Source organism: Quercus suber, unplaced genomic scaffold (assembly GCF_002906115.3).
Source record: "Quercus suber isolate HL8 unplaced genomic scaffold, Cork oak 2.0 scaffold_40, whole genome shotgun sequence".
Classification (NCBI taxonomy): Eukaryota; Viridiplantae; Streptophyta; class Magnoliopsida; order Fagales; family Fagaceae; genus Quercus; species Quercus suber.
Genome location: NW_027069505.1, coordinates 6373 through 149420, shown reverse-complemented (window position 1 = coordinate 149420; position 143048 = coordinate 6373). Strand labels below are relative to the sequence as shown.

General features: G+C 33.9%; 13 protein-coding genes and 3 long non-coding RNA genes across 23 annotated transcripts in view; 13 read left to right on the top strand and 3 right to left on the bottom strand.

The window, feature by feature from the left end:
• Window positions 1-37250, top strand: part of LOC136066591 (uncharacterized) — a 77095-nt gene extending 39845 nt beyond the window's left edge. The window contains exon 2 of the long non-coding RNA XR_010628079.1: window positions 37161-37250. This is a non-coding gene — a long non-coding RNA (uncharacterized LOC136066591). The remainder of the gene's footprint in view (window positions 1-37160) is intronic.
• Window positions 3873-5265, top strand: LOC111998385 (AP2/ERF and B3 domain-containing transcription factor At1g51120). Its single transcript, XM_024030482.2, has one exon. It carries the CDS (start codon window positions 4064-4066, stop codon window positions 5144-5146), a length of 1083 nt encoding a protein of 360 aa, XP_023886250.1. The 5' UTR covers window positions 3873-4063; the 3' UTR covers window positions 5147-5265.
• On the top strand, window positions 24966-31336 carry LOC112015283 (enoyl-[acyl-carrier-protein] reductase [NADH], chloroplastic). The gene is made up of 13 exons (XM_024047672.2): window positions 24966-25112; window positions 26370-26683; window positions 27176-27285; window positions 27394-27449; window positions 27522-27606; window positions 27692-27739; window positions 28760-28834; window positions 28912-29023; window positions 29157-29208; window positions 29301-29352; window positions 29463-29520; window positions 30578-30676; window positions 30777-31336. Exons 2-13 carry the CDS (start codon window positions 26407-26409, stop codon window positions 30929-30931), a joined length of 1179 nt encoding a protein of 392 aa, XP_023903440.1. The 5' UTR covers window positions 24966-25112; window positions 26370-26406; the 3' UTR covers window positions 30932-31336.
• On the bottom strand, window positions 33685-37464 carry LOC112015287 (non-structural maintenance of chromosomes element 4 homolog A). The gene is made up of 7 exons (XM_024047674.2): window positions 36926-37464; window positions 36750-36830; window positions 36049-36301; window positions 35833-35923; window positions 35001-35217; window positions 34798-34889; window positions 33685-34346 (listed from the first exon to the last, which is right to left on the bottom strand). The coding sequence occupies exons 1-7, from the start codon at window positions 37122-37124 to the stop codon at window positions 34086-34088; spliced, it is 1194 nt and encodes a 397-aa protein (XP_023903442.1). The 5' UTR covers window positions 37125-37464; the 3' UTR covers window positions 33685-34085.
• Window positions 37465-48072: 10608 nt separating this feature from the next.
• On the top strand, window positions 48073-55866 carry LOC112015269 (DEK domain-containing chromatin-associated protein 4). Its single transcript, XM_024047655.2, has 3 exons — window positions 48073-48785; window positions 48886-49600; window positions 54604-55866. Exons 1-3 carry the CDS (start codon window positions 48448-48450, stop codon window positions 55636-55638), a joined length of 2088 nt encoding a protein of 695 aa, XP_023903423.2. The 5' UTR covers window positions 48073-48447; the 3' UTR covers window positions 55639-55866.
• A 6550-nt stretch (window positions 55867-62416) lies between these two features.
• Window positions 62417-66141, top strand: LOC112015280 (non-structural maintenance of chromosomes element 4 homolog A). Its single transcript, XM_065771157.1, has 8 exons — window positions 62417-62521; window positions 64078-64322; window positions 64419-64496; window positions 64590-64824; window positions 64911-65001; window positions 65119-65335; window positions 65469-65560; window positions 65712-66141. The coding sequence occupies exons 2-8, from the start codon at window positions 64181-64183 to the stop codon at window positions 65781-65783; spliced, it is 927 nt and encodes a 308-aa protein (XP_065627229.1). The 5' UTR covers window positions 62417-62521; window positions 64078-64180; the 3' UTR covers window positions 65784-66141.
• Window positions 66142-68589: 2448 nt separating this feature from the next.
• Window positions 68590-71554, top strand: LOC112015271 (uncharacterized). The gene is made up of 2 exons (XM_024047660.2): window positions 68590-69099; window positions 71125-71554. The coding sequence occupies exons 1-2, from the start codon at window positions 68754-68756 to the stop codon at window positions 71448-71450; spliced, it is 672 nt and encodes a 223-aa protein (XP_023903428.1). The 5' UTR covers window positions 68590-68753; the 3' UTR covers window positions 71451-71554.
• Window positions 71555-71649: 95 nt separating this feature from the next.
• LOC112015270 (protein EMSY-LIKE 3) lies at window positions 71650-76822 on the bottom strand. 2 transcript variants are annotated; one of them, XM_024047656.2, is made up of 10 exons: window positions 76511-76822; window positions 74357-74562; window positions 74162-74271; window positions 73818-74055; window positions 73520-73705; window positions 73370-73438; window positions 72853-73104; window positions 72672-72740; window positions 72526-72589; window positions 71650-72046 (listed from the first exon to the last, which is right to left on the bottom strand). In XM_024047656.2, exons 1-10 carry the CDS (start codon window positions 76536-76538, stop codon window positions 71868-71870), a joined length of 1401 nt encoding a protein of 466 aa, XP_023903424.1. In that variant the 5' UTR covers window positions 76539-76822; the 3' UTR covers window positions 71650-71867. The 2 variants fall into 2 exon arrangements, with proteins under 2 accessions (XP_023903424.1, XP_023903426.1); XM_024047658.2 differs by having other exon boundaries at window positions 71650-72043.
• Window positions 76823-76926: 104 nt separating this feature from the next.
• On the top strand, window positions 76927-78943 carry LOC112015290 (uncharacterized protein At5g64816). 3 transcript variants are annotated; one of them, XM_065771155.1, is made up of 3 exons: window positions 76927-77087; window positions 77522-77547; window positions 78423-78943. In XM_065771155.1, the coding sequence occupies exon 3, from the start codon at window positions 78463-78465 to the stop codon at window positions 78838-78840; it is 378 nt and encodes a 125-aa protein (XP_065627227.1). In that variant the 5' UTR covers window positions 76927-77087; window positions 77522-77547; window positions 78423-78462; the 3' UTR covers window positions 78841-78943. The 3 variants fall into 3 exon arrangements, with proteins under 3 accessions (XP_065627227.1, XP_023903447.1, XP_065627228.1); XM_024047679.2 differs by lacking the exon at window positions 77522-77547; XM_065771156.1 differs by lacking the exon at window positions 77522-77547 and having other exon boundaries at window positions 78418-78943.
• A 3103-nt stretch (window positions 78944-82046) lies between these two features.
• Window positions 82047-90808, top strand: LOC112015286 (uncharacterized). Its single transcript, XM_065771153.1, has 8 exons — window positions 82047-82550; window positions 83379-83488; window positions 84206-84262; window positions 84346-84645; window positions 85136-85383; window positions 87486-87792; window positions 87879-88152; window positions 90324-90808. Exons 1-8 carry the CDS (start codon window positions 82053-82055, stop codon window positions 90576-90578), a joined length of 2049 nt encoding a protein of 682 aa, XP_065627225.1. The 5' UTR covers window positions 82047-82052; the 3' UTR covers window positions 90579-90808.
• A 9727-nt stretch (window positions 90809-100535) lies between these two features.
• On the top strand, window positions 100536-102162 carry LOC136066606 (uncharacterized). The gene is made up of 2 exons (XR_010628128.1): window positions 100536-101346; window positions 101443-102162. It is a non-coding gene; the product is annotated as an uncharacterized LOC136066606 (long non-coding RNA).
• Window positions 102163-104536: 2374 nt separating this feature from the next.
• LOC112015275 (uncharacterized) lies at window positions 104537-108437 on the top strand. Its single transcript, XR_002883195.2, has 2 exons — window positions 104537-104811; window positions 108032-108437. It is a non-coding gene; the product is annotated as an uncharacterized LOC112015275 (long non-coding RNA).
• A 2220-nt stretch (window positions 108438-110657) lies between these two features.
• On the top strand, window positions 110658-112244 carry LOC112015291 (octanoyltransferase LIP2, mitochondrial). The gene is made up of 2 exons (XM_024047680.2): window positions 110658-110931; window positions 111395-112244. Exon 2 carries the CDS (start codon window positions 111398-111400, stop codon window positions 112100-112102), a length of 705 nt encoding a protein of 234 aa, XP_023903448.2. The 5' UTR covers window positions 110658-110931; window positions 111395-111397; the 3' UTR covers window positions 112103-112244.
• Window positions 112245-115553: 3309 nt separating this feature from the next.
• On the top strand, window positions 115554-121598 carry LOC112015272 (uncharacterized). 5 transcript variants are annotated; one of them, XM_065771147.1, is made up of 7 exons: window positions 115554-115673; window positions 117193-117360; window positions 119121-119188; window positions 120078-120495; window positions 120855-120929; window positions 121056-121130; window positions 121246-121598. In XM_065771147.1, the coding sequence occupies exons 2-7, from the start codon at window positions 117251-117253 to the stop codon at window positions 121286-121288; spliced, it is 789 nt and encodes a 262-aa protein (XP_065627219.1). In that variant the 5' UTR covers window positions 115554-115673; window positions 117193-117250; the 3' UTR covers window positions 121289-121598. The 5 variants fall into 5 exon arrangements, with proteins under 5 accessions (XP_065627219.1, XP_065627221.1, XP_065627218.1 ...); XM_065771149.1 differs by adding an exon at window positions 118682-118746 and having other exon boundaries at window positions 115554-117360; XM_065771146.1 differs by having other exon boundaries at window positions 115554-117360.
• Window positions 121599-123461: 1863 nt separating this feature from the next.
• LOC112015294 (uncharacterized) lies at window positions 123462-126214 on the bottom strand. Its single transcript, XM_024047683.2, has 6 exons — window positions 125766-126214; window positions 125454-125517; window positions 125053-125311; window positions 124230-124500; window positions 124023-124100; window positions 123462-123742 (listed from the first exon to the last, which is right to left on the bottom strand). The coding sequence occupies exons 3-6, from the start codon at window positions 125307-125309 to the stop codon at window positions 123692-123694; spliced, it is 657 nt and encodes a 218-aa protein (XP_023903451.1). The 5' UTR covers window positions 125310-125311; window positions 125454-125517; window positions 125766-126214; the 3' UTR covers window positions 123462-123691.
• Window positions 126215-136472: 10258 nt separating this feature from the next.
• Window positions 136473-137193, top strand: LOC112015282 (arabinogalactan protein 14). Its single transcript, XM_024047671.2, has one exon. It carries the CDS (start codon window positions 136637-136639, stop codon window positions 136817-136819), a length of 183 nt encoding a protein of 60 aa, XP_023903439.1. The 5' UTR covers window positions 136473-136636; the 3' UTR covers window positions 136820-137193.
• The last annotated feature ends 5855 nt before the right edge of the window (window positions 137194-143048 follow it).

Genomic DNA, 143048 nt, shown 5'->3' with positions numbered 1-143048 from the left:
AGAGAAAAAAAAACATGTATGTCACACTGTAACAATGGAACACTTTTATAATCAAAGTGAGTATCACTCACATATTAATTAGTCAGCGTTCTGTTCCATAACTTACTCCTAAATAAGCTCGTTCACTTTTTCTAGGACCAAACTAGTTTACAATTCCTAATCTTAAGCTGCGAGGAATTCAAAGCTGTGGTTTATTTGTACTACACTACCCTCTGGTCTAAGTGCGATTAAGAAGTAAAATTTTGATTAGTATCAAATATTTGTGGAGGGTCTGATCAAAAAAAAAATTGTGGAGGGTCATTACTCATTAGTCATCGCAATCTAGAGCTTGTACCATTTTATTGGGTATATATGATTTGTAATCAGATTTTTCTCTCCCCCTACTATTTCTCAACGGAGAATAGGTCTTTGAGATTTAAAAAATTGGGGCACGTGTCCGCTGATAGTTTCTATATAGTAAAACTATCATCAATTATTATTGCACTAAATATATATATATATATATAAATTATCTTATTAATTTCTCTAAGATTTTAAAATAATTAGATGAATTAATTTAATTATTATTTATTTAATTAAATGATAAGAAGTAAGAGTTCTATATGATTCGGAAGTCTTAAGTGATGAGTTAGTATTATACTAGTATTATTTTAGTAAAAATCTGGAATAAGCTATAAACTCGGATCGTCTTTACACTTTGTTGTGTATGTATATGTTTGAACATTAATTCCATACATCTTTCTGTATTTTAATTGGAAGATTTGATCATTAAAAGTTTTGGAAAGAAAATTGAACTCTTGCATTAAATGAAGGGCAATAATAATAATGATGATGATTAATTGATTATATTGTATTAAGTATATCATTTCATACTTATACTTTTAATTGTTTCTCCAAAAAATAACGCTTTTTGAGAACCTCCAAAAAATAATGCTTTTACTTTAATTAAACATGCTCTTTGATAAGTAATCCATTTGATGACTGATCGAAAAAGATACAAATTATTATCAAAAAAAAAGAGAGGCAAATTACCATATTTATGAACAAGTATTTTAAGGTCTGCTTTTGTACAATCAAGCCATATAAAAAATTTATAAATAAATAAATATATATATATATTTATAAATTATAGACATAAGGAAATTATAATCGTATGTCGATGATTCCTAAACTATTGAAAGGAAAAAAAAAAGGTTCATTTGCAATGTTGGTTGCTTTGAAACCTGGAATATTTGAATAGATGGACAAGAAAAAAGATGAAAATGGAAAGAGTGATAAAGGAAATATTGTGTATTCCCGGTTTCCCACCTTAGGGGATGTGTTGCATATCATAACATCAAGTAACTAGAGTCTTGGAGCAGTGCAACCTATTTCAATTGTTTGTTTGATAAAATTTTTGTTCAAATAATTGGTTTAATTTCAATTTTTCATTAGTCACCTCACATCATAACTAAACCAATTTTATGAATGTCCATTATCTTTTATCACACACTTAGTGTTTTATTTTATGCTCCATCAAGTATAGCATGTCACGTGTTCGATTTTTTTTTTTTATTCATTTTAAACTTTGACTATTTTACACATACACATATGCTAGTTGAGTACCTGTGCGATGCATAGATTAAAAAAAAAATTATATGTAAATAAAAAAATATATTAATTAACCATCTTAATGATCAATGAGCTACTTGAAAGTTTAATAGTTCCACCTAAAAGTAAAATAATTATCTTAGTAATTAATAAATCATGTTACAAAAACAAATTAATTTAACAAATTGAACCACTTGGGGCAAGCATATAGTGTGTAAGTTTTATCATAGTCAAAAACAAAATTATGACTGAATTTTATTTTAAATTACTTTAAGCTTTTGGTTAATAGAATTTTAGTTTAAATAGAATTTAAAATTTTTTTAATTTCAGTTAATAGAGTTCAACCTATAATAAACTATCCTAACAATTATGTATAAGGTTCAAAGCTTCTTTCTCCCAATTATTGAATTATAAAAAATTAAAATTAAAGCTGTAAACTTGACAATTAGGAAGGGTGTCCGTATAATATATGAGATAAAAGGATTTCTATTCTCCGGCATTTTTCTAATTAAAATCCATTATTTTTAGTATAAAATTGGGACCCTTATTTGTAGTATATAAGTATAGAGTCTGAATTTGGTAAGGATGAGGTATAATACCCATGTTTTACACCATTCATACATCGGTTTTTCACTTAAAATTCAATACATTCTACCACACCTAATAATATTTCAATAAACTCCCAATTGAGTTGGATTTGCATTTGGGTATTAAAATTGATTGAGTGTGATTGTATTTATTCTTTAATATGTGATTGATAATGTGGCATATTGAGATTGGAGGGTGTAAAACTTGAATTTTATATTACATCCTTATAGAATTTAATCTGATACGTATAGCCCAATAGTAAAGAACCTTCTATTACTATGACGTTTTGTATATGAATTTGTAAAAAACATTATGACAAACTGGCAATTAATATGGTGAACGATAATGGGGGACAAAACCCAATTGAATAACATTATACAGACACACGACCCACGTACAGACTATACAAATAGTTGGTGAAATGACCTTAAAATGTTCCTTAGTACATCATATCACACCGAATTGAGTTGGATTTTCATATGATTATTAGAATTGAGTGGGTATAATTATGTTTATTTTTTAATATGTGATATGATAACATTTCATGTTGGGGTTGGAAGGTGTAAAACTTAGGTTTTACACCACATCCATATAAAATTCAATCTCATAAGTATAAACGAGTAGTAAAGAACCTTCTATTTTTGTGACATGGTGTATATGATTTTGTAAAGAACATTATGACAAACTAGCAATTAATATGGTGAACAATAATGGCGGACAAGACCCAATTGAGTAGCGTTATAAAGACACACGGACTCACAGTCTGTACAGCCAGTTGGTGAAATGACCTTTGAACGTTCCTCAGTTAGGAAGTAAAAGTAGTAGAGAAATTAGCGCCAACATTAACTCAAGTTTACCTAATTTAGGTTAGGCAGTTTATTTTATTTTTGATAAATAGCCGAAAAGGTTAGGTAGCTGTGGATATATAGCATTTCTCTTTAGTTAAACTATATAATTTGAACAACAAGATACTTGAGTCCAAAATTTTAAAATAATTTTTTTAAACGAAAGATGGATAAAAAGTATAACAATTTTGTCATATGTAGTTGTTACTAAACAATTTTTCGGAACCACCCAACAATTAAGATTTTAGTTTTATTGTATTCAACACTGTGTATTTGGAAAAGCCAACACGTGAAGTAACCAAAAACATGTTACAGCTCAACACATTTTTTGTTTATTTTGACTGGTTTGGTGCTTGTTGGATATGTGTCTTAGGATGATTCACTATAGGCCAAATCGTAATAGAATTCATGGTTAAAGTCAACATGTTTTAGGCTCTGTCCATCAATCCCCGACCAAAAAAAGGAATTCAGTTGTGTTCAGTTTTTTGAGTTCACCCATAAGCACTTATTTGAAGCGGGGAGCCAGGAACCGTAGTTGTTGATAGGATGCAAACATATCCAAAAATACAAAGAAACTTGCATACACCTGAACTGAATATACATGTAACAAAATGGGGTTAACTTCGTTTTAAAAATTTAATCAACTTTTGCCTATATTAAGACAAGGCCACTTCATGAATATTGTTCCAACTATTTTGGAATTACATTTTACACGTATAAGAATATTTCGTCTACTCTAGAATGTGATATATGGTTTTTAACTCGGTTGTCATACCTGATTTTAGTTTTAATCTTTAACATTTTCCACCTTCCAAATACAGAACCTGCCATGTTGATGCAACAGAACACCTTTCATTACCAGATTTTCTTCTCCTTTAATTTCTCCCAGAAACATTCTGATTTGTCCTCAAATCCTTCTCATACCCCCTCATCCTTTAAAATCCCACCTTGCTTCTCTTCCGGTTCCATTAGATTTTCTTGTCTCATATTTCTTTTCTGTTTGCCTTTATTTAGTATTCAAATTTCTTCTACATTCTACAATGGAAGAAGATGCTTCAAGCATGATTTCAAGTGCCAATAAAATGAATGCAACGGCAGAAACTTCAGATTCAAACAACACTTACTACACTTTGCTTGGATGCAAGCGCATGAGACACGAAAACAATAATAATGCCTCCTCCTTAGCGAAATTCAAAGGGGTTGTTCCTCAGCAAAATGGACATTGGGGTGCACAGATATATGCCAACCACCAGAGGATTTGGCTTGGGACATTTAAATCTGAAAAGGAGGCAGCTATGGCTTATGATAGCGCGGCAATCAAGCTTCGTAGTGGGGATTCACATAGAAATTTTCCATGGACTGAAAGGACAGCTCAGGAGCCTGAATTCCAAAAACATTATAGCACAGAAGCAGTGCTAAATATGATCAGGGATGGTTCTTATCCATCCAAATTTGCTGCTTTTTTACGTACTCAATCTCAAAGCAAAGATATGGGATTTAGTCTCAAGCAAACAAAGGTGCATGGTGATGGACAATTTTCATGTAGCCAACTTTTTCAAAAGGAATTGACACCAAGCGATGTAGGTAAGCTTAATAGACTTGTTATTCCAAAAAAATATGCTGTGAGATACTTTCCTTACATTTGTGAAAGTATGGAAGATAATGCTGCTGCTGCTGCTGCTGGTGATGGTAATGGTGTCGATGACATTGAGTTAGTATTTTATGACAAGTTAATGAAGTCATGGAAATTTCGATATTGTTATTGGAGGAGTAGCCAAAGTTTTGTGTTCACAAGAGGTTGGAATAGATTTGTGAAGGAGAAAAAATTGAAGGCAAATGATATTATCACATTTTATAGTTGTGAACGTGGTGAAAATGCAAAAGAGGGTGAAACATTTTGTTTAATTGATGTAATCTATAATGGGGGAGACAGCAAGAATTGTTTGGTTGAGGGGGTGAATGAAGTTCAGCTGGAATTGGATTTAAATTTGGGGAAAATGTTCACCTATAAAATGGATGAGGATGACAAAAAATTCAAGGAAGAGAAGATTTTGAGTGTACTGGATCCAATTCAAAAAGTGGATGACAAAGGTTTTAGGCTCTTTGGTGTAAATATCAACTGACAATTAATGGAGATGGTTCATTTTACGGGTTAATTCTTTAAATTAGAGTTTTATACTCACAGTGCTCATACATGAGACTGCAATAGTTGAAGCTTTGATTTCTTAGGTTCATTAGGTTTGTGGAAATTAATCTCCTTTTTTTCTTTCTTTCTTTTTTTGTGAAATTGTAATCTTGTTTGAAAAAATCAACCATAAACCGTAAATACTACGCAGGAAGATGATCCTTAATTTTGATTTTCTTCCTCTTCTTCCTTTTTTTTTTTTTTTTTTGGTCTAAGTACTTCAATTGGTAAATGAACTATGTAATTCTCCGGTAAGTGATAGGTGCAATTAGGTAAATCTGAATGTTAATTATGTAAGAGCAAAAGAGAGAGGGTAGAAGCCAAATAGGCTACTAATTTATTGGAAAGTTCTTACAGTTCTCTCCAAAAAAAAAAAAAAAGGAAACATACTAAAATGGAAGGAACTAGAATTCAATTAGGCTCCTAATCAATTGGAAACAAATTAGGCAAAACTTAAGTACACTACCTTAGGTTCATTAGGTTTGTGGAAATTATTTTCTTCTTTTTTCTTGGTCTAAGTACTTCAATTGGTAAATGAACTTTGTAATTCTCTAGTAAGTGATAGGTGCAATTAGGTAAATCTGAATGTTAATTATGTAAGAGCAAAAGAGAGAGGGTAGAAGCTAAATAGGCTACTAATTTATTGGAAAGTTCTTACAGTTCTCTCCACACACACACACACACACACACACACATCACTACCTTAGGTTCATTAGGTTTGTGGAAATTAATCCTTTTTTTTTTTTTTTTGCTTTCTTTTTTGTGTGTGAAGTTGTAACTTTGTTTGGAAAAATCAACCAAAAACCATTAATACTATGTAGGAAAATGTTTCTTAATTTTTTTTTTTTTTCTTCTTCTTCTTCTTCTTCTTCTTCTTCTTCTTCTTCTTCTTCTTTTTTCTTGGTCTAAGTACTTCAATGGGTAAGTGAACTTTGTAATTCTCCGGTTAGTGATAGGTGCAATTAGGTAAATCTAAATGTTAATTATATAAGAGCCAAAGAGAGAGGGTAAAACCCAAATAGGTTACTAATTTATTGGAAAGTTCTTACAATTCTCTCCCCAAAAAAAAAAAAAAATGGAAACATACTAAAATGGAAGAAAATAGAAGTCGGATAGGCCCCTAATCAATTGGAAACAAATTAGGCGAAACTTAGATACACTATCTTAGCTTTATTAGGTTTGTGGAAATTAATCTCTCTTTTTTTCTTTCTTTTTTCTTTTTTGTGAAATTGTAACATTGTTTGGAAAAATCAACCAAAAACCATTAATACTATGCAGGAAGATGTTTCTTAAGTTTGTTGTTGTTGTTGATGTTCTTCTTCTTCTTCTTCTTCTTTCTTGGTCTAAGTACTTCAATTGGTAAGTGATAGATGCAATTAGGTAAATCTAAATGTTAATTATATAAGAGCAAAAGAGAGAGGGTGGCAGCCAAATAGGCTTCTTATTTATTGGAAAGTTTTTTTAGTTCTCTCAACAAACAAAAAAGGAAAAAAAAAAAAGAAAAAAAAAAAGGAAACATACTAAAATGGAGGGAACTAGAAGTCAAATAGGCTCCTAATCTATTGGAAACAAATTAGGCGAAACTTAGGTACACTATCTTCAGTATACTATACCTAAAATACTCTATGTAAGTTTTATCCAAACTATGTTAAGTGCCTGTTTGATTTGGTTTGTTGAGCGTAAAAAGTGTGTTAGTCAACCCAAAACTAAAAAGGCAGGTTTATTAAAAATTTTCTGAAAGTGCATTATTAGGCTGGAAACATGTAAACCTACATTTTAGTGTGGCAACCTCTGAGCTACAATTGCAAAACGCAACATATGCATTTTCTCTTCTTCTTCTTTTTGGTTAAAAGGATAAGATAATTAATGTGTTAGATAATAGAGTTAACCCGAACCAAGCGGGTGGTACAAACAGAAGTGCAATCTCATTTGGTACGAGTGTTTAAGCAATGGTTTTAAATTTTTTTGGAAATATGTGTGGGTACAAAAATTTGTGGATATACGTGTAATGTTGTTTAAAAACTAAAAACATGTGTTTAAACTTGCGTACCAAACAGGGTCGCTATTACATCATTAGGGCGATACAAAATAAGTCAAAAAGGGAGTAGCTTGGTGGCAGCCAACTTTAGCAAGAAGATCTGCAGCTTTGTTAGCCTCCCTAAAACAGTGTTGAATCTTGATTTCCTAGAAAGCCCAAAGAGAACTCCTATAATCATTCAAAATTGGGTTAAACAGCCTATTAGAATATGAGTTGCTAGAGAGAAGCTTTACAGCTTCAGTGGCATCACATTCAATAATAAGCTTGATGATTCTAGCAAATTTAGCAAGGTTGATTCCATCATGTAAGGTCCATAACTTAGCCTCCAAACAAATGCGTTTTCTCAAAACATAAGGGTATGTTTGGTTATGTTGTTTAATTAACAGTTTTCGTTATTTAAACAACACAGCATGTATTTCCACAATAATTTTTCACCCACACATATTTTCACAGTACTTAAACAACGTGACTAGAACAACATTACCAAATGGACCCTAAATATTAATATTGTGAAGTACATAATTTGTAAGTAACTTGCTTCATTATTTGGGAAATGACAATTGGTCACTATCAGTTTTTCATCAACTAGCTCACAAGATAATTTAGGTAAATGTATTGCAACTCCTCCAGAAATATTATGATCAATCTGATTTTCTTACTAGCTTCTATCAAAGCAACTTTTCCTTTAGTAATATGTCTAATGTCTCATAATTTTAAACTATTTTCTTACTAGTTGTCTCTCTCTTTTTTTTTTTTTTAATAATAATATTGTGCAGTACAATTTAAACTTGGATTATTAGTATGAATTTGTAATCTTTTTGCATTATCATTTTTTACTTCATGATGATGAAATTTTTTGAGATTTAATTAATATTAATAAGAAGTCATTAATAGTAATAACACGTGTTTATGACACTAAAGAAACTAATACAAATATTATTATAATAATACCAATAATATATTATTATTATTAAGAAGTTGATACTAAATGAAATAACCTCCCTTATATATACATTTTTTGTCATTTTCAACTCAAACGGCACTTTTATAAGTGCTAGCCAAATACTCGGCTTTTTCAAAAAGCATTTTGTCACAGTTTTAACCAAACGATTTGCTTTTTAAAAAACTCAATTTTATACCACACTTTTTTAAAACTACCACTTTTTCAAAAAGTATAGTTTTAAAAAGCTGAACCAAACTGACATTAGATCCTTTATGATGAAGTCTTCCCTTCTCTTTTTTCTCATAACCCACAAGGTTACATTTGAACCCACTTTTTCTTCCCAACTTATATCTTATTCTCCTAAAGTTAACAACTTTTTTTTTTGGGTAATCATACTCTCTTCCCTTGAGATTTGGGGAAATAACATGTCACTCCAAACTTGAAGGGAAAAACACTTCTCCCCCCCCCCCCCCTCCTTGATATCTAATTGACCAAATCTCCAAACTTGAAGGGAAAAACACTTCCCCCCCCCCCCCCCCTCCTTGATATCTAATTGACCAAACTTTGTTAAATTAATATTAAAAATGTTATATACTAACTTGCTCTTTGCTTAAGGGTAAGGAGATAAAAAATTATCCTCCATTTCATAATTAAAATTCATTGTTTTAAATTTTTAATTAAAGTGTATTTCAAATATTAAGTTTGAATTTAGCTTATTATTTTTATTTTCTTTTTTCAATGGGTCATGGAGAGATTTGTCATTACAAGTGTTTTGGTGGTTGAAAATTTTTATATTTTTATTATAAATTTATTAGTTATTTCTTACAAACCATGTTTAAACTTTTGTAAAGAGATTCTTATAGAAATTTAAAATATTTCATTTTTAATATAAATAGAATGGGGGAAATATAAATTTCTTCAAACCTCAAGGGAGATGAGTGTTTTTTTTTATTATTTAATTAAGCTTGGAGTGAAGTGTCATTTCCCCAAAACGCAAGAAAGAGGAGTGTAATTACCTATTTTTTAAAAGAGAATCAACAACCTTTTTTGGATAGGTTAGTATTCATCTATTTATCTATATCTCTTAACTTCATAAATAAAGAAGGTAAATATACAAATCCTTAATCATTAATCCTTACATCCACAAATAAAGACCTTTTACTAACTAGTCTTTAGAGATATATGATTTCACTCTTTTGATGCAACATATAGAAGCCCTTTTTCTTGCAACAAGTTCATTCCCCTTGCATTCTCAAAAAAAAAAAAAAAAAAAGTTCATCCCCCTTGTGTTATTGCTTATATTTTTAGGATGATTGCTCTTCTTTTGTTCCTTAGTTTTCTTTCTTAATGAAAGTTTTAGTTTATAAATAAAATAAAAATAAAATAAAATAACTTCATATTGTGACCCAAACTAAGATGATTTAGATGCATGAGTTTCAATTAGCTCAACTAATAAAGTCTCTTGTCCTTAAATAAATGATCTAAAATCAAATCTCATCTACATACACGAGTGTGCGCATGCGCACACAAAAACTTATTGATGTCTTTGTTTAATGATATGGTAAAAAAAAAACTATAATCCAAACACCATAGATTTCAAATCCTATCCTATCTTTAAAAATTAAAGATATAAAAAAGCTGTGGTTCTGTTTACCAAAACAAAGTAATTTTTTGTTGAAGATTTCCTAGCCAAATTGAATAGTACAACGTAAACATTCTCATTTCACATGACTTTCACCTTCTTTTTCTTTTTTGAATTCTATTTTTGCAAGGAAAATTATCAGTAAAAGCCAAAAGATCAGGAACATGTTCAACTTATGCATTTTTGTCGATTATTCCAAAATTTTCATTATAGACAAGTAAACCACTACATATATCTATGATTTTCCCCATAGAAAATGAAAATTTCCAAGTCATATATAAGTGGAACCTATTTTCAAGCCAAAAGAAAAGGAAATGTGATAAGGATAGGTCCATATTACACTGTGCAACACTGACTTATCAAATCAAACACATTACACAAAAGTGTCCCATGTATTCAAAATGTTCCTATCAGTTAGATAAGCTGTCTTCCACTCACAAACTTTACTCTATTTGTTTAGTCATTGTTCATAGGAAAATAAAACTGTCCACCACCCTCTGTCTCTTCTTAACTCCACCAGTCTTCTTGCTTCTGCGCTCAATTGCGTAGGTCGGTCATCCTAATCAGCTTCCTTGTCACATTACATAGGGCCTGCACTTTGTTTTTAACAAAGTCTGTATCATTGATGATTTTTATGTTTAATCTTGTTGCGAGAAAATTTAGGATCTGATTTTTTTTTTTTTTTTTGGTTTGCCACAATTCTAATGTGCCCGTGTATGATTTGTAAAGAAAAAATAGTAAGTTTATACAAAAATTTATAAATATAAAGTCATAGTCTTTCACATTAGAGTTATGATAAAGTTGTAATTCTAGAACAATTCTGCTATTTTTGAAATAGACAAAAATTAGGTCAAATGTTTGTTCAATGAATCACTAACAACCAAAGCGGCAAGAGATTTTAAATAATGATAATAATAATTTTGTTAATGTTTTTAAAAAAGAAAAAACCTCCAAAATTATTTGGAGGAATCTTTCTTCCTTCCATTAGGTGACTGTTGACTGTCGGTGAACTACCTTACCTTGATAATTAGTCTGTTTATGTGTATTATTGGACTCATCAAGATGTCAATAGTTGGCAAATGTTGTGTTGAATTTGAAGAGTATCAATGAATCACTAACAAACAAACACGGCAAAAGATTTTAAATAATAATTTTGTGAATGTTTTTAAAAGGAAAAAACCTCCAAAATTATTTGGAAGAATTTTTCTTCCATCCACTACGTGATTGTTGATGAACTATCTTACTTTGATAATTAGTATTTTTATTTTTTATGGGCCTTGATAATTTATTTAAGAACAAACTAATTAATCAAAAAGTTTAAAAGAGTCGTGAATGCTTTAAAGTTCTTATATTGCTCCAATTAAACACGAGAAAAGAATGTTTAAGACATTATGATTTAGTCCCACCATATGACCATATTTTCAAAAAAAAAGAAAAAAAGATTTGACTCATTCATTACGTACCAGTGGAAAACATCCTGATTGTTGGTGGCAAAACCCAAAAAGAAAATAAGGACAAGTAATTAGGTAAGAGAAATTCTAGAAATATCAAATATCAAAACTAATACTAAGAAAATTCATAGATACCGTGGACTTTGTCCATTAATCTGATCTGTGCGTCTGGGGTTCTGAATTCTTGGACCTACTGAGACTACTGGTTTTGAACTTTTGATGCCAATTTGAATTGTGCACCATGCTGATTGTAACATTGCTGGATACCACCAATATAAATAAATAAATAAATATAAATATATATATATATATATATATAGCGGCACCCTTAACTGCTCCCAGACAAGACTTCATTTTTATAAAATTCAAGGGACGCTAACATTTTGTTAGTGGAGAAAAAGATTTAAACTCATGATCAAAGAGTTTGGTAATCATTTATAAGAGAGACCATCATTTTGTTAGTGGAGAAAAGATTCAAACTCATGACCTAAGGCGTCGGTAATATTTTTGCCAATGGTCTCTTAAAAATAAATACTACTTATGCAAGGTGAATTTTTGTCATAATTAAGATAGGACTCGACCCCAGTGTGGCCGATGGCAAATTTGACCTCTTTGGGCATGACAGATTAGTGTCTTTCTTTCTTTTCTTTTCTTTTTTTTTTTTTTTTTTTCCTTTTTATTTAATAAAAGGTTAGAAGAAAAATTAAAGTCTTGATCAGTATGACGTATGTGCAATAGTCCAAATGTCAGGCTAACACGGTGGCCATGACAAAGACCATAAGAATGCCATCATATATATATAATATTGTCCTCAATTTCTCACAAGAATGTTAGGGTATATACCACATCCAAATACTCTGTTCTTAAAATCTGGTAAAATACATTTTAAAACCTATATTTTAGAGGGGATTTCAACTTAAACCATATGGTAATTTTAAAATTGAATTAAACCTTCAACTTTAAAACTGTAACAGATTAAACCTTACTAGTCTCATCACATGCGCAAAAGTCTTTTTTTTTTTTTTGGTTAGTGGTCCTATTTTGTAAAAAAAAAAATGTTTTTTTTTTATATATATATATTTTTTATTTTGAAATGAGCCTGAGAGAAACAGAGACAGAAGAGAGAGAGAGAGAGAGAGAGAGAGAGAGAGAGAGAGAGAGAGAGAGAGAGCTTAAAGAAGAGATGTTTGAGAACGAACATAGAAAAATGAGTAACGGAGGGCTAACATGGTTAGGTATTAAATTGGTTTTAGGAAAGAAATTAGTCAATTTTAAAATGTCTTAGACTTGATTGGTATTGACCCAAATCTTAGGGGTGTCCAAGCAAACCCGAAACCCGACCAACCCGTCCAACCCGGCCTAAAAACTGATCGACTCGACGCTGGTGACGGTCGGCAGCAAGTCTCCGCCCATAAAACCTGAGACCGACGAGTCGGTTGACAGTTTTGAGCATGAAAAACCAATTTTCAACTGACTTGACCGAGAAACACATCAGAAAATGGTTACTATTTATTTTCCTCCGATTTTACACTGAGATCTCGCCGGATCTCTTTGAGATCTGGCCTGATCTCGTTGAGATCTGCCGAGATCTCTTCAAGATCCAACCTAATCTAGTTGAGATCTGCCAAGATCTCCTTAAGATCCGGTCAGATCTGGCCTAATCTCGTTGAGATTTGCCAAGAGATTTCGGAGAAATCCGGCGATGATTTCTGCAAAATCCAATGATTTACACAGTTCGAAATCGACCGATACTCGACCGGCGAACCGCTAACATCCGACCACCCGAACCGCTGCCATCAGCGGGTCGGCGGCAGGTTCAGGTTTAGGAGACCCAATTTGGTCGGGTCGATTCCCAGTTGGGCACAAACCCAACCCAGACCGACCCGTGGACAACCCTACCAAATCTCATGATATGTTAGTGAAATTTACCATAATAATAATAGAGTTTAAATTCAGTTAGGCTGTGGCGTAAAACACTGGTTTTACGCCAGCCAATAAAACACAGCCACGTCATATTCTTTTAAGTGATAAGTTAAATTCCTCTCCAAACACAGAATGAAATAAGAAAACCCACAAAAACTTACAGCCTTGCTTCCTCCCTCTTCCATGAGAGTAATATTCAATCTTATTAGAGAGTAATTCTTTCATTCTTGTAATCTTAATTCACGTCAATGGGCTCAAATTCATGTTGTTAATCTTATCAGAGAGTAATTCTTTCATTCTTGTAATCTTTAATTCACATCAATGGGATCAAATTCATGTTGTTGTTCTTCTTCTTCTCCAAATCCTAAGAAATTGAAATTCACACTCACTTCTTATTCTTATTCCTCAACTTCCCCACCGCAACAGCTTTTTCCGAAACCCATTTTGGAAACCCGAAATCTTGTACTCCCAGCATTACAATGACGTCATTCTCGAGCAGCCTTTATCCTCCAGCAATGTCATTGTCTCCCACTCCAACGATTTCCTCAGCTTCCAATTCGCATTTTTCTCCAACAGTGTCAGAATCTTCAACCGAACCACTGATCGGGATACCTCTCTCCTTCAACCCCTCATATATCAAAATCACCACCTCCTATGGCGTTCACAAGGTCAAAGCCATCCTGAACATTCGAGACCCATGGAAGTACTTTGTTTTTGATGATTGAATTGTGTGGTGTGGTGGAGGTTTGGGCAAGCAAAGATGGAAGAGGGAGGAAGCAGGGCTGTGGGTTTCTGTGGGTTTTCTTATTTCGTTCTGTGTTTGGAGAGGAATTTAACTTATCACTCAAAAGAAGATGACGTGGCTATGTTCTATTGGCTGGCGTAAAACCTTTACGCCACAGCCTGACCGAATTTAAACTCATAATAATAATAATAATAAGTGTGAACATGCTCAAAAAATTGTGTATATCATATGTAAAATGATGAACATTGTGTTTTAAGGAGCAGTACATTAACCGTAAGAAATTTTCCCAAATGGAACATTCAAATCTAACCGTAAGAATTTTTCCCAAATGGAACATTCAAATCTAACCTGTTGTTTGACATGGCAAAGAAATGCTACAATGTGCATTATACGCGGGGCTGAAAACCCACTCAAACATTGGGCTGACTGTTGTGAAATGAAATTAAAACAGTTTAGTTTCTTATTAGGTGGTCATCCACTAGTAGGATACGAAATACATGTAAATGGCCAGTGAGATAACGTATTTGATACAATCTATCATCTATGTAATAGTTTGACTGATACCGAAGACATACCACTGGTGACAGCTTAGCATATATATATATATATATATACACACACTACACACGTGTGTAAAGTCGATTAAGCTACGAAGAGGAAGTGATGTAATTGATTTTGACTGGATGCTCCGTGTGGCGTTAAGGGCCGCACAAAATTACTGCTAAAAGCCGCATTGCTGGAACTGCAAAGTGAAGAAAAAAGGCTGGCCACTTTGCCCAAGCCTCTCAATTTCCAACACTAGACAAAATGGAATTGAAATGAAAATTTGATTGTATTTATCAAAACTGGTTTGAAAATACAGAAGGGCTTTTACATGAATAGTACCAGATAAATTGTACATTGTAGATAAAAATGTGACTAATATTTGACCCTTCAAGAAAAAGTGTACAATTCTTATAACTACAATATACACTTTACATGAATAGTGCAATGTAAAAATAATTTTTTTCCAATATAGAAACTTGCTTCGTATTTTGTTTCGGCTTCTTAAACTAATCATGCTTACAAGTTACGGGTTACATTTCCCTCAAAAACAAAAAAAAAAAAGTTACAAGTTACAACCCACCTCCTATTTCTCCATTAATTACGTATCTTAAAAAACAAAAGGATAAAGTGCAAATTACATGCTTAAAGTTTAGGGGTGTTTAAATTTTGCATCTAAAGTTTCAGAATTTAAATTTTACTTCTTAATATTCTATTCCGTTTGCATTAGCAACCCCTCTATTCGTATTTTCCATTAAGTGTTATATAAACTTGCTACACTTGTTTAATTTGTCTAATAAATTGATGTCACATCATTTTTGTAGTCTAAAAAAAATTAAATAATTAAAAATGACATGGCATCATTTTATTAGACAAACTAAACATACATAATAAGTTTATGTGGTATTTAATAGAAAATTTGGATGAAAGGATTGCTGATGCAAACAGAATAGAACTCCAAGAGTAAAATTCCAAATTATGAAATTTTATGATATAAAATTTAACTACTTTCAAACTTTAGGGACTGTACATTGCAACTTTAGCTGAAACAAAAATAAAATCATTGTTATGTTACCGATTAATGGAACATAAAGGAGTGTATTAGGCTATTGGGCCTAGATATAGACCGTTAACTGAAAGTCTGAAACACAGGCCTAGGTGGGTTATACTTGGAAGCTTTTATAACCATAGACTACGTCCACCTACTTTAGAAGCTTTTATATTGGCCCATGACTTAGTCTATTTCTTTCTGAATAAGGGTTGTCAATGGGCCGGGTCGGGCCGGCCCGGCCCATTTTTACTTGGCCCATGGGCACAATGGGCTGGGCATAATGGGCTATTAACTAGTTAATGGGCCGGGTCGGGCTGGGCCGAAAGAGAAAACCTTAGCCCATGACCCTGCCCATGGGCAATGCCCATTTTGTTTTTAGCGAGTTGGGCTATCGGGTTGGGCCTAATGGGTCACCCATGGACTTGTGTTAGCATATTATTTTATTATTTTTATAAAGAAAGAATCAATTTTTTATAAGGAAATAATCAATCTATTTTTTTAAAGGAAAGAATTAAATAATTTAATACTTAATTACAAATTTTTTACAATCAAATCTATTTATTTTTTTGTTTTGTTGATGAAAACCTATTTAATTTTTTATTTATTAAGGCTTTAAATAGTTTTTTTTTTTTTTATCTTTAATAAAAAAAATGTCAAATGGTTAATTCAAATTTGATAGACTACTAGAAAAATATATATTTAGTAAACTAAATTTAGCACAATTACTTTGGATATCTTAATAGTTGAGGGAGTTCTCTTAAGAAATTCCTCTATGATATCTCAAGATCAATCCTTCATACACTTCCTATATATTTTTGTTATGAATTATGAGTTATTAAACTAGGCTAATAGGTTAGGCCAACGAGCTGGGCACGGGTTGGGCTACTGGGCTAGCCCACCGGGTACCCATGGGCATAAAAAATAGCCCATGGCCTGACCCACTGGGCTAGTGGGCTACCCATGGGCCTCAATAACAACGGGCTGGGCCGCCCATTAGCCCGGTGGGCCGTCGGGTTTCTGGGTCGGGCTGTGGGCCATGGGCTATTTGATGACCCTTACAATAAACTTTGTTATAGTAAATGGCTGCAATTTTCACTAAAAAAATTAACATGGTTAGAGATTTTGAAAACTCAATAGTTGGATTGTATGTTCTTTATATTCTTTATTGACATATCAAATTTCGTACCAATTGGATATTATTTACTATTTTATCCATAAATTTATTTTTTATAAACATTTAATTGATATCATAGTTATTGATTTTTTATCTTTTGAAAAGCCATGGAAAATATTAAATAAAAAATAAAAAATGTTATCCAATAGTGAATTTATCAAAATTTATATTTGATAAAAAAGATATTAAATGAAACTATAGTTAAACTTTGTTCGTTTAAATATATGCCACTTCAATCATGTGATGCATGGGCTTCTTCTTCTTTTTTCTTCTTTTTTAACTAGCTCTGACTCTGTTGAATGGAATCTCATCCTTGTTTTTGGCACCATTGGAAGCTTTAGTTAGGTATTTAGAGGAACGGACTATCCAATATCCCTTTACTTTGTTCTTCTCTCCTTAATGCTACTGCTATGAACAATAAAGGCCAAAGTGTATGATCCCAAGTGTTCTAACTTCCAAGCAAAATATTGCCAACCTTACCTTTGCCGATGACTTTATGATCTTTGTTGGGTCAAATTTAAAATCAATTATAGCTCTCAAACAGATTCTCATTGAATATAACTCTTTTTGGGTTGTCATCTAATCCTCTCAAGAATGAGGTGTTTTTTGCTGTTACCAATCATAGGCTTAACGACCAAATCCTCTCAGTTTTAAAATTTTAGGTAATCTTCCTGTGAGATACTTTCGGGTGCCTTTCACCTCAGGGAAGCTTTCTTGGCATGAATGTAAGTGCTTCATTAACAAAATTGGACACAGTTTGTATTCAGTGTAAAAATGCACTAGACACGTTGAAATTCAGACACGTGTCCAATGCGCTAATGCAATAGATATAAGCTCCACCCAACAAAATTAGTGACAGAATTAATTCTTGCAGTGCAGAATTGATCGTTTAATTTGTCAGTAAACTTCAACTCATTAAAGGATCTGTTGTTCAGTGTACTAGTCTAGCCTCTTTAATTTTCCTTAAAAAGTTTAAAATGGTGGAACAAAAGCTGAGTGCTTACTTGCGGCAGAGATTTGAAGGGAAGGCTATTGGTGATTAAATAGCATGGGAGGCTTTAAAAATTCAAAAATTTGAAGGTAGTACGGGCTTGAGGAAACTTTGGGATTGGAATAAGGTTACTGTGATAAGGTTTATTTGACTTCTTAGCTTTGTAGTGGTTCCTTCTGGGTGGCCTGAACGCATGCTACTTATGAAAAGGAAGAAGCTTGGATAATTCAAATTCCAAATGATTGCCACTAAGATCCACGTTTGATTATAGAATAGCATATAACTATGTAATTCACTTCTCTGCAAAGCGACCAATGTTACTATTAATGGTGATTGGTTTTGGCTTGCTACACATCTAATGATCTATTCAGAGTGGAAGGCTAGTTTGGACGAAGTGCTGGTGGGTGGTGAAAGATAAAGTGATCTGTTGAACATAATTTCAGTTGTCCTTGGCTAGTTTGGATGAAGTGCTGGTGGGTGGTGAAAGACAAAGTGATCTGTTGAACATAATTTCAGTTGTCCTTTAGCTTGGGAGCAGATAAGGCCATAAGGGAAGGTTGCCTAAGGTTGAATGGTGGAAACTCATTTGGATTTGAAACTATGTTCATAAAGCATGCTTACAACTAGAGATAAGACTTATCAAATGGGGCTATAAAGCAAAATTGTTGTCAAAGGATCAACCTTTTCTTTTGTTTTGGAAAATGCTAAAGTCACGTACTATTTTATAAATTGATAATGTGACGATTAGTTATTGGTTATTGGTAAGTAAAAATGTGATATTAATTATAGAACTATATGAGAACCAGTAAGAATTTGTCACATTAATATTTTGTAAAAATATTGTAAATAGTTTGTAATGGTAGCATTATTCTTTTTTTTTAATCAAAATCTCATTTTCTCATCTACAGCATATTCTAAGAATAATTCTACAATTACAAATTATTTTACAATATTTTTACAAACAGTTGATGTAAACAATTTTTATTGATTCTCATCTAAACCCACCACTAATTTCACTTTTTCACTTGCTAATAAATATTCATCACACCAACAATTGATAAAAAAAAATATTGTAAAATTATTTGTATCTTTATGAGTAACGGTTAGATTTTCAAAATTCACACTTAATATAAATATATATGATGAGTTTGTAGAGTTTTTTGGAGTTTGGAGAGAATCTCTTCAAACTTCTCATATATTTCTATTTTTTGTGTGAATTTTGAAAACCATTAAATTTCATGTTCCTTGTATTCTTAACATGCATATCAAATTTCGTTCAAATCAAATATTATTTACTATTTGATCAATTAACTTATTTTTTATATACAACTTTAGATTACAAAAACTTATAATTATAACATTTATTTGATGACATAGCAATTAATCTTTGATTTTCTTGAAATTTTGTAAGCATTAAGGATGTAATAAGAACATACAATCTAACAGTTAGATTTTCAAAATTCACACTTAATATAAATATATATGATGAGTTTGTAAGATTTCTCTTCAAACTAGTTTGGAGAGAATCTCTTCAAACTTCTTATATATTTCCTTTTTGTGTGTGAATTTTGAAAATCCAATCGTTAAATTTCATGTTCCTTATGTTCTTAACATGCATATCAAATTTTGTTCAAATCGAATATTATTTACTATTTGATCAATTAACTTATTTTTTATATACAACTTTAGATTACAAACACTTGAAATTATAACATTTATTTGATGACATAGAAATTAATCTTTGATTTTTTTTTTTTTTTTGAAATTTTGTAAGCATTAAGGATGTAATAAGAACATGCAATCTAACGGTTAGATTTTCAAAATTCAAACTCAATATAAATATATATGATGAGTTTGCAGGGTTAATCTCTTCAAACTTCTCATATATTTCTTTTTTGGATGTGAATTTTGAAAATCCAACCGTTGAATTTCATGTTTCTTATGTTCTTAACATGCATATCAAATTTCGTTCAAATCAAATATTACTTACCATTTGATCAATTAACTTATTTTTTATATGTAACTTTAGATTACAAAAACTTGATATTATAAAAAAAATTTGATGACATAGCAATTAATTTTTGATTTTTTTGAAATTTTGTAAGCATTAAGGATGTAATAAGAACATGCAATCTAACGGTTAAATTTTCAAAATTCACACTCAATATAAATATATATGATGAGTTTGTAAAGTGTCTCTCCAAACTAATTTGGAGAGAAATTTTATTCTTTCTTTAATATGAAAAGTTGCATGGCAAACAACTATTTATAATTTATCATAATTGGTTGGAAAGGAATGGAAAAGTTCATGGATGCAGAGTTAGAAATGAAGTTGATCTCTTAAAAAAAAATCATAGTTACATGTACATGGAAAGTTGTGATGTTAGATGATCTCTTAAAAATCATAGTTACATGTACATGGAAAGTTGTGGTGGATGCATTTAAAATCAATACAACATTTTTTGTATGGGCGGGACAGCAAAAAGGCTTTGGTAATGATAGAAAATATGAATTAGAGGCCCTTAAAAAACCCAAAACGTGGACTATCAAATAGTATCCCATGTGATTCTAATCCATTTGAGGTGAATGGACCAAGGCAAGAGTGGGTTAAACTATTCAAGTTGTACACGCTTGGGCTACACTCTTAAAGGTGAGAGAGCCCACCACCATTCATTGTTTCCCAAAACAAGACAGGCTTTTGCTCATGGTGACACTTAACTAATTATAGGATACTTTTTTTTTTCATTTTAAGTTCATAATTATTTGATTCGTTTGCCATTCTAGCAACACTTTTTGTTTTCTATAATGCTATTTGCAATTGTGTATCTTCTAGTTTCTTCCTTTTTGTTTTGGGGGTGTTGTGGTGGGTGGGGTGGGTGGGGGGATGGTTTGTATGTCTAAAATCTACTTGATTTCCATTTGAGTAAAAATAATCTCTTAGTACTCTCGGGCTTTGGGCATCAATGGGAGCTTGCTATCTTTTACAAAGCCTGCTAGACCATGAGTTTTAGGCCTTGAACATGGGTTTGGACTCCTAGCTTTGTCCCTGATTGTCTGGGTTTCATTCATATTTAATGGGGCTTTGTCCCTTCAAAATGTACAAACCTGAACCACAATAATATGGGCCACTGACATTTTAGCAGCAAAAATTGACTGTGCTTCGCCTCACAGTTAGTTTATGTTGGGCTTAAGCCTAAAGCAGCTAGGCCCATTAAGAATATTCGAATACATAACATAATCTAAACCCAACCCATTTAATAATCATATCAAACCCCCCCCCCAAAAACTCTAATACAACTTGTTTATTAAGTGAATTGACACAATATGGACAATTTCCAAATTTTAACCTATTTAATATGTAATCTAATAAAATAAAATGAAAATAGAGTTTTTTTTCTTTGTCTTGGGTAAATGATTAGAGGAGTTTCAATGAAAAAATTGTCAATATAATCATTAAAAAAAATTTAATTACTCAATTATATTTAGAATACAAATATGGTAGATAAAAGTAAGATTTATTTATATGAAAGGAGTCATCTATGATTGAAAAAATGGAAGCTAAGCAGATCAATATGGAATTGATCAATTTACTCTTTTACACAAAATACCATTCACAAAACTTGTATGTATTTGTGTTGTGTTTTTTTTTTTTTTTTTTTTTTTTTTTTTTTTTTTTTTTTTTTTTTTTTTTTTTTTTTTTTTTTTTTTTTTTTTTTTTTTTTTATAGAGTTTCAACTTATAATGTTTGCTTCTATGGGTTTTTTATCATCAAAGTAAGACATTAATAAGTTTTTGATATACGTGGGGATTAAATCCTAGATCTCTTATTCAATTATCAGAGGCTTCACCTATTATGCTAACTAGCTTGTAACTCTATTCACATGCATATAAATACTTAAAGATATATAATAAGATGCATAATATAATTCCTATATATAATTTAAATACTATTGATAATCATTTTTATATTTGTTAACTCTTTAAAAAAATTTGTAAGGATATTATTATATATAAAATGTAAATTGTCCTTTTTTTTTTTAAATTATTGTGAAGCACTTTTTTTTTTATGATTCATTTATTCTAGACTCTTTGGTTTTTATACTTAATAACTCATTTGGATGAATATTTATAATGTGGTCCCACATTTGATTCTAATTAAGAAATAAAACTCTTTAAGAATAAATAATGGGATAAGTACGCTACACCCACTAGTGGTTTGGGCGAAAATCACTTTGCCTACCCATGGTTTGAAAAGTATCACTTAACCTACCTAAGGTATGTTTTGTTTGTTTTCCGTAGCCCATCTATGTTAAAATCGGGGGCAAATAGGTATTTTTGTTCAAATTTTATGTCTCTCTTCTCCAAAAAAAAAAAAACACAAAAATGTAAGAGAAACAAGATCAAAAAGTGGTATAGGTCTCTCTCTTAATTCACATCAATCTTAAACATGAAGAACATACCAAAAAAATAAAACCCAGAATAACCTACACAAATAACCGAACAATACAATATCGAAACCAACGATGGTGATATTCTATTCACTCATCCCTTTCCCTGAGTCTCTCTCTTCCTCTTCCGGCTTTCTTTGATTCGGATTAGAAGAAGATAAATAAATAAAATTTGAAGAACACGACTTTAGTTAGTGAAAACAAAATTTTTTGAATGAAACCTAACGACAAACGATCACCGACAATTGACCATCAATAAAATCCACGAATGCATAACCAACATCCACAGACCACTGACCACGGACCATCAACAAAAGCCACAAACCTATCAACAAAACAAAGGCATCGACACCAGTACACAAACCCAAAACTTTGTAACCATCCGCCACCAATAAACCCAGAATCAATGATTCAAACCAAAACCCCTAGTGATTCAAACCAAAACCTAGAATCAATGACTCAAACCAAAACCTAAAACCAGTGATTCAAGCCAAAACCAAACCCAGAACTAGTGATTCAAAACCCACAAACTACTGCCAACCCACCACTGCAAAGGCAAAGAGAGGAGAAATTTGCATCATTGCCATTGCCTAAGGGACAAAGAGAAGGGAAAGTGGGGGCTGTTAAAGGAGCAATGGTAATGGACTTTTCATTGGATGACAGTGGTGTGACGTCGTTTTCGTCCTCTTCTTCTTCTTCACCCAAATTGCCCCGCAGGCTTCGCCGGAGACTCTCTGAGTCTAAGTCCCCGCAGAACTGTACTATCGAAGATATCGAAGCGAAGCTTTGCCACGCCGATCTTCGCCGCCAGGTCTCTCTCTCTCTCTCTCTCTCTCTCTCTCTCTCTCTCTCTCTCTGGGGTGGTTCTTGAATATGAAGACTCTCTCTCAACTTTACTTTTCTCAGCTGTTGTTGTTTTTTTTTTTTTTTTTAATTAATTACTATTATCACTAACAAAAAAAGGTTCGGGTTTGTTTACTGAGAAAATTAACGGAAAAAGATTGAGAATTTTGAACCTTTCTTTTTTGGTCTGGTTCTTGAAATTGAAAACTCAACTCTACTATTCTTGAAATTAAGGATTTCAGTTTTGTTTTGATCCCTCCCTTTTGATCTTGTTTCCCTTCCATTTTTGTGCTATTTTTTGTTTTGAGAGGAGAAAGATATAAAATTTGAGCAAAAATATCTATTTACCCCTAATTTTAACTGAGGTGGGCTACGAAAAACAAACAGAACATACCTCAAGTAGGTTAAGTGATATTTTTCAAACCACGGGTAAGTAAAATGATTTTCGCCCAAACCACAAGTGGGTTTAGTGTAATTATCCCATAAATAATTTAGGACATGTGGCGCAAAATTAAAACTCTAATTTTGAATTCTAATTTAAGTTTATCTTAATTTCACATAATATTATTATTATTATTATATATATATATATATTAAAACCCAATTTAATGTAGTATTCGTTAGCCGTGTCAAATATTCTCACCGATTATGGCTGTGTTTGTTTCAACTTCAAACTACTTCCGGAAATCAATTTCCGTAAAATTGATGTGTTTGGCTGCCTAGGAAAATTGGGTCAACGGAAATCAATTTACCCTTTGACCTAAAATAAGCCCTCACCTGGTGGAAATGCATTTCACCTTCCATTTTACCTCCAACCAATTTCCGGAAAAAAACTCTCTCAACTCTCCAAGCTCTCTCTCACACAGCAACACATCTCCAAGCTCTCTCTCACACAGCAGTACTCCGATCCGGTCCAGACCAAAGCTCCAAGCTCCAAGCTCCAAGCTCCAAGCTCAGCAGCAAGTTCAGACGTCCGATCCGGTCCAAGCACCGCGTCGCCTTCGCTCGATCTCGCCTTCGATCGCCAGCGATCGCCTTATATCCGAGCTCCGATCCACACTCGCGTCGCCTTCGCTCGATCTCGCCTCCGCTCGAGCTCGCCTCTGCCCGCGATCTCGCCTCCGCTCGAGCTCGCCTCTGCCGGCGACCCACGAACCCAAAGCCCAAAGTGTTCGACCCAGACCCAGACTTTTGTTTGTTTAAAGTTTGATTGTTGTTGTTGTCGCCGGAATCTTGTTGTTGTTGTTGTTGCTGTTGTTGCGTTGTTGTCGCCGGAATGAAAAAATGGTAGGAAAATAGCTATTTTCCTAATAGAACCAAACACATGAACTCAATTTTCCACAACAATTTTCATAATTCAACCAAACACTTAAAAATATTTTCCTTTTCTAGAAAATAGCATTTTCGAAAAATATGTATTTTCCGAAAAACATTTTACACGAAACAAACACAGCCTGTAATATCATTATTTTCATAAGTTTGAACACATACTAGTGCATGACGTCATGAATCAAATTCCAACAACTATGTGCAAGTAAAGACACGTGTTTCAAAAAAATAAAATTACAAGTAAAGACATTATTTTAAGAGTGATATTAGGACTATAATTTTTATCACAAATTACTCACTTGACAAGTTATGAGTGGTAGAGCGGTGGACTCCAGTGGTAGAACAGTGGACTCTCCACTTTTATTTCACCGCTCACGATTTTTCGGCAAATTAGTACAAAAATTGTGACAAAAGTTGTGTGATGACAATTTTTTTTAAAGAGGTGCTACGTCTATAATATTTTTATAATATTTTCATAATAAATCATAAGTGGTTAGTTGTTATTGGTTCAAATTTAAATCTAACACTAAGATTACTTTTTTTACTTTAATAATAACAATTAATATCAATTTGTCATTTAAGATTTGTTACAAGAATATTGTGAAAATGTTGGTGTCAAAGTAGCAAACATTTTTCGATCTACTTTGCTTTCGACATTTCCGAAGCGCCTCACTTTAGTCTTTTAGCTCCCAGTCCCAGTCCCAACCAAACCAACATCTACTTCTCTCTCATCGATCTCTTCACCATTTTGCTCTCCGCATTGCCGCCTTCTCTCACACAAAGGTCAATCTCTCTCTCTCTCTCTCTCTCTCTGTGTATGTATGTATTTATGTTGTTATTAAAATTGTTAGATGTTTGAGGTTAAAGTCCCCACATTTTACTTGATCCCTGCTTGTGTGTTTCTGGGTTCTGCTTAAATTTTTTCTTTTTTTATTATTTGTGGATTTATTTTTAGATTTTCCACTACAGTGTAAGTGTGTTTTGGGTTTTTTTTTTGGCTGATTGATGGGTTTTAATTTTTGGGTTTCTTTTAGATTTTTCACTTCTGTGTACCAAACTATGAGTTATTACTTTCATTAGCATGGTGTTATAAATCACGATTTTGTGAACGATAGTTTCACTAATTTGAAAGAAATAGAAATTTAAAAGAAGGAAATTTCGGGGCAACAGCAACATCCCCTCAACTCACTGTAGCAAAACAAAAATGAATGAAATTTAGATTAGCAATCATTGATTTTTTACCATAAATAATAAGAATTGTAATGAATAAAAAGGCTAAACAAAAAGTTTGCAAACTTTTTGTACCTAAAGTTTGTAATTTTGATTTTTGTTCCTGAACTTTAATAAGCTCTTTCTTTTTGTTCCTAAACTATTGAAAACATTATACTTTTTGTTCTTAAACTTTAAAATGATCTTTTTTCATACTTAAAACTATTGGGAAAAAATACTTTTTTTGGGTGCCTATTTTCACCCCTAAACCATTACGTGGTGATTCATATGTTCATTCTTGTGTATCTTAATCACATGAACTATTTAAGTCATTGATATAAGGCGCATGACGTTTAAATAATTCATATGATTAAAAGCACACGTGGATAGAAAATTGGAGTAATTTTCATCCAAACCGGTTGGAAAAAAAATTCTGTCCATTGTTATCTTCTTGCGTAATTTTGGATTGTTGAGTAAAATGAACTGTTTCTAGATTTTTATTTTTATTTGATTAAAGCCCTGGCAGAAGTTGGGCATGCAAGAATTGGACTTTTTTTTTTTTATGCTTTGAAATTTAATGGAAGAGGAGTACTATAAACTAATATATCTTATTAGAAGTATTAGGTTATAAATATATACATAGCAATATAAAGAATTGTCTTTTCTTTTTCTTTTTCTTTTTTTCAATTGGTAAATCACACTCACATGCATGGTGGATCTTGAACCTACGGCCTCTCCCATTTTAGCTAGAGTTCATTAGCATTTTCTTTACGAGATCTACTATACATTTTTTTAAATATATATTAATACGAGTGCCCTTGCTTCCTATAGATCTCTTTTCTCTAGTGTGAGATATCATTTACTGGAGATGGCAACAACAGCCGCTTCCAGCCTGCAAATTGCAACAGCAAGACCCTGCATTTCTTCTTCTCGCAGACTTTTCAAGGCAGGTGCTGCAATTCTTAGTGGCAATTCCAAGGAAGTATCATGGAATAAGCTTACAAGTGCATGCCATATATCATCCGTACAACCTTTCCAGCGGAGTTTTACATCATCGTCTATTAAATTTGATAATGTTGTTACAAAAGCAATGTCTGAAGCTACTGAAAACAAGCCTATCTCAGGGTTGCCAATTGATTTGAGAGGTCAGTTTTCTTTTGCATTTCTTTTTGTACGTATGCAATTCCTTCTAAGAGTTTCAAAGTTCTTGTGTTTATGGTGCTTTTGCTGTCCTTCTATTTCTTGTTAAGGGATAGCTTGTAACAGTTATGATTTGTCTTATAATTTTCATTGACCTATCAATTTGTGGCCTGTGATTGTTCAAAATTGTTGGTGGAAACTGTCACATTTAAAGGAACTACCTCTGTAACATCTTTGTTTCTCAACATCCACTTTTTCTTGGCTGTATTTCCTTGTGAAAGCTGGTCTTGTATCTGTAGCCAATATATTACTCTAAAGACGGCACTTTACCAAACCTCTTTGGGTTGCTAATTTTGTGGTGATATTGTCTTTCAACTTCTGCAATAATTCTCCTGGAATTGTTACCTTTAGTGAATCTGCTAAGTTGATACTTACAACAAGTATCCCTATTTAAAAAAAATACCACTAAAAACTAAAACGAGTTGCACTATGTGTAGGTAAGAGGGCATTTATTGCTGGTGTTGCTGATGACAACGGATATGGTTGGGCAATAGCTAAATCCCTCGCTGCTGCAGGGGCTGAGATTCTCTTAGGCACATGGGTGCCTGTAAGTAAATCATCCTAATCTTTAGGGTCGTGCATTTGATATTTCCTGTAATAGAATTCCCAAGACTCATGAAATGGATAACTACTAACCAGGAAGCTGCTCTTGTAGGCTTTGAACATTTTTGAATCCAGCCTGCGACGTGGAAAATTTGACGAATCACGTGTGTAAGTTTTTAATTAGGGAAACTGGGTATTACTTGTAAGTGGCCGGTACTAACAAAAAGTTTGATGTTTCAGGTTGCCAGATGGCTCTTTAATGGAGATTACTAAAGTATATCCTTTGGATGCAGTCTTTGACAACCTTGAGGATGTACCTGAAGATGTAATGGAGAGATTTATAGTCTTACAAAGTATAAAATGGGTCAAATCTGTTCTTGATTAACATATGGTGTTGTTAATTCTTGCAGATAAAAGCAAATAAACGCTATGCAGGATCCAGTAATTGGACTGTTCAGGTATAACATCATATTATTCCACTTTTGCTGTTTCAGTTTGAATTTTCTGTTGAGGAACATTTAGAGCCTAAATTGGAGTTTGAGAAAAGGTTTAAGTCATTTATTGACAGCCTACTTGAATTTGAATGAGATGTTAATGCCAAAATTCACATAAGACATGGCACTTTTCATACAGTCTGCACTTGAACAAAACAAACCTAGATGTAGGGCCAATGACATTTTTAAACTGAAATCCAAGCAGCACCACGTTAGGCTTGTCTTTTATCTTTCTTAGTTTTTTTTACCTTGCTTCTTAAGACACATGATTCATGTGAGTAATTGAATTTTTGGGTTGGTCTGTTAAAGTTGGACATTAATTTTAATTTTGTTTTGTAACTTAAAGGTGTCATGTTTCAAGCTCTAGAGTCTTGAACAAGCTCCATAAGTTTCTGGGTTACTTAGTGACAGAGAAGGGATAGTCAATGCTTTAAAATTTTGTAAAACTGCATATGTAAGCTGACATATATGAGGGGTGGGTTTCGTGCCCTCATAATTTGGTAGTACTATGGTCTTCTCAAATGTAAAGGTTTATAAGAGGTGGCAAAGCCTGCTATATTGTTCATCTTAGTTGACTAGCGTGCATTCCGTACCTATTACATGTGACTTGTATCTAATCTGAAGACTAAACTGTTAGCTGTAATCTGTTCTCTTTCTGTCATGTCACTATTTGAGTTTGCAATCAGTTCATTTGTTAGAAGGGTTTTCCCTTTGTTTTTGTGCTTGCCTTACCAAGCCTAGGAATTATAAAAACTTTGTTATCACTTATCATACAGCTATGCTTTGACCAGAAGATTAAGCCAACATGTAATTTGATTTATTTAAAGCTTTTATTAACCTTCAGTTGCTAGAGGCATATTTCTTCTTACTGGTTTTGAGATTTCATTAAAACATTGACCTATATGCTAAGACATGCAGACCCACCAACATTATCAAACATGACATGCTCTCTAATGTTCTACTCGTTCTTAAATTGTCTTGCAGGAAGTTGCTGAATCTGTGAAGAATGATTTTGGCAGCATCGACATTCTTGTTCACTCACTTGCAAATGGGCCAGAGGTACTTTTTTTTTTTTAATTGTGGAATATCTATGTGTCATTAATCTTAAAGTTAACAAGCTATCACCTCTTTAATAGGTCACTAAACCTCTGTTGGAGACATCCAGGAATGGATATCTTGCAGCTATATCTGCATCAAGTTACTCCTATGTTTCTTTACTCAAACATTTCATTCCAATAATGAATCCAGGCAATCTCCTATGCTCAATTATCCAAAATACTTTATTTTCTTCTTGTCCTTGGTTCTTTGCTTTTTTCATTGTTCTAGATTTACTGCATCAAGGCAAATGTGGAACTCATATGTATGGCTGTTGTTGTTACAGGTGGTTCTTCAATTTCTCTTACATATATTGCTTCTGAAAGGATAATTCCTGGGTATGTATGTCATGCACTGTTTGCTTCGCTGTTCAGTTTAAAGAGTTGTCATTTATCATTGGGTGATGGAGCTCTCGATATATTTTACTCAGGTATGGTGGAGGTATGAGTTCAGCAAAGGCTGCTCTGGAGAGTGACACACGAGTAAGTTTGCATTTCTTTCTACCTATCCATTTCTAGTTATTAGCACCACATTTTTTTAACCTCATTTTGATATGTTTTTGGCATATATTTTCATATGTTGATTCATTCAGGTGCTTGCTTTTGAAGCGGGTAGAAAACACAAAGTCAGAGTCAACGCAATATCTGCTGGTGACTTGGCCCTTCTTTTTTAAAATTCAATTTAAAGTTTTTCCTATCTCAGATTTTCTGCATCTATGTCATGGTCCACAAGAATTGTTCTTCATTGTTAAATCATAGCTATTGTTGCCAATGCTCAACATGTGTCTTAATGCTACTTTTCTCAGAGATAAGGTTTTGTTGGGGTTTCAAAAATCTCTTTGATACTTTAATCCTAGTGATAGTGTTTTTTTTTTTTTTTTTTTTTTGTGTGTGTGTATTAGGATATACTTAGTAGTAAATCTCTTTGATACTTTAATCCTAGTGATAGTGTTTTTTTTTTTTTTTTTTTTTTGGTGTGTGTGTATTAGGATATACTTAGTAGAATCTATATGTTTTCTATATGCGGATTGGTTGGTAATTCTTGAAACCACTAGCCTTGCCTCAACCCAATTACCCATCTTGCTCCATCTTAAACGAGCCTCATTGCCCTAGCCAGAGGTGGTTTAGCCGGTTCATTTTCTTCTTCAAATCCTGATCTTTAGGGATTAGGATCGTAGTTTGTAGGCGTAATTCTACTATATAGTTCCTAAATTCCTATCTGCCCATTTTAAAATGAGTGGATATGATTTTTAAAAAATAAATAAATACTATCATCATTTTGGAATCTACTTAAATTATTGACGATGTGTCCAAATTCAATCCACTCATTTCAAAATGAATGGATAGAATTTTAGGAACTCTATGGTGCAGTTACCAAAAAAGTCTAGAATATCTTAATCAGATCTTAAGCTCCTGAATTTCATGAAAGCTTGCTTTTACAATGACTGGCTTTAACTAACAATGACTTATTAATTCTCTGCTCAGCTAACATAATCCAACTAAATTGATTTTTGAGGCCTTAATAGTTCCATACATTGTATATTTGTTCCCACTTTCAGGATTTTTATTGTTTTAAATATTGGGTCCAGGGTCTGTTTGACCTCTTTGGATCTAGTTTCATACTTAGGCTTCATAAAGATGTCAAGTAGTTGCTGGTATTACCATTGCCTCAGTTTTCCTGGTTGATTGAAGTATCTTTGATCCTCAGGTCCACTAAGGAGCCGTGCTGCAAAAGCAATTGGATTTATTGACATGATGATTGACTATTCAATAGTCAATGCACCTTTGCAAAAAGAACTATCCGCAGGTGACTTTCCAGATTTTTCTTTGTCCTTCAATTTTACCTGCTTTATTCCTATTTCCACTATTTTATCACATTTTACTGAGTTCATAAGCTGATTAAACAGATGAAGTGGGGAACACAGCTGCCTTTCTAGCATCGCCTTTGGCTTCTGCCATCACTGGTGCTGTTATATATGTTGACAATGGCCTGAACGCAATGGGTGTCGGAGTTGACAGTCCAATATTCAAGGATCTTGACATTCCAACAGATAAGCACTAGGACAACCACAAATTGGTTTATAGTAAGCCAGACTCCGAACTTCAAGTTTAGCTTTAATGCTGCTAGTTTTCTGCTCCTTTTTTTCCCGATCGGCTTCAACCTAGGATGGTTTGGCTAGTGGCCCCATTTTGTTGTGAGAATTTTTCTTTGCCTTTCTTAGGGACTACAATATTTTCTTGGGGGCAGGTGTTGCAGAGGCCCCATGTGGGAGTCTTGGACCTTTGAAACACTAATAAGATTCATGTTTCTTAGACTCTTCAATTTTTCTTTTTTAATTAATAGGTAAAGTGTTGAACCTACGTCTATAAGCTCCATCCCATTCTTGTAGGAGAAGAGGTATCATTTGAACTTGAAGTCAATTGTACTGTTCCTTTTCCAAAAAGAAATAATGCCTTTTTATGGTTATGTTTTGTGATGTCACACACTAGGCATCGTTTTTTTTTTTTTTTTTTTTTAAATTAATTTGATGGCATCAAGTATTTGAGAATAATTTATTAGCATATTAATTTTTAAGTCATGCTCACACATGAATTCATGATACCAATACTGTTAAAAATTTGCGACTTATTAAAAACAATCAAATCCAATTTTGTCCTGCTACACTTAAATCAATTTGGTAACGAAGAATTCAAAGCCAACCACAATTGATTTGTGTGTAATTGGATAGAGCCATAGGAGCAATTGGATACATTGGTATGAACCGTACTCATCGGTTAACTAGTTCAACGTTCTGGGGATCATATATAAATATATAGAAGCAAGCCCTTCAGCTTGGAATTTAATTATCAGTAATAATTGCTACAAATTTAGTTTAGAATCTATACATCCACAATCCTGTCAAAGAGCCATTCTTAAGTCCAAAAGTCTAATGATACAAAATCTTATAACTTTGTTTACAATTATTGAAATGACATCATTAGAGCATTCACATTAGGAATGGTATATGTCATATATTGGTTCAATTTAGCATAAAAGCCCTAAACAACCTTTGCATCCGGACTTGTAAAAAGCTACTATTGCAAAAAATTTGTAATTGTGCTACAGCGCAATTTTGTAACTCAATTGTAAAACAAAATACAATATTTTATTCTAAATATCAACTCTCTCTCATTCACACAACACAACCTCTCATCTCTCTCTCTCTCCATTGCTGAGCTTCACCAAGCCTCTCTCTTCTCTCTTAAATTCACACGGTCTCTCATCTCTTACTCTCGCCATCGCTAAGCTTCACCAAGCCAATTTACTCATTTCATAAACTCAACAATCTAGATAGCCCTACCCATTTAACTCTCCACTCTATCACTCTCTCTTCAAATCGAGATTCTCAAGGGTTTTTGGGTTTGGGTTAAGATTTTGTTTGCAAAATCTCAAAACGAAGCTCCGTCAATGATGGGTTTGGATAGGTGGGTCAGGTGATGGGTTTGGATAAGTGAATCGGTGTATCATAGGTCAGGTGGTGGCGTGGGTTTGGATCAAAGCTGGGTTTTGGATTTTGAATTTAGGATCGGCATGGATTGACAGAGATCGAAGATTGTGGTGATTTTTTTTTTTTAGCTTGGTTTGATGGTGGCTCTAATGATGGGGTTTTGGCTTAGTTTGAATTGATGCTTTGATGGGTTTTTTTTTTTTTTAATGTGGTTTTGGTTTTGGTTTGATGGTCTAATGGGTGGTGCTGGGATATGTGGGCGTGATTGTGTGTTTTTTTTTTTTTTTTTTTTTTTTTTAAATGTGGTTTTGGTTTTGGTTTGATGGTCTAATGGGTGGTGCTGGGATATGTGGGCGTGATTGTGTGTTGTTGGTGGCATGGTGGCTATGAGGGTGATTGTGTGTTGAACTATTTTGATTTTATCTGTTGTGGCCGGTGCTAGAGATTGAGGGAGAAAGAGAGGAAAATGAAGAGAAAAAGAGAAATAGTAAAAAAAGAAAGAATAAAAAAGAATATTTAAATAAAATTGGAAAAAAAAAAATTTTGGAATGTTGGGTGTATTGTAAAATAGTATGGTATAATTGATAAAACAACTTTTTGAAAAAATAAGATAGGATGCAATTTTCAAATGTAAATGCTCTTAAAAATGTACAATAAAAATAAGATCAACTACGAGACTATCTAAAAATTATTATACACTAAATCACCTCAACAAATAAAATGTCACTAGTACGCTTCTGCCTCTTACTCTCTGGTCTCCTCTCAACTCTCAAATATGAAATACCTCCTCTTAGTTCTCTCTCATCCTAACACAATCACTCACATAGTTTTCCTCTCATCTCTCTTTCTCATTTCATCCATTAACACAAAATCACCTCTCTTTCTCTTAAGAATTTCCCTCATATTCTCTCCTTTAAGCTCTCTCTCACAGAACCACAACCTCTGCGTATCTATTCCTCACCAGATCGCCAATTCCTCTTTGAAACTAACATTCAAGGCAATAACAATGGCAGCAGCATACTTGGCAACGGTGATGATTTGAGTTTGAGCTTGGGCTTGAGTTATGAGTTTTTCATTGAAGGTTTGATTTTGGGTTTTCCATTGATAGGTTTGTGTTGATTTTTAATTTGATTTTCCATTGATTTTGGATTTGATTTTCCTTTGATTTTGGGTTGATTTTGTGATTTGATTATCATGTAATATAATGGGTTGTGATGGTGGTTGGGCTGTCTGGGTGGATTTGTAGAAAAGTTCTCTGTTGTTTGGGCGAAAAGAAGAAGAGTGATAAAGAAAGAAGAGAGAGATGACGGGAAGAGAGACACAGAAGAGACAAAAAGGGTACCACAATGTTGAAGGTACAATGAATATATTAGCCTAACTTACATAATTTACATAATTTTAGCCTAACTTACACTGAATATATCCCCCCAAAAACAGTGGCATGGTTGAACGAACCCAAAAGAGACAAAAAAGGTGCCACGATGTTGAAGGTACCTAGCGAAATACATGGAATCTAACTACCAAGGGAGAGAAAAGGTACCGCAATGTTGAAGGTACCTAGCGAAATAGTTGGAATCTAGCTACGCAACAAGAAAAGCTAATGAACATACCTATAATATACATTGTAGGACACAATAAATATGCAGCAAGCAACTGGACAAAAAGAGGGAAACCTCTGCATGTTGCTATTGTTTTGGGGGATAAATCCACAAATTTCTACTATTGCCTTCAATTAAGCTTACGTTTACACCTACGACTTGCATTGGCCCTTGTGGGATCGCTATCATTATCACTATCAGATGATTCTTGTTGAATGGATTGTTCCTGCACAACCCGGCCACGGTTCCTGGACAGTTTCCTAATTGGCGTTGTGGGCAATGTTGCTTGGCAACTATTCACTGCTGGCTCTGCCTGGGTAGCAGCTGATGAGTTTGAGCTGTTCCTGTGTGGCATCAGCTCCTCTTCATTTGGCATAACATCCATCATTAACTGCAAAAATGCAATCAGAAGTTGTTTATCAAGGTAAAAAATCAAACAAATTAAAAAGGTACCTGAAAGAAAACCATTTATGCTATCAAGAGAGACATGCACTAACAGAACCTCACAAAAACCGTACTTTTGGCTTTGCAGTAAAAAAGAACTACTTTTTTTTAAGTTCCAAATTGCAGGGTGAAGGTAAATTTACTGTTCCTTGTAGCTTAACTTCACACTAATTCTGAAAGTTCGTTTAAACAAAAAACAAAAATTATACAATACAGATTCAATGCAACTGATCATTACATAGTTTTAGCAACCTATTGCCACTAGACAGATACCATGTGCCCATGAAGAGGATAAGAGAACTCAGGCTTCACGAATGACTCAAATACAAGGCACGCACAAAAATGTCATTCATGAAAGCAGAAGAGATAACTTAAGCACTCAAGGCACACAAATATACCTTCCAATCCTTGAAATCGAATCTGAACACAAAGTGACCATAAGCAACCTCGCCTGACATAACAGAGTTGGCAGCAGGAGCATTCCTTGGTGCTGAGAAGGAAAACAAGTAACAAATAAGCCAACAGAACAGAAACCAGAAGGCTTAAGACATGTCAGTGGAAGCAGAAATTCTGTTTATATTTTTTGACCAAATGCACTTACAAACATGATGAGAGCCATTTTCATCAACATTTATTTCAGCTCGCCCATCTTTAACTAGGAATGACAGAGCAAATAAATTTTCCACGGTCTGTGCAAAGGACTTTCTATTCAATATCAAACTCTCAAGTCTAACACGCTTCATCCTCCTTAATATCCCAAACATTGTTGCCATATTCTTGTCAGTATCTGTTTTTTCTTCTTCCCCAGCACCATCTAGCTGTGACACACATAATAGATCCAGGTTAATGCTCACATTGCTATAGCAAGGTAGAAGTATCAATTTAATAATTCAAGAAAAGAAAAAAAAAATTACATCAAAGTTGCTCTTGGATCATAAACCTAGGCATTATCATGAAAGACTAGACCACAGATACACAACAGAGAACATTTTAAAAATAGTGGCTTGTGTGAAGTGTGAACAAGCTTTAAGAAATTCCCATAAAAAGAATTTGCAGTAACAAGAAAGCTAAGAAACATAAAATCTAAAATCAAATCATTCAACAACATACTTATAGTTTTAACCTTTCTTCTAAAATAGGAAAAAATATATATATGGATTTAAAACCTTTATTTTTTCCAGATCTAGCAGGGAAAGCACCTTTTAACAACATGAATTCAAGCATAACAACCTTAAAGCCACAATCAATATAACTTTTATACTTGTTAACAAAGCAGCGTTTGATCAACCTGCTGTTTATAAAACCTCTTATCTACAATCCTAACTACCCATATCCTCTATCCTTCCATTAGAGACAAATCTTACACACAAAGAACATAGCAAAGTTAGTCCCAATTATATAAACAGCAAAGCTGGGACAGAAAGCAATGTCACCTCTTCAGGATGAGCACTTTCAGTTGGCTTTGTGCGTCTTCTCTGAACCACAGTCTTTCGAGGCTTCAACTCGGTATTCATAGGTCCAAGCCTGAAGAAATTAACAAAAGTAAAATGGGTGACAAAACCATTAGTCAGAATGCGTTAATACAACAAGAAATGCATATGGTTTTGATCAGCGAGCACATTAAGATAAAAGGTAAAAAAGAAACTCACATGGTGCAACATCCATGAGCCTTACTGAAAATCGGTGCAACAGCAAGACCAATATCTTTCCAACAGACCATAATCGGAGCATCCTCTTGGGTGGCAACCCCCCTATTGGATCCCCCATATTGTTTGAGCAAACAGCTAACGAATTCTGCAGGTGTGATACCCTCATTGGAATGGGATTTCACGGAGCTCGCCAAGGTATTGGCGATGTCCAAGAGGGCCTCCGCATCAGCAACTTGCTCCCTTGGCTTCTGAACTGGAAACCCAATATAGGTAAACACAAAATTTAGATACCCACTTTCATATAAGCAAATCAAGAAAATTCAAATAAGGACATGTAGCAAACCCTAGCATTTTCAAATTATACAAACTCCTTTACGATAAACTAACACTTATGCCAAAAGATCGAGCAATTTAAAAAAAATTATAAATTTAATCATTTAACTATTATTCTAACACTTTTCACAGACCTAAAGACAAAAAATATTCTAGCTAAGCAATCCCAATACAACTTTTTTGAACTAGCAAGTACAATTTTTATCTAATTTTATACGGAGCTATAAAAATATTGATTACATAATTCTTTCCTCTGCATTTATCAGAAGGTTACTCAATTTTTCGTTTTTAATCATGAAGACTCATTTTCCTTACTTTTTCAATTTTCTCAGCAACCAAACAAAATTTAAGAAGAAAAAAAAAATTACCCAATTCATGCAACCTCTCCACTTCACCAATGATAACGCTGAACTTTTCCGATTCTGCCTTCGTTAAATCGTCTCTTTCATCTGCAACAACCAAATCACATAAATAAAATAAATTTCTTTTTTATTTAATAAAATAAAAAAAAAATTCAGAAGGGAAAATATCATACACTCCGTACCTTTAATCATATTCATGACGGCGAGGTACTTAGACCGGAGAACCCGCCGATCCAAGCGACTATCCCGGGTCGACTCATCGTTACCCGCCGCGTCAACTCGGTCTCCGCCGCCGCCGCCGCCACTGCCACTCGCCTTCTCGCGCTTCACGGCCCTTAACGCTTCTTCGTTGTTAACAACTCTGCTTCTTGTCTTCCGCATAGTCCCAAACTTTTAGAGAGACAGAGACAGAGACAGAAAAAAAAAAAATTTAAATTGCAATTGGTAATTAGGGTTTTGAATTTGAAAGAGAGTAAAAAATGAGCGAGGAGAGGAAATGCCTAAAAATCTTGCTTAAAACAGTGGGGTTTTTATGGCAAGGCTTTATTTGTTTTTTTTTTTTTTTTTTTGGTACTACTTCTGTGACTGACACAGTTCGTGTGGTTTTTTAAAAGATTTGGGATTTGAAATTCGGTTTTATTTTAAAGGAAGGTCGTATTTCCCGCTGATGTGAAAATTTAGCGTGTTTTGAAAGTTTTGGCTGTGGCGGTGTGGCTTGGCCTGACCGCCTGGGTGAGAAATATCAAATATTTGTAGAATGGGCTGGACCAATTTTGAACGCTTAGGACAAGCCTTTGCTGGGCCTAACAACATGTATACCAACTCATTCTTTGGGGGGTTTCTTTTTTTTTTTTTGGGTAAAAGTCTTTGGGGGGTTTCAATTGCAAGGTGGGATGGAATCTAGAAAATGGTGTTAAAAATTGGAAAGGTGGAAAAATTGAAAATAGGTCCAGTATTTGGTCTTTTCCAGTTAAACCATCGGTTTTTGATCCAATTTGGTTTTTAAAACCGTTTATTGAGAGAGTTGAAGAAAAATTAATGATGTGCCTACAATATTTTCACAATAAAATCTAAGGAATAAAATGTTACTACTTCTAATCTATAAAGGAGTTGAAGCCAAATGATTCGACCATAAATACAAACAATAGAATATTTTAAAGGCATGAGACATCGTTTTGTACAGCAGTTGTCTAAAGAGTAGGAGATTTTAAATCAATACATACATGGGGCATAGGTGGTTACTGGATAATTTTTAATAACGATGAGTTAATCACAATATCCACAATGAATGAATTTATAAAATGTAGACAAACGATGTTGGGAGATGACATGTTGGATGAACCTCCCTCATGAAGCTGCTTTTATTTTTTATTTTTGGTGAGAATCAACCTCCCTCATGAACCTAAGTACGTTAATTGAATTTCTGTGCAAATGTGGCTAATGATGTTCTTATGTGGCCTCAAAACCTAAACGGCATCTATCTCATTCAAAGTGTATATCATGTGCTAATGGATGAATTACAATCCACAACAAATGTTCCCACTTGTTCAACATATTTGATATAGGAAACAATTTACTATTTTATTATAGTAATTTATTATTTTTGGTATTTTTTGTTATTTTAGGTTTAGGACATTTATTTCCTTGTTTTTAAGTGTTTTTAATGATTTTTAGGTCAAATTTGGTTCATGATATAGTTAGGTATTAATTATGAGTTATTTTAAAATATATTTTCTTCTGTGTTAAGTTTTATGGAGCCCTTAAATAAGCCTTCAAATTTGTAAACATTTTTCCAGTATTATTGATATTAATAAAAATTCAGACTTTTCTTTATTGTCTCTCTGGTGAATTCTAGACTCTTTTCTCTTTGTGAATTCAAGGACCTGGTCTGCCACTTGAGGACAGAGGGGGGCCCTGGCCTCACTAAATTAAAAAAAAAAAAATTTGGTGGAAATATCCTTAATAATTTGAAATTTTTTTAAATAACCTCATCATTTTGGCCCCCCACCCCATACTTGATAATATACATACATATTTAATAAAGTCTAAAAATAAACATAATTTTAATTTAAATAAAATACAATCCATAAATTCATATGTCAACAAATTACAATAATTAAACATGCAGCATCTTTCAAATGAATACATAGGTATTTTAACAATTGCCTCAACAAATAAAAGGGAAAAAAAATTCTAATTTTCATCCCAACACATTTAGGGCATACTTGTACCACAGAACTAGAAAAATTGAAACTAGAAAAATTGAAAAGTCAGAAGTTTTGTTGATGTGCCGCACCACCAAGTCCCCCAGACAATTGCAGAAACATTTTGCCTCACACAAGTCACTCACTCACTCACTCACTCTCTCTCTCTCTCTCTCTCTCTCTCTCTCTCTCTCTCTCTCTCTCTCTCTCTCTCTCTCTTTTTTTTTTTTTTTTTTGTGAGAATCAACCTCCCTCGTGAACCTAAGTACGTTAATTGAATTTCTGTGCAAATGTGGCTAATGATGTTCTTATGTGGCCTCAAAACCTAAACGGCATCTATCTCATTCAAAGTGTATATCATGTGCTAATGGATGAATTACAATCCACAACAAATGTTCCCACTTGTTCAACATATTTGATGTAGGACACAATTTACTATTTTATTATAGTAATTTATTATTTTTGGTATTTTTTGTTATTTTAGGTTTAGGACATTTATTTCCTTGTTTTTAAGTGTTTTTAATGATTTTTAGGTCAAATTTGGTTCCTGATATAGTTAGGTATTAATTATGAATTATTTTAAAATATATTTTCTTCTATGTTAAGTTTTATGGAGCCCTTAAATAAGCCTTCAAATTTGTAAACATTTTTCCAGTATTATTGATATTAATAAAAATTCAAACTTTTGTTTATTGTCTCTCTGGTGAATTCTAGACCCTTTTCTCTTTGTGAATTCAAGGACCTGGTCCGCCACTTGAGGACCGAGGGGGGCCCTAGCCTCACTAAATTTATTTATTTTTATTTTTTTTGGTGGAAATATCCTTAATAATTTGAAATTTTTTTAAATAACCTTATCATTTTGGCCCCCCCACCCCATACTTGATAATATACATACATATTTAATAAAGTCTAAAAATAAACATAATTTTAATTTAAATAAAATACAATCCATAAATTCATATGTCAACAAATTACAATAATTAAACATTCAGCATCTTTCAAATGAATACATAGGTATTTTAACAATTGCCTTAACAAATAAAAGGGAAAAAAAATTCTAATTTTCATCCCAACACATCTAGGGCATACTTGTACCACAGAACTAGAAAAATTGAAAAGTTAGAAGTTTTGTTGATGTGCCGCACCACCAAGTCCCCCAGACAATTGCAGAAACATTTTGCCTCACAGAAGTCACTTACTCTCTCTCTCTCTCTCTCTCTCTCTCTCTCTCTCTCTCTCTCTCTCTCTCGTTATCTCTATATCCGTTGGCGACTTGGTGTCTGCCTTCTTCTTTTTCTTTTTTTTCTTTTTAGTTCTTTCCTTTTCCCTTCCACTACTACTGTAATTTGTTTACAATATAAAAAGAAAAAGTGTTGTACTATGTGACTAAACGAGACAAGAAAGAGTGAAAGATTGAAGCTTTCATCGGCCTCTCATCTCATGATTGTGCAGTGCTCTGTGTCCCTAGCTGACCAGCTGACCCCTTGTTTTTAACTCTTTCTCAAGTACTTTGCATTTGCTTTCTTTTGATTTTTTTACTTTACTTTTTATTGGATTTCTTTTTTATACTCCTTATAATATATTATTTATTATTATAATAATCAATATATTATATATCGAATGGCATTATAAATTATAAATGTACTTGTGGGGACCCGAGGACTGAGGAAGGATACAACAAGTTGTGACTATCATTATAAAAGCATTCTAAGCCCAAAGAGGGGATTTACCTGATGATAGAAGGAGAAGGGACAAAATACTTCCTAGAAGTCTGAATGGAGATGATGGTGTTCAGAGAGAGAGTCAAGGTAAGTGAAGGAAGTTTCCAGTGAAAGCTTACCTATTGCCTACGCATTAAATGACTGGCAATAACTTTATCAGCTACATTGATGAGGAAGTGACCTAAACAATAGAATTCACAGCTAAGCAACTTCTTCTACCACTTTCAACAGAAGTTTAAAGGGATAAGTGTCCTAAGGAGAGTCTAGAGGATTGTAGATGGAAGGCTAGAATGCAATAAGCTTAGGAGTATATAAAGAAAGAGGACTTCTAGACGAAAAGGGGGAGAAAAAACAAAAGAAGGAAGAGATTAGAACAAGAACAGTGATAGAGAAAAAGAGAGAGAACAGTGTATCTTCTTGCATAAGAACATCATCCTCAGGCGAGCTTGCAAATAACCTTTTATATACTTAATCTTTGACTTTCGCTTATTCCTTCTCTGTCTGAATCCTCGAGCTATGCCCAACTTGTTTTATCTCACTCTCTTTACAAATATCTATTGGTTTAGGCCTAACCGGGTAGTACCAATTTCACTATTCTAAGTGGGTTTGGGCTGCTTGATCTTCGTGTCCTTACAGTACTTATAAATTATAAATGTACTTGATTAGTTGATTAAAATATACAATATATGCTACTATATTAACATGCATTTAGTTGTTGTTTATTTTTTATTTGTATGCGTTGACATTTGAGTGATTGTTTGTCTTTTATTTAGCAATTTTTGGACTATTAGTATTTTTTTAGTATACTTTTTTTAAATCTCACAATCATTTTATTTAGTGAATGATAATTTAATTTGATAAATCTAGGTTCATGGGTAAGTTTAGGACTATAGACTCATTCTTCACCAAAAAAAAAAAATGAAGATGGTAATTCAGAAAATAGTACACTTTTGGGTTCTAATGTTGAAGCATCAACTTCCAATGAACTTCCTTCCAAATCTTCGATGACTGAGCCCGAAAAAAATCCTTCTAGACTATTGGTGGTGGAAGTGGAACTTGAAGAAATTCATTTAAATGAGTTATGAAGTATTGTACATTACTATTTTACATTTCATACATACATACATATATACATACATACATATGTGTGTGTGTGTGTGTGTGTGCCCCTCCCAAAAATAAATTTATGGTTCAGCTACTGCAAGGACCTTTGTGGATTCAAGGAACTCTAGTGAATTCGAGGTTATTTTTAGGAGTAAACATGTTTTGTTTATTGTGTTCTACTTCTTGACATTTTTGTGCCCCGTATCAATATTATAAAATTCACAAATTATGGAAAGGGATTTAGGACTAAGAGAAATACGTATCGAATCAATTAAAACACTTTTTTTTTTACAGTTACAGTTGGGGGAAGAGAGATTTGAACCTTAGACGTTTCCGTTGAAAACACAAAAAGGGACAATTGAGCTACAAGACTATCATTTGTCAATCAGGCGATGAAACAATTCTTAGGGGGGGCTTGTAAATTGTAATGAGACATTACCTAATATCTTAACCTACTGAAGAGGCAGGTAAATGCGGATCCAATCATCCAATGTGTGAAATGTGCAGTGACAATGTCAAAGATAGCCTTCACGCGTTGTGGAATTGTGATCATATACAGTTAGTATGGGACAAAACTTTGGTCTTCTTGGAGTTCAGACGCGTTAGAGGAGCAAATATGTTACATGGCTTACTTGATAAATCTTGTATTATTGAGAACTAAAACACATGAGTGGCTCTGTTTGCAATGGTTACATGGATATATAATATGGAAGCTAAGAAACAAATTGAAAGAAAACCAGTCCTGGGTGGGCGTGAGCGCGCAACTGATGACAGAAGCTCGAGAGAGTGGTTGAATGAATTCCTATAATGCATAAAGCCAAACCTAAGACCACAATACCACAATAGGTTACTTGTTGGAATCCACCTCAAGCTAGCAGCATTGTATAAAGCGAATTCAATGGTGATCAGATATAGGAATGGTGAGGTAATAGCAACTCTAAGTCAAAAGATAATACTTCCGTGAGGCACAGATCTGAGAAGAGAGGATGTGGCACTGGCGGCTCTGGGGGTTCTTGATGGCAACGAGGCAGTGACAGTGTCTTTTGGATGAGGCCTATGGGGTCCAGATTTGAAGACATAATTGGAAATTATGGTTTTTTATCTTATATAGCATAAAATAGACAATCTGACGTAAGGTATTTTAAAAAATATGTATTTAAAATATGCGAATGTTTTATATATTAAGAGAATGCTTTGCCAAAGGTCTTGTAACTGAATTGACATCTCCCCCATATACAAAGTGCTTGGGAGTTTAGGGGAGAAAGAATTCGAACTGTAAGATTAGCAATATGTAGTGATTATCTCTTAAAAAAAAAAAAAATGAAATACTTTAAGCATTAAAAATTGATGCGAATTCTTTAAAATATATTCTTAATTTCCCCCCCTAAAAGATGTCACATCACATGCCTGTCAATAAATAACAATAAGGGAAATTTTCACTTTAAAGTATTAAACCCTATAATTTATGAATAATCCAAATTAAATCCTATAGATTTTAAAATAACAAAATAAATCTTGACCTTTCAAAAGGTAATAAATAAAATGATGTGGTCAAAATTGGTGTAACATTGATTACTTAAAAGTTAATTATCAAAAGAAAAAACTGAACCCAACAAAAAAAGTGGAGAGAGAGAGAGCCATGTTCAGGGTCTATTCGAGAGCATCATCTATAAGCCTGTTCAGTCATATATACTAAAGGTTCATGTAGCTGTAAACCAGAAATCCAAATTGGTCGATTGTGATCTGAAATCCAGAAGTGGTAGGAGCCTGCAGCCCATCTTTTTTTTTTTTTTTTGGAGAAACCCCATCTTTTTCTTCATTTGGGTTGTTGCACATATCCAAAAGTGGGTGTGGAATGACTACTAGAGAAAGACACGTATAATTGAAGTAGACTATGTACTTGTAAAACTTACACAATTTCACTTGTAATTCTTAGGGGATATTACAAATTTCCATTTATATATGCTGACACAGATCAAAACCAAAATATTTAAATAAAAAATTTAAACATAATAGCTAAAATAAATATAACCAATTTGAGAAAGAAAAAAAAAAAAGTGCACAAGTCATCAATTGGTTCGATGTCATTCCCAATTATTATTTGTATATTTACCTAAAAATATACTTATATATACTTGAGAATGGATTCTATAAATATGTCCATATTGATATAATACCAAATTATTATTTGTAATTTATTGATAATGTAAACAGTCTAATCATAGTTAAATTTCATGAATTTGTGAAAAGGTAAATAGATTTAGTGAGGATTTTACTATATATGGGAAAATAATAAGCTAATCAAGTAACTCAAAAATAAACTCAAGCTTGTTTGATAAAAAAAATAACCAAGTTTGAATATGTAATCATGTTTGGTTATAAGCTCGAATTCAACTTGTGTTTGAAATAAAATTAAATAACCAAGTCTAAACATTGAGTACTCTACTTGATTCGACTCATTTATAGCCCTAACCACAAGTGGTGGTTCAAAATGCAAAAGAAAATTATAAATTTGTTGTGCATCCATATTAGTTAATGAAACAACAGGTTCCTACAATATTAAAATTAAATAATAATAAGCTCCATCAGCATATTATAACAAAAGTCTCCACCAAGAGAGTAACCATAATCTTTACATCATGCTCAACATGGTTTATAGCACCATAATCTAAAGCTAAAAAGAGCACATTTCGCAAGGCCCACAATTTAGTATTTTTTTTTTTAGAAACAAACACATACATACACAAGCGCGGGGTAAATGAGTTAAAACATAGAAGGCACAATACAAACTTATAATTTATGCTTATTAGTGAGTTTTGTCAAAGTTTTGAAACTTGGAACAAGTTGACAGCCAAGCATCTTCTTATATTATTATTATTTTATATATGATAAGTTTTGAATTCATGATGTTCACTCGGATTATTATTCTTTATTATAACATCAAAACAAAAATAGACTTCTTTTTAGTATAGATTATATTTGATCATATATTTTTTGTTTGACAATATAGACTTTATTAATTGAATATATTATAAAACACTCATATTATTATCATCGTTATTTTTATTGTTACTATACCTTTTATAAAAAAAAAATTTCAAAAATTTTTTGTTTGAAAGGTAGAGTTTCAACCTATTTTCAATGTGATAAATCAGTCAGAAGCATTTCTAGAGAATCATTATAACTATTTTTGGAGATAAGCCAAAAGGATATGCTAATAATTGAATAATTGTTGTATATTTGGCGTAAAAGAAATGAACCACGACTAGGAACCAACAATTAAAAAAAAAGAACCACAACCAAAAAAGCGACTAGAAAACGAAATATGATCATTCGACGACTTTACCAGATCTAAACAGTCGAATCGTATTCTCATTGTTTATGAATTATGAGAGACTATTGATGCTGCAGCACCTCAATATCTACCGTACAATTTATGAAAATAGTATGAGATGGTCAAATAATCAAACAGTTCATAAACCACTTCAACTAATATCTCGTATTCACTCACAAAAAGTTATATCCGGTCTTTCTTTTTAAAATAATAATAATGTTGCACTTAGAGCATTGGCATTTCATATCTTCAAACTATTCTATTTTATCATTTTAAAAAATCACTTTATCAATTATATAATATTATTTTACGATACACTCAGCATCCAAACTTTTATTTTACTATACTACACATTAAAATAATATAAAAATATTTCTCACTTTTTTCTCTGATCTCTATTTCTCTTAATCTCTCAACCACCCACACCACCACCATCACCACCACCACCCAGCTTCTCAGTCACACCACCCACCTTCGTTGAGCAAAATCCATCCAAAAAATCAAATTCCATAGCAAAATTCAGCCAAAATCCATAGCAAAATCAAAATCCAAAATCAAAACCAGAAACCCACCATCGCCAGAAACCCACGCCGCCGCTGCACCACCTAACCCACGCCCATAAGTCACAAACCCACCACCGCAAGAAACCCACGCCCACATTAGTCACAAACCCACTTGCTAATCTCCACCGCCAAAAACCACAAAAATTACCTAGAAAAATAAGTTAAAGACTATCATGCCAATCTCATGCCAAAATCCACCTAAATCACCCTGGTCTTGCCACAAAAAAAAAAAAAAAAAAACCCCCAAAAAATAGCGAGTTGAGAACACCGATCACACTAATCCACCTAAAGATTATTATGCCAATCTCGGACCATGCTTTGGCCAACAGCGAGTTAGAGAGTGAGAGAGGGTAGATGAGGAAACGATGAAGAAAGAGAGAGTTGAGAAAGATAGAGAGCATCTCAGCCTAGAGAAAGAGAAGACAAAGGAGAGAGAGAATAAAAGTGATTAAAAAAGAAATACGATAGTGTTACAGTGCCATCCTGTAGCAATATTGTAAATTTTTTTACAATTGGCATCATTTAGCAGTTTGAATGAAGCATCATTTTAAAGGGTGTATGGTAAATCAAACCTACATTTCCCATTTGGCAGTCCCAATGGGAATGCTCTTACAATGCTACTTTATTTTATTAGTATTTTTCAAATTTTCACAACTAGATTACACAATTGTTTTTGTTTCTTAAAACCAATAAAAATGCTACATTTCTTGCCAACAATCTATTATTTACTATTCAACTTGATAATGCAAAAAATCGTCTATGAGTTGCTCGTCCAAACACACTACATAGTGCATAGAAAGGTCATTCCTGATGCTCGTGCGTTCTTTTACTGGCCTAACTGTCCTGTCCATATGAGTGGACGAGTATGGGGTGGAGATTTATGACGACATTGAGATGGCATAATCCATCAAGATATATATATATATATATTCATAGTTTGCATGTAAGTCTTGAATATAGCGCAATTTTATAAATAAATAAATAACCTTCAAATAAAAGGTTTCTTATGTGAACTAATTTTTTATTTATAAATTTACATCATGTATAATTTGAATCCAAACTCATATCTATACGAGAGTGAGTTGGAAGAAGTGAATAAATTTAATTATAAACTTAAAAAATGTACTTGTTTAGATATCTCACATAAATCATGCACTAATAATTATTGAGTCCCTCCTAAATAAATAAATACACGCGTGCGCACACACATATAATTTACAAATAGCCTATCACCTCATATTTAGGTCTTAAAAAAAATTTAAATTGTAAATAGTGATAAGTCCATGTGTGAGGTGATAAGCTAATTTTGGAATGTTGTTTAATTGGTGTGAATTTTTGTTGTGTCTTTGGCTTTATTGCAATTGAGTTGGGGTTTCAAACCTACTACTAATTGTACAACATTGGAACAGTTGGAGTGAGAATTCTCCAAGTGAGCATATTATGTGGGATCATCGGGTGCTTATTGCTTGTTGAAGCCTCACTCTGAAAGAGTATGAATAGATAGAGAGGGAATCCATCAATAATAAGGGAAAATCTTTGATTTTTAACTTAGGATTACCTTTGAAAGTTGGAACACAAAGATCGTTTTGTTGCCAAAAAACTAAAACAATGATAATTTTGGTAAGTAAAAAGAAAAATAAATAAAAATACTATAAAGTGGTTGTATCAGCCGGAGTGACTACATATTCATAAAAGGAGAAGGTGAAGTTTGAATTAAATTTCTAAACCTACTACTATTCTTGCACCCTTTTCCCCATAAAATGAGTTTAACGATGATAGATTTGATAATCAAAACAAAAAATAGGTACTTGAAGTGTTTATGCCAGCCTCGATAGCTCATCACTCTTATTTAATAAAAAATAGGGACAACGGTGGTTCTTAAAAATCCTACTTTATATTTTACATTTGCATAAAGATAACTTAACATTTGATTTTAGTTAGAGCTTTATACCTACTACTATTTTACAACTCATTTACTAAAAAATAATAATGATATTACTGCGACGATTGTAATAATCCATCACCATTGATTTAACTGTAAAAACAAAGTGACAATAAGTCCGATGAGTTAAAACAGGGGGCGGTGTCGGTTAAGTTAGAATCCAAAACCTACTACTATTTCTACAACATTGCAAACATTTTTTCTCCCAAAAAAAAAAAAAAAAAAAAAAAACCCCTAAAACATGATTTATCAAACTTTGCTAATAAGAAACACTCCCTAGAGTGGCTGTGACGGCCGTGATAGCTGCTAACCCTTGATAACAGGTGCGGTGGGACCCACGTCGAGCCACGATATGTGGAGAAGAACAATCAGTCTGTGACGGAGAGGTATATAATTTCAAAAGGGGACATTTTCGTAAAATTACAAGTCACAAATAGAAGAGGAGAGAAAGAAACTTCATAACTTTTGCCAAGGTGGTGCGAGCTGGAAATCAAAGCCCAAAAACACTCTTTTGTTTACCCATTTCTTCAAAACCGCGAAGAAAGCAAAAAATCGAAAAGCAGAACCACAACACAACACAACACACACTCACACATATAAATACAAATCTAAAAGGCCGCAGACGAAAACGAACACATAAAAAAAGAAAAAGAAAAAACACAATACTAATAGTTGTAGTAATAGACATAGAGATCGATAATACACTCCATTTCCATATATCACATAACAAAACAAAACAAAAAAAACGTACAAACCCAACCCCTCCTCTTCTCCCTCCCTCCACATCGAAACGCAAAAACCCTAAAACAATTTGAATATGAGGAAATGAGAGGAGCATGGGTAGGGAGCACGGAACGAGCGTTCAACCTTGGGGCACGTTAGAGGACCTCCTGTTAGCGTGCGCCGTTATCCGTCACGGCACAGCCAGCTGGGACTCCGTCGCCATGGAACTTCAGAACCGGAGCTCCTCCTCCTCCTCCTCCGCCGCTACAGCCGCCACCGCCACCGCCATGCTCGGTATCACTCCTCTGTACTGTAAGGACAAGTTCGACGACCTTAAACGACGGTTCATGGCTCGAAACGACGACGAATCGGGTCGCATCGCGGAGGAGCTGCGTCGGATTCGGGTCGAGGAGCTTAAGCGCGAGGTCCGACGACGCGACGACTCGATCGTGTAATTCGGCTGATCGGATTATCTGTGTTCATTTTTCGTTGGAGATCTGTTGGTTTAAGATCTGAGTTTGTTGTTGTTGTTGTTGTTGTTATGTCTACAGGTCGTTGGAGTTGAAGGTTAAGAGGTTGAAGGAGGAGAGAGACCGGAGTTTGAAAGAGGAGGCGGAGAACGTCGATCTGAAGAAAGATCTCGAAGGTGACGCCGGAGAAACGACTCCGTTGCCAGAGAATCTCGCCGTGTCCGGCGATATCTCCGACGATAAAGAGAATCGTTCCTTCAACGAGTCAAATTCGACGACTCAAAAAGGCGAGGGTCAAGCCCGAAACGACGCCGTGAAAGTCCAAATTAGACCCGAACCGGAGATAAACGAACCGGATCCGGGTCGAACCGTGTCGAACCCGGTCTTGAACGGTAAGGTGGACGCAAATGAAAATGAAATACAAGACGATGACGATGACGCAGGTGAGAAGAGAAAACTTGTAGGAGGGATTATAGTTAAGCCGAGTCGGGCGGGTCGACTCAGTGAGTCGAACGAGGGCTTGGAATCGGTCGGTGAGTCGAAGCGGGAAAAGGAAACGGCTTCTAAACAAAGCAGCGACGTACAAAGCTCAGCGAGCTTGTCAAGAAAGAAACGGCGTCGTAAGGTCAGTTCAAGTGGTGGAGGAAGTAGCAGCGGCGAGGAGCCCGAGGTTGATGAGGTGTCTCCCGCCACAAAACGTGTCTCAGCCGTCAAATCTGAGCCCTTGATCAAGCTCCTTGGAATCATCCGGTCGCATCGGCTCAGCTCGGTTTTCGAGCGCCGGCTTCGGAGCCAGGTATCCTTTATACTCTTAACAAAACATATATTCTTCTTTTTTATTTTATTTTTTTCAAAAAATTTAAAAAAAAAAAAAAAAAAACTGAGAGAGGATCAATATTACATCGTAAGTCATAAAATGAACGGACGTGATGCTTTCTCAAATGTCAGGTTGATCTGTTGTGGACCAATCGGATAGTGCCATACATACCAATAGGCATTGTTAGGGGCGTTTTGGTAATTACATTACACAAACTGTGATGGGACACGTGAGCATTTAGTTAAAAGACAAAAATAAAAATAAAAATAAAAATAAAAATAAAAGGGAACTACAATGATGCTTATGAAGGGTGTGGGTGCATGGTATATATATTTTTTAGGTGGGGTCCAGTTATATACATTTGAAACTACGTCGTATAGTGCATAATGTAACTTAAGACTCTTTTTAAGTTACACACACCTGACCTGGGCCTTGCCGACTTGGCTCGTAGCGTGCTTAGATTTTAATATTTAAGATAATACAATAATCAGCGTAAAATGCGAAGGACACGAAGGCAAAAAAGTTCAAAACATTAAAAAGATTACAGCGTACGAATAGTCTTTGCCGTTTGAGTGGGTTTTATTACTTATTACTCCTTTTAGTAATTTTAAAATAAGATATCAATCGACAATCGTACATTTTTAGTTCTTATTAAACACTTCTTCTTTTTCTTAAAAGAAACAAAATGTTTTTTTTTTTTTTTCCCAAATAGAATTTATATGTTCGGTCTTTTGTCTTCTATTGATCAGTTAAAATGGATTAAATTAAATAATATCTTTTATCTATCAGTATATCAATTTTTTTTTTTGATCAGATCTATCAGTATATCATGATACCATGTTTAGCCAGACAACTAAGATTTACAACATATACTGTATACACATGCATCCTAGTAAAAGGGACTGTCACCTTTGTCATGCCATTTGAATTTGATAGGATTGTTACCCATTTCCTAAATGGGTAGCAATATGGGTCCAGTAAAACCAAAAAGGTAAATTTAGAACCAAAAGGCCTTTTAATTTTAATCCAATTAAAACATAAAACCCTCTATTATGAGGTTACTGTTTTTATTTTGTCTGTATCTCTCATCATCATAGATAGATACTAGTTTTTAACTTTTTAATTTTTTTTTTTAACTAGTTCAAATTTTGGCTGGAGTTTGGTCCTTTAGTAGGTAGGAAAAATTATATCTTTTATCGGGTGTATACACTGTCTCTCACAGTAGGCAGGTCCCACACAAACACCCAAACAGAGTATGGAGGCTCTGTTTGGTACACGGGTTCAAATATATGTTTTTAGTTATTGTCTATACTCTGTTTGGTACACGAGTTTAAATATATGTTTTTAATTTTTAAACAATATTACATATATTTTTACATTCTTTCGCTCACATGTATTTTAAAAAAAACTGAAAACTTAAACAACATACCAAACGAGAATTTCCTTAGAGAGGTACTCTGCAATATATCACGTTCTACACCCTCGTGGGATGAAGTAACAGGGAAAAATCTCCTATGGCGGTTGCATGGTAAGACGGTCACAAATGTGGCCAATAAGTATTGGGCTACCCTACCCAGAATAGGCGGGGTACCTATTTATGCCTTATTTCTGGCATGCGTCGCTTGGAGTTGTTAAGGTGGCGAGCCTATACGGATTTATCTAGTAGTCCTCGAGTCAAGCCCTTATGTGGCCCTGGTCGATTCGTAATAGAAAATAAAAGTAGTAAAGGACGGACCATTTGTTTGGGCTGTCTCAGGAAAAAACGTTGTCCTTTTCATGTTGCTGCAACGTGTCAATTCAAACCCTTCCTCACAATTCTTACTGGCCTCCCATTCTGATTCAAGTGAAAAGTATTTCTTCTTCGTCTAGGGGTTCAAGGGACCTAGTGAAAGCTACATTTCGTTTTGTTATTCTTCAAGTCCGACAAAATTTTTCCCGTATTTTAGCCTTTGAAGGCTTTTTTTTTTTTTTTTTTATTTTTATTTATTTATAAANAAACACTTCTTCTTTTTCTTAAAAGAAACAAAATGTTTTTTTTTTTTTTTCCCAAATAGAATTTATATGTTCGGTCTTTTGTCTTCTATTGATCAGTTAAAATGGATTAAATTAAATAATATCTTTTATCTATCAGTATATCAATTTTTTTTTTTGATCAGATCTATCAGTATATCATGATACCATGTTTAGCCAGACAACTAAGATTTACAACATATACTGTATACACATGCATCCTAGTAAAAGGGACTGTCACCTTTGTCATGCCATTTGAATTTGATAGGATTGTTACCCATTTCCTAAATGGGTAGCAATATGGGTCCAGTAAAACCAAAAAGGTAAATTTAGAACCAAAAGGCCTTTTAATTTTAATCCAATTAAAACATAAAACCCTCTATTATGAGGTTACTGTTTTTATTTTGTCTGTATCTCTCATCATCATAGATAGATACTAGTTTTTAACTTTTTAATTTTTTTTTTTAACTAGTTCAAATTTTGGCTGGAGTTTGGTCCTTTAGTAGGTAGGAAAAATTATATCTTTTATCGGGTGTATACACTGTCTCTCACAGTAGGCAGGTCCCACACAAACACCCAAACAGAGTATGGAGGCTCTGTTTGGTACACGGGTTCAAATATATGTTTTTAGTTATTGTCTATACTCTGTTTGGTACACGAGTTTAAATATATGTTTTTAATTTTTAAACAATATTACATATATTTTTACATTCTTTCGCTCACATGTATTTTAAAAAAAACTGAAAACTTAAACAACATACCAAACGAGAATTTCCTTAGAGAGGTACTCTGCAATATATCACGTTCTACACCCTCGTGGGATGAAGTAACAGGGAAAAATCTCCTATGGCGGTTGCATGGTAAGACGGTCACAAATGTGGCCAATAAGTATTGGGCTACCCTACCCAGAATAGGCGGGGTACCTATTTATGCCTTATTTCTGGCATGCGTCGCTTGGAGTTGTTAAGGTGGCGAGCCTATACGGATTTATCTAGTAGTCCTCGAGTCAAGCCCTTATGTGGCCCTGGTCGATTCGTAATAGAAAATAAAAGTAGTAAAGGACGGACCATTTGTTTGGGCTGTCTCAGGAAAAAACGTTGTCCTTTTCATGTTGCTGCAACGTGTCAATTCAAACCCTTCCTCACAATTCTTACTGGCCTCCCATTCTGATTCAAGTGAAAAGTATTTCTTCTTCGTCTAGGGGTTCAAGGGACCTAGTGAAAGCTACATTTCGTTTTGTTATTCTTCAAGTCCGACAAAATTTTTCCCGTATTTTAGCCTTTGAAGGCTTTTTTTTTTTATTTTTTATTTTTTATTTATTTATAATTTTTATTTTAAGGATGCTAAGATAGAAAAAAAGTCTTAGAAGCTCTGAGTTCTAACTATTTAGCTAAAACATGTGGATCTAATTCTTTATGCTATGTCGTTTGAATCCTTGGGAGCGATTGGTTTCTATGTGCACGTAACGTACAAGCCACTTGCTGATTGTAGATCACCCGTTTTTTTTTTTATCCCTCGATCCAGGTGGTGCTGCAATCTAGCCCACTTAGCCGACTCTCTTTGGGCTAGTTTGGGACCATTATTTTTTGCTTTTAAAAAAAAAAATTTAAAATTTAAATTTTAAAGATGAGGGGGGTTGCTTGCTTGCATAACCTGCCAATAAATAACAAAAAGTCTAGAGACACACACTTAGCCATAATTAATACACACTTCAAATGTTAATTTGATTAATTTTCAGATGTACTAGTGGTGGTTCTCATGTGTAAGTGTTAAAATATAGGTAAACTACATATTTGGTTTCTGTCTTTTACATCATATTTCAATTAGGTCTTTAATCTTTCAATTGTGTCAATATAGTCCTTAACCTTTCAGGATTGTGTCAATTTCATCCATGTTGTTATATTTTTTATGGAAATTGCCAACGTGGCAAACGACCAAAAAAAAAAAGTTTTTGTTAATGTGGCAATAAACTAATTTTTTATTTTGGTTGTTTGCAATGTCAACAATTTCTATGTTAGATATAAAGGTATGACTAAACTGACACAACATTAAAAGATTAAGAACCAATTTGACATAATTGAAAGATTGTGGACCAAATTAAAATACAACATAAATGATATGGAGCAATACCTAGTTTATCCTAAAATCTACTACAAATGCGGTACAATGTTCAATTTTTTTATTTTCACTCTTTATGACATCATTGGTTGCTTGCCTTTTTCTTTTTTTTTTTCCTTCTACAGCTAAAACTTTCCTTTTTATACTGAAAGGGCATCTTTATTGACCCGCACTTACGCATTCCCTCTTTCATACGCTAACATTTTGATCAAGTGGGCAAATTTATTAATTGGGCTGTATTTTTCTATGGTTTTAATTTTTATCTTTTCTTTTCCATTTATTTTTTTTTCAATTTTTTTTTTGAGATAATTTTTTTATCAAATGTCAAAAGTTATGATTTAAAATAATGTTATTTTCAACAGCTGTATTATTGATTGATGATTCCAATTTATTAAGATCAATCATAATATTCATAACATACCCTTTTAGGAGACAAAAATTATGAAAATCTTTTGTTCTTAAGATTTGTTGTAGTTTTAAAAATCACGACTTTACAATTAATCCCCGTTGAATTTAGAATTATAGGGTCCTAGTGGTAAAATATATTCCGTGTGGCACTATATTATATTATTGTCGCGTCAACTAAGTTAAGGACCGATGTAACTAACGTATGACTTTATTTGAAATGACCATTCTGCCCCCACAAAAAAAAAATTGTAAAAAAGATTAAAGGAATTTACAAAAGTGATGATCATGCACGTACCGAAAGGAATCGCAGAAAATTTAAATGAAGAAAAGTCTAATGGGAATTGTTGTACTTTCTGATCCCAAGGCAAAGATGTGGAATAGCATTAGCATCTATATTCTATTCCAATATTCTTTGTTTAACAGGAACTAATATACTGTTGTTTCAGGAATCCGAAAGGTACAAAAACTTGATTCGGCAACACATGGATCTCCAAACGGTTCAATCCAGGCTTGACAGAGGTCTGTATGTGGATAACATTCACAAGTTCTTTCGTGATCTCCTGCTCATATTCAACAATGGTGTCATGTTTTTCCGTAAAAGTTCGCCCGAGTACGTTGTGGCCCAAGAGCTCCGAGCTCTAGTACGCAAGGAGATGAGAAATAAGCTCCGAAAACCCCAACCCCGGAAGACAGTGAAACTCGAACCCAAACATGAACCGGACTCACTTTCGAAACCCAATAATAAGCCCTCTACAGCTACCTTGGTGGCATGCGGGAAACGCAGTTCTATGAAAGTACTAACCGAAGGTGCTCATAGAAAAGAAAATAAAAGAGAGAAAGAGGCATTTGGGGAGAAACCAAATGTTGTTATTAATCAGAAGAAGAATGAAGGTACTTTTATTAGGGTTAGTGGGGAGGAGAAGCAGGGTATAAGGAGGAAAAGGACTAGAGAAAGACAGGGTCGGAGAAGCAGGAGAACAAACAATAATAAAGGTGGTGGTGAAATAAAACATGAATATGGTGGGAATGTGCTCAGCTCTCATGACGCTTTGGAGTTGATTAAGATAGAGAAGAAGAAGGAAAGCACGGTGAAGAAGAAGAAGCAGGGCGCGGCGAGCTTCTTGAAAAGAATGAAGCAGAATTCGCCAAGTGATCAAGTCACGGAGGATACTGATGATGTTTCCGAAGATGATAGCATTGAGAGTAAAGGTGAGAAGGAGGAGGAGGAGGAGGAGGAGGAGGAGAAGAAGAGGAGAGGTAGGAAGAATGAAGGGAGGGGGGAGAGGGTTACGCGGAGTTCTACAGGTGGGAGAGGGACGAAAGAGGAGAATGCAAAGGGGAAAAGAGGGGTTGGGAGGCCGCCAAAGAGGCCGGAGACAGTGACCGTGGCGGCTGCTTCGGGGAAGAGGGGGAGAGATAATAGTGAGTCGGAGGTGGTGGGAAGTGCAGGTAGCAGGTCAAGGAAACGTCCAAGAAGATGATGGTGATTGTTGTATAATGTACATTACATAGTGCATGTGTGTTAATTGGCCTTTTGTTTTGTTGCCAAAGTTGTGTTTTTATAGCATACCCGAAAGAAAGGGAAAGAGTCAACAGAGAGATAGGGAGAGAGAGAGAGAGAGAGAGTTTGTGAACTTGTAGAATGTTTGTGGCAGCCATTGCATATACACAGGCATGTAGAGGTGGTAGCAATCATGTGTCTTTTCTAATTTGGTTCGGTATTTCAGTCTAAAATAGGTTAGGACCTGGTAGTTGTTTAGAAAAAGGTAAGAAGAAATAGTAACATTTGCCAATCTGATTAATATAAGCACGCTTACTACCCTTTCAAGTATAAGCCAACCCTCTCAAAAAATAAATAAATAGAAAAAAAAAAAAAACACAAATAAATCTACCAATATCGTATTACATTTAAAATAAATTCACAATGTTAATTAACAAGCTCACAAACACGACACTTTGACACTTTTTTCCTATTTTAATATTTGGTAATTGTTTAGATAAAATGTGTTCCTATTTTGATATTTGGTAGTTGTTGTTGTTGTTGTTGTTGTTTTTTTTTTTTTTTTTTTTTTTTTTTTGGGGAGATATTTGGTAATTTTTTAGAGAAAATAGGAAGGATATATGAAAATGGTGAGTTGTGAAGTTTTCTAAAAAAAATTACACAATAAGGACCGCGACAAAAGTGAGGCTTTTATATATGTTTTTTTAGGTTTTTTGTGATATTTCCTATGATGATGTATTACTATATTTTCTCTATTCCTTAAGTTGACATATTGCTATATTGCTCATTAAAAAAGATATAATAATTATTAGATATTTCTTGAATATAGCTGACGTGATACTTTACACTAATAAATACAAGTCACCTAATAAAGAATTAACCTTTTGATATTATTTTTTGAATTTGTCATATTTCTATATTAAATAACTTATGTTTATTGGTTTAGATTACCACATCAATCTATTCCAAGCTTTGAACTTAAAAAAGAATGAACAATTTTGAGTAGCACACAATGAGATTGCCACCATATTGAGAGGGTATAGCACATGATGGTTAACAATTTCTGCCTTTGGAATCTCTAGCACACTCCAAGGCAGCTCAAGATTTCCCTAGCGGTTTTTTGTTTTGGGTGGGGTGGGTGGAGGCTAGAGTTAACTCATTGGAAAAATATTCTTCGAGGTTTCAAACTCTCAAGCACTTTGGATCACAAGTATAGATGGTAAACTAACATAGATTTTTCATTGTAATGCAAAACTCAAGGTTGGTGAGTTTGGTAAGGTTCACAATGTCATTGCCAATAGGACCTGAAAGATGATTGAAAGGAGTAAAGGACAAGAGAGTTCTCTCACTCCTGCTGCACTATACATTTCAAGTGGAAGCAATCCTGATAGAGTTACCGAGTTAGAACCTGCGCGGAAAACCTGTAGTATGGAACATCCTCTTAGTCCACTGAATTTGACCACTATGATTATTAGAAGAAAAGTCAAGAAGCATGACAAAAGGAGAATTGATGCAAGGAAGAGAAGGAATAGGGCCTGTGAAACTATTGTTGCTGACATTGAGCTTGGTCAAATAACGTGCGAGTTGAAAGAATGAAGCTTGTATCATCCCATTGGAGTCATTGCTAGATATGTCAACTATTTTGACTGGAGTTAGGCCAGCCATTAGATGAAAATAGCAACTTTTTTATATTACTTTTTGAATCTATCATACTTTTATATTAAATAACTTATATTCCAAGCTTAGAACTTAAAAAAAAAAATGAACAATTTTGAATTGCACACATTGAGATTGCAACCATATTGAGTGGATAGAACACATGATGGTTAACAATTACTGCCTTTGGAATATCTAGCACACTCCAAGGCATTGGACAAACAGTCTTCGAGGTTTCAAACTCTCAAGCACCTTGGATCTCAAGTATAGATGGTAAACTAACATCGTTTTTTCATTGTAATGCAACTCAAGGTTGGTGAGTTTTGTGAGGTTCACAATGTCATTGCCAATGGACCCGAAAGATGATTGGAAGGACATGAGAGTTCTCTTAATCCTGCTGCACTATACATATCAAATGGAAGCAACCCTGATAGAGCTAGAGTTACCGAGTTAGAACCTTCCTGGAAAACCTCTAGTTTGGAACATCCTCTCAGTCCACTAGGAATTTGACTACTATGATTATGAGAAGAAAAGTCAAGGAGTCTGACAAAGGGAGAATTGATGCAAAGAAAGAAAAGAAGGAATAGGGCCTGTGAAACTATTGTTGCTGACATATTGAGCTTTGTCAAACCCCGTGCTAGTTGAAAGAATGAAGTGCCATCCCATTGAAGTCATTGCTAGATATGACAACTATTTTAATCGAGGTAGGCCAGCCATTAATTAGATGATAATAGCAACGATATATTTCCACCAAGATAGTTGCAACAATCAATGGAAGACCAATGTAAAGCAGGAAATTATGGGTAAGGACACGAGAGAGTTTTGGTCTATTTGGTTGCATGCATGATTTGCAGCAAAGAAAAAGGCAAGAAGAAACAAGGTGAAGGTAAGTCATGAGGGATCATAATTGGTACTTGTCTGATTAGGTGAGACAGTAAGAACCAAGAAGCAGGGTTATGTACTATACCTTCTTTTGGATCAAAGAAATAAAATGCAAAATCCTAGAAGATGCAAGAGAAAAATGAGATTCATCATTCAAATTTCTCTTTGAGCATACCTATATTGCAACTATTTACTCTCACTTTCGAGAAATTGACTACAAGTATATATAATCATGCTATTATGCCCAACTAGCATATTATTATGCTTCTCTCTCTCTCTCTCTCTCTCTCTCTCTCTCTCTCTCTCTCTCTCTCTGTGGAATTAATAATACATATATTAAGTGTATGTTTGGCAAAAAATTATTTTTGCCAACTTAATTTACTATTTAGCTTATTTTTACTACTATTTATGGGTCTCACTATACTTTTTGGTACTATTCACGGGTCTAACTGTACTATTTTAACTAACTTTTACCTTTATCTACAGTACTTTTAACAAAAAGTTTTTAGTTTCAACAAAATAAGCGGATTCACAACATTGTGGGGTTCATTTACTTATTTATTTATCACATAATTGAGGGTTTAAATATTTCTTCAGAACAATCCTAATTATTTTTTCACGTTCTATATTCACTAATAAGCATTTTAAAACAAATAAATAAAGACAAGTATAAAAAAAACTACAGATAGAACATAAGACCATGTGTGGCATGAAATATGATAGGCTAATTAGAAAATAGTAATACAAAGTTGAAGGCAGGTGATGAATTTTCACAAGGTTGACTTTTGGGGATGAGTTCCATTACAATACTTTTGCCTGGAATCTTGTAGATTATTGTTTTGATGAATGGTATTCAGAAATTGGGCTGCATATTCTCTTCAAGGAATCAAGGCGGAGTGAAAATTAAGTGCAAATGATCTTTGCATACTTCCTCCACCATCCCGCTCTCAAATGAATTAGAAAGGCTTAGTTTTTAGCTTGTTATTCTAGAGGTCCTTCCCCAACAACCTTAAACTCTTGAGTCCAGATCCTTAATTTACTTGTACTTTGAGTTAGGCTTATCCTACAATAAAAGGTCCAAGAAATGGCTTTAAAGGTTACTGAGGGAGTTAAATTGTTGTTCTTGGTCCTACATTCCCTTGATCCTAGCTCACCCGAGAGGATGATTATATAGTCAAGCCCCTGCCCTAAAATCCAAACAGGATACCTTAATCCCTGAGTTATATTTTTCCTTACTACTCTCGTATTTCACTTCCCAAAATTTTCCAGCCCCTTTGTCCTCCTTCTCCCTTATTTATATTCTTCCCTTAGTGGAGTTGTCATGATGAGGGGATTTTCCCTATGTCAGTGAGTCCCTTCGTATCACATCAATGACCAGAAGGGACTTAACTCCTACTGCTGACATAACTTTCTTGTAACTTGCTTTTGACGTTGGTTATTGCTCAGCAGACGAATTCCCCCAAGGCATTATCTTTTATTCACGGCATCTTCGGGAGTGCCCAACTTGAATGTTCAGCCAAGCCCATCTTGAATGTTCGGCCAAGCCTATATAAGCTTGGCCACTTGGGCTAAGATGGGCTGAGAACATTTGATGAATGGGCCTATAGCTCGAAGCCAGGCTGACATACTTGGTTCGTACAGTTATTAACTTCTAGAACTAAACAATAAACACATATAATCAAAAGAAACATTACTAAACATATAACTTAGAGTATGTATACACAATTTTTCACAACTTGTTAAGGTGGTAAGTTGTTATTTGGGCAACATAATTTTTACATAGATTCACCATTTATACAATTTTTATTATGCACCAATCATAACAGATCATGCAAAATAATTATAAAAAAAATTGCCACTAGATTTATTGTTTTGTTTGTTTGCTTCTTGAATTCAAATCAATCTAGGCAAATCAAAGATAAGCTTTTCTAGGTTGTTATGTTTTGCATACTTATTTAAAGCCAAGAAATAAGTTCAAAATGAGACCTAAAGGCTAAAACCAAAATTAGATGTTAATGCATTAGGAATAGTTTGCTAAGGATCTTTGGAGAAAATTGATGAAATCTTAGGAAGTTTGTAAATGAGAGAGAACCAACGAATATCCACCATTTGCATGAACAGAATCTAAATTGGCTACTGCTTTGCCCTTTGATGATAACTTTGGATCTTGAGAAGAATCTAGCTTTTTAAATGGTCATCATTAGGCACGTGGGAAGACCTCTTCCGTGTTTAGTCTTTACCAATTTTGCTTTGAGGATTGAGCCATTTGATGAGGTTAAAGTCCTCTAGTTTATTTTAAAAAAATAAAAAAAAGGTTAAAGTCCTCTTTTTGAAAGTGACTGTGAATCGAAGAAAAATACAGGAAGATAATACGACGAACTGTGATGTCGGGGATCGGGGTTTTTCAACTCCTCATTTATTTTCACTAATTAATTTGTCTTGATAATGCTTAACATAAGATGCTAACCTTAACTTTTTGTCAACATTTCAATGATTTCATTGATTATGGCTCTAATGCAAAGGAACTTGCACATGTAGTTTTGTTAGGTACAGATTAGAAGCACACACGTTTCTTTGATTATAGCTTTGTTTCTTCAATGTATTCAAGCCTTTTGGGCCCATGAATAACCTTGTTTACTTTAACATTTTAAATAAACTTATATGACTGTTGTTTACATTCACATAGTCCAATTCAAACCTTCTCTCAAATGGTTGGGAAATAGTACCAGGACTCCAGGAGATTTCAAAACCATTGTTTTAATATATAACTACTAATTGCACTAAGAATAAAAAACTAATGATGATAGTTTAGGCCTTTCCTTCAAAATAGTTCAGATAACAACAATTTTTTACCGTTGGAAAGATAAGAGAGGGTTAAAAGGAAAATCCTAAATAGTATACACCAAAGCAATTGTTTTACAAGAAAAGATAAATCAAACTCAAGCTGGTATTCTAAAAATAATTTAACTTATGAGGAAGGGTGATATCATGGATTAATCCTATTTTCTCATAGCAAACACAAACTAAAATGAATATTTAATGGTCCAAAATTTCAAGTGACAAGTACTAAAATCACAGGCTTGTCATACAGCTGACGAGTATTCAAATAATAAGCTCGTCCATACAGATGACAAGCATGCAATCCATAGGGTCGTCCTTTCACGCTTGTCATACAAGCTGACGAGAATTCACTCTATAGGCTCGTCCATACAGATGATAAGTATATAATCCATAGGGTCATCAATGAGATGACGGCCATACAATATTTATGGCATAGTCATTAATGATTTCATAACTGACGAGCTCCAATGGTCAAATAGGTCAACCATGAGTCAATTAAACTTCATTTTAAGCTTAGACATACATTACAAAAGACAGCCAAGAAAACCACTAAGAGGCCGTCATCAGTTACACTTATAATGAGCCTCCCAACAGCTATACTTAGGCTATAAATAAGCCACCATGCACCATGAGAAAGGTACACAAATTCAAACCTACAGAATTACATTCTTATTCTCTGAGAGATATTGAGAACTCTATTGACTTCATCATCGGAAAACCATTGGCTAACACCACTTTGGTGTCTTTCCCTTTTATCTTTGCAAGGAGCTTTACCTCGTCATAAGTTCTGATGAAGCTATTGACTGACGACCATATTTTGGTTTCATCATTAAGGATTTCAATTTTGGGCTTTGGGAATTTGAACATTACCTCCATTTGATGTGTATCGGAGATTACAAATGGTTTTTCATGGATGGTTTAATTTTTCTCTTCTTCTTATCTTGATAATTATCATCTTCAATAGTTTTCTATATATTACAAACATCACTTTTTTTTTTCCTTTCTTTTGTATCATTTTTTTATGGGGAAAAAAGGGAGAGAGTCATTTTTAGCATGCATACAACACATGTATAATGCGTATTATACATATATATTATAAAGAAAAATTATTACAAAAGATTTCAAAATAAAATTGTAGTACACTGGTACAAATATATGCATCACTTATCGAATGTATCAGACAAATCTATGTACGTGTTGTTCTCTATAATAAATGGGCTGGACTTATATGTGGGCTACTTGTGGTTGAAATGCTCGAGATAATTGTTGGAGGACTGGGCTTTTACATGGGCTATATGGGCTTGTTATATATAAAGACGTGGGCTTAAATCAAACAAAGGTCGGTCGCGCCACTTTTTCCTTTTCATTTTTTTTTTTTTTTTTTTCAAATTTCTGTTTCATTCAGACTCTCTCTCTCTCTTCGGAGTTCGGATCCTCTCTTTCTCTGTGATCGCAGCTTCAACTTGATAGTGCTTCTTCAACATGTACCTTCTCTCTCTCTCTCTCTCTCTCTCTCTCTCTCTCTCTCTCTGTTTTTGTATATATATATATGTGTGTGTAGGTTTTGATTGAATTCTTCCATGGCAGTTTGGGGATGAGAGAGACTGTAACTGTATTGCATTGAATATTTGAATAGCTTTGGCTTTCGAATTTATTAGGAGCACATGAAAATGAGACTTAAAATTCTCTTTCTACTCTACTCTACTGATTGACGCGTATGGAATTTGATACTTCAATTTTTAATATCAATCTATAGTCTATGTGTTGAATTTATGGAAATTGATTTTTAGATACTTGAAGATAATGAAACTTGCTTTTTTAAACAAATCTGATATGTATCTCAAATTTTTTCCCCAAAATTGTGCATAATTGTTGTACCTCTTTCTCTTAACTTATTACTGGATATTGCTTTATATAATTCTGAATTTTTTATTCATGTTCATGTGAATATTGGATCACGAGCTTGTAAATTTCGAGTAATTTGAATCTGTTGCCGGCTTTCATGCAATACAAATGTTAGGCAGTAAGGGGGAAAAAAGAAGAAGAAGCTATTGAATATGAAAGGTTTTAGCATGGTAAATCTTTAGTACTTGGAAGAGTTGGAATAAATTCATCCACGTTTATGCCACTTTAAAATATTGGAAAATTTTTATTATTTTTTATTTATTGAAAATATTAAAACTACTATCAATTGTACCACAAACGTTTTATAAATTGACATTAAAATGAATGTGATTAGTGTCACATTGACAACATAATAAACTAAATTTCTTAATTACTTTTTTGTTTTGGTGTTTAGAAATTAGAAGTCGACACATCAATTTGTAATATCCTTAATAGCACTCTAAAACATTAGATAGGTAGGTAGAGTGGTAAATGTGACGTTGCTGTTATTGATTACATGATAAGTCGCAATTATTCTTGTTGGACGACTCTGATATCAGCAGGGAGGACCAGATCATTAGTACAATAGGAAGTTGTGGGAAAGATGACTTATGCCAATGTTTGTAAATTGATATTTGTTAATGTTGTGTAATCAAATATGATATACTTTATGCATTTATGTGACTAAAAAATGCATTATGAGGTAAAACTTTGAATAGCAAACATCTAGCATGGTCATAGGTTCTGGATAGTTGAAATGAAGATGTTAAAGTGATGAGACAGGAGTGCCTCTAGGAAGACAAAAGTAAAAGATAGTTAAATGTGATTTTTTGGGCACATGCAACAAACTATGTATGAAGTGCATGGAACAAGCAAGCGAGCACAATGTAATCGAGTTTAAGTCATTGACCTTAGTAAAATGGCTTCTGCAATTAATCATGCATCTGATCTGAGATATATACTGATGACGGTGTAATTTAACAAGCAATTGTCACAAAGCATGATTTGATACTGTAATCAAGTCTAAGGAAATGATGACCATCGGTACCCAATGCTCTTAGATATTTGCAAATATCTTACACTCAATGCAGAGGCAAATTTGGTGTATCTATTAGATTTTTAAATTACTAAACTCAGGTACTTTTGATGTTCACAGATTCCTCTTCTTGTGGATTGCTGTATTTACTTTTAAAGATTTGCTGTATTTTACAGCTATATGAGTTGTTAAGAATAAGATAATCAGCTGAGAATTTCTGAATATGAGGATAGCAACAGCACAAGGTATTGCATGTGGTTCACCTGAACTAGAAGTTGGTGTCAGATCTGCTGTATGTAACCAAAGAGAGACGGATTTCCGTACTCTGAGGTTGAACTATCTTGCTTTCAAGGATTCAGTAATAGGTATGAATATTCATTCTTTGCTATCTTCTACAGTAGATAAATTGTTTGTTCTGATTTTACTCTTGGGCAATTTAAAAATTTTGGTGTATGGTGCAGGAAAAAATCAAGCAGAAAGGGATGAATTTGATGATTTTTCATCTATTATTAGCAATGTAGAGAAATTGCATCAGCAAGGTAATTTAATTTCCCTCACTCCCCTGCTATAAATCATATTTGTAATGTTTTTACTAATAGTGCTCAAATACACTCATTTTCCATTATTCGCAGTTCAGAAACCTCGAGAACAAATTTCTGATGCAGAAATTCTTCTGGACCTCACAAGGACCTTATTTTCATCTCTCAAATCCTCTCAGAACCCCAATAGTATCTCAAAATTCATTGGAGGTTTGATGCAGCAATATGCACAGAAAAGTTTAGAGAGAACTTGCAATTCTATTTCCTGGAGGAAATTGGGCCTGGATACATCTCATATATTTGGAAAGGCACCAGGATTGGCAACTATGTAAACATTTTTTGTTGTTGTACTTTCTGGTTTTTGACAGGTTATTATATACGGTTCCTCCTATTCATGATCCTAGTCTATTATAGGCTTGTACCAATGGACACTAAACCAACCAAGAGAATGTCTACGATTCAAAGGAAACGTCAGAGAGCGGTGAAGGTTGTTTGTCCTGATGAGGTTGCGTTATATGTCACTCTTCTTTGTGCTTGGAAAATTGTTATATCCTGGAAAATATAACATTTCATTCCACTTTTATGACATGGAATTGCTTCCACATTGTGACTTGTGTTGTAGGTGGAAGAGCCAGCTGCTGATCGCAAAACTGACACTGAGAAGAATGTTATCACAATGTTTGAAACTTTGAAAAAGCAGAAGTGCATCCCATTGGAGAGGTTGGTGCTAAACAGATCATCATTCTCTCAGACTCTGGAAAACATTTTTGCTCTTTCATTTCTTGTCAAAGATGGAAGATCTGAAATAACAGTTGACGATGAAGGGACCCATCTCGTTGGTGAGCTCATTTAAAGAAGGAAAAACTATTTTTCTCCTATTCATTTCCAATGTATGTTATTAGAACTTTTTTCTAATTATTTTTAGTGTTGCAATTATAAAACTGCCTGGTGCTTTCTTTTGCTTAAAATCAGCCCCAAGGAATGGTCCTAAAGCTTTGGCCATTGCAAATGGGGAGGTCTCTTATCATCACTTTGTTCTCAGGTTCGACTATAAGGACTGGCGGGTAAGTAATGTAAAGTTGTAAACTCTTCTTGAGTTGATGTAAAACCTCTGCATTTATAACCATTACTTTTCTTTGAAGATTTAATGGCATAGAAATTCTAAAGGCTATCTGGCTAGTTTTGAATTTTTCATGTGGCTCTTGGCATCTGCAGTTGATGATTGACGGTGTTCAGGAGGGTGACGAAATGATGCCTCACAGGAGAAGTGGATATACTGCATCTTAGTCAAAGAATGTACAGCTTGATCCAAAAGTGAACATTTGCGAATAACCAATGGTGATCTTCCGAGGAAATTGTGATAAATGCTGGTGAATACTACATTGTTCCAAATAACTAACCAACATTTTGTTTGACCATTGAGCACCATACAAGACAAAGAAAAAAAAGAAAATTCTTTACAGATTTTCCTTGTAATTTGATTAATCTTGTTAGTGATCTGATTCCATGAATTTCCTCATTAAGTTGATTCTTCCTTCACCAAATAATAAGGCGGGTTTGCTTGTAGTGAAACACAGTTTTAGTCCTCTTCATTTTCTTTTCAGCAGGGGAAACCAAGCTTCACCGAAAGATTTTGTTCGGTATCTTTCCTTATGTTTCTCATATTTCTTGATAAATGGCGAGATCTTTTATCTACATCTATATAGCCAATTAATCTATTGATCACATGCCTCTTGACAGTCTCTACATTTTTATGGTTAGAAAAGTTTATGCTTATTTAGAGCTTGTGCTACAAATGTCAGATCTGAAGAGAGATGTCAGATGGGGTCTTAAAAGAGTTATTACTCGTAACATTGTAATTTGACATTAGGCAGTAGATTGCAGCTGGCAGTCCAGGATTCTGTACTTTTTTTAAGCTACAACTCCGTCTGGCAATTCTAAATTTGAGAGTTCAACAAAGTGATACAAACATCTTCAGTCAGATTATATAGTCATAACCAATATTAAAACAAAAATAATGTGTTAAAATCAAGTAGTAATTTAGAGAGAAAAGTGAATTTGGATAGGGAGAACATTGATTCATGTAGTGCTTGCCAAAATAGTTTAGTTGTACTTCTCTCCTTTCTCTTGTTGGAAGTATGTTGAATTCTACTAGATATGTTTGTGGTAACCATGGAATTGAAACTGGTCTTGCTAGAAGAATAAGCAATGTTCATTTATAGGGGCTAGTTAACAAAGATGAAGTTAATGAAAATGGTGATGAGAATGATATATCTAAGAGAGAAGTAACAACTGGAAATTGGTTTATAACTGATACCCTTTTCATCTCTTTGTTAAAAGTACAATAAATTTTTGGTGGTTAAGCAATTTGGTAATAATGAGAGTGAAGAAGTTCCAATGAAAGTCGTAGAAATATGGTCTTATCCTCAAGGAAAACTGCTCATACTGGATAGGTTGGCTTAGGCTACTGGGCATTTTGATGTCTAGTAGGTCTAAGACGCTTCAGGAGATTTTGTTTGTTAATGTCTAGTTTCACTGTTGGAAACATAGTAGTTAATTTAGCCCAGATTTATGCTGAAGAAAGAGAGGGAAATGCTATGAATTGAACTGCAATAAACCATTGAAAACTATTTTAAAGAGCTAAAATTGTATTGTGATTTAAGAGAGGCATGCACATTTAGTTAAATTATGGGTCTCATTCCCTTGAAACATGCAGTTAAGCACACATGTGTTAAAGTGAATGAGTGTCACATTAGCCATTTTTCAAAGGCTAAAACATTTTACACACATTTTATTCCACACAATCCTATACACACACATTGACACACATTTTGCACTAAAGTCACGATTTAAATACAAAATGTGCGTGTACTGCTGTATGAAATAAAGTGTGTAATAAACACCGCATCTTGAATCCCCACTACCAATTACCTAACCACTACCCCTCTTACTTGAGTTTTAAGTGTAGTGGGCTTGAGATACATGAATGGGCCTTTTGTTTGCTGTAAGGATCAAAAGAGGGCCCAATATATACAGTTGGGCATTTGTGACCTTGGAGGACCGTGTAGTGCAGTCTTGTCCATTAAACTTGTTGGGATTTTGGTCCATTCATAGTGTAACCAAAAATATAGTCCTCTCAACAAACGTATATTTATACTACAAAATAAACGTTATCTTTTGGTTCATATGTGCAAAACAATTCACTACACAAACATAATAATTAAAATATATATATATATATATATAATTTGTTGTCATTTATTCAAGACAATTTTAAAAATTGGCTATTGTCATATTTTTATAGATTTGTTTTAACAGTTTAAAACTATAAATAATTATTATTGTGTATAAAAAAAGGAATTGGCATGATATAGAGCAGTGTCCAACCATGATTTTTTCATTTTCTAATTCAATTTTATTCAAATATGTAAAATTATCTTAATTCTTGTAAGTGACAGCTAAAGAAACCCTAAAAATTGAATGTTATACATACTAAAAATATGGAGGGATGCTAGTTATAAGGATAAGGTAGAAAAAATTATCTTATGAGACTGTTTTATAAGAAATCCATTCTACAATATGTGTGAGTTCTATAGATGTGAGGTTCACATGTTGTGAGAGGGATGTCTCATGAGACTGCTTCATGAGATACATTTTCGTAAGATAGGGATGACAACGATTTGGGGTGGGACAAGGTTGGGTAGAATAAAGCGAGGTGAAAACATTTTTATTATCTCCAATTATCCAATGAAATGATGGTTGATTAGAGCAAGAGAGATGAGAGATAAGGGAAATGCACAACAATATGAGATTGAGAGAAGAGAGAGAATGTGTGCTAAGGGATAGGGATTTGGCTTCCCTCCATATGATATGATATGTATTAAAATAATTTAATTACAAGTAAATTAATTTATTTGAAAAAAATTACAAAAAAAATAATATCTAAAACTTAGCCAAACCAACACTTCAGCAAATGGAAAATATTAAAATATTATCAATGCCATGGCTGTGGGCAAACCAATCACCATTTTTCATTTATTCCTCTCATTCAGAAAAACCAGCCCAATACAACTTCCATCATGACCCAAGTCTTTATCACTTCTCCTGTTGTTGTCCAACCATTACCAACATTTTAATTACTCTCTCTCTTGTCTCTCTCTCTCTCTCTCTCTCACTCTCACACATACACACACACATAAAAAAAAAGGCCATTTCCTCTAATTCCACTCACCTGTCTTCTGTCTCTGCATCTGCAAGATGTCAAACTGTACTGTAGAGTCCAGCAAGGTGGAAACCAGCGATGGAGTGAAGCTCCACACAAGGCTGTTCAACCCCAAAGAAGAACTCAAGGACAACCTGGTGGTTGTTCTTGTCCACCCGTACTCAATTTTGGGTGGTTTTCAAGGCCTTTTGAAAGGAATAGCAGCTGGGTTGGCTGACAAAGGTTACAGAGCTGTCACCTTTGACATGAGAGGCGCTGGGAAGTCAAGTGGGAGGGCTTCTCTCACTGGCTTTGCAGAAATCAAGGATGTTATTGCTATCTGCAACTGGGTCTGTCAAAATCTCTCTTCTGATAGGATTCTGCTGGTGGGCTCTTCTGCAGGTATGATTCTTTTCCTTTTCGCTTCGTTTGTTGTGCAACAAATTTTCATGGATCAAGTTATTAATTATCTATTTTTGGGTAGAAAAATCTTAAAAAGGTTTCGTTTTTATTATTTTTTAAAATCTTTGGTAGTGTCTAGATTGCTTGTCTGGTTGATTTGGTCTAGATTGCTTGTTTGGATTTTAGATCTATAATATGGGTTATTAGGTTGTATTAGCAATATTTTTCTTTTATCTGGAGAAAGATACAGCATTTGATTGAAGATTGATTGGTTTAAGTGGGTCTGATTTAACTGGCTAGATCAATTTTACTTAATTTGCTGTGTCATATAGTGAATTTTCAAGTTTGATGGAGTGGATATCTCTGACTTCTGTTTGTTATTGATATAAATTTCCTTTTTTGATCTGTGATTTGCTTTGTTTTAGAAAGCAGAAAATCAGACCTGTTGGGGGTATTGATGATCTATACTAATTGATGGTATTAAAAAGTGAAACAAGGGAGCTATCATATCTGAGGTTTCTTGCAACCTATTTATAGATTCTGATTGATAGTCATAGGTATTGAATTTTGCAAAAATATTAAATTGTCTATACGTTAGTATTACAAATCTAAAGGTGTATAATGCTTTTAACTGTTATATATTTGTTACTGGCTGGTTTTGTGTATTATGGTAATACACCTTTTGGATTAGAGGCTGGCATATAGCTTTATTCATCACAAATCTGTGTCAGTAAGCATGGGATCATGGGATTCTTTTTGAACCTTAAAGATTTTCGTTTTAGAAGAACCACTCTGTGTTTGTGTGTTTTCTACAATAGTTTTGCTTTTGATCATATTGCTCCATCAAATTCTAGAAGAACTACTCTTTATTTTCCAGCAATCCTTGAAGTCTATCCAAATCCAATGTAAATGTGAGTCACATAGGTGACTACGTGAAGTAAAATCTATCACAAGGGAAAGGTGAATAGGTTTTGTGGATTAAGTTGTGGAATTAAGGTTGGTTTGGAGGCTTACATGCAGAAATTTATTGATTGGGGGAACAAATTATTGTGCTTTGAGTGATTACGTGGCTTGGATGATTCCATTGCACATATTTATTTACATATCTGTGATCATTCTGAGAGAAAATCTTGTGGATATTGGTATAGTGGGAGACAGATGTATTGAAATGAGGAACAAATTGTGCAAGTGTAAAATTATATGCTGCGTGCCTTAGAGTTTAGAAAGCATTAATTGCATTAGGATGTTAATAGACATGCTTTTATCTGTTTAAATAAGAGTTTTACTCATTACACATTTTGGATAACTCGTAACCTGTTAACTTGAATATAATAAAAACAGCCTTGTTCTTATAAGCTTACTATATTCTCATATTTCTTTGACCCTTTGTGAATTATGGTATTTCTTTTCAACCTTTTTATTTTTGGGTTAATGCTTGATGCTGCAGTCAGATCACATGCCACTATCATCCTTGGTTTTAGAGCATGGTATAGAATTTAGATTCTCTAAGGTTAATTACACTTATCCTACTTTGAGTTGAACTCAATTTGTCAACTTGTGGTTTTAAAAAGTTGTATTTTATCAACCTACGGTTTAATTGTATTTGCCTTTGTTTCATGAAATTAATTTATTTAGATTGTAATGGTTTTCTTTCTTTCAATAGTTATTTTCTTCACTTCCATTTCAAAAACATGATTTAAACATGCGACTTTTCAGTGATTTTGGACTGATTATTACTTAAAATGTATCTCGGATTGATATTTCTTAAGGATTGACTGAAAATTGCAATTTTTTAAATCACAGGTTGACAAATCAAATTAAACCCATGCAACATGTGGATAGAGTTCAATTATCACTAAATTTTGTCTAATGCAAAACGTAACCTATATATCGGCATGCATGGTTTCATTAGAAAAATAGATGGAGTCCAAAGGCATTCCTCTATTGTTATTATGATATCATTCTTCATCAAAGGATGTAATAGTGCATGAAATCCTCATTGAATTTATGAGTTTTCTGTCACAGGTGCGCCGATTGCAGGATCTGCTGTTGATCAGATAGAACAAGTTGTGGGCTATGTGAGTCTAGGGTACCCTTTTGGCATGATTGCCTCAATCCTTTTTGGGAGGCACCACAAAAACATCCTACAGTTCCCTAAGCCTAAACTCTTTGTTATGGGAACTAGGGATGGGTTTACTAGTGTGAAGCAGCTGAACAACAAGTTGAGCTCTGCGGCAGGACGTGTTGAGACGCATTTGATAGAAGGGGCAGGCCATTTCCAAATGGAAGGGCCTGATTATGATGCTCAGATGGTGAATCTTATCATTGAGTTTATTGCTTCATTGCAGTAATATTATCCAGTTCATGAGTTATGATTGGGATTTACCTCATCATTGTATGTATGTGCTGATTTTCCACCTTTGTTTATTGCAGGGTTATAGATTATTCTTTTGGATTCTCTGTGCCATCACAGTGAAAAATTCCGCTACTGTCCAAAGAACTTGGCCTGTTAAAGTACCATAACCAAATAATATAAACAAGAGAGAGAGAGAGAGGGAACCATGAGAATAGCATGCACTATCTAAATAATTTTTACCTGGGCAAGTATATTTTTTACATCAACATTTTCCCAGCTTAGTCAAACTTACAATAAAATAAAACCAAGCCTAATTTTTTAAGAGACCATAGGCCAAGTTAACTTACACTTAGTTGGTCGTAAATTAAAACACAAAATAATACAGGCACACACACACAAGCCACAACTTATATCATATGCCATTGCCTACATCTGGTGGATCATCGGGTGCAACTCCAGCCTCTCTGGCCATTTTATCCACAGTCAAACCTTCAACTACTCTACCTTTACCCATTTCATCATGTTGCTGTTTCCTCCATCCTTGTTCCTGGTCCATTAATTGCCCCTGTGAAAATGGATGTTCTCGATCTGCTTGGAAAACAAAGGAGAAAGGAAAAAAGAAAGTATTGTATTCATCATTAACACAACCATTAAAACCTTTTGTTGCTTTCCCAGAAACATAAATGCACTATAATTGGCATTGACAATTGTAGGGCATAACGGTTTAGAGATTTATAAGGTCATAATAGAAGATGTACGATTTTGTGCCATATTGGGCCCCAAGAAGTCAGGAGATGATAACCAACTAAATATGAACACTTTATGTACAACACCAGGCACTCAGTTTGATCCCAATTTTTTAGACTCAAACTCAATTAGTGGGGGATAAAAAAAGATTGACAATTAATTTAAAGATCATACATAACTGGTTCCGGTCAAATTCAAATATACAAAAAAGAAAAAAAGAAAAAAAAAGAACTAAAATAACTAGATACAACAGAAGGCAGCGCTACTTTATTTAACTTCATATATTATATAACATGGTTATTTGTTATTTAGTTATTTATTACCACTTTCACCATCAGATGCATCTTCCAGCCTTGCAATTGCATCAACCAGTGCTTGTTCATGGTCCTGCATTTCAAAGGACACATTACAAGTGTTGCAATGAAATACCATGCAAGATAAATAGCAGAAGAAGATGCTTGGCTCTTACTTTCAGCGCTTTTTTAGCTTTCTCTATTTCCATTGGATCAGGATGACTAGCATCAAAAACTTTTTCCACCTGGTTATATTGCAAGGCAATTAGGGAAAAGCAAGTCACTACATTGGCATTTAATTATAATAATCAATTGCAAAGCTCAAAGAACAAAATTGATAATCAATTGCCTTCCTACCTCCTTGATTAGAGTATCTGTGTGAACTATTTCAATATCACCTACTGCCTTCTTCCCAATTCCATTTTGTGATAATGGGAAATCTTTCTTCGACTGACCCTTTGGTGTTCCTCTACCTCTTCCAGCACCAATAACTGCACCACCACGTGCCATGGTTTTCTTACCCCCCCGGCCTGGGCCCGGTCCAGGGCGGCCACTCTTACGAGATACTCCAGAATCCTCACCATCCCACCTGATATCTTCAGGAGATATCTAGCATTCAAAGATTAAATAGTTATAAGTAAATGAGATTGCTCTAATCCTGAAGTGATGTTAAATGATATGTTTGTATTAGCTCAAGAGGAGAACAGGATAAAGGAAAGACTAAGCAAAGGCATAAGAAACTGTACTATTGGCAATCGAAATTTATTCACAGATAGTAACCTAAGAATCAGCCTAGAAAGGTTATAAAAGCCTTTAGGAACTAGTAAGTGAATGAATCATTCGTTGAGACTCTATGAACATGGAAAATGTTTACCTCTTTGAGATTGACCCACTCCCAAGTTTCATCTGTTGTATTAATATCATACACCAGAGCATGTAGGCCCTATAAAATGTACAGAGTATAGTAAGATAAATGGAGGCCCGTGGATTACTTTAATATTGGGTAGTCAACATTAAAACAGACCTCCACACGGTTGTAGTCAGTTATAACTGCTGCATAGAAGTGGTTGTCGTCAGGCCACCTTGTCCATACTTTTCTACCAATTAGTGGATCCTGGGTTGCAGCCTCGGCAGGTTCCTTTGTCGCAAAGGGACCTGAAGAACCCCAATTGGACACCGGGGCCCTTCCTGTAAGACCTGCAGAAGGGTACTGCAAAAGATGCAGCAGGTGATGTACTCCATTAAATGAAAATAAAGAACAATGACATCCAAAAAGGAAGTAGTGATTTCATCATTCAATTCTCCAAAACTACATTACTTACCGATTTTGGCTTCTTGCTTCTTGATCCTGGAGAAGGACCTTGTCTCAAGGCTGATGAAGATGGTTGCACAGATGGATGCAATGCAGGAGATGGTGCTCCTAGGGACAAGGAAGCTACAGATTGTGATGTTTTCTGTTTCTTGCGTGACGCTGAAACTGTAGGACTAGGTATGGGATCATGAACAGGCTGAGAAGCACTGTGCATGCCAGGTTGGAGCCCCCTTGCCTTCCTCCATTCCCTAACAGCATAATTGATTACACTTCCCATTAGAATACAAACCTGACTAAAAGTCAGTAGATACTATATGAAAGTAACTCAGAATAATATGTCCAACGTAATCAGACCTTATCCTCCGGATGATGTCATCGGCATTAACCCTGGATAGAAGCTCTCTATGTTCCTCATCTGAAACTCTTAACTCCTTTCTAAGTTCTGTAATTAAACTTTCCTTGTCCTAAATTACATATAGCACAAAGTTGTTCTTACCCAATAAATACAATGTTCATTAAACAAATGAGTAAGAAGAAATGAATAGATACCCAGGTGATTGCGTCAGATTGAGCTTTGAAGGCCCGAAGAACTGAACTATATGCTTCTTGCTCAATGAGGTGGATCTGGGTTTCCATATCACCATGCATCCTAGGTAATGGAGCAGAACCTACAACTGCAGATCTTCCATTTCCAGAAGCACGGCCTGATCTTTGAAATCTATTTTGATGTGAAGGAGGAAGGTCATCATCTGTTCCTGCAGTTGTTTCAGATTAAAAGGAGTTATTAAAAGAGCAAGTTTCTTGGATTTAGGTGCCAAATATTCTCAGAAATTTCAAAAGAAATAAAATTAAAACCTTGCACTGGGTTTATAATATATCACCAATAATCAAAAAACTCGCACATGATTTGGCTTCTGATGCAATAACAACGATGTCATCACATTCATTGAGAACAAAATAATCAATTAATGCACGTTTTAACAGCAGGCCACTTATTGTTTCTGTACATCATGAAACAGGCATAGCAGTGTTGAACATATATATCAACATAAAATAACTTCTTATTCATTTCTCAATTGGATCAGACAAAAATTGCTTATGCATCATCTCATTGAAACAGAGAATAACATTGTTGGCTAGATAATCCAATAGAAATAAGAGGCAAAAATATGCACGCAAAACATAGCATAAAACTTGGGTCTACCATTCTTTACCAGTATTAATGTCACACACAAAGATAGAATTATCATTTTTTTTTTAGGTAAACACACATAGAATTATCATTTTTTTTTTAGGTAAACACACATAGAATTATCATTGTTCCAAAATTAAAACTTTCCAACTTCACTAGAAAATTTTACTTTCTCCCACAACTATCATACCATCCAAAGGAAATGTTTGTTGCATGTGCACATCATGAGAAAGACAAGTACATAGTAAAGTATATGATAAGCAAACTAGGTTTGCATCTTAAGTATTTCTCTACTTCATCAATCCTGAAGAAGATGAGTATTATGATATAATAAGGGTTCAAGATACCCAGTGGTTCTAGCACCTCTTGTGGTGCCTGGGTACTAGGGTTCCAACCCCACCAACTGTCCCCCAATTTACCTAGCAAAATAAAGTATTATGATATAAAAAAATTAGTAGCTATTGTAATATTCACTACATGAAAGGATTCTTATTCTACAACCCCAATATGGTAACAAAACAAAGTTAGTTTCATATAAATCTGCTTACAAAAACATTAGGGAATGGGAATTAGTACTTTTTATTTTTGATTTGTCCAGATGCTTCCCCCAAATAAAGAAGAGATCTTGGTGGAATTGCCACATGTGAAATTGAATACAAAAATTTGTTTAAAAAAAAGAAAAAATCATCCTATCTCTAGTCACCAACCTCTCCAATGTGAAAACCATAAGCTAAATCGAACTCATAAAAAGCCTAACTGAAACCTTGAGAGTGAACTTGTAAAAACCCTTGAAAACAACCAAAAACTTATACTGAAGCAGTCCCAAAGTACAAATTAAAATGTTTTTTTATCCATCACATTTATTTAAATATATCATAAACCCCAAAATCCACTTTCAAAAGACTCAAAAACAGCAGATTATCATTGATTCTTCATATACAAAATTTACAGCCAACTCAAACTACTGAAAAAAAGGAACTGGTTCATAATCTACCATTCAAAATTTAACATAAACATAGTTCCAAAAGATCCACAAACTAAATTTAGACATTGAAAACGGATATTCCCAATAAATTACTAAACAAGCAACTTCAATTCATCAAAAACACTACTCCAACTAAAATTTTAAGTCCAAACAGAGAAACCCCATGAAAAAATTAACCTCATTTGTAACTAAGAAGTGTGAAAAACTGAAAATTTTTTCGAGAAGGCAAGCCACAACACCAGAATCCAATCAAAATTTTCAATAATTCAAGCATATTGCATCAAATTTCAACCAGAAATCAAGTACATAAGTTCAAAAACCCTAATTCAGTAATCCCTTCTCTATGCTTTAAAACTACAATTTCCAAACCTATCAAAAACACTAACTGCAAAGCCAACATGAACAGTGTCAAACTCTGACCAAAATCCACAACCAAAAAATTTCAATTTTCACGAAATTTAAGCTAATTAAAACCCTAGAAAACAAATTGAACAAAAAAAAACACAATCTTTGAACTAAAGCTCACCACTGCTATCTGCGAACACGAAATCCATGACTCCACCGAATCAAAATTTTCGCCCAAAACGAAGATTGCGTCGAAAATTCGAAATCTTTTGAGAAATCGATCAAATCATTGGAGAACACGAGGTAATACTGGCCGATACAGATCGTACGGACCGAAACGATATCGATTGGCCGAAATCCGGTCCGATTTCGAAGCGTAATTCGGTGAGAAAAGCTCCAAAGAAGTTGAATTTGTGGTTCAGAGAGTGATAGAACCGTGATCGAATTGTTTAACCGGGTTTGTGGCTTGGTTTCGCAATTTCCTTAGACTTTTGGGGCCAAAATGTAATATAAAATAAATTTTGGGTTTGAAATTTGAGAGTTGGAGAAATAAAAAGCGGGTCTGACCCACGGGCTGAGCAGAAACCCGACCCGCCCGATCAAAAAAAACGAAAATGAAAAAAACATTCTCATTCTCGTTCTCTTTCTCCGTCTCAAACTCTCTGTGTCTCAATGAACTCACTCTAGCTGCTAAAGCAAAACTCACCTCCTTAATCTGATAAAAAAACACAACTCTTTACACAGTTTCCTTCTTCCAGGTTAGACCCTCTGTCTCTCTTTATCTCTCTCTCTGCTTCAATATTATGTGTGGAATTCTTTTGGGGTTCTTGTAAATGCTATGGATTTTTTTTTTTTTTTTTTTGAGTTTGATTTTTGTTGCTACTGATCTAAATAGGGTCTACTCTGTGATTATTTTGTTGCAAATTGAAACGGTTAAAACCCAACTCCCTAATTTTGATTCAGTTTAATGTCTGGTACTAATTTTGAAATTGGTTTACTTTAGTTGGTGTTTGGTTTGATTTGTAACAGTTTTAATGGTTCTTTTTTGTTGGGGTTTGTCTTTAGTTGCTCTTTTATGAATCATAGATGTGCATAGCAAAATTTTGAGTAATCATAATTGGCTACAGTATTGCTCTTGGTGATTATGTGGTAGTACATTGGAATGGTTACTGATAATGTTAGTGTTACTCAGGTGGTCAAGGATGGGGTGGGATTGAGGTATGGCTCAGGTTCAGATTTTGCCTAGGGAAGAAAAGATAATAATAAGTGCTTGATTGGTGTAGTTCAATTTTTTACTATTTGAAAATGGGTTGTTTGAAAAAGTTATGTTTCATATTGCCAGAACAAATGGCTACTGTGGAAGGAGCAAAATAGCTGTATTTTTTAAGATACAAACTGACTAAAGACTCGGTTGGAATCATTGTTGATTAGAACTTTGTTTGATTGGTCTCGTGCTTGGGGTGCTTACAAATAGCAACCCCCTTCTAGATTTCACATAATCACTTAGCTTTGTGCATAATTCTTTTAGGTTATGGTATGCTTATCATCATGAACATGAAGTAACCTATTCTATTAATAAATTACCTTTATTTATCATAATACAAATGGACCCTAGAAAAACAGTATTTTTGTTCTTGCAGCTTAAGGACTTGACTAGTGGATTTCTTGTTAGTATCTCAGATGAGATTCCAAAACCAAGCTGGACAACATAGTCATTTTCATATTATATCATAATATGATAATCCAGATTTAAAAAAAAAAATTATTTATTAATATATGAAAGTATAGTTTATATAAAGATTTTCCATTTCTGCGATAGGTGTGGACATTGAACTTCATGTTGATATCGTTTCCTGATTTCATTTCTTGTAGAATTTCTATTTGCTGCAAACAGTATGAGTCTGTTAATTTGACAATATTGCTGCTTTCATTAGAGTTCAAGCCATGACATGAATTTCATGATTTCCATTTTGTGAAGTTTCTTATATTAATCTATGCACTGACATTGAAAATAGAGACTTTTGTCAAAAAAATAGAGACTAAATGCTCATCAAAGTTTGTAACTTTTGTGCTCATTTGTTAAATAAGTGCAGAAGATTAGAAGAAGAGAGGAGCTTGACCTCTGCTTTGGTGATGGTGGAAGTGTGGTGGTCCCTATTGGGGGCTGCTATCCCAGCAGTTATAGCAGGGCAAGCTTTTAGAATGAAGAAAAAGAATGCTGAAGAGCAGAGGCTAAAGAGTGCCGGGGGGAGGGAGAAGAGCTCTGATGACATTTTTGTTTGCGAAAGGGTATGTACATCAAAGAGAATGTTGAAAAAAGTTGGTTCATTCTCAAAGGACCCAATTCCTGATACCTGTGTTACTGTCTGTGGTGTATCTGAGCTCGATGCATGTGCTGATGCCTGTGCTCGCACTGTTTGCATTAACCAACATCAAGTGCCTAATTGGAATGGCGTTTGCTTAAGGAGATGCCAGAGTGAATGTCTGAAACTCTCTGTTTCCCGTTCTTAGTGCAATTGTTTTTTGTCCCCTCATTTAGAAACCTGAGCTGGTATCATTGTGATGGTTGATTCAATTTCATGCACTTAAAAACATGTGTTTTGTTGTTTGAAAACGTGTGTGGAAATACGTGTGGGTGAAAAAATGTGTGAAAATATGTGTAATGTTGTTAAAAAATTGAAAACATGTGTTTAAGTTGCCATACCAAACGGGCCGTAATATCTGACTTTGAATGTTTTAGTTTATAACCAATTTTAAGCTCTATAAGCTGCAAGAATGACAATACTGTTTTTCTAGCATCCAATTGTTTCTCTGTAAGTGAGATGACAGGGAGTTTAAAATTATGAGGACCAAAATGAAGTTATAAAAATTTGAGGACCAAATTGAAAACATATCCTAAATATAGGGACCAAAAATGTATTTTTGCCTAGATTATTACACAAGATATTAAAGAAAAAAAGAGAAAAATATAGGATGCTGCATCTAGATCTTTCCCATTTACTTCTCTTTTTCATTTTAATGCTTATCAATCCTTCACTTTTTAATCAAAATCAAGAGTAACAAACTTTCATTAGATTATTGAATCATATCATATAAAATAAAACCATGTAATTGATCATTCTAAAATTTTCCTCATTCATCAAAGTGAACATACAATCAACTAAAAACTTACCATATGCAAGCAAGTCAACTAATGGTAGTCTTCCTATACTCTTCTAAATCTCCTCACACGTCCAAAAATTGTCGTCCACCCTAAAAGTGGATGAGGACAATAGACAAAGAACCCATAAGTTGGAAAGAACATGATTTGCAGGCATGAGAGCAAGATCCTCACCCTGTTCATCCATAATGGCCAAGCATGTACATGAATCCCGAAATTCTTGCCCATGAATGAAGCCATTACATCCTCCACGCCCTCTTTATGTAAAATGGAGCAAATTGTAGAGTTGATGACCATCTCAGACAGCTATATAAACACTAGGCCACAGGTATGAGAGGAAAACTCCAAAACACTTTGTTAAACATTTGATATTCTGGATTTGTGAGTCTGACTTAAGTAGTGGAGTAATTTTATTTGGCACCACCCTTGATGAGGACATAAATAAATATGATCGTCCATTGCATTGATGAATGAAGAAGCATTTAATGACATAACAAAGGGCCAGACTTTCACAGGTCATAATGTAAGACGAGCCAACCATACATAGGCGTAACGGACGGACTAACGGACAAATATCATTAAGATTGTCATTTACTGCCAAAAGAACTAAAAACAATAAAGACGCATTAATCCCAAACATGGAGGATGAAGCCTATAAAAGGAAGACAAAGAGAGAAAAAAAAAAAAGCTACACACAATTTTTAGCTTTACAACTACCAAGTGAATACTCTCCAATTTGAGTACTTGAATAACCCTCTAGTTTGATGTAATTTAATCATCGGAGAGTTTTTGACCGACACCACACCAGTGTCCTACTTTGTTTTAAGTTCTTTCTTGCTGGTTGCTTTCCGTATCGGCAAAAGCATGATTGTCGAATTTTCAGCTTCATCATTACTAGTGCTACTTCAATTGAGTATTCCCTATTCACTGTGTATTGAAGGCCTTCCATTGCTTTGCTTGGACAAGTGGCTCATGAAGAACTTGTGCATCATCAACATCAATCGTGCACTATTTGGCCAAGTCAAGGTGAAGCATCCTAATCAAAGATGACAAGGCATGGATCAAACAACTTAGAGCCAAGTATGTTATAAAGATTTTAAGAACATTCCATCTAAAGCTAATGGCTCTTGGGTTTTAAAGTCCATTTTAAACGGTAGGAAATTAATCACTAATGGTTCTTGCCGGAAAGTTGAGTCAGGGTATTAGGCGAATATATTGCAGTCCCTTTAATGGCCTGTTTGGATGTTTAAAAATAGAGGGGGAGTAGAGTAGAGAGAGGGAGAGTAATCCAATTACCTTATTTGGAAGTTTTTTAAGAAATAAGGGGGAGGAGTTTGGAGGGGTTTGGAGGGGTTTCAACTCCCTCTAGCCCCCCATCTTTAATTCCTCCAAATTGGAGAGATTTGGAGGGAGAGTAAAGTACATAAACTATTGACTAAGTAAATTACCTAATTTACCCTTATTATATTAACAAAATTACACAAGGGGAATGACTAATTACTCCCTTCCCCCTTACTAATTTTAAAAATATCCAAACAAAGTGGAGGGGAATCATTCTCCTCTACTCTCCTCCCCACTACTCCCCTCCCCTCCCCTCCACTCCCCTCTACTCTCCTCCCTCTCTAAACTTCCAAACAAGCCATAAATCCCTTCAACCTTTTAAGCAATACAATATGCATATGTTGAGAATATGAATCTAGGAGGTATATTAGGTGTTAGAGCTAATCATGCAAAATTTTAGGAGATTAGAGTCATTAGACAGAGAGAATATATATATATATATATATATATATATTTAACTATTTAAAAAAAGACTTTAGTAGTTGAAATTATTGAAATCAAATAGGACTTCAATCTAAAAATCTATTTCATGATGAGACAAGCCATTGATAAATTTCTTTTTGGTCTGTCCAATTAGAAGCTGAAGTTATATTGTTGGTACTAAATTTGGCAAGCAGAGCTGGTGTAAGGATTGTGACTATTACAAGTGACTCTTGGTTATGTATTGATGCTTTGAAGGCTCCAAAGGAAAGGATTCCTTGGAGATTGGTTAAATTTTGTTGTTAAAAACCTCTTCAATCTGTTTGTCCTTTTGATTATGGCTTGCCCATGAATTAGCAGGGTGGTCTTTAAGGAATTCTATTATAGTTTCTCTGGTTTGTGGCTTTTGGTCGTCTTAGTTTTGCTGAAGTTATATTTTTCCGAAGGTACGAGCTTAGTTTGTATTTAGTTCATAATAGGAACCAAATTAACGGTAAGTTTGAAAATAATATATATCAAATTATATAAATTTCAGTCTGAACAGGAGTTGATGTACATCATATAACGTGTGGTAATTATAGAATCCACATAGTTGGGTCTGTCTAATTTCTACGTTTGTGGTTGTGATTTAGTCTTGTAATGTACATTCGTGTGTACACTGTACAGGCCGTTACAAACTTACAATAGTCACGTAGTGATTTTTCCACCCGTTCAGACCTAGTACACACATTCAACATAACAACAACTATGATATAGTTTTTAGTCAACATTTCAACAAAAAGAAAAAAGAAAAAAAAAAAAAATGCTGCTTTCACATATCTCGCAGCTTAAGCCATTTTCACTATCTTCACTCTCTTCTTTTCCTATTTCTTCTATACCCTTCTTCTCTTCTTCATCTCTATCCTTCACCGCCTTTCGCGTCCCTTCTTCTTCTTCTTCTTCAACAAAACCCCTTTTCCGTTTTTACCCTTTTCATTCCCTAAAATCTCGACCTTGCCATCTTCCTCTTCCTCCACCGCCATCCTCCTCCCCCGCTTTTTCCTTTGCATGCCACGTCAGCACTAGGGGTTTCCCGATGGACTCGCCGCCGCCACCGGACCTCGCCGAGTCCGCCGTCGACTCCGTGGCTCGTGATTTGAAGAATCAGAGCCTTGATGATGATAAGGTAGAAGAAGAGGGACCTACTCTGTTGAACAACAACGATAAGAAGAAGAAGAAGAGTCTGGAAGATCTGTGTTGGGACCATTCCTTCGTCACTGCATTGCCTGGTGATCGCAGAACCGATACTATTCCCCGAGAGGTCAACTCTAGCTCTATTTTCTTTAGGCTTTGTTCGGTTGCTGAGAAAAGAAAAGAAAATGAGAAGAAAATCATGATATTATTTTGTATTATGCTTTTTTTTTTTAAACTGGATTTTCTTATGCTTTATGCAGCTAGCTCATATAGAATAATAATTTAGGATATATGTAATTTGAAATGAAATGATTGCTAGTAAATTATGATTAAAAAAAAAAAAAGAAGAAAGAAGGAATGATTGAGTAATTGAAAATCATGGAATTTTTATATTATGCTTGTAAGGCAGAATTTTTATTTATAGTTTCCTTTATATGTATTTTTTTTTTTGTTGTTGTTGCCAAGAGCCTTGTAGCTCAACTGGTTGGCAACTTTACCAATGGAGATATTTAGGGTTCAAATCCTCCCAACCCTAGCTATCTAATTATCAAAAATAAAAGAAAGACTGGAATTTGTCTTGTTTTCTTCCTTTTATACAAACACTGAATGTAGAGCAGTGATTTAGGGGTTGTAAATTTCTAAATTGAAGTGAAACGAGGTGATTGATAGTGATTTTTGGATTAAGAAAAGATTTGAGTTTTTAGAATCTGAATTTGTGCCATAGTGATTTAGGATTTTTTGTATTATAGTGCTATCGAATAAAGAACAATATGTTAAGGTTTTGAACTAAGAAATGACCTAATTGCTAGTGTTTTATTTTATTTTTAAATTTACGAATGAATGAGGGAAGAGCAGGTAATAGGAGTTTGTAATCTTGGGCCAGAGATTGGTGCTATGTTTTGTGCATATTGATCTGATGGCTGTGATTCAATGGTTGTGTGCTTTCGTTTTTTAGGTTTTGCATGCTTGTTATACAGAAGTGTTGCCATCGGCTGAAGTGGAGAACCCTCAGCTTGTTGCATGGTCAGAATCGGTTGCAGCGTTGCTTGAGTTGGATCCTCAGGAGTGAGTTTTCTTGTTTCTTTTGTGCCCTGGCACATCGGATTGTGTGTTGATGTGTTCTTGAGACTATTTATAATTGAATCTGAGAATGTATTTGGAAGAATTTTTTTAGGAAGACTGGCTTTGATGTCCGTTTCAAAGTTAATGAGTTATGTTTATTTTTAAAATGACCATTTCATGCATATAGAGAATGGTACTTGGGTAAAGTTATCAGTTATCACCATTAAGTGTACTTTAAAGTCATATGGTAAACACAGTGTTGTTAGTTCTACTTTGTGATGCGGTACAGATTATCCTAGGTTTTGATTATTGCCTGTGGATGCCTTTGTGGTTAGCTATTGGAATGTCTGATGCATCCATGTGGGCTTTAGCAGCTTGCCATATCAAGAACTGCTGAATTGTTTGTTTATCTTATTTGATTCTTGCTATGAGCTTTAGTTTGCTACAATCCATCCTTTATCAAGTCAATGTGTTCTAGCTCAAATGGAATTCCTTCGTTCCATAGTAATGGCATGGAGGGTGGGGTCATGGGTTCAAGTCTTATGGGGTGTGTGTGTAACTTACCAACTAAAGAAAAAAAAAATCCTTGATCATTTATCAATTTCATGTGTTCTTTACATCATTTTCATGGATTATGCCAAGGTCTACGTCTTTGCTGTCTGCAGTAGGTATATCATAATCCATTTGGACTAACAATGGAATCTTGTTCTGGAATTTCAGATTTGAAAGGCCAGATTTCCCCCTTTTATTTTCTGGGGCAGAACCCTTGGCAGGAGCGTAAGTGTTTTCACTTAAGTTTTTCTCATAATCTAGCCGCTGATAACTTTTCATCCAACCCTGATTGATCTTCATCTGTACAGCTTGCCCTATGCTCAGTGCTATGGCGGGCATCAGTTTGGGATGTGGGCTGGACAGTTGGGTGATGGTCGGGCAATAACTCTTGGAGAGATAATTAATTCTAAGTCTGAAAGGTGGGAACTGCAGCTTAAAGGTGCTGGGAAGACTCCTTACAGCCGGTTTGCAGATGGCCTTGCTGTGCTCCGTAGTAGCATCCGAGAGTTCCTTTGCAGTGAAGCAATGCATAGTCTGGGAATTCCAACAACTCGTGCACTCTGTCTTGTCACAACAGGAAAAAATGTGTCTCGAGACATGTTTTATGAGTAAGTTCATAGAATTTTATTTATGATGAATATCTGGCTCATGTATACCTTCATCTGTTTCACACCTTGTTCCCATATTCCTGTTTCTTGTATTTTAATGCATAATTCTCTTTAGGGATAGAGTAGGACATAGAATTCTTTTGCCATGTGATATCTTAAGGATTCAGAATTTAAACGAGTAACTTATTTACTGAAATAAGTGAGTAAGTTCAAGTTTTTGAGTAGAATAAAAATTCTGCTTTCTTTTTTTTCCCTTTGTTCCTTATATTTTCTTTGGATTTTCAGAATTTCAGTACTTTTAGTTTGGACCCGCACTACATTTAACTAGTTCTAGTTAATCCTCTGGGATAGGCAAATTCTAGGGTTTATTATAAAATTTACCTAGATTACGATTTAAAGTGGTAGCACTTAGTCTTGTATTAGCTACTCTTGGTTATACTACATAGACATGGTTAATCACGTGGATGCTAATTTACGTTTTCATTTGAAGTGGCAATCCAAAGGACGAGCCTGGTGCAATTGTTTGTAGAGTTTCCCAATCCTTCCTGCGGTTTGGATCATACCAAATACACACCTTTAGAGGGAAAGAGGACTTTGGAATTGTTCGTGCTTTGGCAGACTATGCCATCAGGCACCACTTTCCTCATATAGAGAACATGAGTAGAAGTGAGAGTTTATCTTTCGACACAGGCAATGAAGATCATTCAGTTGTGGATCTAACTTCGAACAAATATGCAGGTACTAAATTTTCATTTTGAGAATAATGTTATTGTTGCAAGTGGCATAGATGATAAATTTAGCGCGCATGAGTACTGCAGGGTTTGCAAATCATAATTTTCTGATTTATTGAACTCCTGTGGCCTTATCTGACAGCTATAATAGCATGAGTTCACTTGACCATGTGCTACGACATTGTTTTGTTTTTGATTTGGATGCTTGTTTGGGACACTTGGCTGATGGTGTTGGAGAATGCTACAGGGTACTCAGCTGTGACCAGCTTACTTGACCCTACGAATAGCATTGTGGTATTGTAGCTTTATAAATTGTGCTTGGAAAGTGTTTAGGATGGGCTTACACAATCCTATACAATGTCCAAATTAAGTTTTGTTCTTGATTACGATTTGGGATGGTCATGGGTTGAGTCAGTTTGAGTTTGATATTAACTCGCCACTTGACCTGACCTGTTCAGGTTAAGAACATCTCCACCTGTTGTTGACTTATTGATCGATTGAGATTGCCCAAAACTCTCATCTGGTTTCACGACCAGGTTTGTTTCGATAGCAGGTTGGGCTTACTCAAGACGGTGGTGAGCAGCAGATCATCAGTGGCTGGAACTGTCTGACATTCAGCACGGAGCTGATGCAGACTGTTGTTGGCAGAACTGTGCTGCCACTGTCGATGGAGCCATTGAGCTTGGATCTGATGACTGTGGAGTGCTGGCTGTGCATGGCGGTCAGGTAGATTTGTGCTAACGGTGTCAAATCAGAGGAGGGTCTGACTCTGAAGCACAATTTTGGATCTGGAGAGAGAGAGAGAGAGAGAGAGAGAGAGAGAGAGGCACCTGAAGAAATCTGAAGGCTCAATTAAACAGACAACTCAAAGATTTTGAACAGGTCTAGTTTATTGGGTGTCCTTGATGGAAACTAAAGACCTGACTTGATTTTATCAGGTTTTATCACTTGTAACTTGCTGCCAACTGCACCACTTCTCGGAACTGCCCATTTCTAATCAGTTTGAACTAGGTTGGGCGGTTTTGGTTGGGTTGATTAGTCCTAATTATGATGGAAGCCCTAATTACAATCCAAGTTTGACATTCTCAGCTTTTATGTAATTATCATTTTGAGAGAGACATACCATCTGGTTGGGAAGTCCATATCTATTTTATTTCTTCCTGAATGCGAGTCAAATAAGAGGTCTATGTAAGATAATATAGTCCATGTTGCAATATGTGGTGAGTGTGATTGAATTCATCTCCTATATGCTGTGTACATGTTTCATGGCATTAGTGTAGCTGTGGGTTGTGTACATTTTCTAGTGCTAGATGCACAGCATTAGTGCATATGTGGCTTATGATACAAAAGAACATGACTTGTTTACTTTATGCAGACAAATGGTTTTGTTCTGTTTTTATTTTTATTTTTATTTTTTATAAGTAATAAGATTATATAAATCAGAAAAAAATGAGTCACCCAAGTATGTAAGAAATATACTGGGGTAAACAATCAGTTACAAAAATAGCATAAATCTAATAAATCAACAATAAAATATAAAGAAAGTTTCCTCTTAGCTGACAGCCAGTCCAATAAGGTTCTAAAAAAGAACAACTTAAGGTCAGACATAGAACTTTCGGTGTCTTCAAAACTCCTGCTATTCCTTTCCCTCTAGATGCACCACATCAAGTAATGGGGGATAACCTTCCAAATATGACCATTCCCATGATGAGCAAAATTACCTTGCCAGCAAGCTATAAGCTTAACAACAGATTTTGGCATCTCCCAACAAACTCCAAACAAACCCAAAATCATGGACCATAAATCTGAAGCAATAGGGCAATGTAGCAAAAGGTGATCAACAGATTCACCATTGCATTTGCACATATAGCACCAATCTGTAATCCTTATCTTTCTCTTCCTTAAGTTGTCAATTGTCAAAATTTTACCCAAAGCTGCAGTCCATACAAAGAAGGCAACTCTCAGAGGGGCCTTTGATCTATTCTGACTTTTCTTTTCCTTGTGTAGTCGATGGTATGTACATTCACAGTTGAAGAAAAATTAAATTATCATGGATGATGATTCTAACCATTTGTTTCCCCTTTTTTGTCCAACGGTGGTTTTAATCAGCTTGGATAGTGGAAATTGCTGAGCGTACTGCTTCCTTGGTTGCACGCTGGCAGGGTGTTGGGTTTACTCATGGTGTGCTGAATACCGACAATATGAGCATTTTGGGTCTCACCATTGATTATGGTCCTTTTGGATTTCTGGATGCTTTTGATCCAAGTTACACACCCAATACAACTGATCTTCCTGGGAGAAGATACTGTTTTGCAAATCAGCCCGATATTGGCTTATGGAATATTGCTCAGTTCGCATCAACTCTATCTTCTGCTGAGTTGATAAATGAGAAAGAGGCAAACTATGCCATGGAAAGGTAGTTTTTATCCCTAAACTTCTTCTAAAAGAAATTAAAATGTATATGGTGGTTTATGGAAGATTTTGTGTATTGACTTGTTACAGATATGGAACCAAATTTATGGATGAGTATCAAGCTATAATGACCAAGAAACTCGGGCTTCCAAAGTATAATAAACAGTTGATCAGTAAACTTTTAAATAATTTGGCTGTTGACAAAGTAGATTACACAAATTTCTTTCGGTTGCTTTCAAATATCAAAGCAGATCCCAGCATTCCCCAAGAGGAGTTGTTGGTCCCACTGAAGGCTGTTTTGTTAGATATTGGCAAGGAGCGCAAGGAGGCATGGATCACCTGGGTTAGAGTCTACATAGAGGAGGTACAATGATTTTTTTGACACTCATCAAACCCCACCTTCTCAAAAAAGATGATTTTTTTTTGGGCGGTCTGAATATGTCCATTTTCCATAAAATTGCATTCATTTCCTTAGTTCTGTGTGGTACCTGTTCTTGGGCTTTTTTTTTCATTTCTGCGACTGTATATGTCATTTTCTTTTGTGATTTAGCATGATGACACAGCAGTCAGTTGGAGATCTCAAAATATGTATGCCTCCCAATGTTACCTCTAGAATTCTAATTGCAATTAAAATTTCAGCACTAGATTAGCTTAACAGGTTGTTGTTGAGGAGGGAGACCGTTGTGGAGCTTAGGTTCTCCTCATAAAGTTTTTTCGACCTAGAAGCTTAAGGGCCATTATCTAGTCCTTGTCCTGCCAAGAGAGCTTGTATGAAGCAGCTGGTATTCTTATTATCAAACATGCACACTTATGCCTGATAAGCTGCACCATACAATACCCCCTATTAAGGTAGTTTCCTGGACTGCCCGGTCTGAACCACCAAAATAGGTGTTTGACTTCCTGAAGTAGAAATAATTTCTAAGAGATAGTGGTTAAGTTCCTCTACATTGAGAATTTTCACACAATTAGGTTGTTCTTCTGATGATGTTTGACTCAAATGGAACTTCACTCTCTCATATGAATAGGTGGAGGATTAGGTCATGAGTTTAAAACTTACCATGTGTATGAGTAATTTATCATTAAAAAGTTTTGGATGAATTGATTCAAGGGATACCAAATGGGAAAAGATTTTTGGCAAATGAGACCTAAATGGTCATGTTGAAAAAGATAGTGGGGGTTTTAAAAAGTTCATGGAGGCCAGGGGGAGTAAGGATCGAATCAGGAGATGCGAATTTTAGACTTTGTAACAATGTATAATTTGATATTAACAAACACTTGGTTTAAGAAGATGGAGGACAAACATTAGTCAAATAGATTTTACTTGAAAAGTCGATAGTCAATGTAAAGATTGTAAGGTGATACTCTGAGTGAGTATAATCACTCAACAGAGGCTGGTACTACTAGATAATAGTATTAGAAGATGAAAAATTAGAGATATTAGATAGACAAACCCAAGAATTAGGTGATGGGGTTTGAAGGGAGAGAAACAAAACGTGTTTAAAGATTAAATGAATAAAGAAGGCAAGTGGCATCTTGATAAAGATGTTGATTGGATGTGGAATGAAATGGCAGTATTAACAGATTGGCTAAAGATGTGCTTGGATAATCTAAGAGATGCGGGCAGCCAACTAAGGGGACTTGGCGGTGGAATAAAGGAAGTTCAAGCAACAGTTAGATTAAAGAGAGAGCTATAGAAGCCTGACTAGATGTAGAGACAACGCTGCATATGAATATTATAAAGTGGCGAAGAGGCAAGTAAAGAAGTTTGTTGAATAAGCAATGTAGGGCTTATGTTGAAATTATAGCAAGTTGGGGACAAATAATGCAGAAAAGAATATTTACAAATTTGCTAAGACAATGGAAATGAAAAGAAGAGACCTGAATGGTGTTACTGCATTAAAGATGATGATCAAAGAGTACTAACAAAAGAAGGGGAGATTAAAGAGAATCCCTCTTTGAGTCTTGAATCTCTCTCTCTCTCTCTCTCTCTCTCTCTCTCTCGCTCTCTCTTGTGTGCATGCATGCCTTGTCTTTTCCTTTTTTTTTTAAACGATTTCTCATTTCTTTTGACATTACTTGATAAGTATGTGCCCCATTGAAAACACGCTGTAAGATGATAATTAGCAGTGCTTGAAGTATTTGGTTTGAAATGTTTGGTCAACTCCAGTATCAATGATTTACCAAGATGAACAAAAGTATGATCTTTGTAACTGTAGGCCGTAGGGTAGCCATGAATGTGAAAGAACATGCTACTATCATAACCATTCCAATTTCAATCATTACCTCCATATTCTTGGAAACCACAATTAGGATTATAATTTACATAAAAAGGGTGTAGTTTTTAGGAAACTAGCTTGCCATGCACTTCCCATTACCTCAGTCACGTTAATAATTTTATAATCAATTCTAGCAATTTAAATCTTTATCTCATATTCCTATATATTAGTCCTGTCAAAACAGCATGGACAGGGTAGTGTAATAAATACAGCTGTATATACTAGTTATTTATTTCACTGAACTCGTCTATTTTCGCAGCTGGCTGCTAGTGGCATCTCAGATGAGGAACGGAAGGTCTCAATGGATGCAGTGAACCCTAAATATGTACTCAGGAACTACCTATGTCAGAGTGCCATCGACGTAGCTGAATCTGGTGATTTTGGAGAAGTCCGAAGGCTGCTTAAATTGATGGAACGACCATATGACGAGCAACCGGGAATGGAAAAATATGCTCGCTTGCCCCCTGCTTGGGCCTATAGGCCTGGTGTTTGCATGCTTTCTTGTTCGTCATGAGTCAGGCTGTTTGATCATAATATTATACAGATATCAAAGAGAGGAGTGCAACCAGTATTTTTTCTACTTTCCTTGTCTTTTTGGCTATCAGTAACTTGTTGTATGTAAATATATTTATATAGTCAAATTCAGTTTTTGTTTTCCACAATAAAGCGAGGAAGTGGCATACCTGATCCTGATACCCTTGTTTTTGTTCTTTTTTCTTTTAATGCAGTTTTATTAATTTTATATGACGCGAGACATTATTTGTTTTTTTGTAGTAACGTTTTGATCAGCCCCTGATTGGCAGCATGGAAGAGTGCAAAAAATTTATCCTCTAAATACCAATTCGCAAGATTTTGGGATTAAGATTTGGTTGATGTAACCTGTAATGATATCTAATCTAGATTAAAATATGTGGGGAAAATGACTAAAATATGTGGGAGGAAATGACTATTTAGCAATTTTTATTTATTTTTTCCTAAACGGCTATTTTTGAAAATTTTAATTTATGATGTCTATTTCATAATAATTGTTTTTTTATTACAAGGCTATGATAGCAATTGATTTTAAGGTGTAGTCAGAGTTTGAGTTAGAGGTCTCTTATTTGAAGATAAAAGGATGAACAAAAGCTAACTTGTACATTTGGATAGCTAAAAGGCAATCCATTTAATAAACAAGAGTACTCAAAAAAAAAAAAAAACATATTTGTCAATTATTTTTTTGAAAAATAGTCCATTTAACAAATAAGAGTACCAGTAGATTCTAGTTAGCTTAACTGATATAGTCTCTGATGATTGTATAAGAGATTTGAAGTTCAATCTTCGATTACACTAAAAACTAATTGGTGTCTTGATCTGATGATAAAAAATCATCATAAGGAACGGACATCATATATTAAGGCTTTCTAAAAAAAAAAAAAAACAAATAAGAGTACCCAAAAGAAAAAAAAAATCATATTCCTTAAATTTTATTTTTTGAAAGGTAGTGTGGGGGCCCGAGGACCAAGGAAGGGATTGTAGAGCTATTACGCTGGTGTTGGGGTATCATGTACCTAAGGAGGGAATTCACCCAAGGAGAAGGGGAGAAGAGACAAAAGATTCTTAGGAGCTTCAGGTGACAAGGGTTGGCTGAAGAGAGAGAATCATGAATGTAGGGGAAGTTTCCAGCAAGAAGTAGCCTATTACCTCCGCATTCAATGGTGGGCAACAGCTTTATTAGCTGTATTGATGAGGAAGTGGCTTGAACAATGTAATTCATAGCTAGTAGTTCCTTCTACTACCTTCATTAGAGGTTTAAAGGGGTAGATGTCACAATAAGAACCATGTTAGGTAAAGATGGAGGGTGAAGATGTGAGGTAGGGAAGAGTATATAAGAAAGAGAAAGGAGAGAGAGAAAAATATCAGAAAAATGAGAGTTAGAACAAGAACATTGAGAGTAGAGAGCAAACAGTGGATTTTTTTGTATAATACTGTCTTCCTCGGGCAAGCTTGTATTGGGATGTTGATCTTCATATTCAATAATATTAAACATTTCTTCCTTATTTTCATCCTCGGGCAAGGCTCTCTCTTGTTGTTTGTTTCCCTCTCTTACAAATTTATTGATTTGGGCAAAAGTTGAACTGTCCAAACCCACTGTTCTAAGTGGGCTTGGTCTGTGAGATTTCTCGGTCCTAACAGGTAGTTTCAACTTATGACGTCCTCTTATGATGATTGTTTTTTATCATTAGACCAAGACACCAATTTGATTTTTGATATAGGCAAAGATCAAATTCCAAATTTCTTATTTGTTATTTTGGTACTAATATTTCACATGTTTTGAATTATACCCTATAGTTAATACTAATATCTCTATGTCACCCCATCGTAACAAAAGTTAAATTTTATATTTAAATAGAAATAGTTGCAGATCCACGTGATGCATTAAATAAATAATTATTTTATAATTATAATATAATGTATAATTTGTTCTCTAAAATTTGTTGAAGTTAATTTTTTTTTTCTAAAAATTAAACAATTGCTATTCGGTCCAATTAGGTCCACTTCAATTCACTTTGGTCCCATTCAGTCTAATTTAATCCACTCGGTCAATTTTGGTCCCTTCAGTCCATTTTGGACTAACTGGGCCTTAAATTGATTCTTTTTGTGAGTTGCTTTTTTAAGTTTAACTCAAAAAATTCATTTTTTTTCTTAATTTTTGGGTTGAAAATTATGATTTTTTTTTTAAAAGCATGAAATTTTATTATATTTTGCTAAACTTTAGTTTTGAGTTAAAAAAAAAAAGACATTATAAATTAGAAATATGAGCCCTAAAAATGATAAATATTCATATTCGGTCCACTTTGGTCACATTGGTCCTATTCTATCCACCTCAGTTCTATTCGGTCCACATTGGTCCTATTCGGTCCATTCTGTTCACTTCAGTACTATTCAGTTGACATTGGTCCTATTCTGTTCAATTTGTTCCTATTTGGTCCATTATGTTCACTTTGGTCCTAATCTATCAATTCATTTTTATTTGGTCGACTTAGGTCCCATTCGGTCCCCTTCAATCTTATTCAGTCCACTGTCCTATTCAGTCCATTTCGGTCCTATTCGGTCCACCTTGTTCCCATTTGGTCATACTATATCCATTCGGTTGACTTCAGTCCATTTGTATCTACTTCAGTTCATTTTTTTGCACTTACATATAGGGAAAAGACATGCTTGGGTTGAGAATGCCTATTCTAAATTCAAATATATATATATATATATAAATTTCAAAATCGTGATATCTAAAATCATAAGTATGGTATTTATTAGTGTTACACTTTTGTTGAGCCACATTAATGTAGTATTTCAATTCACTTTGATATTGCTAAATTTAAGTGAAAGAATATCTAAACCTTAACACTCCGTTTGGATTGATGGGGATTGAGAGGGAGTAGAGTAGAATAGAGTAGAATGGGCCTAAAATTAGCCTATTTTTAGCTAACTCTACCCTACTCCCTTTCACTCCCCCTCCCTCCCCTCTTAATCCAAACAGGCCCTAAGGCTATGAATATACAAATCTAAACTTTAAGGTAGTTACTCATTTGTTTTAATATCATTACTTTTAAATAAATTGCATGAGATTAATTATACTTTCAAGTAAAATAAATAAATATATGTGTGTGTGATTTTTATATAAATAAATTATTCAAACTATTTATTCTCTTAAAGAGATTATTATGATAATCAAAACTCATAACAATCTTATACTAAATATATTTAATTTATTATCTAAAATTTTATTGTAGATAATTTCTTCTCCCTAAAAATTAAACAATTTCAAAAAGTAATTTCCATCACTCTATGTTTACAAATATATATAACTTTATCATTTTTGATGTTTTTGATTGATATAATTCTTTTTATGACATGGTCTATGTGGGGCCTGTTGGTTAAAAAGATATAGTAATCCTCAGAAGTGGGCTCGGGGCCCAACGGCCCAATCCGAGTACGCTTAGTTATCCAAAGATAGCCTAAAAAAGTTTTATTATTATTAAATGGATAATATAGGAGAAAGGAGTGGATATTGTATACAGTGGCATAACGTACGTCCGAGGATGCCAAAGTCCGAGGTGAATGTAACTTTCATTTTATTAAAGAGACTCCGCTAAGTTGTATCTGAACTGAAAATTGGGTATAGACCTAATAGGGAGTCGAGGAAGGTATCAAATATCTTCCAAGGCCATCACCTCCACATTAAATGCTTTCCAGCTAACCCTCTAGCCGCATTAATGTGGAGGTGATACCTGAACAGTGACTAAGCAGCTTTATGGCCACTGAGCAGAACGTTCCGGTAGGTGCTAGATGGGACAGAAAGGAGCTCCCACGATAAGAACTACACGTGTACAATAGAAACGGAGGGGAGAACGGAGTATATAATATAGAAACGAATGAAATTGTAGAGAGAGGGGTAGTCTTTTTCAAGAAAAGAAGAAAAAAGAAAAGAGAGACGGACTGAGAGAAAGCCGATGAGAGTTTTTCTCAAGGAACGAACCTAAAATATCCCTTGTTACTTGATGAGTATAACCTTTCCTGTCAAACAGCACTAGTTCTTGTACCCATGCTCTAAAAATTTATTGTTTGGGCTTGTTGGGCTGAAAACCCATTCATACTCAGGGTCAAATCCAAATTGAGTCCCTACAATTGGCGCCGTCTGTGGGAAGAACTTGATCTGTTGAGAAGGAAGGGCAGGTGTGATACTCACGATGGAAGAGGGAGTACCGCAGCAACCATTGATAGGCCCGCAACAGGCAGATGCTAATCAGCACCAGGCAGAGTCTAGGGGCTCTCAGCACAGTAATCCATTGGTGGACCACAGACATGAGGAGGATCATGAAGGGAGTACCCGAACAACCCATACAGATAGAAGCCGCTCTCGGGGGAAAGGCCATGCTTCCCCTGTAAAGAGCGGAGGAAATTTGCAGCGTGAGATTAACAAGTTGAAGAGGGAATTGCGATATGAGCGACGAAAGCGTAAGGCTCATAACTCTAGGCACTCCTCTGAGGAGTCGGATGACACCAGTTACAGGCAAAGGTCGAGAACTCCACCCAGCGAATCTTTTTCGTGTGAGGAGGAGTACCACCGTGGGCGAAGAAATAAGAGCCCGACTCGCCAGGGTCGGGGAAATGATGCCTTGAACAAGGCTTTGGATCAGGTCTCTAAGTCGCCCTTCACGCGACATATTGAGGACGCTAGTCTTCCTCGGCGATTCCACCAGCCTGTGTTCACCATTTATAATGGTCGAACAGACCCAGTGGAACATGTTAGCCACTACAGCTAGAGAATGGCTATTCATGCTAGGGATGAAGCCTTAATGTGCAAGGTTTTCCCGTCTAACCTGGGCCCAGTGGCAATGAGGTGGTTTAATGGCTTGAGAACTAATACTATTGACTCTTTTGAGAAGCTCACCCAGGCCTTTGGCGCGCGTTTTATTACATGTAGAAGGGTTGTTCAACCCTTGGGGTCGCTACTATCCATGTCTATGCGGGAAGGGGAAACCCTAAAAGCCTACTTAGACCGGTATTGGGAAATGTTTAACGAGGTGGATGGGGCTCACGACGACGTGGCTATGAACACTTTTAAGGAGGGTCTTCCAACCGAGCACGGTCTGAGGAAGTCTCTGACTGGCAAGCCTGTTACTAGTGTACGTCAGCTTATGGATCGGATAGACAAATATAGAAGAGTAGAGGAAGATCAGATGCAAGGCAGAGGAAAGTCTAAAGCAGTAACTCAAGAGAGGAGGGATTTCAGGCCGGACCGGTATAACAACAACCGACCTCGGAGGGACTTTGGGGGGCAGTCAGGGCCTGCCAACTCCCAGGTGGTTAGCGCNATTTCACTGAACTCGTCTATTTTCGCAGCTGGCTGCTAGTGGCATCTCAGATGAGGAACGGAAGGTCTCAATGGATGCAGTGAACCCTAAATATGTACTCAGGAACTACCTATGTCAGAGTGCCATCGACGTAGCTGAATCTGGTGATTTTGGAGAAGTCCGAAGGCTGCTTAAATTGATGGAACGACCATATGACGAGCAACCGGGAATGGAAAAATATGCTCGCTTGCCCCCTGCTTGGGCCTATAGGCCTGGTGTTTGCATGCTTTCTTGTTCGTCATGAGTCAGGCTGTTTGATCATAATATTATACAGATATCAAAGAGAGGAGTGCAACCAGTATTTTTTCTACTTTCCTTGTCTTTTTGGCTATCAGTAACTTGTTGTATGTAAATATATTTATATAGTCAAATTCAGTTTTTGTTTTCCACAATAAAGCGAGGAAGTGGCATACCTGATCCTGATACCCTTGTTTTTGTTCTTTTTTCTTTTAATGCAGTTTTATTAATTTTATATGACGCGAGACATTATTTGTTTTTTTGTAGTAACGTTTTGATCAGCCCCTGATTGGCAGCATGGAAGAGTGCAAACAATTTATCCTCTAAATATCAATTCGCAAGATTTTGGGATTAAGATTTGGTTGATGTAACCTGTAATGATATCTAATCTAGATTAAAATATGTGGGGAAAATGACTAAAATATGTGGGAGGAAATGACTATTTAGCAATTTTTATTTATTTTTTCCTAAACGGCCATTTTTGAAAATTTTAATTTATGATGTCTATTTCATAATAATTGTTTTTTATTACAAGCCTATGATAGCAATTGATTTTAAGGTGTAGTCAGAGTTTGAGTTAGAGATCTCTTATTCGAAGATAAAAGGATGAACAAAAGCTAACTTGTACATTTGGATAGCTAAAAGGCAATCCATTTAATAAACAAGAGTACTCAAAAAAAAAAAAAAAAAAACATATTTGTCAATTATTTTTTTGAAAGATAGTTCATTTAATAAATAAGAGTACCAGTGGATTCTAGTTAGTTTAACTGATATAGTCTCTGATGATTGTATAAGAGATTTGAAGTTCAATCTCCGATTACACTAAAAACTAATTGGTGTCTTGATCTGATGATAAAGAATCATCATCAGGAACGGACATCATAGATTAAGGCTTTCTAAAAAAAAAAAAAAAAAACAAATAAGAGTACCCAAAAAAAAAAAATCATATTCCTTAAATTTTATTTTTTGAAAGGTAGTGTAGGGGCCTGAGGACCAAGGAAAGGATTGTAGAACTATTACGCTGGTGTTGGGGTATCATGTACCTAAGGAGGGAATTCACCCGAGGAAAAGGGGAGAAGAGACAAAAGATTCTTAGAAGCTTCAGGTGACAAGGGTTGGCTGAAGAGAGAGAATCATGAATGTAGGGGAAGTTTCCAGCAAGAAGTACCCTATTACCTCCGCATTAAATGGTGGGCAACAGCTTTATTAGCTGTATTGATGAGGAAGTGACTTGAACAATGTAATTCATAGCTAGTAGTTCCTTTTACTGCCTTCATTAGAGGTTTAAAGGGGCAAATGTCACAATAAGAACCATGTTAGGTAAAAATGGAGGGTGAAGATGTGAGGTAGGGAAGAGTATATAAGAAAGAGAAAGGAGAGAGAGAAAAATATCAGAAAAATGAGAGTTAGAACAAGAACATTGAGAGTAGAGAGCAAACAGTGGATTTTTCTGTATAATACTGTCCTCCTCGGGCAAGCTTGTATTGGGATGTTGATCTTCATATTCAATAATATTAAACATTTCTTCCTTATTTTCATCCTCGGGCAAGGACCTCTCTTGTTGTTTGTTTCCCTCTCTTACAAATTTATTGATTTGGGCAAAAGTTGAACTGTCCAAACCCACTGTTCTAAGTGGGCTTGGGCTGTGAGATTTCTCGGTCCTAACAGGTAGTTTCAACTTATAACGTCCTCTTATGATGATTGTTTTTTATCATTAGACCAAGACACTAATTTGATTTTTGGTATAGGCAAAGATCAAATTCCAAATTTCTTATTTGTTATTTTGGTACTAATATTTCACATGTTTTGAATTATACCCTATAGTTAATACTAATATCTCTATGTCACCCCATTGTAACAAAAGTTAAATTTTATATTTAAATAGAAATAGTTGCAGATCCACGTGATGCATTAAAATAAATAATTATTTTATAATTATAATATAATGTATAATTTGTTTTCTAAAATTTGTTGAAGTTAATTTTTTTTTTTTTCTAAAAATTAAACAATTGCTATTCGGTCCAATTAGGTCCACTTCAATTCACTTTGGTCCCATTCAGTCTAATTTAATCAACTCGGTCAATTTTGGTCCCTTCAGTCCATTTTGGACTAACTGGGCCTTAAATTGATTCTTTTTGTGAGTTGCTTTTTCAAGTTTAACTCAAAAAATTCATTTTTTTTTTCTTAATTTTTGGGTTGAAAATTATGATTTTTTTTTTAAAAGCATGAAATTTTATTATATTTCGCTAAACTTTAGTTTTGAGTTAAAAAAAAAAAAAGACATTATAAATTAGAAATATGAGCCCTAAAAATGATAAATATTCATATTCGGTCCACTTTGGTCACATTGGTCCTATTCTATTCACCACAGTTCTATTCGGTCCACATTGGTCCTATTCGGTCCATTCTGTTCACTTCAGTACTATTCAGTTGACATTGGTCCTATTCTGTTCAATTTGTTCCTATTTGGTCCATTATGTTCACTTTGGTCCTAATCTATCAATTCATTTTTATTTGGTCCACTTAGGTCCCATTCGGTTCCCTTCAATCTTATTCAGTCCACTGTCCTATTCAGTCCATTTCGGTCCTATTCGGTCCACCTTGTTCCCATTTGGTCATATTATATCCATTCGGTTGACTTCAGTCCATTTGTATCTACTTCAGTTCATTTTTTTGCACTTACATATAAGGAAAAGACATGCTTGGGTTGAGAATGCCTATTCTAAATTCAAATATATATATATATATAAATTTCAAAATCGTGATATCTAAAATCATAAGTATGGTATTTATTAGTGTTACACTTTTGTTGAGCCACATTAATGTAGTATTTCAATTCACTTTGATATTACTAAATTTAAGTGAAAGAATATCTAAACCTTAACACTCCGTTTGGATTGATGGGGATTGAGAGGGAGTAGAGTAGAATAGAGTAGAATGGGCCTAAAATTAGCCTATTTTTAGCTAACTCTACTCTACTCCCTTTCACTCCCCCTCCCTCTCCTCTTAATCCAAACGGGCCCTAAGGCTATGAATATACAAATCTAAACTTTAAGGTAGTTACTCATTTGTTTTAATATCATTACTTTTAAATAAATTGCATGAGGTTAATTATACTTTCAAGTAAAATAAATAAATATATGTGTGTGTGATTTTTATATAAATAAATTATTCAAACTATTTATTCTCTTAAAGAGATTATTATGATAATCAAAACTCATAACAATCTTATACTGAATATGTTTAATTTATTATCTAAAATTTTATTGTAGATAATTTGTTCTCCCTAAAAATTAAACAATTTCAAAAAGTAATTTCCATCACTCTATGTTTACAAATATATAACTTTATCATTTTTGATGTTTTTGATTGATATAATTATTTTTATGACATGGTCTATATTCTTCTAACTATTTTTATTATGCATTATACTTTTCTAATTTCTTTTGGTACAATAAAAATTTTTAAGTTTCAAAATTATTATTCAAATTCTCATTATCTTAATGAGATTATTATGATAACCAAAACTTATCATATAATTACAATTTATATTACTCAAATAATTAATAATACTCTCAACTTAAACTTGCATTTTTCTATTCTTAAGTAGGTACACCGAATTGGACCGAAGTGAACTGAAATGGACCAAACGGACTGAATAGACTGAAGTGGACTGAATAAACCAAATTGGACTGAATAGACCTAAGTGGACCGAATAGACCAAATTAGATCAATAGATCGAAGTGGACTGAATGGACCAAACCGCCAAATTTCTTATTCATTATTTTGGTACTAATATTTGACATGTTTTGAATATTAATATCTCAATGTCACCCCATTGTAACAAAAGTTAATTTTTATGTTTAAATAGAATTTGATGACATGACAAATAGTTTGTTTGTAGCCAATAGAACATAGTGTGGCACGCAGGTATAGAAGGGGCTGATTGAGATTTGCATATGGACCTAAGGTGTGGTCCACAAATTGTACCACACTACCACCGCAGGTGATAGTAGGAATTTTGCAGATCAGTGGGCAGTAATTTATGTATTTTTATATCAATAACAATAGGTATGGCCAATCATGTATTTTTATACCACTAAGTATGACCATGATCAGTAGTGGGCATGGCATGAATTTTAATGATTTTTGAAGTTGAAATTACCTAGATCTTTCGCCAACATCCCACGTGAATCAGTGATGATGCTAGTTTATGAAAATTCAGAAAGTAGAATATAACAGGCTGTGTGAACCCAATGAATAGATGCAAAATATCCAATGGTTCTCCAATCTCCATTTATATTTGAACATATAGTATCAATCATGATAGCTTACTTGCTTATACAATGCCTTATTTAGACAGACCATAAATACCACCCTACTGTCCTAAAGTACTTGCTCCCATCCCAAGAGATGAAGACGCTCTTGCATTCCAGCTTAATTCGGTGGATGAATGAATACAACTTCTGTAACAGTCGTGTGAAACTAAAGATAGATTCTATAACAATATAAGAAAAGTTGGGACAGTATGACTTTCAAGTTGATCGAGCTGTTAATTAACTAAACTTTCACAGCATTACTTCAATTTGAAGCTTTCATTTCATACCATTCTTTAAGTTTAAGCTTTAAGCTTTCATTTCATAGCATATATACTTCACCCAATATCAATCCGTCTCTCCCAGTAGCGTTCATCTACCATTCAGAAAGAGATGTATTGTTTTGTCCTTTGTGAAACTGTGAATTTGTGAATTGATCTCGTCCACTATAAATACCCTTCAACCCCTCATTTTCTTTTCATATCTCAGAAAGTTGAGACTTGAAAGTTGGCTTCCTTGGATGTCGAATGACTTCTCTCATTTTTGGCAGAACAATTTGAGAGAAATCATTCACATCCAAGGAGGTCAACTTGGGAACCAAATCGGTGCCAAGTTCTGGAAAATGGTTTCCACCGAGCATACTCTCCACTTCAAGCTGAGAGTGTGGACGTGTACTGGATGAAGCAAACTGTGGAAGACTTGTGCCTCTTGCCAATTTTGATGGACTTGGAGCCCGGGACTATGGATAGCGTCAAGTCTGGTCCATATGGCATGATCTTCGGCCAGACAGACAACTTGATCTTTGGAATATTGTGAATGCCTACAAGTACACAAGGTATACGTTATTTAATTTGAAATATGAAATATGGATATGATCAGTAAATTCCATCTATACGGCTATGTTTAAGAGGAAGGTTTTTTTTTTTTGCAGTGGTATACTGAGGAAGGGATGGATGAGATGGAGTTTTACTGAGGCAGAGAGCAACATGAATGATCTGGTTGCAGAGTATCAGCAGTGTGAAGATGCAACTTCTGTCTATTGCTAGAAAACACGGGCACGGACATGGGTATTACATAGCAACATCAGCAGTTCTTGAAAACTGGCCTAAGATCAAGTTGTCTGTCTGGCCTGAAGATAGTGCCATATGGACCAGACTTACACTATCCATGGTCCCTGGCTCCAAGTCCATGAAAATTGGCACGAGACACAAGTCTTCCACAATTTGCTACACCTAGCACACGTCCACACTCTCCGCTTGAAGTGGAGAGTATGCTCGGTGGAAACCAGTTCCCAGAATTTGGCACCGATTTGGTTCCCATGTTGACCTCCTTGGATGTTGAATGATTTCTCTCATTTTTGGCAGACCGGGTATGACACTTTGAATGAAGTGTTTGCGCATCCTAAGTTTGCTGGTAAGGAGGGAAAAAATGAAGATGAGAAAGAAGAGTAGTAACGAAGTTTTAACGCTTGATCAAATGGTTTATTGAGGAACTTGCTATATCATATATTAGCAAAGTCTTTGACGAAGGACAAATAATTATATATTATGTTCTGCTGTACGCACGCATAATTATTTCTGATAATGTTTGTATGAACGCTATGTTTCTGTGGGTTGTTCTGCTGTTTGAATGAATCTGATCCTTTTTTCTTTTTCTTTTTTTTTGAGAGGAAAACTCAAATTTTATTAACTGAAACTGAAATTGAAATACAACGGAGGATAGAAGGAACATAAAAGACATAACAGATTAACATTTAGCCTTATCAATAAGGAGGAGACGTTGCAGCGTTGGTGGGTCTATTACTTCCCAGGTCTGAGTAGCCCCAGCAGCTTTTGCTATCTGTGCTAATTCATGTGCAACCCTGTTGTATTCCCTTTTCAGATGCTTCATTTTCCAGCTTCCAAAAGCCCTTAGCAAGCCTGTGATTCCTTGAATGATTGATCCCAGTTCTCCAATGTTTGAGCTTGTATTGAAAGCGTGAACTACTGAGAGAGAGTCCGACTCGATGATAACTTGATTAATGGGCTAGGACACCTTCTTCGACTGCAATAGCTTCATTAGTTTCTGCCTCATACATTCCATTCATCACCTACACTGGACAGACTTCTACTCCCATCGGTTGCTCCATCAACATTTATCTTGTAAAAACCTGGAGGTGGTGCTGTCCACCCAACTTCAGGAGGCTGCTGTCTAAGCTGGTTTACTATCATAGCTCCTTTGTAGTCATTTTGGGTTCGCTGTGCATACTCATGGATCACTTGATTTCTGTTATACCAGATGGACCAAGCCGTGGCAAAGAGTGTTTCAAGATCATGATGGGTGCCTGCATCCAAAATCTGCAATGCAACATCCACAAAAGTTTTTTGTTCTCTGCCAATAGGCTTATCGGGCAAGCATGCCAATTCCACCAAACATCCCAAAGTCTATCACAGTATAGAAGGGCATGACTAGTGCTTTCTAATGCTTTCTCACATAATGGGCATTTCGCTTCAGTGTTTATCCCTCTCTTGTTCAGATTCAGTCTCGTCGGCAGAATCTGATCCTTTGTTGACCAAACATATAAAATAAAATAAAATAAAAACTTTAATAATAAGTTTTTGTAGTACATGATTTGCTTTCATTAATAGCCTTTGGAATTTAACCGGGCTTAAACTCATTTACTCTCCCAATATCGGGGTTAAATGATGAATTTGTTTTGAGATTTTAAGGTATAAGAAAAAGAAGGGAGAGAAGGTGCAAAGAAGTACTAAACAAAAAGGAAAAAGAAAAAATGGTAGGCTAGAGATCCGTTTAATACGTATGTTTAAACAACAGTTTTTAATTTTTTTTAAAATATGTGTGGGTAAAAATATACGTAAAAATACGTGTAATGTTATATAAGAACTTAAAACATATATTTGAACTCGGCATACCAAAGTTCTAGATCATAGTCAAAGTCCTACTTTGCTTTTTGTGTAACTTTCTTTTTCAATTAATGAAGTATTATTTATTTATAAAAAAAGAGCCCAAACCAACGACCAGGGAAGTTTTAAATAGTTTGGTTGGTGAAATAGAAAATATCACATTTGTTGATATGAATAGCCTAGGTGATAACAAATTCACTCGGTTATTTTGGGTGAATAGCCTAGGTGATAACATGGTCCCCCGATTATTTTATGAAACGAAAAATATAATGGTTCTTAAACAAGTTGAATATAATTAGTTAATTATACAGTTTATGAAAACATAAAGATACACAACTTTATATTTAAAAAAAGAAAAGAAAAGTGTAATGAACTTCTGTCAATAGAAGAATAACTATGCATTTATCTAACTATTTTACCCAATGAACAGCGGCACATTGGGCTCTTAAAATTCTATAAATGGCCCCTCCAAAATATATTGGGTGGCCCCCAAAATAATCTTTTGACAATTATGGACTTAAAATTGTAACAGAAGTTAACTTGTACATTGCATAGCTAAAATACAGTCCTTAAAAAAAAAAAAAAACTTATTTGTTATTTTTTTTTTTAAAGATAGTTTTAATTTTTGACATTATCTCTTAATGATTGTTTGTTATCATTAAATCAAAATACTAATTAATTTTTGGTGTAGACAAGAATCAAGCCTTAAATTTCTTTTTTGTTATTTATTTATTTTTTTTTGAGAAAGTTCTTATTTGTTATTTTGGTACTAATAACATGTCTTGAATTATGTCCCATAGTTAATATTAATATCTCAATGTCATCCCATTATAACAAAAGTTAACTTTTATATTTAAATAGAATTTGATGACATGACAAATAATTTGTTTGTAGCCCTATAGAACATGGCATGCAGGTATAGAAGGGGCTGATTGTGATTGAGATTTGGATATGGACCTAAGGGGTGGTCCACAGATTGTACCACCTCAGGTGATAGTAGGAATTTTGCAGATTAGTGGGCAGTAATTTATGTATATCAGTAAGTATGAGCATGATGAGTAATTTATGAATTTAAACGAGGAAATGAAGATGAACAAGGGTTGTTGAAGTTGAAATTAGCTAGATAGATAATTTCACCCACATCCCATGACTTCAAAAGAAAGTAAGGAATCTCCATTTCTCCTACAGAAGCCAAATTAAAGTTGAATTAGTAGGCCACCATATCCCACAACATGGGCTAAAGGCCACTACTTTTTTCTTTTCTTTGGTAATCAAATCAGTAATCACGAAAGGCCATTACACAGTAATCAGTAATCATACATTCAAACAATCATATTCATACCCAACAATGTTCTCATACACTGTCCGAAAAGAGGCCTACTGTGAATGCGTACAAGGTATGAGTTTTTTTATTTTAGATGTGAACTTTGTAAATTAAGAATGTTCTGTCATTTAATTATTTGTAATATTTTATAATTTTGTAATATTTAGACTAATGATTATAGTTGTTAAAACTATATTAGCTTTTTATTATTGATTGGTTTCATTAAATTTTTGTGTTTGTTTATGTGAAATCATTAAATTTTAGCTACAAGTAAACTCAGTTACTTGTTATTTGAGCTATGATTTGTAATTATTTTTTTCTTAACTCCGATATGCAGAAACTTGCTATGAATCTCATCTCACCATGAAAAAGTGAAGACAAGGAAACGGAATGCTTGCTATGAATCTCATTCCATTTCCTTCTCTTCATTTTTTTCATAGTGAGATGAGATTCATAGCAAGTTTCCGCAGATCGGAGTTGAGCTAGCTTGAGAACCTAAGGCAGCTTGTAACTCTACATGGTTGCAGATATAATATGATTCGAATCACCAACTGTTAGGACAAACAAAAAAGGGAATTGGTTATAGTAGAGAAACTTCATTGAAAAGTAACTTATTCTAAGAGTTCAAAAGCAAAAGCAGATTGGTATTTAACTAAAAAATATATATGTTAAATCTTAAAAGTTGGTTTACCCTTGAAAATCATGCAAAACTGATTAAGCAGGGAAGTATTAAAATACCGAAGACAATGATAATCATTTAACTTTGAAATAGAAGGAGAAGGTGACAGTCAAGATTAGATGTGGCTATCACTTTTCCCATTTCATTTCAAAGCAAAATGAGCATCAATCACTTACATCACTAGACACCAATGACTACTAAAAATACTCCAACCACTAAACTCATAATGAACCTCCTATGGTAACAAACTATCCATGCATAGTTCTAGGACTATGCACTCCTTCCCATCCAAAAATCAAATATGATCATTTTGAAGCAATAATAGCATAACCAGGAAAAGCCCTAAGCATTACAAGATACTAGCAAAACTAAACGATTTTTCCATCTATGGAAGAGATAAATAAAGAACGTGAGAAAAAAAACTAACAATTGGGAGTAGTGAGCTTGAGGGTTAGGAAGAAAAAACGACCCGTACTTTAAAAAAAAAACGTTTCAGACTTTCAGCCCTCATCCTTCAGCAACTTCACGGCTTCACCTTCCCTCTCTCTTCCAATGGCTCCAAATCTCTTTCTTTCTTTCACTTCCTTTGTCTGAAAATCTCTCTATCTCTCTCTCTCGGCTGTTATTTCCTAAAAGAATTTGGTATTGATTGGTAAGTTAATTTAATCCTATGTTTTTTATTATTCTGGGATTCTGTGTGATAATGCTTTTCAGTTTCAAGCACAAATTAATGGATTTCTATATTGTTTGGAGCAATCTGTGATATGGGTTTTTTCTCAGTTATGTTAAATCTGTGAACAATGTGGAGAATTTACATGTTATTTATTTGCTTTAATTTAAATATAGACATTTGCTCTGTTTATTCACCATAATGTTGATTTTTTTTTCATGGGTTATGCCTTTTGGTGTTATAAAGGATTGATTATGTAAAGGGCTGAAAGATTCGTTCACCTACTCTAATTTGCTCCACGTTTAGTGTTTGTAAGATGGGTTTGTTCTTTTGTTGGTTTTATTCTATTTAAGCCTTGTTGGATCACTTTATTAATTTTTGTTTTGATAATGTTATATGCTATATCATGCATGTGATGTGTATGCCTCTGCACTAAATTAAAGTTGCTTGTGCTTGGGTGTTATTTGATTATTGACTAGTACCTATGACATGCATATATTATTTGATTATTGACCGGTAACTATGATGTTCTATATATTGTATTGATAAATTTTGCTTATTGATAAATTATGCATGTTTATATGGTCCTAAAATTATAATGAACCCTGCCTGGACTGTTCGTTTAACTAGTACTTGCTGCTATAATTCCATGTTTTATAAAAAAATTGGTGCGCTGAGCTAGTGTAGATTAATTTTGAAAGGCAAAGATGGTAGAACGAGAGCCAACATCTACAGCTTATTTTCATAGTAAATGCATTACTTTAGATAGAATAGCAATTGTCCCTTTGGGACCCTAAATCTGTTATGGGGGAATTTTAACCAGTTATTTTGTTTTTGAATAGAAGCATGTTTAAATATCTATGTGTTTGGTTCAAGATCTTTTATTTTATAAAATTTGTACCTGGTGCTTTTAATGTCTAGAATACAATTATATGATATTTCTTTTCTATCTAGCATTTTGTCTTCGTTCCCCATCCAAAATGTTAGCCACTTAAATTGCAATTTCTTGGAGCTATTGCTCTCCTGACAGCCACATATACTAGTGAGACTGTTGGAGAGTGTGATTGATTGGTTTGGAATGTGTTGATTTAGTATGTACATATGTATTTGGTCTCTTATTCTCATTAGGGATCTTATGAAACAAGATGGTTGTATAAAACAGAACAAAACATGAAAACTTTGTGGAGTACCCATAATTAAGTGTTGAAATTGAAAATGTTTTCCAATCTTCCAAATCCAGTAGCTTTCCACATTATATTGTTCTAGGGAATTGTTGAATTAATTTAGTCAATGTACATGCTTGGGTGGCTGGAAACTTAGTACTGGTTAGGGAAGAATAATTGCTTTGGTAGTAGAGTGGTGCTTGATGCTTACATTGTTAAATAAATGACTTCCTAGTGTTAGAGGAGAGTGTCTTGATCTTTATGATTCTCATTGACTGTCTGTTGTTATTCCTACAATGACTTATACGATGTCCTGTTTTTTTTTCCTTGTATGTAATGAATTTGGCTTGTCCTGATTCCAAAATTTCCTCAATTATATTCGTTTGGTACCTTGGATTTTTGGCACTTCTTATTAGTATATATCCAGTTCAGTATGTGTCCTATGTTGAGAAAGAGAGGAAGTGGTTATGTTAGCCAATATTAAATTAATAATTGAGCAAGCATATGACTTGGGTGAGATATTGGGTTTATTTGAATCTTGCCTATTTGGTTTATGTTTTGTGTGTAAGATCTTCTACCTTGCTTAGATGAGATCTAGTCTAGTGATTTACATCACAGATTTGATCCAGTTCATGTCTTTTTCTTCCTTAAATTTTCTTTTCTCATTCTTGAACTGCAGGTTAGATGCTTGTAGGTTGTATTATAGGCTTATAGCAATCCCGGGATGGTGGTATATATCTAATAACATTAAAGGTCTCTTCTTTCCCCCTCTTTTTTTTAGAACCACAACCAGCAGTGAAGGAAAGAGCTAGCGCACTAGTTGCGGTTGCCTCAAAGTCTCAAACCGGACAACATGAAATCCGCATGTGGTGTGATGGAAACTAGAGGTGCTTAAGCAATAAGCAGTCCATATTTGGCTTATCTCGATGTATTTATTTGCAAACAAGTCAGCTTTTCAAAATTTTCTCTAGTACTGTTCATTTACAATTCTGGCTTCTGTAGCTTTACAAGCCTTGGGATGTGCCACACGTGTTTTTGGCTATGATAGAGACCAGATTTTTTTTCTATCCTCCTAAACTATTGCTTTAATCTTATCAAATTGTATCTACTTGTTACTTTTGTGGCCCAATTCTAGCATTGATCTTATCAAATTGTATTTACTTATAATGGGCTCCTTACCACCCCAATCTTTTTGTCTTGGATTTGGTACACTTCACTTTTTGTTGGTGATTTTTCATCAGCTGTGTGCATGTATTGAGTACATTTTTCTTTAAATCATTTTTGAGATAATATCATATACTTATATGCAGCAGCAACAATTTTGTACCCATTAAAATTAACATTTAAATTTAGGAGCAATGGTAAACCTGATTAGAATTCCAAAATTTTAAATCTTAAATTTTAAAATTAAAGTTATTATTTAAAAAAAAAAAAAAAAAAAAAACCAAAAATCGGGTCCAATTTAGGTTTGGGTATCTATGGGTAAAAAATCTAGGTAACAATCGATTATGAGTGCTAATTGGGTTTTTCACCAATAGTGGTGTTAGTGCAAGCATAAGCTCTGCCACAAGAGGGCTTGAGAGAACAAGAAAACAGAGACCCTTGAGATAGAAGATGGTCACACCAGCAAGCTTTGCCAATGGTGGTGGTTGTGCGAGACTTGGTGGCTGCTTGTTGTAGCCATGGAGATTCGACCATGGATATCCCACAGAAAGGTATGGTGAAAGAGATATTTGTAAATTGGGGAAGGTGAAGCTAAAGAGAAGAGAAAATGGAGAAAGTGAAGAGAGAGAGGCTTTGAAATTTGTAGCACATTAAACGCCATTTAGATCTCAAATTTGAGCTGCTTATATCCCAAATTTTGAATTTCATTTCACAGGTTAACAAATGTTGGAAACAGTCATAGTTATTGAGATGACGCGGTAGGAAAGCTAATTTAATGTATTTCAAATCCCATGGCACCCTTTTATTGGTTGGGGACTACTAAGAATTTATTGTTGGAGTATTTGAAGAGAAATGAATACTCATACTTTTGAAAGAGGTGAGAGATCAATTTATAACTTGAAGCAACTATTTCTCCAAACTCTTTTTGAGTGGACAAATTTGAGTATTTATACTTTTGATTCTTTAGTAGATTTGATTGATTGTTATTATTTTTACGTGCTGTAGTTTTCATTGTAGTGTCCTTGGAATACTGTTGGTGTGCTTTGGTTTTTGTGTTACTTTTTTTTTTAATTAATGAAGTATTACTTATTTATCAAAAAAGATCTCAAACCAATGACTAAGGAAGTTTAAAATAGTTTGGTTGATGAAGTAGAAAATATCACACTTGTTGGTATAAATAACCTAGGTAATAACAAAGTTTCTCCGTTTTTTTGGGTGAACAACCTAGGTAATAACAAAGTCTCCCATCCCATAAAAAAAAAATAAAAAAAAAAAACCAAAGTCTCCCAATTATTTTATGAAATAAGAAATATAATGATTCTTAAATAAGTTGACTATAATTACACAATTTATGAAAACACCCATAACTTTCTATTTAATAAAAGAAAAAACATAGTAGACCTTTGTCAACAAAGAAAATGTACTTATTACATAACTATTTAGCTACAACATTCTTTTTTTTTTTTTAGAAGATATTCATATTACTTAGGGCGTTTTTGGTTGGGTGAAAACAGAGATGATGAAAAATAAGGAGAGGAAAATAGGGCAAAAAATATTATTTTCCACTATTTGGTTGAGGAAAGAAAATAGAAGAGACAGAAAATGAGAGAAAAAGTTTTCCCTTTGGGCCCATCTTTTTTATCCTCCCAATTTGGGAGGAAAATGGGGAGAGAAAATTGCTTAAAAATACATTTTATACAAATACCCTCTCACCTACCCCTCACTTTATTAATGATCTGATGACTTTTGCCTCTTTTGCTTTGCTTATGTTTTTTTTTTGGCAATGTTGCCTCTTTTTCTTTTTTCTTTTTTTGATTTTCTGGGCTGCATTTTTTCTTTTTCTTTTTTCTTCCTCTAGACAGAAACGTTTCTTTTTTTTTTTAAGGCTTGGGCGTGCATTTTTTTCCCCTTCTTCTAGCAGTAAAGTTGCATTTTCTTTCCTTTTTTTTTTTTCTTTTGATTTTCTATGGGCTGGACGTGAATTTTTTTATTTATTTTTAAACTAGACGTGATTTTTATTTGAGACATGATTTTTACTTTTTTAATAAATTTGACAAGTTGTTCTTTTTTTTGGTTATTTATCACTTTTTATTTTAATTAAGCATCATTTTTTAACAAGGCATATGAGTAAAGTTTATTTTATTCTACCATGAAAGCTAGAGACACACATATATCTATATATATATATATATATATATATGAATCAACTCCCCATTGTTGTAATTAAAAAAAAATATATATATAGTATATCATAAAAAAATTAAGATATTCTTAAGAAATATAATAATTCTTAAAAAATTTTGTTAAACAATCTAAACTTTTATGAATTGGTGCCCCCAAAACTGCGCGTTTAGCGAGAATTCGTCGTAGTTATAACTGTAATCTGAAAGAAGTACAGATACGGCGCCGTTTAATAACAACCTAGAAATCCATGAGCTCTGGTAGTGGTTTCACTGCTTCTTCAGCCTTCTCTCTCTCTCTCTTCGTCACTAAGGCCTGAGATTTTCGTGGTTTTAGGTATGCTTTCGCTCTTTAATATTAATATCAATTCTTAAATCAGTATTGTTGATGACGATAGTTTGTTTTTGAGTGCCCATTAATTGTTTGATGAAATGCCTCTGTGACCTGTTTGCAAATACTTATTGCACGACTTCTGACGCTGAGATTTTGATCCATGTTTTCAAAAACAGCGGTATTCTTAATCATGGGTTTGTAAAAAAAATGCTTAATGGTCAAATTTATTTACATTTTCCTATGGTGAAAATTCATTTTATTTGGCATCAATTCTAAAGCTTTGACATATGAGATTTAGACCCATATGTAAAGCTAATAGATACATGTGGGGTTCACTTTTGCTTACTTCTAGTTTTGGGGTCAATGAGATTGATATATGCTACTAGTGTTCATTACACAATAGTTGAAATTTCACCATTTGATGATAGCACAAGGATACATAAGTTTAGTGTTGTATGATCTGCAGGGAATGAGAGTTCCGCGAAGCCTTGAGGTCTGGAAAATGGGCACTGTTAACTATTTGGATGCACTTAAGCTCCAGGAAAAGCTCGTGTCCGATAGAAAAACTAGTAAAATTGCAGATACCGTCTTGTCCCTGCAACACCCGCCTACATATACCCTTGGCAAACGACGGACCGATCACAATTTGTTGATCCCCGAGTCTGAACTTAAAAAGATAGGAGCTGAACTTTGCTACACACAAAGAGGAGGGGACATTACATTTCATGGTCCACATCAAGCAATTTTGTACCCCATTATTTCTCTCCGGGATATTGGAATTGGTGCTCGTAATTATGTGGAGAAACTTGAGTTAACTATGATTGAATTGGCCGCTCTGTATGGTGTGAGAGCTTTTGCTGGACAAAAGGGTGAGACGGGGGTTTGGGTTGGAGAGAGAAAGATTGGAGCTATTGGGGTTCGAATATCATATGGAATCACTTCTCATGGGTTGGCATTCAACATTGATCCTGATCTGAGCTATTTTAAGCATATTGTGCCTTGTGGGATTGCCGATAAAGAAGTTACTTCTTTGAGAAAGGAGACGGATTCCGTGCTTCCAACTGAAGAAGTAATTCAAGGACAGTTAATTTCTTGTTTTGCAAGACTATTTGGTTATAGCAATCTTATTTGGAAAGAGAAGGGTTCGATTTTGTCAGATAATGGGGAAAACTGATGAGATGGCTATTATATGCCAAACAATTTGTCTCTGTAAGCTTTGTACCTTATCATCAATTTATTCATTGAATTACAAATGATAACAATTTTTGTATTTTGTATTTTGTTTTGATACATAATGTTCAAAATTGTTGTTGTTATTGTTGTTGTTGTTGTTATTGTTATTATTATTTTTTTTTAAAGCAGTTGTGAAAGTTGTTTCCAGTTTAGGGGTCTATATATATTGGAAAAACTAAAGAAAACTGGCTATTCCTAGATTCTATAATATCTGGGGAAATTTTGTTGCTCTTTAAATATGGACTTAGTGATGTTATTGCTACTTATTCAAAAATAAATAGCTGTTAAAACTGTTAATATAGCGTTATAAACTTTAAAAGAGAGTTTTTATTTTTTTAATTTTTTTTTTTTTTAAATTCAATGGTTACAATAGGGGAGAGGGATTTGAACCTTAAATGTCTTCATTGAAAATACCAGAAGGCGCTAGTTAGCTACAAGACTCTTAGCAAAAGATATAGTCAATAGAGCTTTAAACCCAAAAAGAACACGTTTGGCTGACCATTAAAGAAAAAAGTCAGTTTAGCATGGAGTTTTCAAGGACTTGGTGTCTAAAATTCTCTTGTTCTGCCTTCCTATATTTAATCATAATCTGAAGGTTTTTTTATTTTATTTTATATATATATATATATTCTTTTGCAAGGTTTGAGAGCAATAACTATTGAAAGCTGGTGTCTTGAAGTTACTTTTCAATCTTAGAGCTTTTTGAAGTGACTCCAATAGAACTATATTAATTTTTCTATCAGAGAAAAAAGTGTCCTTGCTGGATGATTTTTATAACATCTCATCTAATTGGTGTTTGACTGGAAAAACGAAGTCATTTTCACTCTTGTGTAGTGCTATTTGATCATTCATTTAAAGGGTTAGAAAGTCAGCACAATGTCTTCTATGATAGTCATGCTGACATAGATCACATGTTTTTTCACTATGGACAGAATCTTTCAGTCCACATGCTCGTTTGAAATAAAACTCATTAAAAATCTTCATTCAATTTACAACTTCAGGAGTTCCCTTGACCAGATCTTGTATCCTTCAACCTTCATGACTGATTTCCTTCCATTAAAGGAGATGGGTTCTTTTTATATACATAAAAAAGAAATTCCAATCCCTAGTGAATAAAAAAAGAGCTGACTATATTATTGATTTGCACATTGTTGAATGGAGAAAATACTATTATTTTGAGAATGTATCATTTATATATTCTTGAAAGATTGCTGATGGGGCTTAGGCAAGTGGATAAATCTTTTAATTGCTTTATTTATTTATATATTTGCTGAAATCCATGTTCTACATTGAATGCATCTTTGAATCTTCAAAAACAAGTGGCTCCATGGGAAGAAAACCTTGCTATAATGGAAGGTTCAACTGGAAGGCCTTTCTTTCAATTAGATGAGCCTGATGTGCTTAGTGGAATTAAAAACTTTGCCATTTTAAACATGGAACAAAATCTTTGAACCTTGTTTCAGCTGAAAGAACTGCAGACATCCCACAGTATGTGGTTCACATAAGCTAGGTTCTAACAACCACACCCCCCCCCCCCCCCCCCCCAAAAGACAAGAAAAAAAGAAAAAGAAGAAGCAAAGGAAAAGAAAAGTCCTAGATCTAAATTAGAATAACTCAACTTGAATAGGAGGAGATTGTGAACACTGAACAGTACAAGGTGAAAGAGGAGCAGTCAGTTTCCTAGAAGATGACAAGTGTTTGTGTTATGAAAAGCAGGCTTACCCAGCTAACTTTAGCTGCGTTTGTGACACTTATTAGATATACAAAATTAGTTAGTTATTTAATAAAACATGGAAGGACAGAAAATGATGTAACTGATTTGGTTTCATGTGATAAGTCACATGAGACATCTTGTAAAATATTGAATGTTTGCAGAGAAGTCAGAAAAATATATACTTAAATTCAGAATCACATGATAAGCTGCTTCCAAGCTCTATCCTACTAGAAAACAAAGGAGGAAATTCTTCAGGAATCAGTAAACTCAAGTGAAAGATGTTACCAAGGCCTAAGCAGGTCAAATTAGGGTCCAAACAACTTCAAATGTTCAATCAAGTATATGTGGTAGACCTCACATGCATTTGTCTTTTTTACACACCTGATTGGCCTAGTTTAATCTTGTTACCTCCCACTTAATTGTTCTGTCTTAGCCAGTCTTCTAGATAAATATCTGGCAGTTTTCTTACTCCGCTTACTTGTGAGCTGACTGAAACAGGGTTTATTCTTTAACCCCAGACAGAAGAAGTCAAATAATGATACTAAATTCTCTGCCAATTACCTTGGTTAGTTATCTGCAATAGATGAACCCGAATACCTGATACCCTTTAATGAGTAAGAGTATTTAAGTACCATGCAGGATCTCAAAGAAAATATAGTTACTGTTAAGTAACATGTATACTTTCTGACTCTTAGGCTTAAGCACAACCTGTATGAAAGAAGCATGAACTGCCATCTATCTTGAAAAGAGATCTGCAAATTCTTAGCACCAAATTTCATCTGTCTACCATGTCTATTTCATTTTCTTTCCAACCAAATACCAACATGAGAAGCAGCAAGAGAGCTTTGTTTACTCTCTTTGCCTTATTTTGCTTGCTTACACTCATGTGTTCTTTACTGTCACTCCAGTATTGTTTGAAAATTTGTCTGAGAGACAGAAATCAGCCAAGGAGACTGCTAGTTTTAGTCAGTTCCTTTTCTGCAAATTCAAACAAGTTTGATGAAGCCATGGAAGATGCCAAGAAATCTGTTGAGACAAGCCTACGAAAGGCGCCGCCAAGCAAATCCAATCCTATCCAGAACAAGTAACCATGATAGAATTTGTGTGGAGATCTCAGCCAGAAAGAGAAATTAATTTACATTCTCTTTCCACATTTTTGCAGTTTCTTTACTTGTAACGTTCAATAGGTAGGAGAAATGGATCTCTATCACCCTTTTTTTTTTTTTTTTTTTTTTTTTTTTTGGGGAGGGGGGTGTTTGCCCTGGTTTTAGATCTCTGCTTTTACAAATATGCAAATCTTTGAATTAGTACTATATTTAGGAGGAGTGAGGGAGAAGTGTATTTACAGAATTTTAAAAGAAAATGTCATAGAATATATTATTTTGCTTCAGGAGATTGCTAGCTTCTTGTTGGCTATTGATGCTGAATATGGTTTTGTTTTAGATTAACCATTATGCTAGTGTTTATAGTGATATATTGATTTTTAGGTTCTCCTTACAACCTTATGTCTATATATTATTATTTTCCTTTTTTTAATTTTCAATATATACAGAAAAATGTAAAGATGTTGAAATGCTACTGTGGCTCATTTTGTCATTATGTTTCCTAGTATTTCTACATGTAGCCACATGTAATGAGCAGTGTAGGAATGATTATTAATTTCTTTTGGCTAGTTTAGGGTAGCCAGTGCCATGAGGAGATGAAAGGAAGTTCCACAAGTTGATTCTCCAAACAAGAAGAATAATTCCTGAATTTTGACCTCCTTTTAGGTAGAAGAGAACCTTTTCTCTCACAAAAGGTATAATGGTTCCCTCACTCTCATAATTTTTTTGAGGCATCATCTTCTTCCCTTCTGCTCTAAAAATTGCATGTTTCAAATATATCACGCATGAATTTCTGAGTTTTCTCCCCTACTCAACACGAGGAGCCCATGTCATCCTGGCCACATTTTTGGCCCTAGTCCACCTTCTTATACTATTAATGCAGAAGCATTGCAAGACTACTAGATATGGCAAAATGGGAAATATATGGTTAATGCTTGCAAGTTTCATATACTAGGCAGAATTGGTGAATTTTCATCCCTTTCTCTACACACCAATTTTTGAATAAGGATTATGCACCTCAATGAATGGACATCTTCACAAATCTAACCTTATACAGCATGATAGTGCAAGATGGGTTTAAGATATGTTCTTATGCTTTGGCCAAAAGAAACAAAAGCAAAAAGAACTAGCACAGTAAAAATATTCTATGTAATATGTGCCCAATTTGATACTTCTATTGACTGAATTTATTCTGTCATTTAAAAGTACTGTCTTTATTCTGGATTTAATTTATGAGTCTCATGTCAAAGGCCCTTTTCTGATGAACTACAGTATTTTTGAAGGCCACTCTATCTCATTGAAGAATGATTAAGTTTTCTAATGTGAGACAAAACTTCTATAAAAGAAGTTTTTTCCAATGTTACCAGTTTTCTCCATTTGGATCTTAATTGACTAATACAATAGATGGTTAGGAGGTTGCATGCTCATAAAACCTTGCTTTATGCATCAGATCACATCTATAACCATTGATCAGAAACTTTTAACATTAACAGTTGGAAAACAATGGACTTCAATGAATGCTTTGTACACTCATGTAATTCATCAATAGGCAACACGTTGAGTTCTCTAAATATCGTATATCCTCATCTCATGAGAAAATTTACTACTACAAGGGGCTCTAACCAAATATTGGACTAAAACTTCCCAGTTGCCAGATAGTATATGAGATCTAAAAGTTGCACCTTTATGGTAGTACAATGTTGCCTATGACATTTTGAGTGTTCTGAATAGCGTTTTAATTTGGGATAACAGATAAGATTTTTTAATCCACTTTACACAATTTCTAAGAAAACAAACAAAAAACAGAAATTTCCATAAGTGAGTGACATATTGATGCAAACAAGTTCAAATACAGTGTAATGTAGAATCATAAATTCATAAGAGAAGAATCCTGAACTTTGTATGGTTGGTTGGTAGTTGGTACTAATAATCGTCGTAAAGTGCAGTTCAAAATTTAAGTACTGAAAACCAAATTATGCAGAGATTACTTGAAATTGGGATTGATTTATCATAAAATGGAAAATAAGTATAAAAAAAATTATGCAGGACAATCTTGAAGAAACTCTATGCTTTCGTAAAATACTGATTATATTCAGTACAAGATTGAGCACATTGCCAGCCCGAATTAACTGCCAAAAACTTTTGTTATACACCATTTACAATAGGTATTAATAGCATTAGCATGCTGATATTTCATATATATCTTTCTTGGAGGTGAAAGAATTGCCTCAGGTGATTAAATTGGTAAAGCAGAGAACATAACTAAAATTTGATGCTTTGCAACTGCTCCAAATTGCATGGTGGTCTACTTGGACCAAATTTACCAGTCAGTAATGTGTTTTGCACGCCCATGGGACAGTCTATTGTTGCTATAGAGTTAAGGTATGTTTTCTATAACATTAGAACCTTTTTGGGATTCTTTCATTGCTTCAATAATCATCTGAACTTTCTGTAATTGTATATGTCCTTCTTGGTAGAATATTTATGCATATATGTCAAATATCTTATTAAATTTCATCTCTTAAATGTTTTACTTATTCTGTTTAAAAAAATGATAGATACGAGGCTGGACAATATGACTACAATGTGCTTATTTCATTTTAAGTTTATGTTACCTATTTATTATAATTGCTTGTCCATTGCTAGTATGCTGCTTGTGCTTTGTCCCTACACAATCAATGTCTTACTTGTGCATGTAGAGTAATTTAACCTAAAATTTTTAGTTTTATAATGCCCAGTGAGTAATAGAATAAACTTCAATTGAAAATATCGTTCTGACTGAGGTATGAACTTCAAGTTTCAAACTGTTGATTATTTAATTTAACACTAAAAAGAGATTGCTTCAAGGGTGACAATAAGATCAATCTCTCCTATGCTTTTGCAACATGGTACAAAATGAAAATAGTTTATGCAACATGGTACAAAATGAAAATAGTTTGGTACCACGTGTGCGCTCAATGCAATTGATGCGCCACGTAATTAATAACAAAGCTCCACGTTACAACAGTCTCTCATCCTCAAATGACTCAATTACTTTAAATTGCTCTTCCTTGTATCACTCACCAGCATCCCTCTACAAACTTCAGAATCTTATCCTAAATTTTCACCTTTTTTCCTTCCTAAATACTATCATTTTCCAAAATATGAGAATTAGAAATGGACGGCCTTCCTTTCCTCCTCCTCCTCCTCCTCCTCCTTCTCAATATGCACCTATAACTGGGCTGGCACATCTCCTTTCACAAGGTTCACGCGGCAGGCATTTCTTGGTAGGAAAAGAGAGGAGGTGCATTAAATGGTCATGTTCTCCATTGGAAATACCTATAGCTCAAGAATCAAGAAAGAACCAACATGGTAATATGGAACCAACAATCACTAGGGGATTGAATTCTTTGAATTGTGTCAGGGAGGAGAAAGATATGGACAGCTGCATGCAGAACAATTCAAGTCCAGTAATTGATGTCGTTTTCTTCCTTCCTTTTCTTTTAAGAAATTTTAGTATATCAAGTTCTAAATGTCCCAAATTATTTATTCATTGTCTTTTTTTGTCAACATCTTGAATTCCTCTTTACTCAAAAAAGAAAAAGAAAAAACATCTTGAATTCCTCACTACAGCTTGTTCAACCACCACCTAGCTCTGTTCAATTCTGATAAAAATTCATTTGATCTTCTACAAGTTATAATTTTGAACCTATATCCAATATAGGTCTCACAAGGACAACAAGGGAAGACAGATGAAACAAAAGAAATGCCTTTATGTGCCACACTGGGGTAAATATGTATCTTTTTTATTTATGTATCTTATCATTATTTACCTAAATTTGAATGCAGATTATTCAATCTAGTTTGGGAAATACAAACACATTTCCCCATTTGCCATTGTGATGCTATTAAAATCCATAAATTAATTGATATGATACATTTATTCCAGTGCTTCACTTGTGATAAATTAAGTTTCTCAATATCTTTGATTCATAAATATATAAGCAATCTTTGTTTCTTATTGGCAATGTTGTGGTTCTCAATATATTCCAGTTCTTTTTTCTCAATATATTCGGTGGTGTACCAGTTCTTTGCTTTTGGATTACAGAATTCAATCTACCACATGAAATCTGTTAACTTAAAGAGACTTTTCCCTGTCACAGTTATGGGGAGAGCTCTTGTGTTGCTGTTACAGTTGACATTGCCCTGCCTTCAGCTTCCTCTGAAATAGGTAAAATGTATGTTCATTTTTAAGTAGTGGTGCCGCAAGATCATCTTGAATCATGTGGAATGCGATTTTCTCAATTCATCTCAAACCTGAAAGTTGTTCTGCACTTCTCTAAATCAATCTCATATTAGGAGTATCTATTGTATAAGAAATGTAATTTCTGCATAGCTCATTTCCACCAGTTTGCATATTTCGGTTGAAAAGAATATACTTCATCCAAAAATGTAGGATTCATTACGTATTTTATGGCACAGTGGATAAAGTATAAATGAGCAATCATTATATCACGAGATTCTTCTTGCTTTTTCTCTAGTTGATAAAAATCCTACTGTGTGGCTGAACAACAAAGAGTTTCATCCAAAACACTGATTAGGGGTGGGGTGTGTTCTTTGCACAAGAAAATCATCTTTACTAATTTAAATCTGTTGAGGCCCAAAAGAATTTCCGGGCTCAATGACAGTAGTGAGCATTTAGATTGAGAAGAGTCAAGAGCTTTGTGGTCTTCAAACTCGAACTTACAGTTCCTGACCTAAAAAAGGAAAGAAAGACTTACAGCGAGAGCCATCTTGCCAATGTTGTTAACTAGATAAAATTAAGGAATTTAATGTCAGTCAACTTGTGATATTGATCAGTATCTATTAGTTTTTCATAGATATACATGGATGATAGAAATATCATTAAGAAATATTTAGACAGTTTAATTCAAGATTGAAAGAAGAATAATTATACATGGCCACCACCACCAAAAGGCTGCCTAGTTTGAAGTTAAATTCATACAAATACATTTTGATATTGTTTCTTATTAGCTCCAAGTTTTTTATTGTTTCTTGGCAACAATACAGCAAAGTGTCCTCTGTCTATATTTTACTCGTTGAGAGGTGTTCTGAATCAGGAGAGAAGCTACCATTAAAGAAGAGGAAACTGTACCATCAGTGGGAGGCCAAAGCAGAAGATAAAAATATAGCAGTGGAAGAGAAAAATATAACTGTGCAAGTGGCAGTGGAAAATGAAACACCAGAGGTTGCAGAGGAAAATGCAATCGATGTAAATGATAAAGATGGAATGGTAGAAGTAAAGATGGTAGCAACAGAAATGCTTGATGTTGATTGGCAGGGAAACAATATCATTAATTGCGTTGTAAACTATGAATCAGTTCCTCCTTCACCTCCATTTTATAGCCCACAGAGGCAAGAAAAACAAGAACAGATCACCTTTGATGAGAAATTTGTTGAGCCACTGGAGAAGCCGAGAAGAGGAAGGAAAGGGAAGCAGGGAAATTATCAGTCAGCTGATGACAACAGGCCTGTTCAGTAAGTGCCCTCACCCAAACATACACAAGCTTTTTTATGCCTTCTAGTGCCCATAATGATTTTTACTACTACGAGTAACTTTTGATATTACTAGTTCATTGATAGAAAGTGAGGGCATGTTATAATTTACTTTAGGGCTTTGTATTTGAGGATTCCATCTTGATCTTCATTTGAATGTTAACACATGAATGACAACATTTTAAGAGAGAGAGAGAGAATACATGGAATAAACTATTTCCATGAGATGCTATAATGATTATATATATATATATATGTTGGATAATTCCCACCATTTGTGATTCTTTCCATATGTATGTGCACACGGACTAGTAATAAAGAATAAAATCTCAACCATGAAGGTACAAACAAAATCAGAAGCTGAAGAGAGGAAGATCGAAGAGGTGGCAAGACGATTATTTCTATTGGACTGATTGGTATTCTCTCTCTCTCTCTCTCTCTTGTATGCAAAGTGTGCTTGTGCATTTTCTCACATGTATATTTGTGTGTATCCTTCTCATTTACACGTAGTTAGTCAATAAATTACAATTTTAACAATGAAGGTATGTGGAGAAGCAAAAGCAACAAAGAGGTCGGCCAAGAAAGGTGACAGAACAGTCACTAAAAGAGAACAACTGGTACATTCTGTGTGTATGCTAACAGACTTGTGCAATTATGTGCATGAGTTGATGTGTCTTTGTTTGTTATGCTTCTCATGGATTTATATTCATAACAAATAGATCAATTATGCAGGAATGAAGAGAAGCCAAAAGAGGGCAAGGCCGGAGAAGAATAAAGACTACTTAATCAGTAATTCTGATTCAGATCATTCTAAAAAAATTTGCAAATTTTGTAGTGTGATAACTATACATCTGTTATATATGAAGTGTCATCTTTTATTTCATTTTCCCCCCTTAGCAGTAATGTTTGTATAAGCAGTAACTGGATAGAAACATACAAACCTAAGTTTGCTCCTATGGGGTCTGAATTTGGTGCCCTGACAGTGGATTGTTGGCATAGAATTTGGTCTGGTTTGGCACTCCAAAAAGTCCACTGATTTTGCAGTTTTTGCCATAGAAATTTAATTTATTACTTTAAATATCTAATTTCGTTCTTCAACCATTGGGTAAAGTTCAATTTGGTCCATCCTTGAAGTTTCAAAATCAAGGTTTATTCTTTGATCTCAAATCTATTTAAAATTTAACGGAATTTATTGATGAGGCAAATAAAATAGACATTAAAATATTATTATAAAAAAATGTTAAAATTTGAAATCAAGTCTCTTTCAATTATTAATTGTGTTAAAATTCAAATAGAGAGGACCTACTGATGAAATTGACTTGATTTTAAAAGTTAAGGGACTAAATTGACAAAATTAATAATTGAGAGAGTAAATTGAAGTTTGCCCATTTAACTACCAAATTAACCTCTCTTTTTTCATTACTTAAAGAAAATCACTTTGAATTCTTATTTGCAGTGGGCTGAAATAGGTACACACAAAATCAGACAAGCTGACAAAAAGTGCACTCTGAAATTGTGGTTAGCAGTATGAACTTAGTTGATAAGGTGACCAGAAGTGCACTCTGAAATTGTGGTTAGCACTATAAACTTAGTTGACAAGTAGAGGAAGATATCTCAAAAAGCCTTGCCACATATGGCATTGTAAGATAAAGTCAAGCTTCAGTAGATAAGGGTACACTACAAACTAATTAAATGCCAAGGTTTGGCAAGATCAATCAGTCTACTTCTCAGCTGGTTGGTAGATTAATTAGAGTACTCTTCATTATATTTTCCCAAATCTCAAATCTCTTCTTTGTTGGGGAGATTATATATGACCAAGCTACTGGTGGTTGGTGGTGTACTTCTTTGAGAGTATATTCCAAGCATTATTTTTTTTTCTTTTTTTCTTTTTTTTGGTTGCAAAGAAAAAAAAGTTAGAGAACTAATACTTTGGCGTCTTTCCTGGGATGGAATTAGGTGCTCTACTGAAATGAGTAATAAAGAATAATATTTGGTTAAGTAGAAAGGAGTCCTTATATCGTCACTGAACTAATGGGGTGCAAAACTGTATACATTGCCTTGTTTTATTCTTCTTATTGTCATCTTTTCCCTTAGCTTCGTACAGTGTTACTTGATAGCAGATATGAAATTAGTGGACACTTATTCAGGTTGATGGAGTTTGAATATGGGATGTTGTCAATTTAGTTTGTTAATGGTCTGATGATCTCTTCTCAGTATATCTGTGTCCTTGTTTTAGGGCCATTTGTGTATTTGTGGCTCTGGCTTGTCTCACAGTCACAGATGCTATTAAATATAACAAATTTTTTAGGAATGTCTGCCCCAACAAAAGTGGAGTGCACTGTCAGTAATTCCCATTATTTCCAAAGGTTACATTATCAAATTAGTTTTGAAGCATTGATTTTATGAAAACATCTTGTTAATTTGTTCCTGAAGCTCCCAAATCTGAACCCAGACTCATAAATATTTGCAAGAATTGTCCTATAAGGTTTTTAGGTAGCTTCCTCCAACATTTTTTGTATGTCAGATTATTAATGAGAACCAATCAAATGAATCTGAAAACGTACCTCCTTGTATGTACTCAATGGATTATGCATTACCCATGAACATCTAAAATAGGTGATCCTCTCTGCCTCTGTTGCCCAAAACGAAGAACTGAAAATAAAAACTAAATTCTGCCTCATCTGACTGCATTGTATAATTTGAATGCCAATCCATAAGGCATAGAAATATCCGATTCTGTGATAACCCTTTTCTTTTTCGAGTGGCAAGGAATCAAAGGTTGGATAACTCAATCTAAAATCTAAGCCATTTGTTAATATATCCACCTATATGCAAATGCAATGCACCTTCTTGAGAACCCGTGAAATGAAATAAAGCAGAATAGAATGCAAAGCATACGCCACAAATAGACAAAAGGATCATTGAAGGAAAAGGAAAAAGTCAATGCCTAAAAAAAATTGAAGAAAATTATTTCCAAAAAGTTAAAATTGGCAGAGCAATTTCTACATAAACAAAAAAGATAAGAGAGCGAGAGAGAGAGAGACCCTTTTCATCAACAATATTCTTTTCTTCCTTTCCTTTTTCTTCTCTCCCTCTACTTCTTATCTAACTACAAAAATTAAAAAAAAAAAAAAAAAAATCAATTTTCCCTGCCTGCTTCTGTATTCATCTGAATTTCTTATTCTGAATCACTATCCATACTTCCCATTGCCTTCAATCCTCTGGGTCTCTGCATTACATTTTAGCCAAATCACATACCCTCTTAACAACTGTATGAGTGTTATCTATATATCCTACATTTGGTTGCTCAGAAAACACAGGTAAAAGTAAAAGAAAATTCATGAGTCAGAGTTCAGGTTGAGTGGTTAGAGCTTTTACAAATCCTGAGTATCCAATATTGAATTTTTAATTTGATTTTCTTCACTTCTCCTGAATTTTCTTAGCAACCAAGACTACATTAAGAAAAGCATTAAACAACCACAACAAGAGAGATAGAGAGTAAGTTGTACCTTCTTTGCAGCCTTTTTTTCCCTCACTTCATACCTCTCTTGGCACAGATCCGATAGCCATGCACCTGGACTGACCAACTGCACAGAAAATACAGGAAAAGATAAAGACATAAACACAACCAAGTCACAAAGTTTGTTCCCTGCCTAATTTTCATAACAAAAAAAATGAGGATTTCGCACAGGTATGAGTATGACTAAGACCCTTACAAGTAAGCTTCTTTGTATCAACTTAGCCCTCTTCTTGGGTCTCTGAGGAGGCTTACACCCTTTCATAGCCATAAAATCCTCCTCCTTTTCTTTGCTAGACAGTGTAATAAACAGCTTCGGCCAAACAACCCCTCTATCCTCCTTTACAGGATCCAACAACACCTTCCCATTATCATCCAATCCCAACGAACCCCTTGTTGTGTAATATCGATCTTCCTTCTCTGGAGAGGTCACCAACACTTTCCGGTTATTCATTGGCAAGTCAGAGTTCCTAAGAACCAAAAAGGAACAAGAAGTTCAGCACTTTACTTCTCCAAATGATTAAATTTGGTTTTGTGAAAAAGAAAATCACATAACATTACAGTAAAGAATACTTTCATATAACAGTACAATAACAAGAACTCCAACAACAACTGCAATATGATTCCTATTGTTGTATGTTTCTTTTCTTACCTTTTCTAAGCAATCAATCAGAGTATAAATCAAATTACACTTCCTTTTTCTTTCATTTACTTTCTTAAGCAATCAATTAAGCTATCATAATGAAATCAATCAAACCTCATGATGATGATAATAGCCAATGTAAGAAAAGGAATAAATCAAATGATCTTCATGGATCTAACCCAATAGCACAGCCACTCCAACATTCTTCCTCTATTTCCCTTTCTCTAAGCCTCCTAAAGCTTGAAACTTTCTCTACCACCCATTTAGTTCCCAAGAAATCAAAGTAAAAGATATAAACTTTGCATTCAAATTCTCACATTTCCTTAGTGAAATTAAGAATTTTCCTTTCAAATTTCATCTGGGTTTTTGTTTATCTTACTTATTGATTCGATGGGGCTGTGGAGAAACTGATTCTTTCTCGGCAGCGCTAACCACACGGCGATCAACGCGAGAAGTAATTTTCTTCTTCCCCAAACAATCTGATTTGTTGGCTAAGCTTTGGTCTTTGACTTTTACACATCTAAGCCTCTTTCTATTACCCCACTGCAACCCAAAGTCTGTCTCAGTAGCTCTATTGTTGTTGTTATTGTTGCTGTTGTTGTTGTTCGCTCTATGACTTTTTGCTTCCTTTTCCATTTCTGTACAACAAGACCAAAACTTTCTACAAATTAGCCAATACCCATTTGGGTTTTCTCTCTGAAACTCATAAGAATACTGAGAAATTGAAAATTTTTGTGAGAGCAAATTGTAGCAATCTGTGAAAGAAAAAGTGTCACTGACCACAAGATCTAAAGGATAACACAAATGGGGTCTCTGAAACCTGCCTCAAATCATCAAAATCAGCCTGCATTTTCAAAGATAAAAAGCAATAAACCCATCAATGAAAATCCTAAAGCATTTACAGAAAAGAAAAAACCAGAACAAAGCAACAGAGTAAACAACTCCATTTGGTTGCTGTGAGAAAAGTAAGAATATAGAATGTTAGAATCCAATTAGAACTGCCAATTTTTATGCTTCTCATCTTTTTTCTCTAGACAACCAAACAATCCATAACTGCACAAAGATTGAAAGAGAAAGTGAGAGAAGGATTACAAGGATGAGACTTCTTCATTCACATATGGCAGAAGGGGAGAGAGTTGGAAAGAAGGACTTTTTGTATTTTCTCAGAGGAAATTTACTCAAAGATCAAAGTTGTAACATTTCTGGGTATGTGTTAGTCTGAGCTTTGAGAGGTAAAGAAATTAAAAAACCAGCGCTTATTGTGTAATCAATTCTACACACAAACCTCTCTCTCTCTCTCTCTCTCTCTCTCTCTGTTTTTCTCTGTTCTGTCTCTCTTCCTTTCACCCTACTTTGGTTTTTCCTTCCTACTTCGAAGAACCTTTCCAATGTGTTTTTTTAACTCTCCATTTTGTATGGGAAATAGGTTGGAATTGATCATGACCGTAGGATGAAAAATGGACGGTCAGATGAGTTTCCCTCCAACTGTTTGGCATTGCCTATTGGCCATTGGTGCTTGGAAGGAGTTGGAGTTGGAGTTGGGAGGCTTTTTTGGATTGGGGTATTTTCTTTTCTATCTTTCACTTTGCTGTGTTGTGTCTATATAAGCGCACGTGACAATGACTTAGAGCACGTGGCTTTGACAATATATATATATATATATATTTTTTTTTTGGTAAAAATATATTTGTACAAGTTGATTCATATAACTGCTATATACTAATCCAGAAAAAAATTCAAAGCGCTAACTGCTAAATGATACAAACCCTAATCCCTGAATTCAAAGTTGCAAAAGATAAAAAAGCTTATGAGGTGGGGTTCACCCAAAGAGGACCTTGTAATGCCACTATGATTCCAAGTCAAGAATTCAGAATTTAATGATATCATGGTGGTGTTGTTCTGTTTTGTTTAAAGTGATAAGACAATGAAGTCACCACCCTCCTTCTTCTTCTTTTTTTACTTCTTTTTTTTTTTTTTTTAATTTTTATGTAAGATGTAATTATATTACTATGGTAATATCAACTATAAAAAGCAATTGTTTTGCACAAAAAATACCTATAAAAAGCAATTATCATTGAACGCGGACATCATTCCGTTTAAATTATATTGTATCTATTAAAAGCTATATATGGTATCAACTTTTATATATATATATATATATATAACAAAACATGATACGGACTTAGTTTATGCTTTTATTTGTAAAGCTTTAAAAAAAAATTAAAAGGAATCTTTATTTATTTATTTATGTAATATGTCTTTTAAAAAAAAAAAAAAAGAGAGTAATGTGTCCTTAATATAGCAAAGGATCGTTTGAGCAATGACACCACTACAAAAGTACATTATCAAAAATAAAAGACACTCAAGGCTAACATCTCTGGACCTTACCTTCAATGTTAGTTGGTTTGTATGTTTATTAGATAAAAATTAGATGCAATTTCTTAGCATTTGCACCTAACATCTTTCAATTATATTTAACTAAGTGATTGTATTAACTAATATAGTACATCGTTATCTCCCTTTAATGATAATTAAATTTAATAATGTGACATATAATAACGTTCTGTTTGTTTCAATGGAAAACATTGTGTAAAGATAATTTTTCATATTTTTCAGTGTTTGGTATCATAAGAAAAAATGAGATAAAGGAAAACTATCTTTAGTCAACATAAAAAATATAGTTTATCTTTAAAGATTGTTTTCTACTAATTTTATTTGAAAAACAATTTTATCTCACAACAACTTAAATAAGAGAAGTTATGAGATTATTTTTTAACTCCTTTAAAGTTTCTACCAAATATAGGAAAATGAGATAATTTTATAGAAAATGTTTTTTGAAAAATAACTCACTTTTTAGAAAAAAGAAGTTTTGCCCTAATTTCTTTATACACATGACCCAGATGAGAGATTTAGCAGTTAATAAAAAGAGAGGTAGGGCAAATAGTAAAGTCCTTCTAGAGTCAAATGGTATACCTAGAATTTAAGATAAAAAATTCGTAATTCTGAATTATAAATCCAGTTCACACTTCCAAATTCCAATGGACAGACTCATCGACTGGGCTGTCAATTGGGCAGTTGAATTACACCTAAGAGCAGCCCAAATTTGGTTCAAAGATGAAAAATGAGAACAAATATGGGCCCAACCCATGCTCCTTCCTAACACTCCCTTTGGAGATCTAGCCCATTTAAGGTTTGAACTTTGAACCTCATTTGGGCCATCCGAAACTAAGTTTTCTAAAAAGTATGATTTGCCCAGAAAATAGTTGCCTTTGACGGTTTATGGTCAAGTGGGCTAAGTTCAAGCTCAGTTTGAGATTTATCTTGGGCATAGTGGGCAAAGAAGCTAGTGCAGTCTGATTTATCATTCTTCTTCTGTTTTGATGTCTAAGACCGGCATATTTTCTTTCATATGGTGCTTAAATGTCCATTTAACTAGTTAAAATGTTTGAGCAAAAGGTATATCTGATTATTTGTACCTTCTTTTGCTACCATCCCCAAAGTTATGAGTTGTTACTTCCAAGTTGCCATAGTCAAAGCAAAATTCCTAAATCCTGACTCGTTTCTCTTTTTATTATGACTTGATACTCATAGGTTCTAATTAGCTCATCATCATGGAACCAATACCATAATTTAAATTCATACATATAATAAGTTTATCAAGAAGTCTTCAAATGCCAACAACATCTTTCTAACATAGTGGGGTCAAGTATGACTTCTGTTCTGTCCTAAAATCCTAATGCCACCCAATGTACGACTGAATGTGTTGGACCATAGAGCAGAAGTCTTCTTTGGTAAGCACACTGCTATAGTAGGCATTAGAAAGAAACTAGATCATCAAGCCTAGAAAATGAAAGAATTTTTTTTGTCCCATGCCATCATGATGATCTTTTCATTCAAAAGTCATATATTTTCCATTGAGAATGATCTTGTTATCAAACAGAAAGAAAAAGCAAGAGTCAATTGTGAACACCTTGGTTCCACTTTGGTTAGGAATTTGGAATTGAAAGAAGCTGTAATGGGCTGTGGTTGGGCAATATTTTCCCCCCCAAAAGTTATACTTCATCATTACGAAGTTCTAGAAAAAATTTCTGTATTGAAGTTCTGCATGTCCAAGAATCATCATATCTCACTTTCTTGCGTGCATATATGGCATAGGAATTAAGGCACTAAAATTTATTTCAAGTATTAAAAAAACAAAAAAAACTACTTTCTAGGTTAAAAATTAAAAGATATTTTTTTAAAAAGCATTAAGAAGATCTGGTTTTTCTAAAAAGACCCATAGAGGAAATATTTTGGAATGTTAAGGCAAAAATGTCGTTTGAATAGATATTTGTCTCAAAAAAAAAAAAAAAAAAAAAACCATCCTCAAAAGGTTTTCAAAAAATCCAATTATTTCACAAATTAGAATTAAAAAAAAAAAAAAAAGAGTATTAAAGGCAATTTGTTTCTTTAGAGTATTAAAAACCATCCTCAAAACTTTATCATGTGAGTTTTTGTGACGATTATACCGCCAAGTAAACATGCATGTAAGGCTTGTCTTAAACTAGAAATTTTAGTTTTGAGTTCATAATTTATTGAATTGTTGTTGTCATTGTCATCATCAATTTTCTATGAAATGAATCTTGTGGATGGAAGTCTGGTTCTTGACCACCAAATGCAAACTGTACAGTAGATAAAATGTGGTCAAGAACCAAACTGTACAGTGGCTAAAATTTTTAATCAGGCCACAACAAATTATTCAATTCCAAGCCTCACTGGCAATCGGAATATTTACAAGTTATTTCTGGGGTCCATTTCATATCATTTTCATTCTTTCTGTTCATTTATATTTTTTTGCTTTGTTTTTTTTAGGGCTTTTTTTTTTTAAGCTTGATATAATTAATCTTCTGTCAGTTTATCATATTATATCTTTTAAAGTTAAATTACTGGGTTTTCCCCCCTCTCTCTCTCTTAAATTAAATGCAGCACATTTCTTCTGTAAATTTTGTTACTTCCATGAATATATATTTGTGATATGGCTGAATCAAACATTACCAACACCTATCACAAGCACAGCATATTGATGTTGATGCATTCTCATGCCTCTCGAAAACCCAAAAAAGTATTTCTTGTAGGGTTATCAAACACAATTCTAAGAATGTCATGGGGAGCATTTAAGTGTATCTTCATGATTTCTAGTAACAAAAACAAAATTATTGAAACTATATTACCAATTTTACTACATGAGTCTCGAAAGAATGCATGTAATTAACAATATAACAAATAAATTCTGAGTTACTTTTATATTTTAAAAGTTGATACATCAGTTCATAAGACTATATATTTTGTTATTTGCAGTCAATATCACTATTCACTCCTAACAATATTTTTCAATAATTACAGAAAACCAACCAACTAATAACTTGGTTTTGTCACTTAAAATAGCAACCACCAAAACATATATAATACTCCTCTGCTTTCTTCATGGTGAAGTCTTTCGCTTTTGGAGTTTTTTTTAACTATTATTAGACTTTTGAGATTGCAGGTGAGCTAATCGGTGACCTGATTTAAAGACATCTCTTTTGTCATGTCATCACCAAAGTAAACATATATGTATAAACAAAAGTAAAAATTTCAGGAGCTGAGAGTATGCCTTTTGTTTTTGTTGCTGATGTTGCTCTTTTTTATAGATCCTTTGGATCATTTAGCTATATTTTTGTTTTCAAAATTGAAAGCCCAGAAGAATCCAACTTTATGGTTTGGTACAGTATATATTTGTGGTTTCCTGACTCATTCAAATTCACAGTTCACAAACTGTCGGTGGGGTCTCTAAAAATGCCATAGACACCATTGGTTCAAATTAAGGCCCATATGCCCTCCTGAGTTGGTGCTAAAGATAAAAGGGTGGTCACGAGTCATGATCATGACTTTCATATATAGGAGAGAATCATTAATCACATATCATCTGGTACAATGTGAACTTGTCCATTGTCGAATTTAAGGTTTGAGAACAACATACACACACACACACACACACACACACACATCTTTTGGTCACACTCTTATTTAGAATAAACCACAAATTTTGAGTTCAACCAAATGTTAAAAAGAGTATTAAGAACTTGGAGTTGGCTAGATGCAACATCTCAACTCTCATCCTTTCGAAAAATATAACCAAAACTAAAAATTCTGAAGGTTAAAGCTTTAATCTTGATTTGGGTTGCGAGCTATTGTTGGACTTCAATTTTGATAAGCTAGACCTTCATGGCAATAATGAATGATTTGTTAAAGCATACTACGCAAACCAGTATGATTTGCATTGTAATAAGCGGGAAAACAAGAGAGTCCAACATAATTGCTGCTATTAGAATTGTTACTGAGATTGTGTGAGAGTGAGAGAGAAACAATCTACATCTACAACACAGAGTCCTTGAAAAGTTACATTTTACTATTGAGCTAAGTAGAAAATATAGAGAGAAATACAAACCCAAGACTATCCATAGACTTAGGTGTAGTAAAAACATTAATTGCAGCATAGTAATACTACTAGAATGACCCAGAAAAATATCTCAAAAAGTTATAAAAATTAGGGTTTTAAAATTTTCTGCCATCCAAATCAAACAATTATGATTTCCTTTTCATTTTGATTTTAAGATAAAGATAAAGATATCATTTTGAAATATATGACTAGCAGATGTCAATATAAAACTGTTCCTTAACTCCCATGACACGTTTGGTAAATTGCCTTGGTCCTATTTATAATTATTATCATCTATTGAGGGAGGGCCAGGGGCCAATGCTTCATTAAAAAGCTCATTATGAACTGAAAGGCATGTTGACCTAATGGTTTAGCTTGGATTCCAAATTTCAAATTTTGAAAAGTCTTTTCTGAATGGCTTCAGAAACCAAGTTAATAAAAGATCTTCATTTTTTTTTCTCCCTCCAAATTGCATATTTATGTTTTCTAGTCTTGATTCTTATATGCCAACCTCTAAATGAGATGAGATGTGCACACTGTATAGACTAATTTTACCTTATCCTTTACTTGACTCAAGCGTGTTCAATCATCAAACCAATTGATATATAGGAGAATTTCTTTATTTGATCTAGCAAAATAAGGGTGGATTTTCTACCATCGAACACTGCTACATACTATATAGTCCTTTACATATATTTAAACCGTTGATTGAATTAGGTTAAGTTTAGGTTTAGCGCATGACACTATTTGGACACATGTTCAAACCTAAAAACGCGTATCTCAATCGTGTCGGGTCAAGTGCATTGATGCAATTTGACCAAATCCGTGTTGATTTAATTATAAGACTCTCTTTCTTTCTTTTTTAAGAAACCCAAACAAATTTCCATTCAATATATAGCTAAATCAGTATTGTCTTACATCAGACTGTAGTAAGCTAAATAGAACAGGTGGCAAAAGCATTATGGCTCTCTTTCCTTAATTCTATTCATATGGCAGAGCATTTTTTTTTTTATCGCCATAATGTAGAGGTAAGAGATACAGTAATTGATGATTTTTTTATTCTTCAGTAAACTATGTTTTGCAAATCCATATTTGCACAATCCCACCACTTACTATGTGTTAAACAGTTTCTCATATTCACTCGAATGCCTAAAAAAATTGCTCATCACCTCCCATTTTATTTTATGTCCACACCAAACAATAAAGTACAACCTTTCGTGGATGGTAATTAATTTCGATAGTTATAGAAACTTAAATTGAATTTCAGAAATTGGCTCTTGTTATTCTTTTTAGCTTGTTGGTTTCGTCATTGAATACTTTTATTTATCCAAACATTTAATTAGAATCTTAAACTTTTAAATGTCTAACTGGTTACTACAGCCATAATAGATCCAACAACATTTTACAAAAGAAGAGATACAACATATTTAATATAGAGCATGCATATGACTACTCCTTCCATGCATAATCTTGATCCATAACATGTATATTCAAAGTGGTTCAATTAATGAAACTAACTGGCTAATAGTTGCGGGGAAATGGTTTAAGCTGCAGAGTTAACAGCATACTATAATTATTTCTAAAAAAAATTGGCTAATAACTTGTTTCTTTGAAAAAAAGGGACTAATAGCTTAATTAGTTTGGCATTTAGGATTAGCAGACGAAACAATCTAAGTGTTCGTATTTTCTTTAATGACTATGCAAGCAAATTACTCTAGGAGAAAACCATACTAACTCAAAAAGTGTTGGTTTTGGACTGATTTGCCAAATTAGACATTGTTGATTGTAGCTAAACACAATATACCCTTGTATGAACTAATCTCCACATATGGTCAGGCAAGAAATTTTTCTAAGATTAGGAATACAATATATTTCATAACCCATTAAGGTGATAAATTATAATTGGAATAATAATTTTTTTCACATAGAATTATAGCTGACATCATTTTTATTATGCATTAATCGGTTAATAAACCATATCAGTAATTGTGAAAATTATGTTCATAATTTTAATCAAAATTCGGTGATCACCAGAAAGTTAAAGACAGTTTTGCCCAAAAAGCAAAAGTAACAAATGGAAATGATGGGGAAAGTAACAAAGAAGGAGCCATGCTTTATTTCAAAATGTTACCACTTTCAAGAAGAATTTACTTTTGAATCATTTTAGCAGCCTCCAAAGTTCCAAGTAATTTCTGGTAAGATTCAAGTTTCATAACGGTCAAATAGATCTAGAAAGAACTAGACACCATTTGTACAGATTAAGGCAGGCATGTCCTACTTGACTTGTAGATTCAAAAAAGGAGTCACGACTAATGGCTATGATTTATTTTTTTTGGTTTACGCGTGCTTATTTTGGAAACTGAGATGCACTTTCGTAAGACTTTAGTAAACATTTGGCTTTATGAATAATTTCGTTTTCATATTGGCATTGTGTTGTTCAATTCTGTTAATAATCTAAAATGTCAAATAATTAGAACATATAATTTATGGATTATGTTCAAATTGCAGCTAGTGTAACTATAAGTAATATTTCACCAACCGGCTTTTGTATACGTTGAGTTGTGTGATAATAAAGGTTCATTCCCACTCCCCCGGTGTGTGTGTGTTTGTCAGTTTGTGTCTTCTCAAAAAAAAAAAAAAAAAAAGTAATATTTCACCAACCAATAATTTTTAATTGGATGCAAATTTTGACAAATCTACTATTAGATTACATTATTTTTGTATATTCTCCATATTTGCAAAATTTTAAGGTGATTAAAAATCAATAGCCATGTCATCAATTAATTATTTAAATTCAAGTTTTTGTAGTTTGAAATAATGCATAAAAGATTAGTTTATGGATCGAATGACAAATTACATCTAATTGGCATGAAATTTGGCATGCGTGCTAAGAACATAAAGAACATGTCATTCAATGGTTAGATTTTCAAAATATGAATTCAATAATAAGTTATTGAGTAGTGTAATATTACTTAGAGTTATACTATGTGTAACTTGAACCCAACTCATAATTTATATAATGCCAAATATCACTAGATTATTAAAGAAAATAGACCAATATTCTATCTACAAGAATAAATACACTTTTTATAAATACATTTTTTACTACTAACGCAAATGTGAACATATTCTTTTCTTTTTTCTTTTTTTTGATGGGAAAATGTGAACATAGTTGCTGAAGTCCTGAATGAGATGAGACTAGCTTCTGTTAATCTATTAAATTTTAGGGCACGCTTTGAATATTTTTTTTGCTGGAGTTTATAGTAACCTCTCAGCACTTTTAGCTGAATTACTTATTTTTAATTGGGACATTTACAAAAATATCTAATTTATTGCCATAAAGCTTTTTGGGAGACTATTATATGTTTTATTATAACAATAGTTTATTTCAATATCTTATACCATCTAAACTCTGTCAATGCAATATTTAGATTTTGAAAACAAAGAAACATAAACCGATTGATTAAAAGGTAGAAAATTTAACTTAAACCTTCAGTTTGCATCATTTCAAACCTTATAATCTCTTGGATAGATCATTAATAATGGAAGATGGACTAAATTTAAAGTTTAAACCATCCTAAACAAAGAAAGGTTCTGAAGATTTGTGATTTCCAACTTGATGAAGACAATGCACCAACTTGTTTCTATCACAAATTAGGTACCTCTAGCCATTCATTCAGGCATTCAACAAGTACACACAAATACGCAAGTGTCAAACAGTTACCATTTCCTTTTCATTTGAAATTTTTAGAGACAAATCCATCCCATATGGTTCATTCATAATGTTCTTTTTTTTGGATCAGCATAATGTTCTTAGTTTTACACTGAAACATAAATATGGCAGCAATCGAATAAGAACAACTTGTTATTATCATGCTTAACGTATAGAACACATTCAAATCAATGGCCTTCAAAATCAAAATGGACAGTGAAAATTTCCCTGGCTTATATTATAGTTGAAAGCAAATAAACAGGATTGCTGTGCTGACTGTATTTACCAAAAAAGAAAGAAAGCAAATTAAAAGAAAAAACTATGTGAAAGGAAAAAGCGTTTTTGCTCCTATGTCACCAAACACGCCACTAAGATTCTTGTGTCTTTAGTAAATCATCTAGGTAGTAGATACAATACCTAACGTTAGTAAAAAAAATACAATCCTGTACATCTAAAGTATCAGAGCTTTGGTGGTTGGTCACTTTCTCAAGCATGGGCCACTCTTTTCTAATGAGCAAGGCATGTGATTGGCTCTTTTCTTAATCTCTTTGTAATGTCGCTATACGTTCTAGGAGATAATAATAAAGAAGACTTTACAATTTACATAATTTTGAGTCAATTATTCAATGAAAAAGAAAGAAGATATTTTTGGATGATTCTAGATCTGCTTTTCAATATGCCTATGTTAACTTGTGTTTTATTTAGCAAAAAAAAAAAAAAATTATTAACTTGTCTTTTTAAGTGTACATTTTGTGACAGCAATTCGTAATAAAATATGTTAGGAACATAATATTTTTATGACAATTTTACAACAAATTTTTATGTGATAAATTATTAGTAATAGATAAAAGGGTGATGTCAGTAGTGAGTTTAAATGAAAACTAGTAACCAGATTAATACCTAAAATTTGTTATAAAATTGTTGCAAAAATATTACTGAATATACTAATATAGCACTCATCATTAATTCATTTGCAAACCAAGAAACTAATTTGAAAATGAAGGGTAATTATACCATTCAACCTAAACTAAATTTAAAAATTGCCAATATTCACAAATTAAATCAAATGAGATTGAATTTCAAAATTCAAATCCAATCTTTTCATTTGAACTTTGAAATTATCGTAACAATAATAATACTGATAAAAAATTGTTATTTTTATAATTATAAATATTTGCCAATTATTTTAAAGATATAATTGATGAAGATACTCATGCCCCCATGTTCATTGTAGCACAATCAATTTGAACAAACCTTAAACAAAGCTTCAACATTCCCAACCAACCAAGTTCCAACTTAGAAAGAAACCCAAACAACTCATTACTTCTCATTCGTTCCTACCAAACAAACAAAAAAAAAATCAAAATCATTTCATTTCCACCTATTAGTGATTATTAACAAGATTAAGAGATTATAAAAAATTATAAAAAATAAATAAAAAGTGGGGAAATGAATAATGATCCACAAAAAAAAAAAAAAAAAAGCCAAAACAGTAGTTAAAGAAGACAGCAAAGTATGAGGACCCCACAAAGCTTGACAGCTGTATGGCAACAATGACAGAGCCACCCTGTACATTGTCACCCCCAACGTTCATTCTCTCTCTCTCTCTCTCTCTGTGACTGGTTTATAAATAACACCAACTAATCCCTTTGTTTTACACTGCTTTTCTACCATTCCTCTTGTCAAAAGAAAACCCATTTCCAAGGAGGAATTGTAGTGGTTCTATTTCTCTCTAGAAGCTAAAAAAAAGCAATCTTTTTCTTTTCTTTTTTCCTAACACAGCATTTTAGAGAAATGGAGGCAATGAAGTTGAAGTTCTTTGTGGCATTGATGGTGGTTTTGATGGCCATCTCTTCTGTGCAAAAGGCTGCTGCAGCTACTGACGCTCCAGCTCCAAGCCCAACATCTGATGCTGCAATCTTTGTGCCCACTTTCTTTGCATCTCTTGTTGCTTTGGCTTTTGGTTTGGTCTTCTGAGCGAGCTAGCTAGCTATAATGGGTCAATTCCAATGACCCACATGGAGAGACAGCATGATGATTTCATTTCAATCCCAACCCATTTTTCGTTCTCTCTAAATTCACTTTGTGTTTAGAGTTTTTTCATGACTATATGAGAGAGTGAGAGAGGAGGCAAATGGGTTGGGATTTTTATTTCATTATTTTTGGGAGGTTCAGGTTAAGTTAATTATTGTTGAATATGTTATGATGGGATTTCTTTGGTTGTGACTTGTGGTTGATGTGTTTTTTGGTGGTATTGTAATATAGATTTTATTTAATTGTGTGATTTCTTCATGTTCCTCTCATTTGTATCTGTGATCCCATTTGATGTAATAAATTCTATTCTTGTATTATATTACAGTACTGAAACTTTCAGTTTGTTATTTTATAGCATTAGTTTTGCATTGGATAAGGATTTGAGACTCACAAGTTACTGTTCCCCTACCCCCCAAAAAAAATATGTTAGCATTAATGTTAAGTCTGTTAGATAATATTTTTCATAACTCTAACAATCTTCTGACATCAATTTATTGACAATCACTTAAAAGCAGTTGGGAAAAAAATTTATGAACATTAAATTATGTAGATTTATTGTAATCTTAGTGATGAGCCATGGCTTGGCAGATTCTGAATGGATTTTGTGTGGCTGTGTTGATGAACGACAGTAATTGTGGGGTCTGAAATTGTTTTGCTATTATTAATGTCATAACCAGAGCCCAGAGGCATGTGAATTCAGAAAAGAGGGTGTTCCAACTTCCAAGTGGAGCCTAACTTTTTGAATAACAAAAAACAAATAACATGAAGTATCACTGAAGCATTTACTATTAAATTATTCAAGTAAAAAGAGGCCTCATTTTGTCAAGATACATGTGAAATTTGTGAAAGAAATTGGAAATTGGAAGCCATTCTATGGCTGTGTTTTATTTTATTTTGCTAAAATGTAGCTTTCCAACGTTCTTTAGAATACCTAACGAATCTCTTGGATGTGTAGTCTTCTGTCTTACTCTTGTATATATGATATATCAACTAATAACAGCATTTTTTGTTGTTTTTGTTAACATAGGTGTCCATACTTAGAACAACCTACTTAATATCTAATTCTTTATTCAAGCTTACACTAATATTCAATTAGTATTTTAGTTTGATGATAAATGACAACCATTAAGAACGGACGTTATAAATTAAAACACTCCTTAAAAAAAAAAAAAAAAAAAAGCCTACTTAGATGGGAAATTTCTTATTGTTACTTAAAACCCAAATTAAGTTATATAATTTTTGTGTTCTAGAGTATGTTACTTAGATGGCCCATATGAAATCCAGTAATGAGCCACGTCTCTAGTCTACACTGTGTCATATTTCTAGCACATTTGAGGAACCAACTAATGACTTAAATTACTTAAAAATTGTGGTTGTGAATTGTGATGAACCAGAATCATAATTCATAGTCACATGGGAAGATATTTCTTTGTGAAATCACCGAAATATGGACATGGGGGAGAATTGATTGAAATTCAGGTGATGGAGACTTCTGGATGGCCCAGATGAAACCCATTGTTGTCAGTGAAAGCTTTCTTCTTCCTTTTTCCAATGCAAAAGAATAGGTTGCCTCAACCGTCAACTCGTACATTTTTTTCCTTGTCTTCTAGTTAATTACACCTTTTTTTTCTTAGGTGTGATCTGGGTCGAAATTATTTTAACATGTCAATATATTTTAACCAAAATAATAATAATAATAATAATAATAACATACCAATATACAATTTAAAATTTTGTATTTTTATCTATTTGATAATTGATATCACGTTCTTTTAAAAAAAAAACTCTTAACTCATTAATCCTTATTACCTTAGATGCCCTGAAAAAAATGAAGTTTCAAAAAGCACTATAACAATTTACTAAAATATAAATATATTAAACTCATGCATATAAATATAAAGACAATTAAATCTTAGATGTATAAAGCATGACTTGTTTAAATTTCAAGTCTACAAAAAGTGATCAACATAGAAAAGGAGGGAAAAAAAACATTTATTTTTTATATTAGAAGTTATAATAAAGCTCTCACTTGTGTAAATGATTTTTTTTTTTTTTTGGTTGCTAAAATAGATAGTTGGTCCTCAAAGTTTATTGAATGAATACTTTTCATCTATAAAATTTCAAATGAGCCTACTAATTTTTTAAACTTAAGGACTGATAATGGTTATTTGAAACTTTAAGAATAAAAATGCTCACTTGGTAAATTTCAGATACTAACAATGTATTTTAGCTCTCCTCTTTTTCTTTTCCCAAATGCGCATAAAGCATAGGATAGGACACCTCCATTCTTACTTTCCTTCTTCTTCTTCTTCTTCTTCTTTTTTCTTTTTTTTTCTTTTTCAGTATCCTATTTATTATTTAAGAAAAATTTATCAAACATTATTAAAAAAAAAAAAAAAGATAATTTTTTTTCTTTATATAGACATTATGCTGTATTGAAGGGAATTTTATTAGAGAATTTCTCGTCACAGTCATATATAGACTCAATTTAAGTAATTGATTTAAAGAGATCTTAGGACAAAATATAGGGTATTGCATTGCTATGATTTGCCAGTTTCTTAAGTATCAATCTGACATTCAAAAGTAAATATATGTAACGAAAAAAAAAAAAAAACCCTTCTTGACTTTGAATTTGAGAGCAATTACTAATATTTCTTGATATTGTTAGAGATTTTTTTTTCGTTTTTTGTTCTATTAGCATATTAATAAGGGCAGGGGCGAGTCTTCACATGAACACCCTGAGTTGGAGAAAAAAAAAAACTATATACCCTTAAAAAATAAAAAATAATTAAATTAATATAAGTTGTTGACCATCCTTAAAAAAAAAAAAAAACGAAAACAAAAAAACAAAAAAACTTGAACACTCTAAATAAAAATTTTAACTCATGAGATTTTGCTCACCGTTGACATAGTTTGTATTTGTGAGAGACTTTTAAAATAAATTCAAGAGTTGACATTGTATAGAACCGTGTGTTACATTACTACTGCTCTCTGCACACAGTATAAAAAAACTAACACAGAGACCCATTACCGCACACTTTCATATTTCATTAGATGTTAATAGTGGCATCAAGTCATGTGGGTTATATATAATTGAACAATACATAATTATACAAAATTTGGCAAGTTCACTCACACGTAAACATTTGTGATGTGATGGATTTGAAATGACATATTATAAAATTTTTTTTAAAGAAAAAAATGACATTTTATAGCTAATCATTTAAAATTTGTGTATACATTTATTTTCATAGATATGATAGAATTTGAACTTATGACGTTCATTTCATTATAATTGTTATTTATTATTAGGTCAAGACACGAATTGATTTTTGGTATATGTAGAATTCAAGCTTAAGTCCCTTACTAACTTAGCTAACATAAACGCACTTTAAATTAGCATATTAATAAAGCTCAAATCTGTCATTAAAAAAAAAAAAATCATCAATAGCAAAAAATATAAATATAAATATATATATATATATATTATTTTATATACCCTTATTGAAGTCATTTATACTAACAATTGGAATCCAAATCATTCACTTTAAATCCATTTATCAAAACCAACCTTAAAGAAAATTGCAAGAAAAATAGAAGGCCAAAAGTAGTTGTGATGTGAACTTGTAAAGAGAGACCACATGCCTTTAGGGTCCAGGAAAGTTGAGGACCATGTGGAAAACTAGTACTCTCTCTCTCTCTCTCTCTCTAGAAAGCTCACTTATTGCCTTAATTCCAAAACCTTGGCCTAGTTTGATTTATCTTCTTCTTCTTCTTCATTTTATTATTTTCTTTTCATATATATATATATATATATATAATGCGAATAATCCACCCACCACATCTACAAAATGAAGTAAATACTTCCCCATTCTAATTTGCTTTGTTGAAGCATAAAATTGATCGAACCAGAAAGACAGCATATGAGAAAGATTTTAAATATGATACAAGGCAGATCGTATCACATGTTATGCACATGGAATCTAATTATATAAGATTTTAAGGCAGAAGAAAGAACAAACATATAACTACCCACAAGAGTGGTTTGATTTGATTGGGGTCAGCTTTGTTTATACGTCAACATGAAATGGGGGGGGGGGGGGGGGGGGGGGGCACAAGAATTAGTGCCCACCATGTTACTTTTACTCCATTTCTTTTCTTTCACGAAACAAGTTCGATCTTTCCTTGTAACTCACTAGTATCATCATTGCAAACATCAATATCATTTTTTCAATTGTTCTTATCATAAAATACTTTATTTGGTGAGAAAAGTTGAAAGCCTCACCAAATTAGATAAACTTGACTACAGGAGTGAGGAGACTCAACATTTAGTATGTGTTTGGATCCGCATTTTTGCCTTTTTTTGTTTTTGTTGTTTTTTTTTTTTTTTTCTTCTATTGCACGTGTTTTAGGGGACAAAGTTACTGTGTATGTACTGTTCACATACTATTCACACATTGTTTATAGGACCCAAAACCACTTTATTCAAAAAAATATTAAAAATGGGTTCCATGACATTATTCACTTATTTAAAAATTATTTTGTTATAGTGTTCTCAGTTTTCAGTTTTCAACAAAATAAGCTGTATCCAAACGGACCCTTAGTTTTTTCTAATGGTATTACTAATTCAAGAAAATCATTTTCATAGTTCCTTTTACAATTCATTCACAATTGTATAAAATTGTCAAATGAAAGAAAGGATTGAAAACATAATAAATATATTACAATTTCAAAAGTGAGCTTGGATTTAGATTTACTCACCTCTTTTGCCATAAAGATAAAACTGTTAAAAAAACGCCTTGAAAATAGAGTAATTTTTAGGTATTCTCGGAGCACAAAGAATAGTGCTTCCTTCTTTCACATCCATGATAAGGTTCACTCATTAAATTCATGATAAAATCTACCATGAATGTGAAAAGAATGAGCAACATTTCTTTGAACTCCGAGAATATCTTGGAATTTTCCTTGAAAATAACCTAGTCGTTTGGGTTGTGTGCTTTTCCATGCAAAACTTTCTTTAAAAGAGGTTGATGATCAATTATTTTGAGTACACTGAAAAATTCAACTCCTACCATACACTTGCACATGTTTTACTACTAAAGCATATGGATCATTTGATTCATTTCCATTGCTCGAAGATATGCTAAATAGATAGCATGTAGACATAATAATTCCTTTCTGACTTTTGATAAGCCCTTGGTAAAGAATTTCAGTTTTTCAGCGACAACTCATGAACAGTCCATTACTAGGTAAGAAAAAATCAATTATAGGTCTCTTTAATCTCATACTGAATATGAGAGAATTTTTTTTTTTTTTTTAAATTCTCATGAAGAATTACAGTCTGCAATTAGTCTTACAAACCATTCATAAAGAATTAGCCGAATGAGTATCAAAAGTACCACAAATTAACAAAAGTACTAATTGAAATGTACAAATCACATTAACTAGCCGAAATATCAGCTGTCCTAGAACGTTCATATACATTCAAAATCTTCAGTCAAAAGCTACAACCGTTAGACCTATCTTTTTTTTTTTGGGTAAGTAAGACCTAACTATTTCTACCCAGACTGTTAAATTGCTTTCTGAGAATTCAAAACTGTGGATCATTGGACTAAAACTACATATACAGATCACATGTTACAAATATTGTACATCGGAATAGAACACCAGGCCCACTATTAGTAACCTAAACACTAATTCAGGTATTCATCTTCCAATAGAATCTCCACTAATAAACCAGCCAAAGTCATTTTCAAGTTTCTATTGTAACCTACACTTGTGACTTCTCTGGCTGCCGAGAGAGCTCTTTATCAGCAAAATGAAGTAGCCTTCTGAGTCTTAAAACCATGTCACAGTGGAAAGGTAATGCAGTTCGTCGCTCTAAGTATGCAGGGCTAACAGTCATCCATGATAGTGCATGTAGCTCTGCTGCAACAGACTCAAGAACTAAATGGGTTTCAATTTCAAAATCTTTAGCCTCTGAGCTTAAATTCCTACCTTTTTGGACACCTCGAAAAATTTTTTCTTGCAAAATATTAGTGCCTCCATAATAATCAATAAGACTGACAGAAAGAACAGAAGGCCATTCTTCTTTCAAGTTGCTTCTATAGTCTTTCCTCATGGAAGGTACAGCTTTTGAAACCACAAAACCAGTGGAAAGTGGAATTGCAGA

Bases quoted from the DNA above. Each gene is read 5' to 3' on its own strand.
- LOC111998385 (XM_024030482.2), top strand. From the start codon at position 4,064: ATGGAAGAAGATGCTTCAAGCATGATTTCAAGTGCCAATAAAATGAAT.
- LOC112015283 (XM_024047672.2), top strand. From the start codon at position 26,407: ATGGCAACAACAGCCGCTTCCAGCCTGCAAATTGCAACAGCAAGACCC. The intron at 27,450-27,521 runs GTAAGTTTTTAA...TTGATGTTTCAG, and splicing joins AAATTTGACGAATCACGTGT to GTTGCCAGATGGCTCTTTAA. The intron at 30,677-30,776 runs GTGACTTTCCAG...CTGATTAAACAG, and splicing joins GCAAAAAGAACTATCCGCAG to ATGAAGTGGGGAACACAGCT.
- LOC112015287 (XM_024047674.2), bottom strand. From the start codon at position 37,124: ATGCGGAAGACAAGAAGCAGAGTTGTTAACAACGAAGAAGCGTTAAGG. The intron at 36,831-36,925 runs GTACGGAGTGTA...TGGTTGTTGCAG, and splicing joins CGTCATGAATATGATTAAAG to ATGAAAGAGACGATTTAACG. The intron at 34,347-34,797 runs GTATATTTGTGT...GCATTTTTGCAG, and splicing joins TCGATTTCAAGGATTGGAAG to TTAATGATGGATGTTATGCC.
- LOC112015269 (XM_024047655.2), top strand. From the start codon at position 48,448: ATGGGTAGGGAGCACGGAACGAGCGTTCAACCTTGGGGCACGTTAGAG. The intron at 48,786-48,885 runs GTAATTCGGCTG...TTATGTCTACAG, and splicing joins CGACGCGACGACTCGATCGT to GTCGTTGGAGTTGAAGGTTA. The intron at 49,601-54,603 runs GTATCCTTTATA...CTGTTGTTTCAG, and splicing joins AGCGCCGGCTTCGGAGCCAG to GAATCCGAAAGGTACAAAAA.
- LOC112015280 (XM_065771157.1), top strand. From the start codon at position 64,181: ATGAGGATAGCAACAGCACAAGGTATTGCATGTGGTTCACCTGAACTA. The intron at 65,002-65,118 runs GTTGCGTTATAT...CTTGTGTTGTAG, and splicing joins AGGTTGTTTGTCCTGATGAG to GTGGAAGAGCCAGCTGCTGA. The intron at 65,336-65,468 runs GTGAGCTCATTT...GCTTAAAATCAG, and splicing joins TGAAGGGACCCATCTCGTTG to CCCCAAGGAATGGTCCTAAA.
- LOC112015271 (XM_024047660.2), top strand. From the start codon at position 68,754: ATGTCAAACTGTACTGTAGAGTCCAGCAAGGTGGAAACCAGCGATGGA. The intron at 69,100-71,124 runs GTATGATTCTTT...TTTCTGTCACAG, and splicing joins GCTGGTGGGCTCTTCTGCAG to GTGCGCCGATTGCAGGATCT.
- LOC112015270 (XM_024047656.2), bottom strand. From the start codon at position 76,538: ATGGATTTCGTGTTCGCAGATAGCAGTG. The intron at 74,563-76,510 runs GTGAGCTTTAGT...AAACAACTGCAG, and splicing joins CGTGTTCGCAGATAGCAGTG to GAACAGATGATGACCTTCCT. The intron at 73,706-73,817 runs GTAAGTAATGTA...CATCTTTTGCAG, and splicing joins GAAGCAAGAAGCCAAAATCG to TACCCTTCTGCAGGTCTTAC.
- LOC112015290 (XM_024047679.2), top strand. From the start codon at position 78,463: ATGGTGGAAGTGTGGTGGTCCCTATTGGGGGCTGCTATCCCAGCAGTT.
- LOC112015286 (XM_065771153.1), top strand. From the start codon at position 82,053: ATGCTGCTTTCACATATCTCGCAGCTTAAGCCATTTTCACTATCTTCA. The intron at 82,551-83,378 runs GTCAACTCTAGC...TTCGTTTTTTAG, and splicing joins CCGATACTATTCCCCGAGAG to GTTTTGCATGCTTGTTATAC. The intron at 87,793-87,878 runs GTAGTTTTTATC...GACTTGTTACAG, and splicing joins GCAAACTATGCCATGGAAAG to ATATGGAACCAAATTTATGG.
- LOC112015291 (XM_024047680.2), top strand. From the start codon at position 111,398: ATGAGAGTTCCGCGAAGCCTTGAGGTCTGGAAAATGGGCACTGTTAAC.
- LOC112015272 (XM_065771147.1), top strand. From the start codon at position 117,251: ATGCTTTGCAACTGCTCCAAATTGCATGGTGGTCTACTTGGACCAAAT. The intron at 117,361-119,120 runs GTATGTTTTCTA...TCCCTGTCACAG, and splicing joins ATTGTTGCTATAGAGTTAAG to TTATGGGGAGAGCTCTTGTG. The intron at 120,496-120,854 runs GTAAGTGCCCTC...TCAACCATGAAG, and splicing joins GATGACAACAGGCCTGTTCA to GTACAAACAAAATCAGAAGC.
- LOC112015294 (XM_024047683.2), bottom strand. From the start codon at position 125,309: ATGGAAAAGGAAGCAAAAAGTCATAGAGCGAACAACAACAACAGCAAC. The intron at 124,501-125,052 runs GTAAGATAAACA...TTTGGTTCTTAG, and splicing joins CAGCCCCATCGAATCAATAA to GAACTCTGACTTGCCAATGA. The intron at 123,743-124,022 runs GTACAACTTACT...AATGTAATGCAG, and splicing joins AAAAAAAGGCTGCAAAGAAG to AGACCCAGAGGATTGAAGGC.
- LOC112015282 (XM_024047671.2), top strand. From the start codon at position 136,637: ATGGAGGCAATGAAGTTGAAGTTCTTTGTGGCATTGATGGTGGTTTTG.